The sequence below is a fragment of the Bos mutus genome, chromosome 7 (assembly GCF_027580195.1).
Source record: "Bos mutus isolate GX-2022 chromosome 7, NWIPB_WYAK_1.1, whole genome shotgun sequence".
NCBI lineage: Eukaryota > Metazoa > Chordata > Mammalia > Artiodactyla > Bovidae > Bos > Bos mutus.
In genome coordinates this window covers 52,916,895-53,061,073 of record NC_091623.1, presented here as the reverse complement: position 1 = coordinate 53,061,073, position 144,179 = coordinate 52,916,895, and the positions used below count along the sequence as shown (strand labels likewise).

General features: G+C 42.3%; 3 protein-coding genes across 7 annotated transcripts; all 3 read left to right on the top strand.

The window, feature by feature from the left end:
• Nucleotides 1-23,380: 23,380 nt before the first annotated feature.
• On the top strand, nt 23,381-27,680 carry LOC102288302 (zinc finger protein 709-like). Its single transcript, XM_070374809.1, has 2 exons — nt 23,381-23,491; nt 25,593-27,680. Exon 2 carries the CDS (start codon nt 25,638-25,640, stop codon nt 26,874-26,876), a length of 1,239 nt encoding a protein of 412 aa, XP_070230910.1. The 5' UTR covers nt 23,381-23,491; nt 25,593-25,637; the 3' UTR covers nt 26,877-27,680.
• A 36,630-nt stretch (nt 27,681-64,310) lies between these two features.
• Nucleotides 64,311-87,707, top strand: LOC102264779 (zinc finger protein 709). The gene is made up of 4 exons (XM_070373607.1): nt 64,311-64,446; nt 83,744-83,870; nt 84,073-84,133; nt 84,511-87,707. The coding sequence occupies exons 1-4, from the start codon at nt 64,444-64,446 to the stop codon at nt 85,919-85,921; spliced, it is 1,602 nt and encodes a 533-aa protein (XP_070229708.1). The 5' UTR covers nt 64,311-64,443; the 3' UTR covers nt 85,922-87,707.
• Nucleotides 64,323-140,276, top strand: LOC102265059 (zinc finger protein 791-like). Of its 5 annotated transcripts, XM_070373604.1 has the most exons (6): nt 64,323-64,446; nt 98,790-98,834; nt 104,753-104,897; nt 131,300-131,426; nt 131,601-131,661; nt 132,041-140,276. In XM_070373604.1, the coding sequence occupies exons 4-6, from the start codon at nt 131,393-131,395 to the stop codon at nt 133,689-133,691; spliced, it is 1,746 nt and encodes a 581-aa protein (XP_070229705.1). In that variant the 5' UTR covers nt 64,323-64,446; nt 98,790-98,834; nt 104,753-104,897; nt 131,300-131,392; the 3' UTR covers nt 133,692-140,276. The 5 variants fall into 5 exon arrangements, with proteins under 5 accessions (XP_070229705.1, XP_070229706.1, XP_070229704.1 ...); XM_070373605.1 differs by lacking the exon at nt 98,790-98,834 and having other exon boundaries at nt 64,334-64,446; XM_070373603.1 differs by lacking the exons at nt 98,790-98,834; nt 104,753-104,897 and having other exon boundaries at nt 64,363-64,446.
• The last annotated feature ends 3,903 nt before the right edge of the window (nt 140,277-144,179 follow it).

Genomic DNA, 144,179 nt, shown 5'->3' with positions numbered 1-144,179 from the left:
CTAACTCCCGGAGTTCACTCAGACTCACATCCATCGAGTCAGTGATGCCATCCAGCCATCTCATCCTCTGTCGTCCCCTTCTCCTCCTGCCCCCAATCCCTCCCAGCATCAGAGTCTTTTCCAATGAGTCAACTCTTCGCATGAGGAGGCCAAAGTACTGGAGTTTCAGCTTCAGCATCGTTCCCTCCAAAGAAATCCCAGGGCTGATCTCCTTCAGAATGGACTGGTTGGATCTCCTTGCAGTCCAAGGGACTCTCAAGAGTCTTCTCCAACACCACAGTTCAAAAGCATCAATTCTTCGGCGCTCAGCCTTCTTCACTGTCCAACTCTCACATTCATACATGACCACAGGAAAAACCATAGCCTTGACTAGACGAACCTTTGTTGGCAAAGTAATGTCTCTGCTTTTGAATATGCTATCTAGGTTGGTCATAACTTTCCTTCCAAGGAGTAAGCGTCTTTTAATGTCATGGCTGCAGTCACCATCTGCAGTGATTTTGGAGCCCCCAAAAATAAAGTCTGACACTGTTTCCACTGTTTCCCCATCTATCTGCCATGAAGTGATGGGATCAGATGCCATGATCTTCGTTTTCTGAATGTTGAGCTTTAAGCCAACTTTTTCACTTTCCACTTTCACTTTCATCAAGAGGCTTTTTAGTTCCTCTTCACTTTCTGCCATAAGGGTGGTGTCATCTGCATATCTGAGGTTATTGATATTTCTCCCACCAATCTTGGTTCCAGTTTGTGTTTCTTCCAGTCCAGCATTTCTCATGATGTACTCTGCATAGAAGTTAAATAAGCAGGGTGATAATATACAGCCTTGACATACTCCTTTTCCTATTTGGAACCAGTCTGTTGTTCCATGTCCAGTTCTAACTGTTGCTTCCTGACTTGCATACAGATTTCTCAAGAGGCAGGTCAGGTGGTCTGGTATTCCCATCTCTTGAAGAATTTTCCACAGTTTATTCTGATCCACACAGTCAAAGGCTTTGGCATAGTCAATAAAGCAGAAAGAAATGTTTTTCTGGAACTCTCTTGGTTTTTCCATGATCCAGTGGATGTTGGCAATTTGGTCTCTGGTTCCTCTGCCTTTTCTAAAACCAGCTTGAACATCAGGAAGTTCACAGTTCACGTATTGCTGAAGCCTGGCTTGGAGAATTTTGAACATTACTTTACTAGCATGTGAGATGAGTGCAATTGTGCGGTAGTTTGAGCATTCTTTGGCATTGAATTCTTTGGGATTGGAATGAAAACTGACCTTTTGCAGTCCTGTGGCCACTGCTGAGTTTTCCAAATTTGCTGGCATATTAAGTGCAGCACTTTCACAGCATCATCTTTCAGGATTTGAAATAGCTCAACTGGAATTCCATCACCTCCACTAGCTTTGTTCATAGTGATGCTTTCTAAGGCCCACTTGACTTCACATTCCAGGATGTCTGGCTCTAGGTGAGTGATCACACCATCATGATTATCTGGGTCGTGAAGATCTTTTTTGTACAGTTCTTCTGTGTATTCTTGCCACCTTTTCTTAATATATTCTGCTTCTGTTAGGTCCATACCATTTCTGTCCTTTATCGAGCCCATCTTTGCATGAAATGTTCCCTTGGTGTCTCTAATTTTCTTGAAGAGATCTCTAGTCTTTCCCATTCTGTTGTTTTCCTCTATTTCTTTGCATTGATCACTGAGGAAGGCTTTCTTATCTCTTCTTGCTATTCTTTGAAACTCTGCATTCAGATGCTTATATCTTTCCTTTTCTCCTTTGCTTTTCACTTCTCTTCTTTTTGCAGCTATTTATAAGGCCTCCTCAGAGGCCATTTTGCTTTTTTGCATTTCTTTTCCATGGGGATGGTCTTGATCCCTGTCTCCTGTACAATGTCACAAACCTCATTCCATAGTTCATCAGGCACTCTTATCTATCAGACCTAGGCCCTTAAATATATTTCTCATTTCCACTGTATAATCATAAGGGATTTGAATTAGGTCATACCTGAATGGTCTAGTGGTTTTCCCTGCTTTCTTCAATTTAAATCTGAATTTGGCAATAAGGAGTTCATGATCTGAGCCACAGTCAGCTCCTGGTCTTGTTTTTGTTGACTGTACAGAGCTTCTCCATCTTTGGCTGCAAAGAATATAATCAATCTGATTTCAATGTTGACCATCTGATGATGTCCATGTGTAGAGTCTTCTCTTGTGTTGTTGGAAGAGGGTGTTTGTTATGACCAATGCATTTTCTTGGCAAAACTCTATTAGTCTTTGCCCTGCTTCGTTCCATATTCCAAGACCAAATTTGCCTGTTACTCCAGGTGTTTCTTGACTTTCTACTTTTGCATTCCAGTCCCCTATAATGAAAAAGACATCTTTTTTGGGTGTTAGTTCTAAACGGTCTTGTAGGTCTTCATAGAACCATTCAACTTCAGCTTCTTCAGCATTACCGGTTGGGGCATAGGCTTGGATTACTGTGATATTGAATGGTTTGCCTTGGAAACGAACAGAGATCATTCTGTCGTTTTTGAGATTGCATCCAAGTACTGCATTTCAGAGTCTTTTGTTGACCATGATGGCTACTCCGTTTCTTCTGAGGGATTCCTGCCCACAGTAGTAGATATAATGGTCATCTGAGTTAAATTCACTCATTCCAGTCCATTTTAGTTCGCTGATTCCTAGAATGTCGACATTCACTCTTGCCATCTCTTGTTTGACCACTTCCAATTTGCCTTGATTTATGGACCTGACATTCCAGGTTCCTATACAATATTTCTATACAGTAGGTATGTTTTATTTTACCTGATGAGTTCATATTTAAGGGTCTGCTTTTCTTTTCTTTCTTTCTTACCCTGCTTGGTCTTCATTGCTGCATGCGGGCTTTCTCTAATTGTGTTGTCTGGGCTCCTCATTGCAGTGGCTTCTTTTGTTGCTCAGGGGGCTCAGTAGTTGTGACCCTCCGGCTCAGTGGCCCAGAGGCCTGTGGGATCTTCCCGAGCTTGGGATCAAACTTGTGTTACCTGCATTGGCAAGACGACTCTTAACCACTGGACCACGAGGGACTGCCTCTGCTTTTTTAAGAAGAAGCACAGTTCCATGAGTTGCCACACAGGCTTACATCAAGCCTTGACCCCTGGAGGACATAAGGCTTCCTTGCTCCAGTCTGCTCTGGTGTGGGCCACTCTCTCATCTGTACTTGCTCCACCTTGAAACAGAATCAAGAATCCCATTGCAGAAGGAACCCCAGAAGACAGCAGAGGCGATCCCAGGCCAGGAAATAGTTCTGTCACAGATCAAAAGTGCCAGAAGGTTGCAGGTCCCATCCCATCGTCCGTAGCTCATCACTTAGGCGTAAGGCGCGGGTATTGGGATCTGTCCAACCAGGAGGCCTCTGAGGCCGGTGGGCGGGGCGATGCACCTCAAGAGCTAAGACTTCCTTCATCCTTACCTGGGCTCCCCGGTAGTGTGTTCCCTACCCTTCTGTGTTCACGGTAGCCCTTCGGTGTCCGTTGCACTGACCAGCACTGGTCGTTGGAGATGAAGGAAGGACGCAGAAAGGTCCAGAACACGTCACAATGGTGAGAGAGCTCCCCGGGGTTGCGGAGACCCGCTGAAGGCTCTGTTCGGCCTGGATTGGCGGGACCGGCCTCCTGGTGGACAACTCGAAAGTCTGTGGAGTTGACTCTAATAAGAAAGCCTGGAGGTTCCAGCTTTTTGAACTACTGTTTGCTGGGGAGATTTTCCTGTGCCATGTGTGGTGGTGTCAAACGTCGGTTCTCTATTCGGAGGATCCGAGTTGGCTGTTTCTGAGTTGGGAGCAGGAGTATGAGAACGGAGCTGTCCTTCCAGCGGTCCTGGGTTGATGTCTGAGCTGGAACCTATCTGTGTTTAGGGTGAAGGTGTGACTGAGGTTGGTTTTACCCAGACATTAGAGCTGGAGGGAAGACCGGGGGCTAGGAGGATGAGTGTACCCTGTGAATGAGGTGAGCCCAAAAGGTAGTTACTACCTTGGAGCTTTCAATGGTGGTTCAGGGAGTAAAGAATATGCCTGCAATGCAGCAGACACAGGAGCAACGGGTTCAATCCCTGGGTCAGGACGATCCCCTGGAGAAGGTCATGGCAACCCACTCTATTAATCTTGCCTGGAGAATCCCATGGACAGAGGAGCCTGGTGGGCTGCAGTCCATGGGGTCTCAAAGAATCAGACATGACTGAAGCGACTGAAGAAGCAAGCACACACACACCCTGTTTTTGGTTAGAGGCCAAGTTGTGTCTGACTCTTTTGTGACCCAATGGACTGTGGCCTGCCAGGCTGCTTTGTCCATGGGATTTCCCAGGTAAGAATACTGCATAGAGAGCAGTTATTTCTGACAGAAAGGAGAAGAGACAGGAAAAGGTAGCCAGTAGGTGGTGAGATTCCAGAAGACTCACCAAAAGTTCTAAGTAATTCTGGGTTGTTGGCCCTGCATCTATTGCAACAAAGATCCTTGCCCCCTGGCTAATGGTGGACCAACAGCCACAGCAGAGCCATCACTTTGCCTACAAAACTCCATATAGTCAAAGCTATGGTTTTTCCAGTAGTTAGGTACAGATGTGCGAGTTGGACCATAAAGAAGGCTGAGTGCCAAAGAAGTGATGCTTTTAAATTGTGGTGCTGTAGAAGACTCTTGAGAGTCCCTTGGATTGCAAGGAGATCAAACTAGTCAATCCTAAAGGAAATCAACCCTGAATATTCATTGAAGGACTGATTCTGAAGCTGCAGCTTCAATACTTTGCCCAGATACGAAGAGCTGACGCACTGGAAAAGACCCTGATGCTTGGAAAGATTGAAAGCTAAAACAGAAGGAGGTGGCAGAGGATGAGTTGGTGGGATGGCATCATCAACTCAGTGGATGAGTTTGAGTACTATCTCTGGGAGATAGAGAAGAACAGAGAAACCTGGCATGCTGCAGTCCATGGGGTTGCAGAGCTGGACACAACTTAGCATTGAACAACAAAACTGTAATTATCTCTATGTGTTAATGCAAACAAACTTGGGTCCACTTGCCCAGTGGGCAGTAAAGCCAGTCTACTGACACTGATGTGGTGAAGGGAAGTGCAGCGTGTATTGCAGGGCACCAAGCCAGGCATCCATGTAGCTAGTGCTTAATGGGCCCAGATGCTCTGAAAGATTCTGAGAAAGGTTTTTAAAGACAAGGTGAGGGAAGGGGTTGTGGGATATGTGATCAGTTCGTAGACATTCTTCTGATTGGTTGGTGGTGATGTAATCTTGAATTAACATCATCAAACTTCTGTTTCCAACCAGTCTGGGGTCTACCTGTTTGTGGCCAGTATAGAGTTAACTTTTTGGGGGGTAAGGGGAAGGGGGGCTCTTCTCAGTCTTAGTTCCTGCATAGAATTTTCTCTACTTGTAGCAAGCAGGGGGCTGCTCTCTAGTTGTGGTTTGCGGGTTTCTCATTGCTGTGGCTTCTCTTGTGTAGGAGGGGCTCTAGGTCACGAAGGAGTCAGAAGTTGTAACACATGGGCTCAGTAGTTGCAATTCCTGAGCTCTAGAGCATAGGCTCAGTAGTTGTGGCCCACAGGCTTAGTTGCTCTCAGTCATGTAGGATATTCCAGGATCAGGAACTGAACCTGAATCTTCTGCATTTGCTGCTGCTGCTAAGTCGCGTCAGTCGTGTCCGACTCTGTGCGACCCCATAGACGGCAGCCCACCAGGCTTCCCCATCCCTGGGATTCTCCAGGCAAGAACACTGGAGTAGGTTGCCATTTCCTTCTCCAATGCATGAAAGTGAAAAGTGAAAGTGAAGTGGCTAAGTCGTGTCCAACTCTAGCGACCCCTTGGGCCGCAGCCTACCAGGCTCCTCCGTCCACGGGATTTTCTAGGCAAAAGTACTGGAGTGGGGTGCCATTGGCGAATTCTTTACCACTGAGCCACCAGAAAGCCCCTAGAGTTAACTCCTTCCATTACGATTTATTATTCCATATTACTTTGTCTTACTTAACTGTTTTCCTTTCTTTCTGCATTTGCTCACATCTCTGATTAAATTTACTCCAAGACACAAAGGGACCAGGAGGCTAAAGTGTTTCTATAGACAAGAGCAGGTAGATGTGGGTGTCTGTTCCCAAAAGGCCCAATAGGGTCTTGCTTGGTTACTCATATTCTGGGTTCTCTAAAAAATAGAGGCCTCCCATAAGCACTGATTGTATGGCCCTCCACTGAGGTGCCTATTATAGTCCTGGTCCTGGAAATAGCACCCCAGCAACTCTGCTCCCCTACTCACACTGATTTGTGGTATGATGAACCCAAAACTTGGCCCTCTGGCTTATACCTCCCTTGGAGAGAAGACATTTCTTTCTTCGATCCTTTAAAGAATGCTGTGGTGCTAGAGGAGCCACCCTCCTCCAACACCTTGGTTCCCTTGTAGTTGCTTGGGATGAACTGATTGCACAGCTCAGGGAAGTGCCTAGACTAAGGATGACTGCACCCTGGTGCGTGGTGGAGCTCAGTGGAGACTTGCCGGCCTTCATCCTTTAATGGGAACAGCCTTCATGCAGAACCAAACCCAAGGGGTCACCACATCTAACTAAACATCAGGCATCATCAGGATGAGTTGTACAGATCTGTCTTCATCTTTTTTTTTTTTTTTTTTGCAGCTGCACCACACAGCTTACAGGATCTTAATTCCCTGACCAAGGATTGAACCTGGGGCTCAATCATGGAATGTAGTTGATTAACCCTCAGTCTCTCTCCTATTAATTCCAGTAGCTATCTCTGTCGTTGTGATTTCTTTCAGATGTTTCACAAGGATAATCAATCGTGTTATACAAACAAATGTTACAGATTTGGCTACAAGTGTCATTAAGATGTTCATTCTCAAGAAATGAAAGTTCCCTCTGTTAGTAGTTTGTATTCATAAATGGATGTTGAATTTTATCAAATCCTTTTCATTTTCTCCTCTGTTCCTTTCTGATATTTATACTTTTTGTCTTCCTTCTTTCCTTAGTTATCTTGACTAGATCTTTATCAATATTATTAATCTTGTCAAAGAGCCCAAGTTAAATTTTTTTTCCTAATTTTTGCTTTTTATAGTCTGCTTACTTTGCATTTTATATGCTTTTTTTTTTATCATTTCTTAAGGTACATGCCTTTATATTATTGTTTATACATCTTAGCATTTTCACAGTATATTTGTTTCATGGCATAAATTTCCCTCTAGGCACTGTTTTTGCTGCATCTCACATTCTTTGAAACATTGTGGTCTAATTTATTTCAAAATAAATTTAATTTTTCTTGAGACTTCTTTGAATCTTATATATAATTTCAAAGCGTGTTGTTGAATCTCCATGTGTTGAGGGGTTTACCAATTCTCTTGCTGCTATTGATATCTATTACTTTTTTATCGTTATATTGTTTATATCTAGATAAATGTCTTTGTGGTCTTAAGAGCATAGCTTGTATGATTTTTGTGTTTTCAGATTTGTTAAGGTATGTTTTATGTCCCAGAATGTATTCTGTTTTGGTGAATGTTCCATGTAAACTTAGGAATGTGTATTCTGCCCTTGTTGCATAAAGCATTCCATAAATTACAATTAAATCAAATTGTTTTATAGTGTTTCTTCAGTTCAGCTCTGCCCTTCCTGATTTTCTGCCTGATGAAATTTATAGCTTTTGATAAAAGGGTGGTGATGTATGACTGTAATAATGGATTCGTGTATTTCTCCTTGCATTCTTGCAGACCTTGCTTCATTTACTTTGCCCCTTTGTTGTTCTGAGTGTACACATGAAGGATTCATTTGCCTTCTTGGAGAATGGAGCTTATTGTCATTTTGTAAAGCTGCTTTTTGTCTCTGAGGTTTCCTTGGTCTGAAATCTACATTGTCTGAAATTCTTAACTAGTGCCACCGTTCTTTTCATTAGTTTTGGCATGGTGCAGTTTTCTCTATCCCTTTAGCTTTCATCTACCTGTGTGTTCCTATTTAAAATTTTTCTTTTTATACAACATATAGTTACAATTTTTAACACCTGATATTACTATGTTTGTCTTTCATTTGTTTTGAGACCATTGATGATTGAAGTGCTGATTAATACAGTTGGGTTAATATCTACCACACCTTCTACTGTTTCTGTTTGTTGCCCTGGCTTTTTCTTTCATTTGCCTCCCCACCCCACCTCCCCACCCCGTCACCTTTTTCTACCTTCTCTGGCTTTATTGACCATTTTACCTGGTTCTTCGTTTTATCCTCTTTTAGGCTATCAATTACATATTTTTCTTTTTTTAATTACATTTTTTAAAAACTTTTTTAGTGGTTGACCTTGGGCTTTCCATTTAGAACTAACCCACAATCCTATGTCAAGTAACACTTGACTTCTTCAGTGGTTGTACAGGTACCTCATACCAAACTATTCTCAATTCCCCCATCATATTTCACATCCACAAGGTTTTCATTAACAATGTTAATGTTGCTAATACTATTTTACATATTTTCATCTATTATATATGATAATATAAAAATTGTCTCTTCTAATCCACTTTCATCATTTGTATTCTTTCTTATGAATTTTGAACATTGCTTACAAAGCAGGTTGACTAATGACAAATACCCTGAATTTTTGTCTCAGAAAGTTTTTACTTCTTTATTTTTTAAAAGTAATAGTGCTTGATATAGAATCTTATACAATTTTTTTTAATGTACTTATTTCTGGCTGCCCTGGGTCTTTGTTGCTGTGTGCTGGCTTTTTCTAGTTGAGTCGAGCGGGGACTACTCTCTAGTTGCAGTGCTCAGGCTTCTCACTGAGGTGGCTTCTCTTATTGCAAAGCACAGGCTCTAGGGCACAAGGGCTTAGTTGCCCTGAGGCATGTGGGATCTTCTGGACCAGGGATCAAACTGTGTCCCCTGCATTGGCAGGCAGATTCTTAACCATTGGACCACCAGGGACGTCCCCTCCCCTCTAGATTCTTAAAATATACTCTTTGCCTTTGATTTTTCACTAGTTTGTATATCATATACTTTGTCTCCATTTCAGGTGTTTTCATGTTTAGTGTTCACTGAGCTTCATGGGTCTACCATTGTTGTCTCTGGCTCATTTTAGGAAAATCTCAGTGATTGTTGGTTATGCCTCTGTTTCTTTCTTTTGCTTCAGTTACTTTCATTATATGTATTTTAAAATCTTGTGTTTAAAAAGAATATGCTAAGGTTTCTGGATATTTTTCTTCTGTTTTTGCATTCGCTGGTGTAACTTTTTTTCCCCCCCAGCACAGACCTTAACAGAATATTTGTGGCATATTTGAGAAGCATCTTTATTTTCTCTTTCCTAGTTTTGGAGATACTAGTTTGCCCTTTGAAGTCACCAGTCTCATGGTTCTAGGAAGACTTTACTTCAAATTTTTTCATTCTCTTCTCAGGAGATTGGGAATCACCACTTCTAATGTCATAAACTCCAGACTGGAAGTTGGCCAGGCAGCAGCTAGGGTGTCTACTCAAGAAATACTAGGTCCTGCAATTGCAGAATGGAGACTTTATGTTGTTTTGGAGGCATCCACTGATGAAACCTTTAAATGGACAAATTCACCATCAGTGCATATGGACTTAAGTGAACACGCTTGCTATCTGTAGCTCTTATTATCCTTTCCTCAAGGGGACAGGGTTTGACCAGAAAGAGCTATTCTGGCTATTATCTCAGTGTGGGCTCTATAGTTTGGCTGGAAGAAGCTCTGAGACACACAAATAGAGGGCTTTTGTGGTCTCAGTTGTTATTCCTTTTTCTTCAGGTCTGAGCTCTAAGTTTAGAATAACTTCCCAGCTGCATGAAATTATGGAGAGAGTGGAAAGGGAAGAACACAGTCTGTGATCTTTATTAGACAACTTAAAAGCAAGGCTTCCCCACAAGAAGATTTACATTTAGTCAGGAACATTAGATTACTTCTGAAGGCCTGGAGGACTTTGGGACTGTGTGGCCAGGTGGGCTTTGGTAAAAATTTGATTTCTACAGGCCTCCTGGGTGCCCATGTTTGGTTTACTTCTACAGACATTAAAGAGCCAAGCCAAGGCACCTGAACTAGCTTGCCATATTCTCCTTAGAAAGTACCTTTGAGTAATAAACTTCTTTCTATTGATGTACTTGACATCAGTGTTGACATCTGATCCCACTGGGTAATGATAAAACAGAAGATAATGCACAGATAATGTGACATTATCTTCTGTGACAAACATGTATTCAGCATAGGATATTTTAGAACATGAGGAAAGATATCCAAGTATGATGAGAGAAGAAAAACTCAAAACCACCAACATGATCACAAGCAGAGGAATGAATGTGAAAATGATAAACAGTCTTAAAAAGAAAAAAAAAAAGAACACAACAACAACTGAGTGGATAGTTTCTGCTCCAATTTGTAAAGAGCTCTGGGTGATCATTTGTTATCTTCACAACAATAAAAAAAAGTTGAAAAACCTGAAAAGCAAGACCTGTTCTTAGATTCATGAGAGATTTGAGTACATGGCCAACAATGCTTCCCAAACCAGAGACAGACATAGAATTGTCAGTTACCTGGAGGTGAAACAGCTAGGGCCAGTAAACCTCAGGGAACATTTAAATTGGTAACTTGAATTTGTTGGAGATACAGATTGGACCAGCTTGAGATTTAAAACCTTTTGAGAATTCAGTCTCAGGGAACCCCTCAAATTTATGAATTTTTCATTCAGGAGCCCAACCAGGGCTGAATGATGGAAAAACATGTCTCTTTGTTCACGTAGGAATCAAGGGAAACCATTTTGATATGCACTCAAAGCATTCTATTTCCTGGTTTTTGTTTTCTATGTGGACCATTTTTTTTAAGTCTTTATTAAATATTTGCAATATTGCTTCTGTTATTTTTTTATGTTCTGGTTTTGGCTGTGAGAGATATGGGATCTTAGTTCCCCAATCTGGAATAGAACCTGCACCCCAGCATTGGAAGTCAAAGTCTTAACCACTGGACCATCAGGGAAGTCTGTTCTGTTCCCTTTAATTCAGGCTTTCTCTTGGAACTAATTTTCCAAAACTTTATTTGAAATGGAACAGAGCAGTTAGACACTCCCTGTCCCCTGTGACAAACGGGAAGGAATGAATACAAAGAACCCGTTAGGAGGCTCATAGTCCAGGGATTCTGTCCTGCCAAAATATTACAGGTGTAATCATAAGAGAACATTTTTCTACACCAGTACCATCCTATCATATAAACAGAGCTCAGTATAAAAAGAGTGGATTAAAGCAGAGTTTTAAGACACAGACTGAAAAAAAAAAAAAAAAAAAGACACAGACTACTAAAGATTGAGTTTCTAGATATACCCAAACACAGCAGATACACAAGGACACTTGGAGACAACATAAAGACTAGTAAAACGGAAACTTATAAACACCTATATTAGGAAAGCGAGCAAATTAACAGCCTAAATTTACACCTCAAAGAACTAGAAAAAGAACAAGAAGTATAAAATGAGAGTGTCTTTAAAATTACAAAGCATGGTGAAAAGAAATTAAAACAAGTGTAAATAAACGGGAAAACATCCCAATTTCATGATTTAGGGAAGTTAATATAGTTGCACTGGCACTATTCCACAAAAGGATATGAAGATTCAATGTAATACCTATCATAATGCCAGCTAACATCTTTGTAAGAAATTGGCAAGTGGCAAGCTGATTCATAGTTTTATATGAGTGGGGAAATGCCACGGGGGGATTAAAGGCTCAAAGCCAGCAAACGCCAACTATTAAAATGGAGCCAGACTATTACAGGTGGTGGAGTCACCTTTAGTGTCTGTGTTTCTAAACAAGGGTCCCAATTTGGACTGATCTGACAGATTTAAGACCCTGACGCCTATAAGGACATAAAACCCTATTATTTCAGGGTCGCCCGATATAGGCCGTCCTCGTGTGCTGTCCTTACTTGATTCATTTGGGAATTCAATCTGTGTTTCCCTGTGCCTCGGAGTTCAGAAAGAACTAGACGAAGACGTGTACTCAGGCAGCTCCCAGCTAGGAAGTTCCGCTTTAATGCAAATATCCGTTGCCGGGTCAGGACGCCGCCCGCCAACGGAGGCTGGTTCAGCAGACACCAACCTCCTGCCCTGTTGTCACTCAAGCGTGGGGCGTGGCCTCTCAAACAGTCCAATCAAGAGCCCCGCTGGGTAAGGTGCCATAGCGGCGCAGAAGTGCCCCCCTCACTCCAGATCTTGAGTCGCTGATGACATCTGCTTTGTCGCACTGTTTCTCGCTCTGTGATTTGCAGCGGTCGTGGGAGTCATAGGAGGGACTCGAGGAAACCTAGCAATGGTGAGTGGGCTGCCCCGAGATGTGGAGTCGGGGTGGAGAGTCTGGTCGGAACCGGTCGTGGCGGAACTCGGGTCTGCGGATGCCATGCGTGGATGTCGCCGCTCGGACTTCTGTCCCCTTTATCAATCAGCGTGGATGCGGGGCTGGCAACTGGGCCCCCGGGCGTCGAGTCCTCTCACAGGACGCACGGGGACTTGGCCCTTGAGCCCGCAGTCCCTCTGAGCAGCTCAGCGCCCGCAGCCCGGCGTCTTCCTCAGATTGTGAGGTTTCCACAAGGAAGGGTCATCAGGGAACAGTCGTGACTGCGTCTGCAGGGATTGTACGCGGGAGGAACAGTGCTCTGTGGAGTTCATCGTCTCTGGCTTCCCCTCCGAGGGCGAGGGACTCGTTTTCTTCAGAGTTTTACAAGTGGTTTTGTTTTTAGAGCGGGGTCTCAAATCCACAGCTCTGCATCACCCCAACTTCCGTCCCCAGCCTAGCTCTGGCAATAAACCCTGAATTTCCAGGTCCTTCCTTTCATTCCCAGAGCCAGCTTCACCTTTCGGATTCACAGCATCATGATAACTCTGCGGTGCATTTCAAAGAGACCCAGTATTTTAACAACGTTTATCCTTTTCCCACAGAGCCATGGATGGCTCTTAAAGACTTTTTTTTTTCATCTGTGGATATTTTATATGAGTAGAAAGCCGAGGAACCACATGGAATCACGTACATTGTATGAAAACCTTTTGCCTCTCCCCGCAAAAGGACACATGCATCCTGTGGGAAGTCTTTAGGGTGGAGTTTATTCCTTGGAAACTTCCACGACATTCTCATCTGTCAACACTGTCTCTCCCGAGGTTTGTCACCTTGAACAGATTTATTGATTTAAGTCTGTTTTCCAAGAAAGGAAAAACATATTTAATCAATACAGCCGTAAAGACAGTATAAAATAGTTTAAACAGGCAAGAAAGAGGTGACTTTGAGACAAAATAGAATATTTTTGTATTAATTCCATTTGTTAAGAATTTTGCTTTCACTCTTTCTTTCCCTGAACGTGTATAGTAAGTTTCTGAGGCCTGTGCTTACTTTTGGATGTTTTCAAATGAAACTGCAGGGCTTAGACCAAAAGTGTTCAAGTATAATTATTTACAGATGAATTTCTTGCCACAGAAATAGTAATTAACTGACATGTTTTATTCTGGATGGAATAGATATTTGGGGGTTTCTGCTTGAACTACTTGTGTGCCTTACTATTTTCCTTCCTCCTTCACACATAAACACTGGGTTTAGTTCAGTTCAGTTCAGTTGCTCAGTCGTGTCTGACTCTTTGCAACCCCATGAACCACAGCACACCAGGCCTCCCTGTCCATCACCAACTCCCAGAGTCCACCCAAACCCAAGTCCATTTAGTTGGTTATGCCATCCAACCATCTCATCCTCTGTCATCCCCTTCTCCTCCTGCCCTCAATCTTTCCCAGCATCAGGGTCTTTTCCAATGAGTCAGCTCTTTGCATCAGGTGGCCAAAGTATTGGAGTTTCAGCTTCAACATCAGTCCTTCCAATGAACACCCAGGACTGATCTCCTTTAGGATGGACTGGTTGGATCTCCTTGCAGTCCAAGGGACTCTCAAGAGTCTTCTCCAACACCACAGTTCAAAAGCATCAATTCTTTGGTGCTCAGCTTTCTTTATAGTCCAACTCTCACATTCATATATGACCATTGGAAAAACCATAGCCTTGACTAGATGGACCTTTATTGGTAAAGTAATGTCTCTGCATTTTAATATACTGTCTATGTTGGTCATAACTTTCCTCCAAGTGGTAGGCATCTTTTAATTTCATGGCTGCAATCAGCATCTGCAGTGATTTTGGAGCCCAGAAAAATAAAGTCAGCCACTGTTTCCACTGTTTCCCCATCTATCTGCCATGAAGTGATGGGACTGGATGCCATGATCTTAGTTTTCTGAATGTTGAGCTTTAAGCTAACTTTTTCACTCTCTTTAACTTTCATCAAGAGGCTCTTTAGTTCTTCTTTACTTTCTGCCATACGGGTGGTATCATCTGCATATATGAGGTTATTGATATTTCTCCCGGCAATCTTGATTCCAGCTTGTGCTTCATCCAGCCCAGCGTTTCTCATGATGTACTCTGCATAGAAGTTAAATAAGCAGGGTGACAATATACAGCCTTGACATACTCCTTTTCCTATTTGGAACCAGTTTGTTGTTCCATGTCCAGTTCTAACTGTTGCTTCCTGACCTGCATACAGATTTCTCAAGAGACAAGTCAGGTGATCTGGTATTCCCATCTCTTTCAGAATTTCCCACAGTTTCTTGTGATCCACAGTCAAAGACTTTGGCACAGTCAATAAAGCAGAAATAGATGTTTTTCTGCAACTCTCTTTTTCGATGTTCCAGCGGATGTTGGCAATTTGATCTCTGGTTCCTCTGCCTTTTCTAAAACCAGCTTGAACATCTGGAAGTTCACGGTTCACATATTGCTGAAGCCTGGCTTGGAGAATTTTGAGCATTATTTTACTAGCATGTGAGATGAGTGCAATTGTGCGGTAGTTTGAGCATTCTTTGGCATTGAATTCTTTGGGATTGGAATGAAAACTGACCTTTTCCAGTCCTGTGGCCACTGCTGAGTTTTCCAAATTTGCTGGCATATTAAGTGCAGCACTTTCACAGCATCATCTTTCAGGATTTGAAATAGCTCAACTGGAATTCCATCACCTCCACTAGCTTTGTTCATAGTGATGCTTTCTAAGGCCCACTTGACTTCACATTCTAGGATGTCTGGCTCTAGGTGAGTGATCACACCATCATGATTATCTTGGTCTTGAAGATCTTTTTTGTATAGTTCTGTATATTCTTGCCACCTCTTCTTAATATCTTCTGCTTCTGTTAGGTCCCTACCATTTCAGTCCTTTATTGTGCCCATCTTTGCATGAAATGTTTCCTTGGTATCTCTAATTTTCTTGAAGAGATCTCTAGTCTTTCCCATTCTGTTGTTTTCCTCTATTTCTTTGCACTGATCGCTGAGGAAGGCTTTCTTATCTCTCCTTACTATTCTTTGGAACTCTGCATTCAGATGCTTATATCTTTCCTTTTCTTCTTTGCTTTTTGCCTCCCTTCTTTTCACAGCCATTTTGCTTTTTTGCATTTCTTTTTCTTCGGGATAGTCTTGATTTCCTTCTCCTATACAATGTCACTAACCTACATCCATAGTTCATCAGGCACTCTGTCTATCAGATCTAGGCCCTTAAATCTATTTCTCACTTCCATGTATAGTCATAAGGGATTTGATTTAGGTCATACCTGAATGGTCTAGTGGTTTTCTCCACTTTCTTCAATTTCAGTCTGAATTTGGCAATAAGGAGTTCATGATCCTAGCCACAGTCAGCTCCCGATCTTGTTTTTGCTGCTGTATAGAGCTTCTCCATCTTTGGCTGCAAAGAATATAATCAATCTGATTTTGGTGTCGACCATCTGGTGATATCCATGTGTAGAGTCTTCTCTTGTATGGTTGGAAGAGGGTGTTTGCTATGACCAGTGTGTTCTCTTGGCAGAACTCTATTAGCCTTTGCCCTGCTTCATTCTGTACTCCAAGGCCAAATTTGCCTGTTATTCCAGGTGTTTCTTGACCTCCTACTTTTGCATTCCAGTCCCCTATAATGAAAAGGACATCTTTTTTTGGGTGTTAGTTCTAGAAGGTCTTGTAGGTCTTCATAGACCTGTTCAACTTCAGCTTCTGCAGCATTACTGGTTGGGGCATAGACTTGGATTACCATGATATTGAATGGTTTGCCTTTGCTCAAAAGCTAGCTCGTGTCATTTAAAATCTCAGTGATCCAAAGGAAGTTCAGGGAGAGTAGAGGTCTGCAGTCAGTGAGCCTCTCTAAGGCCCCCATGAGGCTGCAAGGGGAAGTACTCCAAGGCCCAGTTACTTCTTCCTGGGAAGCCTCCTCTTACAGGTGTCCTACATACTCACACGCATCACAGAAGGAGGCTTTATAGTAAGAGATGTAGAGCTTTGGAAACCTGAGGGTGCACCTTTATGTAAGAGTGGGGATGATGACTTTTTTGAGGTTGTTTTGGTTCCATAAGCCTAGACTTTTTTTTTTTTTTTACTTATTTATTTGGCTGCTCCGGGTCTTAGTTGCTGTAGGCAGATCTTTGATCTCCGTTCCAGCAGGCAGGATCTTTACTTGTAGCATGTGGGATCTAGTTCCCTGACCAGGGATTGAACCCAGGCCCCCTGCAGTATGAGTGTGGAGTCTTAGCCACTGAACCACCAGGAAAGTCCCCAGCCTAGACATTTTTAGACATGGTGTTTGAGTTTTGCATCCACAGAGTAGGTGCAGTTAGTATAATTTGTCCACAACAAATTTGCATGCTTACAGAAGAGGGGAGGGCATGTGGCACTCCCAGAGTTCATCACTATGACTGCTCACATGTACCCTGTCCTTCTTAACCAGGGATGACCTACTATAGGTGTTCCATCTCAACTCAAGAGTGTTTAGACCACAAGTCTGGAATATGTTCAACTTTCTGAAAGTGGATTTTTCTTCTGAATTGTAGGGAAGCAGGCTGCTTCCTGGGTTTTTTTAATTTAATTTTTATATTATATTAGAATATAATTGATTTACAATGTTGTGTTAGTTTCAGGTGTACAGCCAAGTGATTCCATTATACATATACATATATCTACTGTTTTCCAGATTATTTTCCCATATTGGTGGTTACAGAATATTGAGTAGAGTTCCCTGTGCTATACAGTAGGTCATTGTTCGTTATCTTGTTTATCTATTTTGATTCCAGTATTTGAGTTTGTTTTCCTTTGGATTCTTTTGTCTTAAATATTGCAACCCTTTAACTAGTTTGCAGTAGCACTTGGGATTTTAAAATGTAAGTTGATTGAGAAAGATGATGTAAGGCAGAAAAATTGTGGAACCAAATAGAATTTTGATTCATTTAGACAAAAGAACCTCAAGATGTAAGATGGGTATATTTAAGTTCTCAGATGTTCTACTTTTAGATCAGTTTATATGCCTGTCTCTAGAGAACTTTGACATTTAAAAGGCTCTACTGTTTCTAAAATAATGCTCAAAATTCTCCAAGCCAGACTTCAGCAGTACGGGAACCGTGAACTTCCAGATGTTCAAGCTGGTTTTAGAAAAGGCAGAAGAACCAGAGATCAAATTGCCAGCATCCACTGGATCATCGAAAAAGAAAGAGAATTGCAGAAAAACATCTATTTCTGCTTTATTGACTATGCCAAAGCCTTTGACTGCGTGAATCACAATAAACTGTGGAAAATTCTGAAAGAGATGGGAATACCAGACCGCCTGACCTGCATCTTGAGAAATATGTATGCAGGTCAGGAAGCAACAGTTAGAACTGGACATGGAACAACAGACTGGTTCCAAATAGGAAAAGGAGTACGTCAAGGCTGTATATTATCACCCTGCTTATTTAACTTCTATGCAGAGTACATCATGAGAAATGCTGGGCTGGAGGAAGCATAAGCTGGAATCAAGATTGCCGGGAGAAATATCAATCACCTCAGATATGCAGATGACACCACCCTTATGGCAGAAAGTAAAGAAGAACTAAAGAGCCTCTCGATGAAAGTTAAAGAGGAGAGTGAAAAAGTTAGCTTAAAGCTCAACATTCAGAAAACTAAGATCATGGCATCTGGTCCCATCACTTCATGGCAAATAGATGCGGAAACAGTGGAAACAATGACAGACTTTGTTTTGGGGCACTCCAAAATCACTTCAGATGGTGATTGCACCCATGAAATTAAAAGATGCTTACTCCTTGGGAGGAAAGTTATGACCAACCTAGATAGCATATTAAAAAGCAGAGACATTACTTTGCCAACAAAGGTCCATCTAGTCAAGGCTATGGTTTTTCCAGTAGTCATGTATGGATGTGAGAGTTGGACTATAAAGAAAGCTGAGCACCAAAGAACTGATGCTTTTGAACTGTGGTGTTAGAGACTCTTGAGAGTCCCTTGAACTGCAAGGAGATCCAACCAGTCCATCCTAAAGGAGATCAGTCCTGGGTGTTCCTTGGAAGGACTGATGTTGAAGCTGAAACTCCAATACTTTGGCCACCTGATGCAAAGAGCTGACTCATTGGAAAAGACCCTGATGCTGGGAAAGATTGAGGGCAGGAGGAGAAGGGGACGACAGAGAATGAGATGGCTGGATGGCATCACCAACTCAATGGACATGGGTTTAGGTGGACTCTGGGAATTGGTGATGGACAGGGAGGCCTGGTGTGCTGGGGTTCGTGGGGTCACAAAGAGTCGGACATGACTGAGCGACTGAACTGAACTGAACTATTTCTAAGATAAATGGATTCCTAATTTTTTTAAGGAAAAATATCGTATTTATTTAATTTTCGGCTTCACTGAGTCTGTGTTGCTGTGTATGGGCTTTCTCTACTTGTGGAGTGTTGGGGCTACTCTCTAGTTTTAGTGCACAGGCTTCTCTTGTTGGGAAACACAGACTCTAGGGCATACACTCAGTAGTTGTCCTATATGGGCTTAGTTGCTCTGCAGCTTGTGGAATCTTCCTCAAGCAAGGATCAAACTCATGCCACCTGCATTGGCAGGCAGATTCTTAACCCCTGAACCACCAGAGGAGTCCCCAATATATTTTGAATAGTTTCTGGTTCTTGCTCTTTTAAATAATTACACATTCTTGATCTTCCAATTAGGCTTATCCTCAAAAGGATATTTTTCTTCCTTTTTTTTGTGTATCTTTTAATTACCTTAATTTTAATATATTTGAATTTGTCTCTGGCTTTGTAGCTCATTCTTTTGCTTATGTGACAATACTCTTTCTATTATCAATAAAATATTTACCTGTAACTTCTAACAGTGGCTTCATTTTGTCTTCACATTTAAATCTTACAGTGAGCAGCCTATTGTCTATGGAATGGAGGGAAATATGCTGCTTTTTTTCCAGTTGGATAACAGTTTGTCTCTTATGTAGGCAAACGTTCATGATATTTGCCACTGCTCTCCTGCTCTCTCCTTAATCAGCTCTCCACATATCTGGCCTATGGAAGACACTTTTCCTTTCCTTCGTTCTGTTTGTTTTTCTTTCTGTTAATACTTGTATCATTTGAATTACCATAGAGGTAGACCATCACATTTTTCCATAGGGGACTGTGCAGTTTTGGATATTGCTTCTTCCTGTTCAGTTTGGAGGAGTAGTCTTTATTAAGTCCCTAAAAACTGTCTCAGGGAGACTTCCCTGGTGGTTCAGTGGTTAAGAATCTGCCTGCTAAGGCAGGGGACACAGGTTCAGTCCCTGATCCAGAAAGATCCCACATGCCACAGGATAACTACTGAGCCTGGGCACCTGGAGCTTGTGCTCTGCAACAACAGAAGCCACCACAATGAGAAGCCCCTGCACCACAATGAAGAGTAGCCCCCGCACCACAATGACGAGTAGCCCCCCACTTGCCACAGCTAGAGAAAAGCACAAAGACCCTGTGCAGCCATAAATAAATAAAGTTGAAAAAATAACTGTCTTAGGTATTTAACATATTAATATATTTAGCTATTTAATAATTTAATATATCATCTGGGAGAGGTGACATCTGAGCAATGCTGAATTCTTTCTACGAACACGTGCTGTCACTGTACTTATTTCAGTCTACTTGACATCACCCAATAATTTTTTAAAAAATTTTAATGAAAATCACTACATATTTTGTAGTAGTCTTGTTTAGTATTGAATTAAATCTGGTGTGGAGAAAACCAGAAGTAAGCTCTCAAATGTTGTCTCTTGCTGTAATCACATAGAATGGGCTCAGTTCCAAATAAATTGTGAGTATACATGTGTATTATGGTCTATCCAGTTTCCAGAGTTGTTTGAGGAGATGTGGGGTTGATCAGGTAGGCATCTTCTGATCAGTTTACCATATACCCTGTTTTTCGCATAAACACATTAGACTTACAGAGGCATGTTTATCTATAAGGTTGTTGAGCTTACTCCCAAAACCACAGATCCTACTGAAAGACGAAATTTGTGAGCAAGCATTTCTAAGGATAAGCAGTCTTGGGCCTGCTAATGTTCACTGTGTCTTTTGCACACAATGCAGTTGGATTTGTTATGAGCAAGCACTGTTGTTCCAGTGAATAAAGAGTAATCAGGGCTACCTTTAGGCAGCTTCTCTTACTCCCTGGACACACAACAAGAGAGATGTTCCTTCATTCACGTTACTCTACTTCAAGCATTGTCATGATAAATGGGAGCCTTTTTTCTGTATCCTCCTCATGGACATCAATGGATAATTGTTCTCTCTTAGAGACCAGCATTTAGGAAACTTTTGCCACTGGGGATTCCTATACATAGGATGGGCCATCAAGCTGCTGTGTCCCATGGGGGAGCTCAGAAATAAGAGAAGGTGGAAGGACAGCCTTGAGAGTGGAATCACTTGCTGCTGAAATTAGGGAAAGGATATTTTATTTTTTGAGGAAAGCACTGTTGAACTTTTTATGTTTTTTATAATTTGTGCAACTTCACTCTGAAACTAGTGTAGATTTTAATGAAGCCCTTGCAAGCTTCAAGTCTAAACCTGATCCTCAAGGTCATCAAGGCCCAAATTACAGTTTTATGGTTCTGCCAGAAAGAGGTCTTCTGTGATCACACCATCTCAGTATGGGCAACTCTGCATCCTAAAATTATTTGGAAGCCATTCCGAAGCACATGAATATAGGGATTTTTGTGGAGGTGCAGATTGTCCTGTTTTCCTCCTCACGCCTGGACTCTCACACTGAATAATTTCCTAGCCCCATAAAGTGAGATAGAGAAAGGAAGGCAAAATCCAGCATGTGATAAATATTATACAAATTTTAATTTGTACTCCTCCACAAGAATATTTTCATTCAGCCACCTGGATTGGAGTACTTCCATTAGCATGGAATACTTCAGGACAGTATGTGTAGTTGGATCTTGTTACAAGTTGGATTTCCACAGGACTTTTGGCCTCACATTTGGTGATGGGAATAGAAGAAAAACCTTCCAGTTCTTTACTTGTTATTTGTTAAAACCTCATGCAGATGTGAACCTGTGATTGTACAGTGCTGCACAATATGGTGATTATTAAAGAGGGAGTGGGAAAGTTTTTATCAGAAGGAACTGGTGTACTTAAAATGGAGTTATTTCTTTCATTTGTAGAGCATTTCACTTATTTCTCCAAGGTGCTCTGCTGGGGTCCAGCCCCGGTGGATCCAGGGAATTCGAAGCGGGGATGGTGTCGGCGAACTGGATACAATAGCTTTAATTAAATATTAATTAGAGATATAAAGAATAATAGAATAAGGATAGCTCAGCAAGAAAATTCAGTGGAGAAAAGAGGCTGAATAACTTGGTTTACGTGGAAAGCTAATAAAATTCCAATACAAGGAATTTACGTCACCTACGTAGGCCACAGGCGTCCTCCCATTCTCCCCAAGAAGAGGAGACACTAAGGCCTCCCCAGTCAGATCTTAGAAGCCCAGGCATAATTAGTAGGCTTGACGAGCCTCCACTCTCCAGATGGAAATTCAGCCAGGTGAGAGAAAGAACGACATGGGGAGACCAAACTTCGGTGAACAAGGCCCACACTTTATTTTCCAAAGTAGTTTTTATACCTTAAGTTGTGCATAGAGGATAATGGGGGAAGGGGTAGGGTCAGCAGTAAGCCAGGCTTTCTTCCTGCAAACTTATCATATGCAAAAGTTTAGGTGATTTACATCATCTTCTGGCCCGGAAGCCTGTCAACATTTTAAGATCCTTTTTTCAGAAAACTTTTCTCTAAAGGTGATTATTCTAAAGTCAGGCGCCACCCTCCGAAAGCATTAGATAAAGTTGCATTCCTATAGGGCAAAGGTGTGGTGGGCTATAACAAGAAAAAGAATTAACTCAAGGGTCCAAGGTTACAAACATTAAAGCTACTACTTACATTCCTATACACCAATTATATTAATCAATACACTGCCAGGGACACAGTAGGTAAGGGATATGGAAACTTAGCAGCAAACATTGGCCCAAAGAGTGAAAAACCCTTCACCAATACAATTTCTAATCAATCTTTTAACTGCTCAAAGGAATCTGTATTTAGACAGTTTAGAATATCTCACGCCTCTCACAGTTGGGAGGCTCTGAACAATCACATGTGGCCGGAAGGACCTATTCAGGCAGCCTAGAGGACTTCCAAAGGAGTTTGTAGGTTGAAACACTCTTGTCACGCCCAGGAACTTTATTAACTGGAGCTGTAAGTTAACTCTTTTTCAGAGAGAGAGATGGTGGTGAGGGACAGCCCCCCGTAAAGTCAGAGGTGTAGGTGAGAGCACAAAGCAGTAAAGTAGGCAGACTCTGGTTTGGGGGGTTAGTTCCAGGGGGACTCCTGAGGCTCTATCCCGCCTTTTGCATATGCCGAGCCTCCTTCCTCATGACCTTTGCCACGGGCAGAGTTCCTCACGCTGGCTCCCAGCAGTGCTCTATTTATTTAACTATTTATTTTTGGTTGCACTGGGTCTTCATTCCTGTGTGCGGGCTTTCTCTAGTGGCAGCAAGCAGGGACTATTCTTCGTTGCAGTGCATGGGTTTCTCACTGTGGTGACTTCTCTTGTTGTGGAGCACAGGCTCTAGGCACGTGGGCTTCAGTAGTTACAGCCTGTGGGCCCTAGAGCACTGACTAGTTATGATGCGTAGGCTTAGTTACTCCACAGCATGTGGAATCTTCCCAGACCAGGAATCGAACCCATGTCCCCTGCATTGGCAAATGGGTTCTTATCGACTGTACCATCAGGGAAGTACAAGGTGTTCTGTCTTGACAAAGAGAGCAATAAAGACTTGGAATTGGTCAAAGACCAATGTAACAATAAATTCCTTGTGTTAATGATGCTCTTGAATTCATGAGGGAGTATCACCATAGAGTGAGAGTTCTAATGACAAACTTATAGAACAAACATCTGGAGACCACAGTGTCATATGTGAACTTCCTGTGAACTGAGTATAGATTGCTGGTGCTCTTCATCCTACCCATACTCTCACACACAAACTTGGGATGTTTTAGGATTCCGTGACCTTTGAGGATATGAGTGTGAAGTTCACCACAGAGGAGTGGGGTCTGTTGGATCTAACCCAGAAGAAACTCTACAGAGATGTGATGCGGGAAACCTTCAAAAACTTGACCTCAGTAGGTAAGGGATGATGACATTCTTAATTACTTAATCCTTTAGATAGCCTATGTTGTTTGCTTATCAACATGTTCAAGAGGTAAAATGTGGAAAGAGACTGCGTTGGTAAATAAAGCAGGCATGGTCATAGGTCTGTCATGTAAAACTTTTCTCTAATATTTTATAATTTATAATGATTTTTTTGTTGGTCTGCATTATTGGAGAAAGACAGGAAGACTTTAATATTGGAAATCAGTAAGAAAATCATGGGACAAATCTGAGGTGAGTTACACTGACAGGAGAAAGCAGTGTCCCATAACAGAATGTTAGTATGCAATGGCATCTTTTAAAATTTATTTTTTATTAAAGTATAGTTGATATACAATGTTGTGTTAGTTTTAGGTAGTCAGCAAAGTAATTCAGTTACATACACACACACACACACACACACACACACACACACATATATATATAATATCCGTTTTTTTCCTAGTTCTTTTCATTATAGGTTATTCTGAGATATTGAATATAATTCCCTGTGCTATACAGTGTGTCTTTGTTGTTTATCGGTTTTCCGTCCCCAGTCCTTTCCGCTGTGGTAACCATAAGTTTTTTTCCTGTGCCTGTGAGTCTGTTTCTGTTTTGTAGTTAAGTTCATTTGTATCATTTTGGATTCCACATGAAAGTGATACCACATCTTATTTATCCATTCATCTGTCAGTGGAGAGTTAGGTTACTTCTATGTCTTGGCTATTGTAAATAGTGCTTCTGTGAATATTGGGGGACATGTTTCTTTTCAAATTAGAGTTTTTGTCTTTTCTGGATACATGCCCAGGAATGGGATTGCTAGATTATATGGTAATTCTATTTATACTTTTTTGTGGAATCTCCATACTGTTCTCCATAGTGACTATACCAATTTACATTCCTACCAACAGTGTAGGAATGTTCCCTTTTCTCTGCACCCTCTCCAGCATTTATTACTTGTAGATTTTTTGATGATGGCTATTCTGACCAATGTGAAATGACACCTTATTGTAGTTTTGATTTGCATTTCTCTAACAATTAGTAACGTGGAACATCTTTTCACATACCTGTTGGCCATCTGTATGTCTTCTTTGGAGAAATTTCTATTTCAGTCTTCTGCCCATTTTCTGATTGTGTTCTTTGCTTTTTTGATATTGAGCTGTATGAGCTATTTGTATATTCTGGAAATGAATCCCTTGTCAGCCACATCATTTTCAGATATTCTCTCCCATTCAGTAGATTGTTTATTCATTTTGTTTGTGGTTTCCTTTGCTGTGCAAAAACTTTTAAGTTTAGTTAAGTTCCATTTGTTTATTTTTGCTTTTGTTTCCATTACTCTGGGAGACAGATCAAAAAAAATATTGCTGTGATTTATATCAAAGAGTGTTCTGCCTATGTCTTCCTCCAGGAGTTTTATAGTGTCCAGTCTTAGATTTACAGCTTTAATCCATTTTGAGTTTATTTTGTATATGGTCTTAAGAGAATGTTCTAATTTCACTCTTACATGTGGTTGTCCAGTTTTCCCAACACCATTTACTGAAGAGGCTGTCTTTTCTCCACTGTATATTTTTTCCTTTTTTGTCATAGATTAATTGGCCATAAATGCATGAGTTTTTTTCTGGGCTTTCTATCCTATCCCATTCATCTATGTGTCTGTTTTTGTGCCATGACCATGCTGTTTTGATTACTGTGCTCTTGAGGTATATAGTCTGTAGTCAGGGAGCTTGATTCTTCCAGCTTATTCTTCTTTCTCAAGATGGTCTATGCCATGACATTTTAAAACAAAGAAAATAAATCAGCTCAGCCTTAAAATTAATGAATCTTAGAATTGTTGCATCATTTTTTCCCTCAAATTTATCCTAAATGTTGAGTGTATGAAAAATAGTACACTTGGAATTATATTCAGAATCACCGCTTATGAGTGTTACTGTTTTAATAATTGCTGATTATCTTTCAGAGCTTTATTATATTCACTTTCAATTAGAATGTGCAGAAAACCTACACTTTCTTTGTAAATGGTAAAATTTTCATTGTCATAACTATTAATAAATATAATTAATAAGCCATTAATTAATAATATGCTTCTTATTTTTTACAGCTGTCATATGGTAGAGACGCTGTAAAAATAAAGAAGGTAATCAGTATGGGGAAACATTTAGCCAGATTTCAAATCATAATCAAAAAAAAGGAAACTACTGGAATAAAACTATATAAGTTCAGTATATATGGACAGGTCCTCATGCATCATTCATCCTTTAATAGGCACATGACATCTCATACTACACCAAAATCCTGTGAGTATCAGGAATATGAAGAGAAGCCATATAAATGCAAAGAATGTGGGAAGGCTTTTAAGCATCATCAATCTAGACATAAGCATGAGAAGATTCACAGTGGAGAGAAACCCTATGATTGTAAGAAATGTGGGAAGGCCCTCAAGCTTCGCCAATCCATTCAAAGACATGAAAGAATTCACACTGGAGAGAAACCCTATGAATGTAAAAGATGTGGAAAAGCCTTCAGATATTACCACAACTTTCAAAAACATGAACGAACTCATACTGGAGAGAAACCCTATAGATGTAAGCACTGTGGTAAAGTCCTCAGTTCTCTCAGATACTGTCGAATTCATGAAATAACACACACTGGAGAGAAACCTTATAAATATAAGCAATGTGGTAAAGCTTTCAGTTGTCCCAGTTACTTTATAAAACATGAGAGAATTCATAGTGGATTGAAACCATATGAATACAAGCAATGTGGTAAAGCCTTCAGTTGTGCCAGTTACATTCGAAGACATGAAAGGACACATACTGGAGAAAAGCCCTATGAATGTAAAAAATGTGGTAAGGCCTTCAGTTGTTCAAGTTCCTTTCGAAAACATGAGAGAACTCATACTGGAGAGAAACTCTATGAATGTAAGCAATGTGGTAAAGCCTTCAGTAATTCTAGATCCTTTCAAAGTCATGAAAGGAGACACAGTGGAGAAAAGCCCTATACATGTAAAAATTGTGATAAAGCTTTTGCTTGTCCAAATTCCTGTCAAAAACATGAGAGGACTCATTCTGGACAGAAACCCTATGTATGTAAGGAATATGAGAAAGTCTTCAGTTCTCTTACAAAATTTCAAAGACACATGATGAAGCACATGGGCTATGGACCTTATAAATGTAAAGACTGTGGGAAAGTCTTTGATTGTCCCAATTACTTTCATTGTCATGAAAGGACTCACAGTGGAGAAAAGCCATATAAATGTAAGGAATGTGATAAGGCCTTCACTTTTCCTTGTTGTCATCAAATATATGAAAGAAGTCATACTGGGGAGAGGCCCTATGAATGTAAGCAGTGTGGTAAAGCCTTCACTTACCTCAGTTCTATTTGAAAACATGAAAGAACTCATACTGGAGAGAAATCCTGGGAATGTAAGGAATGTGGAAAGGCCTTTATTTATTCTTCAGATGTTCAAAGACATATGATCGTGCATACTGGTGATGGACCTTGCAAATGTTAAGGACTGTGGGAAAGGCCTTGATTGTCCTAGTTCATTAAGAACACATAAAATCACTCACACTGGAGGGAAACCCTGTTGATGTAGAACTTGTAGTAAAGCCTTCCCAGTTCTTGTTGAAACCATGAAAAAAATCCATAATGGAAAATAGTGCCATAAATGTAAAAAAAGTATGAAAGGCTTTATTTGTCCCAGTTCATTCCAAATAGATAAAAGAGCTCACACTAGAGAGGAACCCAATTTTTGTAAACAATATGACAAAGCCTTCAGCTTCAATATGGCAAACCACTCCCAGTTATGTTCAGATACATGGAAGAACTCATACCAGGGAGAAAATGAATGAAAAGAATGTAGAAAAACCCTCATATATCACGCATCCCTCCCAGGACACATGAGAGTACACACTGGAGAGAAATGTTACGTATGTAAGGAATGTGGGAAAGCCTTTAGTCCCATTTCTTTGGGAAGCCACAGAAGGACTGGAGAGAATTGTATTGAATGTAAACTATGTAGGAAAACCTTCACTTGCCCCACGTCCCTACAAAAAACCATATAAAAATGTACATGGGATAGAAACCTTATAACTGAAAAACAAGGGAAACTTCCAATTTTAACAAATATTTTCAAAGTCATGTGAAAATTCTACTGGAAAGAAATCATCCATGTAAGTACTATTATGGGTAAGCTGTCAGAAAATTCACAACATGAAATAAATTTTGTGCATATATTTTCTTTATAATTTGACTCATTCTCAAAGTGATTTTCTATTGTATGGATTTGTAATTAGTTTTACAAGTATTCATTGAGGTGAGATAAGTTTGTAGGTACTTATTAAGCAATCAGTTCAGTCGCTCAGTTGTGTCTGACTCTTCACAACCCCGTGGACTGCAGCACACTAGGCTTTTCAGTCCATCACCAACTCCCGGAGCTTACTCAAACTCATATCCATTGCGTCAATGATGCCATCCAACCATCTCATCCTCTGTCATCCCCTTCTCCTCCTGCCTTCAATCTTTCCAAGCATCAGGTGGCCAAAGTATTGGAGTTTCATCTTCAGCATCAGTCCTTCCAGTGCACATTCAGGACTGATTTCCTTTAGAATGGACTGGTTGTATCTCCTTGCAGTCCAAGAAACTCTCAAGAGTCTTCTCCAACACCACAGTTCAAAAGCATCAATTCTTCACCACTCAGCTTTATTTATAGTCCAACTCTCACATCCATACATGACTACTGGAAAAACCATAGCTTTGACTAGACAGACCTTTGTTGGTAAAGTAATGTCTCTGCTTTTTAATATGCTGTCTAGGTTGGTCATAGAATGTTGGTTCCACATTCTTTTCTTCCAAGGAGCAAGTGTCTTTTAATTTTATGGCTGCAGTCACCATCTTCAGTGATTTTGGAGCCCCCCAAAATAAAGTCTGTCACTGTTTCCATTGTTTCCCGATCTATTTGCCATTAAAGTGATGGGACCAGATGCCATGATCTTAGTGTTGAGTTTTAAGCCAACTTTTTCACTCTCCTCTTTCACTTTCATCAAGAGGCTCTTTAGCAATACTTCCTAAAAAACTAATAGGTAATTTTTCCTTTAGTTGTCTGGCAATTTTTTGTGAGTCTATTTTGAAGTCTATTGAAACTGTGAATTGAAGTTTATTTCTAATATGCAAGTAGGTTTAATTTTTACCTAATTTTGTAAGTTATGTGTAAGGAAAAGGACATTGAAAAATGATGCTTTGTTTTTTTTTTCCTCACTGGCTTCCTGTGGCAAGTACCAGATATGCCTTATTCATTTTACATGTCATATCTTCTACCTTACTCAGCAGAAACTACCTTTTCATTGCCTGAAGAACCTTATTCTATTTTCCTTGGAATGTACAATAGCCATATATTTATTTATAAGTATACAAAATTTATCACAGTTCAGTCTCTTATGTATTATTATCTTAATCTTTTGTCCTGTACACTTTGTCATTTCTTCTGGTTGATATTTGGACTGTGGGGTTTCCATTAGGAAGAGAGACTTATGAGCAGACAATAAAATTTAGATTTGGCAATAACTCTTCTTGATCCTATTATATTAATGTGAGTAGTATGAACTGTATTTTCTAGAATGTGTTGCCTTATGGTCCTATGTTAGAAGTCACTAAAGCATAACTTATATGAAACTTGGAAAGCAGAAATATGATTTAGTCAGGTTTTGAAATCAACTGTATAGAAGCAGTCAGAAGCACAGGCCTTTACGGACACTTGGGTCCAGCCCATTTTCCACATTCTTTTCCCTGTCAATCAAGTATATCCTTAAATCCTCCACAGACTGCTTGACTTCTACTTGATCTGAACTGTAGGCTTCTACACTTGTCCTCAAATTCAACATTGAAGATCCAGCACAGTTTGGATTTTCCTGAAAACCCTCATGTGTCCACCTGGCAAGAAATTTTGACTGTCATGATTGAGAATATTTTCTGAAGCACTGAGTGCCTTGTCCTCTAGATATTATTAGTCTAAGGTCTAATTTGTGTAGTAAACACCTTGCTTTGTTTAAGATATAATTATCATGTGCAAAGAGTCGAAGTTTATAGTTTGCATCTTAAACAGTAAATAAAAATGTTTTTATAGTAGTTAATGCCTACAGTAATAAAAGAGAGATCTCAAATCAATAATCTAACCTTATACCTTCTTGATCTGAAACAAATAGACCACTGTGTATTTCTCCAGCAAGAAGGATTTATTCAGAATCAGCAGAAAATTGCAACTCATAGTCTGTAATATGGCAGGGCACATTTCAAGTTCTCACACAGCACAGGAATTTGAACACTTTTATAGAGTAGAAAAAGAAGTTGGGAGGGCTCTAATAAAGAAACCATGACTTTTCATTGGCTGAGTCCTTGCCAGGAAAGAAGTATCTTGCTTCTTCCTGATGGGCTCTGTTATCATTACAGGATGTGAGAGCTCCCCCTTCCGGTCTGCCCATCCTATTTGTGGTTTCTGTTTATTAAATTTTTTACATTTTCCTCTTCTGTATAAGATCTTTTTCTGAAAACATCACTTAGCAAGAGTCAGGTTTTCCAGTTTTAGCAGCTTTTTTCCCCTCAATGTTAGGAAGAACCTTTCCTGGGGTTTATTGTCTCATGACAAAGGGAAAGTACCCAGATAAGAAACCTACTAAGGTCACATTTGAGTAACAAGAAGGGCTAAGAGGAAGAACCTTCAGGCACTTTAGCCTGTATGTTATTAAGATCATAGCCATTGGGTATCATCTGAAGAGTTATGTTATCATCAAGGGTTTGGTAACAAACTTCCAGCAGACCTGGTCCAGATATAGAGAGGCTGAAGAGAATTCTTTTGGAGGTTTTTTTTTTTTTACATTAATTAATTTATATATTTGGTCGTACCAGGTCTTAGTTGCAACACAAAGGATCTTTGATCTTCATTGTGGCATGTGGAATCTTCAGTTGCAGCATGTGAACTTTTAGTTACTGCAGTAGGAGCTAGTTCCCCAACCAGAAATCAAACCCTGGCCCCTGCATTGAAAGTCTGGAGTCTTAGCTACTGGACCAGGGAAGTCCCTAGAAGTGCATTCTTGAATCAACAAAATCTCTAAGTTGCAAGATGTGATCCATAAGGTCTTTGTTTCCCAAGGGTACTGTGAAAAGACTGTTCTACCAAAACATGGTTACTTTTCATAGAAGTAGTTAGGCCTTTGCAATATTGAAGCATCTCCTCTTTTATCAGTTGTAGGTCAAAAGAAGCAGTAGTCCTGCATTGGGCATCTTGTGACTGTCACAAAGGGTGAGAGTTTATGAGTTCCAAAAGGTCTGGCTCTGAGATTTAGAACTAATGGCAATACATTTGGTCAGGGTATTTATAGGGCCTCAACAAATTCCGCCGAGTCATAATTATGCCATTAGTGTGTCTGACTAAACCAGAGGATTGAGGGTAGTAATCACAGTGATAATGTAAAACCAGTCATACGGAAGAGACTTGTCAAAGCACCTAACCAGTAAAATGAGTTTTTTGATCAATATGAAATTCAAGAGGAGTTCCTCTGGTATGTATACTATTTTCAAGAAGGATTTTAGCCACAGTAGAAATTAGGGTTAGAGTTCCTGCATCTGCAAGGGAAGGCTTCAGTCCAGTGTGAAAACACACAGACCGTGACTATTTATATCCATTAGAGGAAGCTGCATGAAATCCATTTGCCTAGCCTCATTAGGCAGTTTTCAATATTCAGGAACAGTACAAACAGGCTTCACTGGGGAATTCCCTGGCAGTCCAGTAGTTAAGACTCCCGAGTTTCCACTGCTGGGGGCACAGGTTCAATCCCTAGTTGAGGAACTGATATTTGGCAAGAAGTACAGTGGGGTCAAAAAAAAAAAGCCTCAGAACCTTAACAATAGCTAATGTGGCAGGGGGTAATATTGCATTAGTAATTCCTGAATGTGGAGGCCATTTTTAACTTCCTTTCCACTAGAAGTAAGGGAGGCATGTTGTCCACAACATTCCAAAATCATGAGTTACCGCAAAAGTATATCTCAGCAGTACAAACACCAGCAGTTTGGTCCTTGGCTAATGTACAGGTCCATGAAAGAGCATGTAATTTCACCTGTCAGGTCAAAGCAGCCATAGGTAAAGATGCTGCCTCAGCAACATCAGTATCAAAAGGATCCATGAGGATAACTCAGTGAAGGTATATCATGACCCTTCAGAGGTGATGGCCAAGTGCAGCCAAGAGGCCGTTGAAATAGGCACTGAACAGAGCAGACTTATCAAATCTATGACAGACTTATCAAATCTATCAAAATACTTATCAGTTACCAGCTTATTAGACAGAGTCAGTGATTTATATAATATTGGGGACTGGATATAGGGTTCTGTTTGGTGGGACCACAACCTCAAGGTTGCCTTAATTCACTGTGAGGTGTCATCCTTTCTTGGTTTAATAGGATAAGTTGGGCTGTTAGAAGGAGGACTGGGAATAACTAACCCTTTACTAACTAGTTTTTGTACATAGTTTTCAGTCCATCAAGGCCCTGTGTAATTTATGTTGGGCCATTAACACTCACCTAAAGCCAGACATCCTGGAATGTGAAGTCAAGTGGATCTTAGGAAGCATCACTATGAACAAAGCTAGTAGAGGTGATGGAATTCCAGTTGAGCTATTCTGAACCCTAAAAGATAATGCTGTGAAAGTGCTGCACTCAATATGCCAGCAAATTTTGAAAACTCAGCAGTGGCCACAAGACTGGAAAAGGTCATTCCAATCCCAAAGAAAGGCGATGCCAAAAAATATTCAAACTACTGCACAATTACACTCATCTCACACACTAGCAAAGTAATGCTCAAAATTCTCCAAGCCAGGCACCACCAGTACGTGAACCGTGAACTTCCAGATTTTCAAGCTGATTTTAGAAAAGGCAGAGGAACCAGAGATCAAATTGCCAACATCTGTTGGATCATCGAAAAAGCAAGAGAATTCCAGAAAAACATCTATTTCTGCTTTATTGACTACACTAAAAACTTTGTGTGGATTGCAATAAACTGTGGAAAATTCTGAAAGAGATGGGAATACCAGACTACCTGACCTGCCTCTTGAGAAATCTGTATGCAGGTCAGGAAGCAACAATTAGAACTGGATATGAAACAACAGACTGGTTCCAAATAGGAAAAGGAGTACGTCAAGGCTGTATATTGTCACCCTGCTTATTTAACTTCTATGCAGAGTACATCATGAAAAACGCTGGGCTGGATGAAGCACAAGCTGGAATCAAGATTGCCGGGAGAAATATCAATAACCTCAGATATGCAGATGACACCACCCTTATGGCAGAAAGTGAAGAAGAACTAAAGAGCCTCTTGATGAAAGTTAAAGAGGAGAGTGAAAAAGTTGGCTTAAGGACATGGAAGCAACCTAGATGTCCATTGGGAGATGAATGGATAAGAAAGCAGTGGTACGTATACACAATGGAATATTACTCAGCCATTAAAAAGAATGCATTTGAATCAGTTCTAATGAGGTGGCTGAAACTGGAGCCTATTATACAGAGTGAAGTAAGTCAGAAAGAAAAACACCAATACAGTATACTAATGCATATATATGGAATTTAGAAAGATGGTAACGATGATCCTATATGTGAGATAGCAAAAGAGACATAGATGTAAAGAAGTCTTTTGGACTCTGTGGAAGAAGGCGAAGGTGGGATGATTTGAGAGAGTAGCATTGAAACATGTATATTATCATATGTGAAACAGATTGCCAGTCCAGGTTCAATACACGAGACAGGGTGCTCAGGGCTGGTGCACTGGGATGACCCTGAGGGATGGGATGGGGAGGGAGGTGGGAAGGGAGTTCAGGATGGGGAACACATGTACACCCAAGGCTAATTCATGTCAATGTATAGCAAAAACCACTACAATATTGTAAAGTAATTAGCCTCCAATTAATTAATTTTTTAAAAAAGAAAAAGTTGGCTCAAAACTCAACATTCAGAAAACTAAGATCATGGCATCCAGTCCCATCACTTTAATGGCAAATAGATGGGGAAACAATAGAAACAGTGACAGACTTTATTTTGGGGGGCTCCAAAATCACTGCAGATGGTGACTGCAGTCATGAAATTAAAAGATGCTTGTTCCTTGGAGGAAAAGTTATGACCAACCTAGACAGCATATTAAAAAGCAGAGATATTACTTTGCCAACAAAGGTCCATCTTGTCAAGGCTATGGTTTTTCCAATAGTCATGTATGGATATGAGAGTTGAACTATAAAGAAAGCTGAGCACCGAAGAATTGATGCTTTTGAACTGTGGTGTTGGAGAAGACTCTTAAGAGTTCCTTTGACTGTAAGGAGATCCAACCAGTCCATTCTAAAGGAAATCAGTCCTGAATGTTCATTGGAAGGACTGATGCTGAAGCTGAAACTCCAATACTTTGGCCACCTGATGCAAAGAACTGACTCATTGGAAAAGACACTGATGCTGGGAAAGATTGAAGTGGGGAGGAGAAGGGGACTTCATAGGATGAGTTGGTTGGATGACATCACCAACACAATGGACATGAGTTTGAGTAAGCTCCGGGAGTTGGTGATGGACAGGGAAGCCTGGCGTGCTGCAGTCCATGGGATCGCGAAGTCAGACACAACTGAGCAACTGAACTGAACTGATATTAGCTAAGTTATTTGGGGAATAAGGTCTGTAAGGTCCAAACCAAATTTTAAGTAACAGAAACCATAATTTTGATCTATGAGTCATTGGTTCAGAGCTTCCCAGCTCAATATGGGATATTTTAGGACAGTGGGTTTTATGACCATGGAGAATCTAGGCACAACCATGGTTTTGATAGTAAAAGAGAAACACTGTCCTATTTGTCTTCTATGCTATGTTCATTAGTGCCTCTAAGATTATCAGAGGTATCTTGCTTAAATTTGTTGGGATCTCAGGTTAAATTAGGTGGCTCAGTAATGAATCTGCCTGCAGTGCAGGAGACATGGGTTCGAGCCATGGGTTGGGAAGATCCCCTGGAGAAGGAAATGGCAACCCACTTCCTCATTCTTGCCTGAGAAATCCCATGGACAGAAGAGCCTGGTGAGCTACAGTGCATGGTGTTGCAAAGTTGGACACAACTGAGCAACTAAACAGCAACATTGATTAACTGCTTAAAGGTGACTTAGTACCCTACATCAGACGGCAAAATTAATTCTGAGCCTGTTGTAATTCTGAGCCAGGCAGTGTACTTTCATTTTTTTGTGTGTAAAAAAATGTTTGTATTTTGGTATTTGAAAAAAAAAATCTATTTGTCTACACCAGGTCTTAGATGAAGCATGCAGATTCTTTTATTTGTGATATGTGGGATCTAGTTCCCTGACTAGGGGCCCCTGCATTGGGAGAGTAGAGTCTTAGCCGCTGGACCACCAGGGAAGTCCTTGTTGTATAAATTATTCTAGTATATTTTGGATTTCCACTTGGCTAAAAATGTGGACCTTTTTTTAGTATTTTATCTATCTACCTTGTTTTGTTTTCTTCTTCACTGGATATACTTTGGGGAAAGGGTACCTCTCTACCCTGGTTTTTATCATTTTTTTCCTCTTGAGAGCCTCAAAACAGTGCCAATCAAGGAGTCTTCCCCAGGACAACTGGTTGCATTACAGGGTTTAAGGAGCCCAAACTTAAGTCAGATGTGAATTAATCCCTCACCTGTGCCACAAGAATGCCATGGGTGTTGTCCCCTTGTAACTCTAACAAACATAGCTGAGGATATATCGAGAAACTGGAACCCTTGCACAGGGGTGGTGCAAATTTTAAAAAAAATGGTTCAGTCACTTAGGAAAACAGTCTAGTCAGTTCCTCAAAAATTAAACCCAGAAATATCATACGATCCATCAATTTCTCTCCTACCTATACACCCAAGTAAAATACAAGCATATGTTCAAACAAAAAGTTGTACATGAAAACATAATAGCCAAAAGTAAAAACATTCCAAATGTATATTAACAGATGAACAGACAGAAGGGTAAAATAGAATAGAAGAGGAACAGGTGGAAGCAGTGACAGATTTCTTCTTGGGCTCTAGAATCACGGCAGATGGTGACTGCAGCCATGAAATTAGAAGATGACTGCTTCTGGGAAGGAAAGCTATGACAAACCTAGACAGTGTATTAAAAGCAAAAACATCACTTTACCAACAGAGATCTGTGCAGTCAAGGCTATCGTCTTTCTAGTAGTCATGTACAGATATGAGAGTTGGACCAAAAAGAAGGCAGAGTGCTGAAGAATTGATGCTTTCAAACTGGTGCTGGAGAAGACTCTTGAGGGTCCCTTGGACAGCAAGGAGATCAAATCAGTCAACCCTAAAGGAGATCAACCCAGAATATTCACTGGAGGGATTGGTGCTGAAGCTGAAGCTCCAATACTTTGGCCACCTGTTCAGTTCAGTTCAGTTCAGTTGCTCAGTCGTGTCCAACTCTTCGAGACCCCATGAATCGCAGCACGCCAGGCCTCCCTGTCCATCACCAACTCTTGGAGTTCACTCAGACTCACGTCCATCGAGTCAGTGATGCCATCCAGCCATCTCATCCGCTGTCGTCCCCTTCTCCTCCTGCCCCCAATCCCTCCCAGCATCAGAGTCTTTTCCAATGAGTCAACTCTTTGCATGAGGTGGCCAAAGTACTGGAGTTTCAGCTTCAGCATCATTCCTTCCAAAGAAATCCCAGGGCTGATCTCCTTCAGAATGGACTGGTTAGATCTCCTTGCAGTCCAAGGGACTCTCAAGAGTCTTCTCCAACACCACAGTTCAAAAGCATCAATTCTTCAGCGCTCAGCCTACGAACAGCCAACTCATTGGAAAAGACCCTGATGCTGGGAAAGATTGAAGGCAGAAGGAGAAGAGGGTGACAGAGGATAAGATGTTTAGGTGGCATCACCAATTCAACAGACATGAAGTTGGGCAAACTCCAGGAGATAGTGAAGGACAGAGAAGCTTGGCATGCTGCAGTCCATGGGGTCACAAAGAGTCAGACACAACTTGGCAACTGAACAACAATAGATGAACAGATAAATGCAATGGGTTTTGTCCACCCAGCAGAATATTGTTATTCAGTCATTAAGTTGTGTCAAACTCTTTGGGACCCCATGGATGGCAGCATGCCAGGCCTCCCTGTCCTTCACTATCTCCCAGAGTTTGCTCAAGTTTATGTCCATTGAGTTAGTGATGCTATCCAATCATCTCATCCTCCATCGCCCCCTTCTCCTGCCCTCAATCTTTGTCCATAAAAATGAATGAAGTGTTGATACATTCAACGTTGAAGTACCTTGAAAAAAGTAGGCTAAGTGACTGGAGTCAGTTGCAAAGACCATATATTATACAATTCCATTCCTTTGAAAGCCTTGAATAGGTAAATCTATATAGGTAGAAAGATTAGTGGTAGTCTAGGCACAGGGACTAGAAGAAGAAATTGGGAAGATTGGGAGTGATGGCTAAAAAGCAGAGGAGTTTGTGTGTGCGTGTTTATTTTGCTGCACTGGGTCTTAGTTGCGGCACTTGGAATCCTTAGTTGCAGCATTTGGGATCTAGTTCCTCAACCAGGAATCTATCCCAGGCTCCCTGCATTGGGAGCGAGGAGTCTTAGCCACTAGACCACCAGGGAAGTCTTGAAAGGAGTTTCTTTTTGAGGACAGGAAAATATTCTGAAATTGACTCTAGTAGCAGTTACATCTGCCTGTGAATATACTGATGCTATGAGCAAGGGCTCGTGTGCCCACAGCACAGAAAGCTAAGCTCTGACACCAGGTATCTGCAGCAAAGTACGGGTTTGTTTGCAGGGAGCCAAGGAAGGGAGTGGGAGACAAATCTCAGATCCACTCCAACTTAGTCTGTGAGTTAAGGGGTTTTTTTAAAGGGGGAAAAACAAAGAGGCTGGGATTGATCATCATCTTGTGACACTCCTGTGACATTTCTTAGTCATAGTTTCGGGAGTCAGGATGTCCCTGGTTTATGAGTCTCAGCCCAGATGGGCCATGGCCTGGAGGTCTGTTAGCTTATCTTGACCTGGAGAGACAATCTGAGTATGTACATTAATGATGATATCTATAATAACAATTGAAGTACATTAAGAATGTTATCTGGGCTTCCCTGGGGACTCAGTGGTAAAGAATCCACCTGCCAATCCAGGAGACGCAGTTTTGTTCCCCGGGTCAGGAAGATCCCCCAGAAGAGGAAATGATAACCCACTCCAATATTCTTGCCTGGAGAATCCCATGGACAGAGGAGTCTGACGGGCTACAGTCCATGGGGTTGCAAAGAGTTGGACAGGACTTAACAACTAAACAAGAACAACAATGTTATCTACAACAGCAATTGTAGTCATCTGACTCCAGTTGATTAGTGTTCAGTCAGCATTGAGGTCAGAAGATTGAGATCAAAAGGGATGATAAAAGGAATAAAGTTTTTAATAGAGAGGTTAATCATAAGCTCAGTGAGGGAACTTCATTTCAGAGGAAACTCAGTTTCAGTGAAAACCAGTGAGTTATAGACATTAAAGGGTCCATTATATAGTATGTGTGCTGGATCTCAAAAGTGTCCAGGTAAGTGGATAAATGCATTAAGAGTTTTGCAATGCAGAGTTCAGCAATTCTTGCTCTTAGACATCTAAGAATTTCCAGGTTATTTAAAATATCCATTACCTCAAATTGTTCTTGTGTGTGTGTGTGTGTGTGTGTGTGTGGTGAGAATTCTTAAGATCCCCATCTCAGCAAATTTCACTTATACAATACAGTATCTCAAATCATATTGCCATACTCAACTATAGGCCACTTTGTTAGTAATTTATACCTCAGGAGAGCATTGTCTCTCCTGAGTTTCCAGGGGCATCTCACATTTACATTATGGTTTGTTTTGTTGTTGTTATAATTAGTGAAAATAGGAATTCAGTTGCCTTAGGGATCTTATAGCTGTTCAAATTTCAATGTTCTCTAGGGACACAAGCTAACATTGATCTAAAATAAATTACCTTCCTATGTAAACTGAATTTAATGAAACCTAATATTTTAATGACACGTCTCACACCCTCTGCTTAGAGAAGAGTACCCCCAGCTATGCTTGCCTGGCTCAAACTTCCCATCCGGGCCAAGGAAGGGCTCTAGGACTCAAAGTACCAAATGAATGGGAGTGGGGAAGAGATGGGAAGAAAGCTCAAACTTGTCAAATTTCAAAGATTAAAACGGAGCTCGTCTCTTTATTTCAGATGGTGATGTCACACTGAAGCGGCTACATTTCTAAACAAGGGTCACAGTTGCACACAAAGCCCCTTGGTTTCAGTTGCACACAGAGCTGACACAAAGCCCTCTGGTTCCAGTCCTGGTCTGGGCACCCTCTTGTCTATACTTGCTTCATCTTGAAACTGAATCAGGAATTCCCTATGCACACCTGTGACCTCGCATTCTGACCAAGCTGAGGGGAGATTACAGTCAGCCTTAGAAAAGGAAAATGTTCTATTTAAATTCAAACATTCGCGGGGACAAGTTACCGGCAAAGGCCGAAACCGGTTTGCACAAGCCAAGCGTCCTCCCGCCCCGCTGTCACTCAGGCACGAGGGGGCGCGGCCTTGGAAGTTGTCCAATCAGGGAGGTAACTGGGGACGGTAGATGGGGCGACGGACTACGGCGAGAAGTAGCCAATCGCTCTGGCTTTGCTCCGGAAACGAGGGTGCTTAATGGTAATTCTCGTCGGCCACGGGCTCTGTTGTTCTGTGAAGTGCAGTGGTCGTGGGAGTCATAGGAAGGGGTTAGGGAGACTGAAGAAACGTAGAAATGATGAGTGTGAGTCTCCGAGTGCGAAGACGGAGAGAAGGGACTGGCTGGAACTGGCCTGGCCATGGCGGAGACCGGGCTTCCCTGCAGTCAACTTCGGAATCTGCTGGCCCGAGTACCCCTGGGGCATCTCTCGGACCTGTCCGGTCCGGCTCGCAGCGTTGAGGGCAGGGAGCGGCAGTCGGGACCCCGGGCGTCCTGTCCTCTCACGGGACACCTCACGCGGCCACCTCGGCCCCGACCCCGCCGCCTCTCTGGGCAGCTCTTCACCCGCAGCTCGGCGTCTCCCCCAGAATGTGCGATGACCACGAGGAAATTTTTTAGGTTCGGTGTCTGGGCTTTATGCGAGGGAGGAGCTGTGGTGTGTGGGATCCCCAATCCCTCCCCAACGGGATACGATTTCTCTTGAGTTTTTCAAATTTGAGGGAGTAGGGTCTTAAATCCACAACCCGGTTTCACCGGCGTAGCACTTCCTGGGGCTGCCAATACATCCCTAAATTTCCAAATCCCTTCTGCATTTCCAAGGGTTTCCAATGTGGCTCAGCTGGTAAAGAATCGCCTGCAATGCGGGATACGTGGGTTCGATTCCTGGATTGTGAAGTTCGCCTGGAGAAGAGAAAGGCTACCCACTCCAGTTTTCTGGCCTAGAGAATTCCATGGGGTTGCAAAGAGTCGGACAGAACTGAGCGACTTTCACTTCACTTCGCATTTCCAAACACCATCTTCTGATCTCTCTGATTCACAGCATTTTCTACTGTTTGCCTGCTGTGGTGCATTTCATATTTTCTCAGTATTTTAATGTATTCTTTTGTCAGTAGAGCCACAGATGGCTATTTTTTAATAATAATACATTTTATTACTTATTTTTAAAATATGTACTCATTTAATTCTTTGGCTGCACCCAAGTCTTTGTGGTGTGTGGGATCTAGTTCCGTTAACGGGGATCGAACCCTGGGACTCCTGCTTCTGGAGCAGAGTCTTAGCCCTTGGACCGCCAGGGAAGTTCCCAGATGGGTATTTACTAAAACCTCGTTTTTTTTGTTTGTGTATATATATATTACATGGGAGGAAAACTGAGAATGACCACCTGGAACTATGTTGCATGAAATCTTTGAGCCTCTACTCTCAGGATCTTTCCTGGGCACCGTCATCCTATGGAAATCCTTTGGATGGAGATTCCTTTCTTGAAGCTTTCCTGGGTGATCTGTCCTTGCCTTGCCCCTCCCTGCTTTTGTTGACTTGAGAAGATTTATTGCTATAAGTGTCCATTTTTCAGTAAGGGTAAATACATTTTTTATTTATTCAATAGGCTTGAAAGACAGTATAAAACATTTACAAAGAGGCAAGAAGAAGGTTAATTTCAGGGGAAAAAAAGAATTTCATCATTACATTTCATTTAAGATCCTGGTTTCATCCCTTAACCTGGCTGTAGTTAAGTTTCAGAGGGCTGTTCATTACTTTTGGGTGATTTCCAAAGAAATTCCAGAGTTTAGACTTGCAGACCAGAAGTGTTCGAATAGAGTTAATTACAAAACAAGTCTTATCATGGAAATAATAATTAACTAACATCTTCTTTGCTGAAAGAAATATACATTGAGGATTTTCTGATTATACAAGTGCATTTCAGTTTTCCTTCTTCCTCTTCACATGAACACTGATTGAATTTGCTGGATTGTTCAGTGTGTTTGTATAATTAAAATGTAATAATAATGGTACCAAGTGACTCCAGTGGGGAGTATGGCCTGTGGTGGGTGAGCCAAACTAAGCCCCACTGTGAGCCTATAAAGAGAGTTAGAAGTGAAGGCCCATTGATTCCTCCTAGGAACCGATTCATTGGAAAAGACCCTGATGCTGGGAAAGATTGAAGGCAAAAGGAGAAGGGCAGGGACAGAGAATGAGATGGTTAGATATCATCACCGACTCAAAAGACATAAGTTTGAGCAAACTCTGGGAGATGGTGAAGGACAGGGAAGCCGGGGAAGCCATGCTGCAGTCCATGGGGTTGCAAATAGTTGGACATGACTTAGTGACTGAACAGGGGGATGGAGGAGATTTCATGATTCTCTTTCTGAAGTTGTAATCATGGTTTGCCTAAGTGTTGCATTTATAATGATGGTGCATTCCGTGTAATATGTGCACAGGGAAGTCTGTGGAGATTGGTGTTCTGTTTCCTTGACAAAGGGTTTGGGAATTTGGGAGTTCTTTGGGGTTGAAACCTGCTGAGAAATTCCTCGCTTGTGAGAATGGAAGAGGGGGTGGCCTTTTTGGGGTCCATACCCTTCTTCCCCAGAGACTGACTCACTTTTAGGGTTCTATGGCAGTTGGGAGTATCTGGACCACAATTTTTAAAATTACTTTATGTATTTATTTTGGCTGTGCCAGGTCTTCGTGGCTGCACTTGGGCTTTCTCTAGTTGCAGCTTCAGGAGTTGTGGCATATGGGCTCAGTTGCCTTGAAGCATGTGGAATCTTCCAGGACCAGGGATTGAACTCATGTCCCCTACATTGGCAGGCAGAATCTTAACCACTAGACCACCAGGGAAGTTTGTAGACCAGATTTTAAGAACGTATTTAACTTTCTGAATGTGGGTTTTCCTTTTCAACTGTAGGGGAGCAGTCTGCTTATCTCAGCTGATTCAAATATTTTCTTTTCTTCCCTTTGGATTCCTTTATCTGTTGAATATGGTGGTTCTATAATTTTTTTCCTCAGTAGTTCCTATATAACCCTTCTATTTGCACTATTTTTTTAAGTTTTGTATTGCTGCATTACATTATAACAATTACTAAGCCAGTATTAATGTATTAAAGTCCACAGTTTTCATTATTGGTATCTTTTGGGGTTATAAGATCTATAGGTTTTGGTAAATGTTTAATGACACGTATCCATCATTTCTTTACCCTCAAAATCCCTTATGCTTCACCTTTTCATTCATCTCTTCCTCCAAACCCCAAATCCTTCAGAACCAAAGATATTTTTATGGCTCATAATAATGTCTTTTCCAAAATATCATCTACTTGGAATCTTATGTTGCCTTGTCAGATTGGCGTCTTTCACTTACTGATGTACTTTTGAGGTTCCTTCATGTGTTTTTATGGCTTGATACCTCATTTCATTTTTTCACTGAACAATATTTCATCTTCTTATAGTAGTAATGACACTGATTGTTTATCCATTCGACTCTTGAAGGACATTCTTAACTCTAACTCTTATCAATTATGAGTAAAGCACATACAAACATTCGTGTTAGGCTTTTGTGTGTACTGAAGGTTTCAGCTAATTTATGTCTCTACCAAAGAGCAGAGATTGCTGGATCTTCCTATATGTATGAGTATGTTAAGGATTCATGGGAAGTTCTTATCTTCCAATGTAGGCATACCAAATTTCATTCCCACCACCGAGGAATGAGGATTACCAGCAGCTACTCATCTTCACTAATGTTTGGTGTTTTGAATTTAGTCATTTAATAAGTGTGTAGTGACATATTATTGTTGTTTTATTTATATTAATAATTCCCCAAAGACATGTTCAGCATGTTTTCATATTGCTTATTTCCCACCTGTGTATCTTGTTTGGTGTGACATCTATTCAGATCTTTTTCCCATTTTTAATTGAGTTGTTTATCTCTTTACTGTTGAGTTTTAAGAATCCTTTGTGTATTTGAAATTACTAGTCATTTATCAGATATGTACATTACAGAGACACTCTCCTAGTCTGTGATTTTCATTCTCTTAACACTTTCTCCACCACAGGAGTTTTCCTTTTAATGAAGGGACACTTACTGGTTTTTCCTTTCATGGATTGTTTAGTTTTGGTGTTGTATCTAAGCATGATGTTAGCTGCAGGTATCTTGTTGATTTTTTTCCAAAACAAAGAGTTCCCTCTATTATTAGTTTGTTATCATAAATGGATGTTGAATTGTATCAAATCTTTTTATGTTCATTTCTCCTTCCTTTCATTTCTGATATTATTTCTGTTTTGCCTTTTCTGTTACCTTGTCTAGATGTCAATCAATTTTATTATAATTAATATTTTCTAAGGACCAGCTTTTGGTTTTGAAAAGTAGGAGAGTGTTTTTTTCCTTTCAAAACTTTAAAAATTTCACTCTACTCTCTTCCTGCTTGGTTTCTGAAAAGAAGTCTGATCTAAGTCTAATCTTTTTTTTTTTTTTTCCCCCTATAAAAGTAAGGTGGGTTTTCCCATCTGGCTTTTTTCAATATATTCTCTTTCTCTTTGATATTTCCCAAGTTAGAATATGATAGACTTAGTGTGCATTTTTGATGGTTAGTGCTCTCTAAGCTTTTTGGATCTACAGCATGCCATCAATCATTAATTTTAGGAAAATCTCAATGATTATTACTCATTTTTTTTCTGTTCCTTTCTGTGTACCTTTTCTTTTAGATATTCCCATTTTGTGTATTTTAAACCTTCTGTCACTGCTCTACTGCCTTGCCTGCACGGGAGTCCCCACCCCATGACAAGGTCATGTGGGAGGGTTCTGGTGGGCAAGGCAAGCCAGAACTCGAGGGGTGCCCCCTGGGCCTGCCTGAGCATCTACCCCAAAACCAGAATCTGTTTTACTATTTTACGACTTTCACCAACTCTTCTGACATTAACGGGGGGCTATCCCTGACCACCTTTCTCTGTAAGAAAATCAACTTAAAACTCTACTTAATAAGTCTCCTGGGCATAACAGGAGTGTTTCAATTCAAACCCCTCTGATGACTTTCTAGCTTGCCGGACAGGTTTGTTCAGATTCACAGCCTCCCAACCACAAGAGGCAGGAGAAGCTTAAGATATTCTAACAATGCAGAGCTTCTCAGAGAAGAGAACTAGTAGAGGATTTCTTTGTTGAGCTAATGCTTGCTGCCAAGTTTCCATATCCTTTACCTACTGTGTCCCTGAGACTATATTGATTAATATAGTTGGTGTATAGAAATGTAAGTAGTAGCTTTAATGTTTGTAACCTTGGACCCTTGAGTTAATTCTTTTCTTGTTATAGCCCACCACACTTTTGCCCTATAGGAATGCAACTTAATCTAATGCTTTCGGAGGGTGGCGCCTGACTTTAGAATAATCACCTTTAGAGAAAAATAAGTTTTCTGAAGAAAGGGTCATAAAATGTTAACAGGCCTCCTGGCCAGAAGATGATGTAAATCACCTAAAACTTTTACATATGATAAGTTTGCAGAAAAAAAGCCTGGCTTCGATAAGGATCAAGGACTGCTGACCTTGCATGACTCTACCCCTTCCCCTATTATCCTCTATGCACAATTTTAGGTATAAATACTACTTTGGAAAATAAAGTGCGGGCCTTGGTCTCCCCATGTCGTTCTTTCTCTTTCCTTTTCCTTTTCAGGCTGATCTCCCTGGAGTGCAGGGGCTCTCTGCGTTCACTTTCCTGCCTGGGCTTCTAAGACCCACTCGAGAAGGTGCCTAGGTGGGGCACCTTCCGCTATTTGAGAGGGAGCCTGCGGCCTACATGAACAGAGCAAGTCCCGTGCTGGGGCTTTATTGGCTTTCTGCGTAAACCAAGGAATATCAGCCTCTTTTCTCTCCTCTGTTTTCTTAACTGCAAAATTCTTTCCTTATCTCTGTACCTCTTCATCTATTCTTTGTCCTACGCTGTCCTCCCGAGGGAATCCCTGGCTCCTGCAGGGGCTGGACCCGGTACTCTACAGTTTATAGATTTTGTGTCCTGTCTTGTTTGGGTTTTGGTTTTGGTGTTTGGGGCTTTCTGTTAGCCTCTGGTGAAATGGATTGTTTTCAGTATGGGCCTTCTTAAGAACAGAATATTTGGTGTTTATTTTTAAATGCCATCTTTATTTCTTCTTTTCCAGTTTTGGAGAGAGTATTTTGCCTGTGAACTCAATTCGCTCATCTAAGTTTTTTCCTTTGAGGCCAAGAATGATGGCTTCTGAGTGCCTTAAATGCTAGCTTCTAACCTGTTAAGTCTCTGTCTTCAATTTTTGATGATTGATTGCTGACTGCTTTAAAAATCCTTACCTGTCCTCTTTTTGCTTTTACCCACATCAATCCAAAGTGATTGGAAAGCCTTAGTCTTCCTTCCATTGTTAGTGGCAAGAGATTCTATCTTCTTAAGATCTTGTTCTTGTATGTGAACCCTCATCCTAACCCAGCCCCTAACTTCAGTTTTTAAAAAGTTCAGATACTTTCCCTTGCTTTGTGAAGCCATTTCATGAAAGTGCTGGAGACGTTTGCCTCACTCTGCTCAGATATATCAATTATTTAGATAATAAGACCTTTTATACACTATTGGCAGCATGTGCTGTCATCATGTAAGGGATTCTTAGACCCAAGGTTCAAACTATCCTTTTTCCGTATACCTTGTGGGAGCTTGTGGCAGGGCAGCCTTTAGAGTGGCTGGTCAGGAAATAACTTCCTCCTGCAATTTGAAAATGGTGATTTTATATTCTTCAGGAGGAAAGTATTTCTGAATCCTTTACGTGTTTTATAAATACTTAGGGCAGATTTACCATCAAACTCTTAGGATTTTTAATGAACACACTTGCAGTTTACAACTCTGTTCCTCAGGGTTGAATAGGCACTGGGCACTTGTGTTCTGAATCTGCCATAAAGAGCTTTGTCAGCATATTAGCTCACTCTGTGTGCCTGTGTGTGCCTTTCAGCAGCCCTGAGGTACATGAGCCACATGGCTTTTGTGGTTTGATTTTCAGACTGTCTTCCTAGTGTCTGAACTGTAAGTGCCAATTAACTTTCTATAGGTAGATTTTATTCATTTTGGCTGTGCTGGGTCTTCATTGCTGCACGGGCTTTTTTCTAGTTGCAGTGACTGGGGGCTATTCTCTATCTGCAGTACATGGGCTTCTCATTGCGGTGGCTTCTCTTGTGGAGCATGGACTCTAGGACATGCGGGCTTCAGTAGTTGTGACACATGGTCTCAGTAGTTGCAGCTCCCAGGCTCTTGAGCACAGGCTCAGGAGTTGTGGTGCACAGGCTCAGTTGCTCTGGGCAGCATGTGGGATCTTCCTGGACCAGGGATCAAACTCATGTCTCCTACATTGGCAGGCAGATTCTTTACCACTGAGCCACCTGGAAAGCCTTGACTTTCTAGTGCATCATATGAGAGAAAAAAGTGAGTCTGTAGTAAATATTGTAGAAGTGAAAGGCATATTTCCCCACAAGAATATTTTCTTTCCATCATCAACATCTGACTGCTTCTAAAGGCTTAGAATACTTTAAGGCCAAATTGGCCAGCTGGATCCTATTAAAAGTTTTACAGGTTTGTTGGACTCTCTTGTTTGGTGCTGGGAATAGAAGTAAAAGCTTCCAGTTCAGCACTATGTTATTATTCATAAAACCTTGTGCAGATTTGACCCTCTGCCTCATAAGTGCTATAAATGGTGAGTAAAGTGAAGAATATGGAAGTTTTTCCTGACAAGGTATTGATGGTCTTAAAATTGTAACATTTGCTTCATTTATATAGCATGTCTCTCACTTCTCCGCATATTCTGGACCCTGTTGTTAGTGAGAAATAAGATGTAATGTGATCAGAGTAAATATGTCCATGTTCATTATGCTGCTAAATTTGTGAGGACGTATAGACAGAGTAAATTCCTGATGATCAAGTCATAAAATAAATGTTTGGAGATGACAGAATCATACATAACCTATTCATATAAATGGTGTATAGATAGATGTCTAGTCCCATCAGTGTCACACATCCTGCTATACACATATTTGGGATGTTTTAGGACTTAGTTTTAGGCTATTGAAGATGTGACTATGAATTTCAGCCCAGAGGAGTGGGCTTTACTGAATCCTTTATAGAAAAAACTCTACAGAGATGTGATGTGAGAAACCTTCAGAAACCTGGCCTCAATAGGTGAGGATGACAGCTTTCCTTTACTTTGTCAATTAAAGAACAAATGTTTCTTACTCATTGATGTCTATGTGAAAGGGAGGATGTTGGCAAATAAAGTAGACCTGTTCACAGCCAACAATGAATGTAGAATCTAATGATTTCTGTATAATTTCTAATATTTTGGAATCATTTTTCTTCATCTGCAATTTAGGGGGGAAAGGGAAGAATCATGACATTGAAGATCAGTACAAAAACCAGGGGAGAAAACTAAGGTAAGTCACACCCAGAACAGAAAGTAGTGCCTCATATGTGGCTCCTCGTTTGTGATAAAATTTTACAAGAAGTGGCCTAAACACATGATGCCTGCTTCACATTTATTTATTCTCTGAAAAAATTTTCTCCAGATCCTTTATAATATGGGACATAGATGTCCAGCATTTGGAAAATAGTTCTCTTGAAAACAGTATTTAACAAGCCCTATATGTGAATGTCACTTTTGGTAATTCCAAGAGTGAAATCTTGCAGGGCATTCCTTTTTCAATTTAAAGCCATTCAGACAAGGGAGATAACCTATACTTTTGCTATAAATCCTAACAGTGTAGTTCAAGTATCCTGCTGCTGCTGCTGCTGCTAAGTCACTTCAGTCGTGTCCGACTCTGTGTGACCCCATAGACGACAGCCCACCAGGCTCTCCCATCCCTGGGATTCTCCAGGCAAGAACACTGGAGTGGGTTGCCATTTCCTTCTCCAATGCATGAAAGTGAAAAGTGAAAGTGAAGTCGCTCAGTCGTATCCAACTGGTAGCGACCCCATGGACTGCAGCCTACCAGGCTCCTCCATCCATGGGATTTTCCAGGCAGGAGTACTGGAGTGGGGTGCCATTGCCTTCTCCGAAGTATCCTGCTAATAAATATTAAATTGTTAGTAAAGAAATCATTACTAGTATGATCCCCATTTTTTATAGGAGTCATGTGATAGATTCTGTGCAAGTAAAGAGGGTAGTCAGCATGCAGGAAACCACAGCCTTATTTCCAAAATTCAGTGTGAACAAGAAAACTACTAGAGTGAAACCATCTGAATGCAGTGCATGTGGGAAAGTCTTTATGCATCATCTATTCCTTAATAGGCATATCAGCCGTCATAATGGACACAAACTAGATGAGTACCAGAAATATGAAGAGAAGCCATATAAATGTAAGGAATGTAGTAGACCCTTCAGTTATCTTCAGTGTTTTGAAAAACACAAATGAAATACAATGGACAGGAAAACTATAAATGTAAGAAATGTGGGAAAGCATTTCGTTTTCACACTTCCTTTCAAATCCATAAAAGGATTCATATAGGAGAAAAGCCCTATGTAAAGAATGTGGGAGATCCTTTATGTGGTTCACAACCTTTCAAAGACACATGATAACCCACACAGAAGATACTCCTTATAAATGTAAGGAATGTGGGAAACTCTTTAAGTAGCTTACAACCTTATGAAGCCACATGATAACGCATGCTGGAGATGTGCCTTATAAATGTAAGGAAATGGGAAAATCTTTAGTTTTTTAAGATTTTCACTACAAATACATGAAAAAACCCACATGGGAGAGAAACCCTATTGCCGGGGTCCAGCCCCGGTGGATCCAGGGAATTCGAAGCGGGGACGGCGTCGGCGAGGATCAGGAAACAATTGCTTAATTAAACCTTAATTAAGGATATAAAGAGTAATAGAATGAGGATAGCTCAGTGAGGAAATTCAGTGGAGAAAAGAGGCTGAATAATTCAGCCAGAAGGTAAGAGAAAGAACGACATGGTGAGACCAAGTTTCGGTGAACAAGGTGAACAAGGCCCGCACTTTATTTTCCAAAGTAGTTTTTATACCTTAAGTTATGCATAGAGGATAATGGGGGAAGGGGTAGAGTCATGCAGTAAGCCAGGCTTTCTTCCTGCAAACTTATCATATGCAAAAGTTTAGGTGATTTGCATCATCTTCTGGCCCAGAGGCCTTTTTCTCTAAAGGTGATTATTCTAAAGTCAGGCGCCAGCCTCCAAAAAGCATTAGATAAAGTTGCATTCCTACAGAGCAAAGGTGTGGTGGGCTATAACAAGAAAAAGAATTAACTCAAGGGTCCCAGATTACAAACATTAAAGCTACTACTTACACCAATTATATTAATCAATACACTGCCAGGGACACAGCAGGTAAGGGATATGGAGACTTAGCAGCAAATATTGGCCCAACAAGTGAAAATCCCTTCACCAATACAATTTCTAATCAATCTTTTGACTGCTCAAAGGAATCTGTATTTAGACAGTTTAGAACATCTCATGCCTCTCACAGTTTGGAGGCTCTGAGCAATCACATGTGGCCGGAAAAACCTATTCAGGCAGGCTAGAGGACTTCCAAGGGAGTTTGTAGGTTGAAACACTGTCACACCCAGGAATTATTAACTGGAGCTGTAAGCTAACTCTTTTCAGAGAGGTAGTGGGGGACAGCCCCCCGTAAAGTCAGAGGTGTAGGTGAAAGCACAAAGCAGAAAGTAGGCAGACTCTGGTTTGGGGGGGTAGATTGCTCGAGAATTTCCAGGGAGACTCCTGAGGCTTGATCCCGCCTTTGCGTATGCCAAGCCTCCTTCATGACCTTTGCCAGGGGCGGAGCTCGCTCCCCGCACCCTATCCATGTAAACAATGTGGAAAAACCTTTAGATATCTTCAAACTTTTCAAATACATGAAAGGACTCACACAGGAGAGAAACCCTATGAATGTAAGTAATGTGTTAAAGCTTTTGTTTCTCCTGTAGGATTGCAAAACCATGAAAGAAATCACAATGGAGAGAAATTCTACACATGTAAAACATGTAGTAAAGCATTCAGTTATTCCAGTTCTCTTCAAAAACATGAAAGAAATCGTACTGGAGAGAAACCTTACAAATATAAGGAGTGTGGAAAAGGCTTTATTTTTCTCTCAAGCCTTAGAGCAGACATGATAAGACACTCTGGAGATGGACCTTATAAATATAAAGAATGTGAGAAAGCATTCGTTACTCCCAGTTCATTTCAAATACATGTAAGGACTCACACAGGAGAGAAGCCTTATAAATGTAAACAATGTGGGAAAACTTTCAATTGGCCTACTTCCATTCACAGACATGAAAAAAGTCATAGTGGAGAGAAACCCTGTATGTGTAAGCAATGTAGTAAAGCCTTCAGTTTTTCCAGATCCTTTCAAAGCCATGAAAGGAGACCAGTGGAGAAGAGCCCTATGGATGTAAAAAATGTGGTAAAGCCTTCAGTAGTCCAAATTCCTGTCAAAAACATGAAAGAAGTCATAGTGGAGAGAAACCTTATGAATATAAGGAATGTGGAAAAGCCTTCAGTTCTCTCACCAAATTTCAAAGACATGTAATGAAGCACACTAGAGACAGACCTTATAAATGTAAGGAGTGTGGGAAAATCTTTGATTGTTCCAGTTACTTTTAAAGTCATGAAAGGATTCACAGTGTAGAAAAACCCGTTGAGTGTAAGGAACGTTATAAAGCCTCCAGTACTCCTAGGTCCCTTCAAAAACATGAAAGAACTCATACTGGAGAGAAACCTCATATATGTAAGGAGTGTGGTAAAGCCTTTAGTTATCCCAGTTTCCTGTAAAAACACAAAAGGAGTTATACTGGGAAGAAATCCTATCAGTGTAAACAATGTAGTAAAGCCATCATTTATTTCAGTTCCCTTTGAAGTTATGAAAGAACTCATACTGGAGAGAAACCCTATGAATGTAAGGAATGTGGGAAAGCCTTCACTTTTCCCTCAAAATTTCATTTACACATGATAAAGCACACTGGAGTCAGACCTTATTTGTGTAAGAAATATGGGAAAGCCTTCGGTTGTCCCAGTTGATTACAAAACCATGAAAGAACACACACTGGAGAGAAGCCGTTTGAATGTAAGAACTGTAGTAAAGCCTTCAGTCGAGTTCATTCTTTACAAAACCATGAAAGAACTCATATTGGAGAGTAACCCTATGAATGTAAGAAAGTGGGAAAGCCTTTAGTTCTATCACCAAATTTTCAAGATATGTGGTGAAGCACACTGGATAATCTAAGAAATGTAGGAAAACCCTCAATTTTTTCAGTTCATTATGAAGTCAGAACTCACAGTGGTAAGAAACCACATGAATGTAAAAATTATAGGAAAGCCTTCAGTGGTCCCAGTTCTCTTCAAAACCATGAGACCATTCATAATGGAAAGTAGGCCTATGAATTTAAGAAATATAGGAGAACTTTCAGTTGTCTCAGTTCATTCTAAATACAGAAAGGAATTCACACTGTAGAGAACTACTTTGAATGCAAAAAAAATATGGTAAAGCCTTCAGCAATTCCTGTTATGTTCAAATGCATGAAAGAACTCTTAACAAACTGAACGTAAGGAATATTAGAATGCCTTTGTCACATGACATTTTAAGAATGCAAGATGATGCACATCATGTAAATGTGAGAAATTGGGGGATTTTCTCTCATATTCTTGGGAAAGAACTCCCTCTAGAGAGAATTCTGTTAAATGCAAACAATATATGGAAACCTTAATTTGCCTTACATTCTTAAAACCATGTAAGAATGTACACTGGATAGATACCATATAACTGAAATGAAAAGTAAAACTATTAATTTGAAACAAATATCTTTATAGTAATATGAAAACTGCACTGGAAAAAACTCATGTTAATGTAAGTAATATGGGTAAGCCTCTGCAAATTCATGTAGAATGCTCTCAAAGTTACAATATGGAGGAAATGTTATAAACTTTAAACATACATTTTCCCTACCAGTGGCATACTCTTAAAGTTATTCTCTGAAGTATGGAATTCTACTTATTTTTGCAAGTAAATATTGAGGTAAAATAATTCTGTAGATACTCTTTAGGCTGTCATTCCTAAGTTTAATAAGTAATTTAACCTTTTATCAGTTAAATTTTTTTATTTTTACTGTTAAGACTCTGATCCATGGGTGATTTGAAGTGTATTTCTAATATACAAGTAGGTTTCATTTTTAAATAATTTTGTAATTTTTGTGTAAATAAGGGAACACAAAAAAATGACATTTTGGTACTTGTTTCTTGTGGCAAGTACTCAACATCCCTTTTACATTATATTCAAATTTTTCATTGGCTTAAGAGCTTTGTTCCATTTCCTTCCTAACAGAAATGTAATAAAGAGTTGGGCATGTATTTGTAAGTATGCAGAGTTCCTCATGTAGTCTCATGTGAATTATTCTTTTCATCTTTTGTCCTTTGTTATTCGTCATTCCTTCTGGCTAGGATTTGGGCTCTGGAATATTGAGAGACCTGTGTGATGACAATAAAATCTAGAGTTGGAGATGACTCTTTTTAACTGTTTTGTCAATGTGAGTAATGTGAACTACAGTCTCTAGACTCTGTTGCTTTTATGGTCCCATGTTAGAATTCACCAAACCTGAATAGACAGGTAACTTGAAATGCAAAGTGAAATAGTATTAGGTAGATTTGGAGCCACCTGTATGGAAAGAGACAAGAAGCATAGGGCTTTTACAGGCATTTGCTTCAAGCCTACTTTCCTCATTTTTTGCTCTGCCAGTCAAGAATATCCTGAAAACTGAAGAGTCCAAGATGATAGAGTAGGAAGACCCTGAGCTCACCTTCTCCCATCAGATCAGATCAGTCACTCAGTCGTGTCCGACTCTTTGCGACCCCATTGAATTGCAGCACGCCAGGCCTCCCTGTCCATCACCAACTCCTGGAGTTCACTCAGACTCACATCCATCGAGTCAGTGATGCCATCCAGCCATCTTGTCCTCTGTCGTCCCCTTCTCCTCCTGCCCCCAATCCCTCCCAGCATCAGAGTCTTTTCCAATGAGTCAACTCTTCGCATGAGGTGGCCAAAGTACTGGAGTTTCAGCTTTAGCATCATTCCTTCCAAAGAAATCCCAGGGCTGATCTCCTTCAGAATGGACTGGTTGAATGTCCTTGCAGTCCAAGGGACTCTCAAGAGTCTTCTCCAACACCGCAGTTCAAAGGCATCAATTCTTCTGCACTCAGCCTTCTTCACAGTCCAACTCTCACATCCATACATGACCACAGGAAAAACCATAGCCTTGACTAGATGAACCTTTGTTGGCAAAGTAATGTCTCTGCTTTTGAATATGCTATCTAGGTTGGTCATAACTTTCCTTCCAAGGAGTAAGCGTCTTTTAATTTCATGGCTGCAATCACCATCTGTAGTGATTTTGGAGCCCCCAAAAATAAAGTCTGACACTGTTTCCACTGTTTCCCCATCTATTTCCCAGGAAGTGGTGGGACTGGATGCCATGATCTTCGTTTTCTGAATGTTGAGCTTTAAGCCAAGTTTTTCACTCTCCACTTTCACTTTCATCAAGAGGCTTTTGAGTTCCTCTTCACTTTCTGCCATAAGGGTGGTGTCATCTGCATATCTGAGGTTATTGATATTTCTCCCGGCAATCTTGATTCCAGTTTGTGTTTCTTCCAGTCCCGCGTTTCTCATGATGTACTCTGCATATAAGTTAAATAAGCAGGGTGACAATATACAGCCTTGACATACTCCTTTTCCTATTTGGAACCAGTCTGTTGTTCCATGTCCAGTTCTAACTGTTGCTTCCTGACCTGCATACAAATTTCTCAAGAGGCAGATCAGGTGGTCTGGTATTCCCATCTCTTTCAGAATTTTCCACAGTTTATTGTGATCCACACAGTCAAAGGCTGTGGCATAGTCAATAAAGCAGAAAGAGATGTTTTTCTGGAACATTCTTGCTTTTTCCATGATCCAGCGGATGTTGGCAATTTGATCTCTGGTTCCTCTGCCTTTTCTAAAACCAGCTTGAACATCTGGAAGTTCACGGTTCACGTATTGCTGAAGCCTGGCTTGGAGAATTTTGAGCATTACTTTACTAGCGTATGAGATGAGTGCAATTGTGTGGTAGTTTGAGCATTCTTTGGCATTGCCTTTCTTTGGGATTGGAATGAAAACTGACCTTTTCCAGTCCTGTGGCCACTGCTGAGTTTTCCAAATTTGCTGGCATATTGAGTGCAGCACTTTCACATATCATCTTTCAGGATTTGGAATAGCTCCACTGGAATTCCATCACCTCCACTAGCTTTGTTTGTAGTGATGCTTTCTAAGGCCCACTTGACTTCACATTCCAGGATGTCTGGCTCTAGGTCAGTGATGACACCATCGTGATTATCTGGGTCATGAAGATCTTTTTTGTACAGTTCTTCTGTGTATTCTTGCCACCTCTTCTTAATATCTTCTGCTTCTGTTAGGTCCATACCATCTCTGTCCTTTATCGAGCTCTCTTTGCATGAAATGGTCCTTTGGTATCTCTGATTTTCTTGAAGAGATCTCTAGTCTTTCCCATTCTGTTGTTTTCCTCTATTTCTTTGCATTGATCGCTGAAAAATTACAACTATTTGCCAAACAACTATTGATGAGAAAGACCTGAACACTAGCAGAAAAGATCTACAGGTGAAGAGAGGAAGAAGGACCCACAGTGAGACCAGTAGGAAGGGTAAATAAAAGTTATAGTCAAGACCCATGACCCACAACAGGAGGATAGTCATAATTGCAGAAGTTGTCCCAAGGAGCAAGGGGGTCCAACCCCTGCCCCCATCTTAGTCCCAAGCCTAGTGTCCTGCACTGAGTAGATGAGCCCCCAAAACATTTGGCTTTGAAGACTGCAGGGCTTACTTACAGGAGAGTAAGGGGGCTGTAGGGAAGAATTAAGAGACTCATTCTTAAGGGGTGCACATAAAATCTCACATGCTCAGGGGAAAAGCGGTAATTTGAAAGGGGCATAAGTCTGACCCACCTGCTAATTTTGGAGACTGTTGGAGAAACAGGAGGCAACTGATGCTTATCCTTGGGACACAGACACTGATGACAGCCATTTTGGAAAGCTCGTTCTACCACAAGGACAATGGTGCTGGTCCTAGTTTATTAGTGTGAGAGACCTGTGCTACTCATCAGCCTGTTGGCACCAGTATTGGGATGCCTCAGGCCAGACAGCTAACCAGGCAAGGTCACAGCCTCACGCACCATATGACCAGCTGCCTGAAGACATTTTGAGCCCCCAATTGTCCTGGGGCCCCTGTAGCACCACAGCCAGTTGTCGGGGCCCAACCCCGATTACCAGTGGGGCAATATCAGCTTTGGGATACCTTCGACCTTTTTGGGCTTCCCCAGTGGCTCAAACAGTAAGAAATTAGCCTGCAATGTGGAAGACCCAGGTTTGATCTTCTGTGTTGGGAAAATACCCTGGAGAAGGGAATGGCAACCCATTTCAGTGTTTTTGCCTGGAGAATTCCATGGACAGAGGAGCATGGCTACAGTGGGCTACAGTCCATGGGGTCACAAAGTCAGACACAACTGACTAACACCCACAGGCCTTGTAGCCATCTGTGACAGAAATAAGCCCTGTTCACCAGTGGGCTGACACCAGCTCTGAGACCCCCAGCTTACAGCAGTGAAAGACCCCAGGATCTGGCTCTACCCACCAGTGATCTAGCATTAACTCCAGGACCCCTTAGACTTCAGCCCCACCCACCAGCTCCAAGACACCTTGGACCCTCCAGCCAACCACCCTGGGGTTTGGCTGTAGTTACCAGCAGGCAGACACTAGACTGAACTGGCATTACCAGACCTGGTGGCCTATTGATCCCCCAAAACCAGCCTCAAACAGGAAGGGCTGGTAAGAAACCTGAAACAGATCCTGTGGTGAACTGGTTCCTTCTCAATCTTGCCCTCCTCCAAAGTTGAGTCTGGCCTGATACCCCTAAGGAGCAAGTTTTGCAATCATCTCTTGCTCCTAACACACTGACACTGGAGACCAGAAAGCACATAATGACTTCAGACTGGCTCTGATGCACACAGATGAACCCTGCTTAGACTTATTTGCCTCTACAGAAAAGGGAGGAGGGGGTGATTGGGGGGTGCAGCATTTCTAGCGAGGAACTGCAGGGTTCTGGTGAGAATGAGGCCTGTGGAGCCAGGCTTCATGCAGAAGCAGCAGAAACCTTCCCACCAGGCCATCCTGGGCTCTGGTCATGAGTCCCTCAGGACACGTGGACAAGCCTGAGAGGAAGGAAGGTGGTGCTGGTTCTTCCTGCACCTGGAGACAAGGAGACCCAAAGGAGAGCAGAAAGGGTCCTCAAAACAGTGTCAGCCTAGAACCTTTTACTGCTTGTTTAGTCAGAAAATTTAGCAGAACCCCACCCCCACCCCCACTATGGCAGATTTGGCCCAAGGCCTGACCCTTAGGGTTGGGGTTTGGGAGAGAGACCTAGACCAGGGCCTTAGAATCAGAAGCTCCCACTTTCCTTCAGGAAATGTTCCTGGCCAGCCCTGGAGCCCTCTTCCCCTACCTGCAAGAAGAAGGATCCTGCAGATACCAGAAAATGATGTTGGGGAAGTAATCACATGGGCTTTGGGACCCTATTCCAATCATGTGACATCAAAGCAAAGGACAAAGTCTCATAACCTTGGGACAAGGACAAGGGTGGCTTCCCGTTGCCAGAGCAAGACACTGGGTGGTCAGGGCACCAAGCTGCTCCTCCACTGCCCGGTCCCAGGGAGCTCCTCAGACTGGTCCAGTGTGTGGAAACTAGAAGGATAATGGAGAGGGAGGGAGTCCTGAATGAGCCGTGTTCTCACACTTGAAGCAACTTACAGATTCTTGATGACACTTACCTACAGGGAAAATAGGTGGGGGACAGGGACTCCTGCCCACCTGAGGGAGGGAGGGGAGGCCATGGTTAAGGCAGAGCTGTTGAGCTGTGTCTTCCTCTGGGGGACCCCTTGTACTCCCAGTTACAGCAGCTCTTTCTTTCCCTGTTGTTTTCCACCCTGGGGAAACTCCGTTTTTGTGGCTATATTTTTTTAAATTATTTTGGCTGTGCCGGGTCGTTGCTGCTGCATGCAGGCTTTCTCTAGTTGCAGCGACCTGGGGGCTACTGTAATTGTGTTGCACCAGCTTCTCATTGCAGTGGCTTCTCTTGTTTCAGAGCATGGGCTTTACGATGCACGGGCTTCAGTAGTTGTGGTTTTCAGGCTCTGGAACACAGGCTCAATAATTGTGGCGCATGGGCTTAGTTGCTCTGCAGCATATAGGGTCTTCCTGGACCAGGGATCGAACCCATCGCCTGAATTGGAGGCAGACAGATTCTTTACCACCAAGCCAGCAGAGAAGTACTATCCAAAGCATTCTTATGCCAGAAACTATTCTCAGCTGTTACTGAACACAGTTACTGATGCCACTGCTGGCAACTGACAGTTTATTTGTAATGGAGGACCTTCCACTTCCCAGTGTCTGAGCTGATGATCCCTTAAAGTCAGCTTTCCATTTGGCATTGGGTCATAAATGCAGGATCTCTCAAGCTTTCTAACTAGAGGCCTTCTCTTTGAATATATATTGGTATTTATAGAATAGAGCTAAACACGGTGCTTCTGGTATATCCCACCTAGAGGAGGAAGTGTGTTGACCTCTCCTATGATGGATGCTATCTGTTCTGGAGTAGGTCATTTCTTTTCTAGACACATTGGCGATTTTGGGAGTCACTTGGGATCACACGGCTGACCAGAGTGTTCACATACAGCGTGCTGCCACTGCACCTGATGGGGTCCACTGCAAAGACGCTGCATTTTGTCTCTAGAGCAAACAGGCCTTCTGGGATGACAGACGACCCAGGAATCAGATGGATTAGTCAAACTAATCAATCATGCTAGCAGAGAATTTCCTTGCCAAGAATCAAACTCAGGACTTCCCTGGTGGTCCAGTGGTAAGACTCTGTGCTCTCAATGCAGGGGACCCAGGTTTAATCCCTAGTCTAAGAGATAGATCCCACGTGCCACAACTAATATTCAGCACAGCTAAACAAACACATCAGTCAGTCAGTTCAGTTGCTCAGTCGTGTCCAACTCTTTGTAACCCCATGGACTGCAGAATGCTAGGCTTCCCTGTCCTTTACCATCTCCCAGAGTTTGCTCAAACTCATGTCCATTGAGTCGGTGATGCCATCCAGCCATCTCATCCTCTATCATCCCCTTCACCTGCCTTCAATCTTTCCCAGCATCAGGGTCTTTTCTAACGAGTTGGCTCTTCGCATCAGGTGGCCAAAGTACTGGAGCTTCAGCAACAGTCCTTCCAATGAATATTCAGGACTGATTTCTTTTAGAATTGACTGGTTTGATCTCTTTGCAATCCAAGGGACTCTAAAAAGTCTTCTCCAGCACCACAGTTCAAAAGCATCAATTCCACTGTTAGAGATCCTTTGGCTATTGCCCACAATATACCTGTCTGATTCTACCAATAACAACAACTCTTTATTCAAGGTTTCCTCCTCAGGCATAAAGAACTCTATAAAGTTAACTTGCCTTACAGTATATTAGTTGCTCAGTCATGTTCGACTCTTTGTGACCCCATGGATTGTAGCCCACCAGGCTCCTCTGTCTATAAGGTTTTTCAGGCAGGAATACTGGAATGGGTTACCATCTTCCTCCTCCAGGGCATCTTCCCAACCTAGGGATAAAATCTGTGTCTCCTGCATTGCAGGCAGATTCTTTACCCACTGAGCCATCGAGGAAGCCTGCAATATGCAAGTACAAATCAATGCCACTCTTACTCTTCACATATTAACATCAATCTGCAGAGGCTCATTTCACTGCTAGGGGCAATATACCTACTGGACTTTCTGACCACATACTTATGCCTGAGATCTAACGGTATTAAATTTGGCTGTGAGTGCATGTAATCCATAAGCACCTAGTGGCTCTAATGTTTTTTATTTATTTATTTTGCCACGCTGTTCACGTACAGAGTCTTAGTTCCCCAAATAGGGATAAAACCTGTGGCCTCAGCAGTGGAAGTGTGGAGCCTAACCATTGGACCCTAACCACTGGACCACCAGGGAATTCCCTCCATAAGATATTTGAGGTTATATGGTAAACCAATTCCCTCCAAACAAAAGAGTTAGCTGACTATAGCAAATCACTGAAAGCAGAAGCTATGGGAGCGAGCAACTTCTAGGAACACACAAAGTATGATAGAAGACTTGCTGGATACACAGTACAGATTAACTTGACATTTCAAAGCTCTTCGAGGAGCCAGTCCTCTGGAGCCTCCCCAAATTTATTAATTTTTCCTCCAGGAGCCCAAGCAGGTTCTCACTGTGAAGAGTGAGAACAATGGCCTCCCGCTCCATGCCGGAAATGGTGTGTGGGGGATACATTCTGATATACACACAAAGCATTCCCTTCTCTACAACTTAGGCCTTTCCTCAAGGAAAACTAATTTTCCTGAACCTTATCTGATTGGGGAATGAGCAGTGAGACAACACACTGACCCTTCAGGTTTTTGATCAGACCAAAGGTGAGGAATAAAAGCCAAGAACCTCATCTGACTTACATAGTCCAGTGATTCTGTCCCCACCCCACAAATAAAACAGATTTTTTTAAAAGATTTACTTATTTTTGGCTACACTGAATCTTCATTGCTGTGCACATGCTTGTGCTTTCTCTTGCTGCAGTGAGCAGGGGCCACTCTCTAGTTGCAGTGCGTGGGTTTCTCACTGCAGTAGTTTCTCTTAGGCTTAGTTGTCCCATAGCATGTGGGTCTTCCCGGACTTTTAGGGGAAGCACACTGACTGAAACCACCCAACCTGGCCAGGTACTGTAGTAACCTGAGTTATGTTATAACGTGAGTTATGTTATGACAGAAGGGCCTGGGAAGGAATATAGATCTAGTAAGAAATTTGTATGTGGGTCAGGAAGCAACAGTTAGAACTGGACATGGAACAACAGACTGATTCCAAATAGGAAAAGGAGTACGTCAAGGCTGTATATTGTCACCCTGCTTATTTAACTTATATGCAGAGTACATCATGAGAAACACTGGGCTGGAAGAAGCACAACCTGGAATCAAGATTGCCGGGAGAAATATCAATAACCTCAGATATGCAGATGATGCCACCCTTATGGCAGAAAGTGAAGAGGAACTAAAAAGCCTCTTGATGAAGGTGAAAGAGGAGAGTAAAAAAGTTGGCTTAAAACTCAACATTCAGAAAACGAAGATCATGGCATCTGGTCCCATTACTTCATGGCAAATAGATGGGGAAACAGTGGAAACAGTGTCAGACTTTATTTTTGTGGGCTCCAAAATCACTACAGATGGTGACTGCAGCCATGAAATTAAAAGACGCTTACTCCTTGGAAGAAAAGTTATGACCAACCTAGATAGCATATTCAAAAGCCAGAGACATTACTTTGCCAACAAAGGTCTGTCTAGTCAAGGCTATGGTTTTTCCAGTGGTCATGTATGAATGTAAGAGTTGGACTGTGAAGAAAGCTGAGCACAGAAGAATTGATGCTTTTGAACTGTGGTGTTGGAGAAGACTCTTGAGAGCCCCTTGGACTGCAAGGAGATCCAACCAGTTCATTCTGAAGGAGATCAGCCCTGGGATTTCTTTGGAAGGAATGATGCTAAAGCTGAAACTCCAGTACTTTGGCCACCTCATGTGAAGAGTTGACTCATTGGAAAAGATTCTGATGCTGGGAGGAATTGTGGGCAGGAGGAGAAGGGGACGACAGAGGATGAGATGGCTGGATGACATCACTGACTTGATGGATGTGAGTCTGCGTGAACTCCAGGAGTTGGTGATGGACCGGGAGGCTTGGTGTGCTGCGATTCATGGGGTCGCAAAGAGTCGGACACGACTGAGCGACTGAACTGAACTGAACTGAACTGAAGCCACCACCAATCAGAAGAGTTTGGGAAAGGTCAAAAGGAAACACCAAATGTCCTTCCACCTCCCAGAATTATTCTTGCTGGCAACCATCTTGGCTAAGCAATGAGTGCGCTGCCAGTAAGGATCCTGAGTCAGAGTGATTGGCCAAACACAACCTGGAAGCTAATTCCATCACCATAAAACCTGAGACTGTGGGTCAGTGGCAGAGCAGTTCTCCTGGGTTCCCTTATCCTGCTGCTCTCCACTTGGGTGCCCCTTCCCAATAAAGTCTCTTGCTTTGTCAGCATGAATGTCTCCATGGACAATTCATTTCCAAGTGTTAGACAAGACCCCACTCTCGGGCCCTGGAAGGGGTTCCCCTGCCTGCAACAGTACCACAGATTAAACCCATGTCCCCTACATTGGCAGGTGGATTTTTTTTTACCACTGAGCCACCAGGGAAGCCCCCATGAAGAGGAAAAGTTAAAATTTTACATAACCTGCTCGTTCTGCCTCTGTAACTCAGCTTGCCCCTTGCAAAGTCTGGGTCACATAGGTCACGTAGTCTCAGAAAGTGGGGACTTAGGATACTAGAAACTGGAGCTGATCTCACCGTTGTCCTACTCTTTGCAATTGCCCAGCCCCTGCGAACCTGCTTAATCATGCATCCCCCTCCCCATCTTGACTGCTGTTCCCACTCACTCGAAACCCCTTAGTTTAAACCAGCCTATTAGCAGCTAGTGTTGCCCACTATAGTCTGTCTATAAGAACTCTGTAAAAAAAAAAAAAAAAGAACTCTGTAACCTCTTTGTTCAGGGCTCAAAGCTTAGAGTGTTAACTCCTCTGGGCCCTTTGGCATAATAAACCTGAGTTCTCCAACTGTCCGAGTGTGGTGCTTGGTTTCTCAAGTACTGGTTTCTGCAACACCCAGACACTTCTGATCTAAGCTAAATGAGGATGAAAATCCCTTCTCCCCTCGAGACTGTGGAGCTGGGATGAAAATCAAGGAAGATGACCCCCAAACTCCTCCTTCCCCAGTAAATAGTCTGATGCTGCTGCTGCTGCTTAATAGTCTGTAGGTAGTTAGAATAGGAAACAGGAGTCCAAAATGGCCGTGGCTAAAAGACAAGAAAGGGAAAAGCCCACGAAAATAGAACAAAGGAAGGTCAAAGGAAGGTCCAAGGACTGGAGTAAGGACCTCAGGTAGAACAAACAGCACTCCTGGCTAACCCAATTTACATAGGGCAGGCCCAGGGGGAGGAAAAAACATATAAAAGGAGGAGCCAAAGCTCTTTTCTCTCTCTCCCCACCGCATGTGTGTGCTCTTTACCTTGCTCTCTCTCTTTCACCACCCCCCACCTCCCACCCCCACCCCCCACCTCACTCGTTGGCACACTCCTCCACTCTCTTTGAGTCTTTGGGTTGGCATGCTCTCACGCTTCGAGGGTAGATTCTCCCGCTATCTTCTAAATAAAATAGAGCTGTAACACTGATTTGTCTAAGAGCTATAACATGGTTTGTCCAAGACCTGGGAGCTATGACGCACCAAGGGCTTTAATGTCCGTCATTCCAAATCTTTGTTGTGACGAGACAGAACTGAGGAGCATACACTCGCCTGACATAGTCCATCCCTTCATTTATATGCCTCTCATAACCAGCTTCAAAAGAAACCCAGAACAGCAGCTCCCCACATGCCTACCTGCTCTCCCTCTTGCTTAAATAAAACTTCACTGTACTTAAAGCTCTCTGCTTTGGTGATCAAGAAAATACCTTAAATTCACCCTTAACACCTTGACCCCTAGAGGACATAATGTTACAGAGTCCAAGCTCGCTCTGTTCGCCACATGACAGGCCAATGAATCTGAGAGACAAGGTGTTCAAGCAAGGAATATGACTTTATTGGGAAAGCTGGCTGACCAAGAAGATAGCAGACTAATGTCTGAAAGTATCTTGTCCAGGGTCTGGATGCCAGGTTCTTTTATAGAGTCAGACAGAGAGAAGCAATGAGGAATTGAAGTCAAAAGGCAGAACAAGAGGGACATGCAATGAGAAAGTAAAGTAAAAAGGGTATTCAGTCTTCAGTAAAACATCTCCAGGAAGGGCCAGCGTTTGGAAGGGTGTGTTAAACTCTTCTTTTTGTTGTAATTATTCACAGGTGTGGAGGGTCAGATTATGTCTCTAAGACATAAGAACTAAGATCCTTTAGTTTAACAGGTAGAGGTGCAGGGTCCTCTGAGGCAGGCTATTCTGTATGGTTGTAATAATAAAAGCAACAAAAAGCACGTCAAAGAAACAGTTCCAACATGGAGTCAGAACTGGCTTCTCTCTGCAACAGTAAGACCCTTTTGTTACAGTGTGGCCCTGTGTTGGGGTGTTGGACTGCACCCTGCAGGTTCAAAAGCTCAGTAATTGCCAAGACCGAAGAAAGAGTCTGGATTCAGCGACAGAGGCATCAATGCTTATCTTACACATCTGAAGCAAAAGGGTCAGATGTCAGGCAGGAAAAGTTATACAGAAAATTGGGTGGGAATAACCAGCTATAGCAGAGAAGGCAATGGCACTCCACTCCAGTACCCTTGCCTGGAAAAATTCCATGGATGGAGGAGCCTGGTAGGCTGCAGTCCATGGGGTCGCTAAGAGTCGGACACGACTGAGCGACTTCACTTTCACTTTTCACTTTCACGCATTGGAGAAGGAAATGGCAACCCACTCCAGTGTTCCTGCCTGGAGTATCCCAGGGACGGTGGAGCCTGATGGGCTGCCATCTATGAGGTCGCACAGAGTCGCACACGACTGAAGAGACTTAGCAGCAGCAGCAACCAGCTATAGAGAAAAATTGACCTCAAATTGGCTCATCAGTTGTCAAGGAAACCAGCAGAGGCATACACCCCTCAACACCCCTTTGATGAAGTATGCAAGTGGAGATACTCTGATCGAAAGAGTAGAACAATCAATAGCCTGGGGCAACTCAGTGTCTGGGCTCTAAGATGTAGAGGGAGGAGCCATCATGTGAGTAGGTGTACTGGTAGGTGTACCAGGTGTCCTGGTAGGGGATGCACAGAGCAAAAGAAGAGCCATGTCAACCTCATGCTCTGTTTTTTGGAAACTCAATGAGAAATTCCCCGCCTTCACGTGTGCACAAAGAGCTGGGCGAATACGAGATAGGCCGCTCCAGGCTTGCAAAAACTTGTTTCCGAGTAACCGCGTCGGGCTGGGTCAGTTCTCTGCTCCACCCACTGCCCTCAGCGCGGGTCTGGGCGCCTCTTGGGGGTTGTCGGAGGAAGCTAGTTCCCTAGAGACACAAGTCCTTCTGTCCAGCTGTCACTCAAGTACTAGGAGGTGCGGCTTTGAGAACTGTCCAATCAGGGGTGCCGCTTGGGCAGGTAGGTGGGGCGACGCACCGCCTCGGCTCCGTTTTCACTCCCTCAGGATCGCCTAGTGATCCGGTTTCCCACCTCTCAGAGACGCTGGCGGCACTGCCTCAGAGTCTGTCTTGTTGTGACCTGTTGTGGTAGTCGTAGGAAGGACTCAGGGAGACCCAGGAAACCTAGAAATGGTGAGTGTGCGTTATCCGGGTGCAGAGTTGGAGCGAGAGGGGAGGAGGCGTTGGTTGGAGTGGATCCGAACCAGCTGTGGTGGTGTCGGGCCTCCCCGCTGTCAACCCCAGAGCCTGCGGACCCGAGGGGCGTTGCTCGGACCTCAGTCTCCTCCCTCCGGTCGCGTGGGGGGGCGGGGCCGGCAGCCAGGACCCCGGGCGTCCTGTCCAGTCACTGCGCGCCCCGACTTCGGCTTCGACCCCGCAGCCCCGCGTCCTCCTCAGACTGTGTTGTGACCCCTGGGGAGGATTGTCAAGGGACCCTCGTGACTCGGTCTACGTGGTTCGTGCGTGGTGTGTGGGATCCCCAGTCCCTGACTTTTTCCCGGGGGGCACCCATTTTCTCTTGTTTTCCAGTTATTTGAGTACCAACAGTCTCAAGTCTACGCCCCTCTCCGCTCAAGCTTAGCTCTTCCTAGGGCTGACAGTGAGTTCCCTAAATTTTCGGAGTTCACCCAACATCCCCAAGGCCAAATTCCCTCTCAGATTCACAGCATCATTATCAACTATTTGTCCTCCGTGGTGCATTTCAAACAGACGCAGTGTTTTAACTGTTTATCATTTTCCTCCCAGAGCCTTAAATGGCTCTTTTTTCCTTTTTTTTTTTTTTTGTCTGTGGATGTTTTCCACTAGAAGAAAGTAAAAAATAACCACTTGAAATTACTTTGTTCAGCAGTTTGGTGCCTCTCCTCCCAGACTCTTTCCTGGGCACAGACATCTAATGTGTGGAAGTTCCTTTTAAAACTTTCTGGGTCATGTGTCCTGTCAGGGTTGCCCCTACTTGTAAGATTTAAAGATTGTCACCTTTAAAAGATTTATTCACATATTTAAATGCCATTTTTTCAATCAAAGTAAAATGCATTTAATCAATACAGCCTAAAAGATAGTATAACATATTTCCCAAGAGGCAAAAAAGGTGAATTTTAGGGGAAAAAAAATTCCAGGATTACATTTCATTTGAAAAGTTTTGTTCTGCTGTTTTTTTCTCCCCTGGAGCATGTGTAGTATGTTCCTCAGGACTATTCTTTACTTATAGGTGATTTCAAATGAAATTCTCTGGTTGTGTGGTATCTGCTTAGACGTCCAGACCAAGTGTTCAGGTGTGATTAATTATTTACAAACCTATTTCTCACTGTAGAAATAATCACTGTCTGACATCTTTTTTTTTTTTTTTTTCCTGAAAGGAGTAAATATTATTTCAGGTTTTCTGGTTGAACTAGTGAAAATGCCCTACAATTTTCTTTCCTCCTTTCCACATAAATGATAGGTTTAAATTGTGTTGCTGGATTGTTCAAACACTAAGTCTGTGTCCATTAAAACATCAAGTGTGTTCCAAAGATACCCCAGTGCAGAGCAGAGGCCTATAGTCAGTGATCCATGCCGAGGCTCCTGTAAAGAGAACGACCTGCAGACTCAGTTATTCTTGTTGGGAAGCAACTCCCACTCCCTGCCCCGGCAGGTGTCTTACATGTTCGCACCCACAATGGAAGGAGACTTTATACTGAGAGGTGCTACAGAGCCCTGGAAAGCTGAGGATGCAACTGCACACAGTAGTAGGGACTGATTTCATTTCTGAGGTTGGAGGCCTAAAACTTCCTGTGTGAGTTCAATCCCTGAATTGGGAAGAGCCCCTGGAGAAGGAAATGGCAACCCACTCCAGTATTCTTGTCTGGAGAATCCCATAGACAGAGGAGCCTGGCAGTCTACAGTCCACGGGGTCACAAAAGAGTTGGACACTGTGGACGCAGAACTCGGAACTTCAGTTTTGCGTTCACAGTGTAGGTACACTCAGTGTAATTTATGCACACTGAAAGAGGCTGTTATGATCATGTCTTCTGTATTGCAGACAAAGGGTTTATGCATTTGGATCAGAATCTTAAACTGAATCAGACATAGAGTTTCCTCACTTGTGAGACTAGAACCTAGTAGAGTCCGTGCTTCCATGTTTTGGGGACACGGGAGAGCATGTAGAGCCAGAATTCATTCTTGTGGCTCAACTGTCCCTACTCTTCTTCTCCAGTGACTAACCTGCTCTAGGAACTGTATCTTAGACCCCAAGTATGGGACTTTGGTCATCTTTCTGAAAGTGTATTTTTCTTCTGAACTGTAGCAAGAAGGCTACTTATCTGTTTTGATTCCAATCTTTTCTTTTTTTTTTTAATTACTTTTGTGACAATTTTTAATCCAAAAGTGTTGTGTATACCAAATTAAAACACTGTTTTTTTGACTCCATATGAGAGACAGCAAAAGAGACACAGATATAAAGAACAGTCTTTTGAACTCTGTGGGAGAAGGCAAGGGTGGGATGATTTGAGAGGGTAGCATTGAAACATGTATATTATCATATGTGAAGTGGATCGCTGGTCCAGGTTCAATGCATGAGACAGGGTGCTCAGGGCTGGTGCACTGGGATGACCGTGGGAGATGGGATGGGAAGGGAGGTGGGAGGGGGTTTCTGGATGGAGAACACATGTGCACCCGTGGCTGATTCATGGCAAAAACCACTACAATATTGTAAAGTAATTAGCCTCCAATTAAAATAAATAAATAAATTTTTTAATTAAAAGTTTTTAAAGGTGATTTCTAGCAGAATAAATTATTTTATAAAATTAATATGTCATTTTTTAAATTAATTTTTTTGGCCACACCACATGGCACGGGGGATCTTAGTTCCTGGACTAGAGATCAAACACATACCCCCTGCACTGGAAGTGTCTCCTGATGGATACATGTGTATGTATGGCTGAGTCCCTTCACTGTTCACCTGAAACTATCACAAATTGTTAATCAGCTTATACCCCAATAGAAAATAAAAAGTTTAAAAACAACTTTACCATTTCTCCTTTTAAAATGAGTTTCCTCCTGCAAGTTCTCCAGGTTTGTTGCATCAGGGAGGTTGTATGTGTGTGTGTGAGAGGTGGTCCTCCTCTGTTCTGCGATTGATCCAAAGCCGGGAACAGTTCCAGTGCTTGACAAACTCTACAGTTCTACTGTAAGGAAGCTTAATAAGCCAATTCAATTTCCAAGCACTTTTCAAAAATTGTTAAATTTTCACATAAATACTGAAATCTTAAAATCAGTCATTTCAAATATATGTTTATTTCTTAGCTAAACGTTGCAGTCCTTTAATTCTAGTTTCCATTAGCTTTGGGGCTTTTAATGTGTAAGTTAATTGAGAGATATGATGTGAGTAAAGCAAGAAAATTCTGGAACCAACTAGAATTTTGTTCCATTAAGGCAAAGAGAGCCTCAGTATGAGATGGGTGTGTTTAAGTGCTCAAATGTTTTTTCCATTAAAAAAAATTTATTACACAATTTTTAAAGGTTATACTCCATTCACAGTTACTACAAAATAGTGCCTATATTCCCTAGATGTACGATATATCCCTGTACCCTGTCTTACAACCAAATTGTTTGTGACTCCCAGTTCCCTACACTTGCATTGCCCCCATCAACCCCATAACCACTAGTTTATTTTCTGTACCTGTGAGTCTGCTTCTTGTTTGTAATATTCATTAGTTTGTTGTGTTTCTTAGATTCCACATGTAAGTGATGTCATCAAGTATTTATCTTTCTCTGTCTGACTTATTTCACTTAGCATAATGCCCTCCTGTCCCTAAACATTTAGAAGGCCATGCTGTTCCTAAAGCAAATGAATTCTTGTTTTAATGAATGTGAGGGAAAAGCCATTGAATTAATATTTTTGTTGATATAAAGAAAACACTTTAAAGCTTATATACATCTTTTAAGTCTATTTCTGGGTTTAATTCCAAACCCCTAATATTTTATATTATGCCACTCATTCCTGAAAATATCCCTAGTATGAAATATAGTGGAGGGACAAACTATAATGTTCTTGTCCTTTTCATTAGAAGGGGATTTGTAAATCTTTTATGGTGTGCAGTTTTATATGTTAGCATTTAAAGGATTAAATCTTAGAGTGGTTTCCTATGTAGAAAAGTTAGGATTAATTTGAAAAAGCAAAATTTAATTTAAAATAATGTTAAGCATAGGAAGATAAGATGTATATCAGTTTCTCTCCTGATTTTAAATAATGCATGTGAAGGTTAAAAATATTTCTAAAATGGGAAACTAGCTTAGGACTCCTAGCCCACATGTCCTCCTCCACTCCTGTGCTCTTACTCCACCCATGCACAAATACCGAGTTATAATTACTTCTTGATCATCCTGTTGATGTTTCTTTATATGGAAACAATCCAGTGCAGATGCATGTTTTTCTTACCTGGGTTTGATTCTTGTAATGAGTAGTCAGGTTCCACATACTTGATGTTTGACTAGTACTGAAAGATAAGCCTCACCGCTCCCATTTCCCCTAGTACGTCTTACCTGGACAGGCTGATAAGAAAGCCTGGGGGCTCCTGCTCTGTGAGCTGCCGGTTGCTTGTGCCCTGTGCTGCCCTGTGTGGCATTATTGACCCCCACCAAACCTGGGTTCTATATACAGAGGACACCAAGATGACAGTGTGTGTTAATGCCGTGTCCTGTGGGAGTAGAATGAGGATGGGACCCTCCTAGTGATCCTTAGTCCATGGCTTGGATGGAACCTGTCTGTGTTTTAGTGCAGGTATGACTGAGGCTGGGTTCACCCAGACCTTGGAGAGGAGGGATCTTCGGGGGTTACTTGGCTGATTATACCCTGTGAATGAGGTAAACCCCTCAGATGATCACTCTGAAAAGATTATTTGAGAGAGAAAGAGAAGAGAGAGTAAAGGCAGCCCGTAGGTGGCAGGCTGAGTCCATTCCTAATACCAGAGGGCTCACCAGGACCCTTCAGTACCTCTGCTGTTGCTGCACCTGCTAGAAGCACCTGCAACAAAGATGCTGACCCTCTGCGTTAGGTGGGCAACACCTGTAGCCTCACTGTGGCACAGAAAAGGGGTTAATTTAAACCAATTTAAGCCTGGGGTACTTAATTTCTATAACCTAACCAGTTGTCATGAAGGAAGCCTCTGACCCTGATGACACTGGTGTGAGGCTCTCTAGAGGAAAAAAATTATCAATGCTAGGGTGGAAAGGACACTCTCTCCCCCAGAGTATATTCAGTGACCTAAAATACACAACAAAGAAAGACTGGAGGGAGAGAACCAGACAAAAAACGTACTGAAAGAAAGGACTACAGTTTCATTCAATTGTAAGTCCAAAATATGCTAGAAGAGTTTCCATAGTAAAAAGACAGAAGGAGCCTGCCTGACTTTTGGTCCTCTGTAATACGAATTTAAATTAATATTAACATCTCCTGTATACCGCACTCTAATTCATGAAACTTCATGTAATTAAACTAGGTTTCAAATTGCAGGTATTCGTGGGGATCCCACTATATTTAAGCAGTTTACCTCATCATCTCAGGGGAATGACTGAATAGAGTATAAAGGACAAATAGGTATACTTTGCCTTCAGCAGCAGAACTCTCTTCTTGCCTAAATTTCTCATGGTTGTATCACTCATTGTCCCAAAATATCCCATAGTGAGCAGGGAAGCTCTGAACCCACGATTCATTAAGTAAAATTAAATTGTCTTCTACTTCCAAATTGGCAAGACAAAATAAGATTCCACAAACATTACCCGACAGTTAAATTTATTAATATGGCCTGATTTAAAGTTTTAAACAGGGCCTTGAATGTGATAACCCAAGGACAAAAGAGCAAATAAAACCAAGGAGGGTCTTGGAATGCAGGAACAGAAAAGCCAGTTGCTTGTTGTCCTTCCCTCCTCCGTGTTGTAACTATTAACAGATTTCAGGTCCTCCTGAGCAATATAACCTGTTTTCCCTCCTACCTCACAGGGAGAAGGTATTTGCCTTACTCTTACCCCACCCAGAATACATGCCTCATCCAGTCAGCAAATGACCCGCAAGACCCCTATCCCACTCCTTGTACCCCGGGTATAAGAGTATACTAAGGACCCCTGTTCAACGTTGGTTCTCCCTTGAGCTGGCCTGCTGTTCTAACAGCACCTCCCACTCTAATAAACTTTATTTCCCTCCCATTCTGCCTCATGTCTGAAAATTCTTTTCCAATCCGCACACGGACCACGACATTGAATTGTATTGAAAAACATTATAAAGAAACATATTAAGGGAGAAGTGATAGCCCCCAATTTTCTCCTTTAATAGCCTATTTGATCTGTTCTTAAACCTGGAAAGAATGAATGATACCTCATAGTGGATTACAACAACCTTGAGCTGTGGTTACATCAAATTAGCCCCTATTCCTAGTCCCTGTCATTGTGGAAATTACTTCATCCACTCAGTAAATATCTTGCTCTCACAGACTTGATAAGTCTGTTATGTCGAGTATCTATTTCAACATTCTCTCAGCTGCAGAGGCCTTCCCCTCTGAAGGGACATCTTTATCTGGTTACCCTCAGAGAACCTCAGTGGTCTTGCCATCCCACAGTCTCTGCAGGAAGATTTGAACTGCATGCACTTTGCTTCAGGAACACAGGTATGACATCACACTAAGGACATCTTCCTCTGAGCACATTCATTTCATTTTCATTCAGAATACACAAATATGGAAAAAAGGATCTCGCAAAAAGTGTATGGGCCATTAACCCATGCAATGTGAGGCCCTTAGTTAAGTTTCTGTATGTTTTTCAGTAATCAACTGCTCCCTCCTTTACAATGTGAAGAAATACTTGTAGTCATTCTCAGCACCCACAAGGCCTACTAGGTTCTTTTGGTGTTGAGGAGACAACATATTCCTTATTTAGGAATTTTACTTAAGCCCATTTTTACTATTAGTTGGAAATTGGCCCCCACCTTGAGAGAACCCCTACTACAGAAGGCTCTGGACTGTGTTTAAATGACCATACAACAGGCACTCCTGTTAGTTCCCTTGGAGTCTCCCTCAGTATAGAGGATACAGTGACCTCCTCTTATGCACCTTACAGTGACCCATGATGGCCTTAAGCTGTCTATAGGCTTCTGGTGCAAAGAACTGCCTTAGAAGTGCAACTATCACCATGTACTAGGCTCTCTTGAAAACTAAGACTCTCACAAGTGTAATAGAATGCAGTGAGCACAGCCCTTAGCACACAGCCATTGCTGTGCTTGTCATTACTGCTCACCCTGTTACCAGGCAACAGTTCTGCTCGGCATTTGGTTGGTGCCTCAGTGGGCCTCGCCTACAAGCAACCAATTGTGGATTAGCAGCCATTAGTAGTCCTGCTCAGTTATTGGTCAGCACTGCAGAGGGCCCTGCCCACAAGTAACAAATTGTCAATAAGGGACCACTAGGGAAGGAATTTTTTTGGGCTCCAAAATCACTGCAGATGGTGACTGCAGCCATGAAATTAAAAGACGCTTACTCCTTGGAAGGAAAGTTATGTCCAACCTAGATAGCATATTCAAAAGCAGAGACATTACTTTGCCAACAAAGGTCCATCTAGTCAAGGCTATGGTTTTTCCAGTGGTCATGTACGGATGTGAGAGTTGGGTTGTGAAGAAGGCTGAGCGCCAGAGAATTGATGCTTTTGAACTGTGGTGTTGGAGAAGACTTGAGAGTCCCTTGGACTGCAAGGAGATCCAACCAGTCCATTCTGAAGGAGATCAGCCCTGGGATTTCTTTGGAAAGAATGATGCTAAAGCTGAAACTCCAGTACTTTGGCCACCTCATGCCAAGAGTTGACTCATTGGAAAAGACTCTGATGCTGGGAGGGATTGTGGGCAGGAAGAAAAGGGGATGAAAGAGGATGAGATGGCTGGATGGCATCACTGACTCGATGGACGTGAGTTTGAGTGAACTCCAGGAGTTGGTGATGGACAGGGAGGCCTGGCGTGCTGCAATTCATGGGGTCACAAAGAGTCAGACATGACTGAGCGACTGAACTGAACTGAACTGAGGGAAAGAATTCCCTTATTGACAGTTTGTTACTTGTGGGCAGGGCTCTCTGCAGTGCTGACCAATAACTGAGCAGGAAAATCCCATGAATGGAGGAGCCTGGTAGGCTGCAGTCCATGAGGTCGCTAGGAGTCAGACACAACTGAGCGACTTCACTTTGACTTTTCACTTTCATGCATTGGAGAAGGAAATGGCAACCCACTCCAGTGTTCTTGCCTGGAGAATCCCAGGGATGGGGGAGCCTGGTGGGCTGCCATCTATGGGGTCACACAGAGTCAAACGACTAAAGTGACTTAGCAGCAGCAGGGAAGGAATTCAGGCTTCCCTGGTGACTCAGATGGTAATGAATCTACCTGCAATGCAGGAGACCTAGGTTGGATCCCTGGTGAGGAAGATCCCCTGGAGAAAGGAATGGCTACTCACCCAGTACTCTTGCCTGAAGAATTCCATGGACAGAGGAGCCTGGTGGGCTACAGTCCATGGAGTCACAAAGAGTCGAATGTGACTCGGCAACTAACTTAAAGGGAAGGAATTCAGCCATCGGTCTGTGGTTTGGTGGTCATCAGATAGAGAGTGAGGTAAGAGGTGGATCCTAGCCTTCTCCTGGAAGCCCTTCAGCTCACTGGGCCTTGGGCCAGCAGTTGAGCTGGGGCCCAGGGAACAGGCTGAAGGCTGTGTCCTGTGGGGCTCCAATTGTTGTTCAGTCACTCAGTTGTGTCCAACTGCTTGCAACCCCATGGACTGCAGTATGCCAGGCTTACCAGTCCACCAACAACTCCTGGAGCTTCCTCAAACTCATGTCCATTGAGTCAGTGATGCCATCCAACCATCTCATCCTCTGTCATCCACTTCTCCTGCCTTCAATCTTTCCCAGCATCAGGGTCTTTTCTAATGAGTTGGTTCTTCGCATCAGGTGGCCAAAGTATTGGAGTTTCAGCTTCAGCATCAGTCCTTCCAGTGAATATTCAGGACTGATCTCCTTCAGAATGGACTAGTTGGATCTGCTTGCAGTCCAAGGGACTCTCAAGAGTCTTCTCCAACACCACAGTTCAAAAGCATCAATTCTTTGGTGCTCAGCCTTCTTTGTGATTCAACTCTCACATCCATACATGACTACTGGAAAAACCATAGCTTTGACTAGACGGACCTCTGTTGGCAAAGTAATGATTCTGCTTTTTAATACACTGTCTAGATTTGTCATAGCTTTTCTTTCAAGGAGCAAGAGTCTTTTAATTTCATGGCTGAAGTCACCATCTGCATTGATTTTTGAGCCCCCAAAAATAAAGTCTGTCACTGTTTTGATTGTTTACCCATCTATTTGCCATGAAGTGATGGGACTGGATTCCGTGATCGTAGTTTTTTTTAATGTTGAGTTTTAAGCTGGCTTTTTCACTCTTCTCTTTCACCTTCATCAAGAGCCTCTTTAGTTCCTCTTCGCTTCCTACCATAAAGGTGGTGTCATCTGCATATCTGAAGTTATTGATATTTCTCCTGGCAATCTTGATTCCAGCTTGTGCTTCATCTCTCCTGGCATGGTGTACTCTGCATGTAAGTTAAATAAGCAGGGTGACAATATACAGCCTTGATGTATTCCTTTCCCAGTTTTGAACCAGTCCATTTTTCCATGTCTGGTTCTAACTGTTGCTTCTTGACCTGCATACAGGTTTCTCAGGAGGCAGGTAACGTGGTCTGGTATTCCCATCTCCTTAAGAATTTTCCACAGATTGTTGTGATCCACACAGATGAAGGCTTTAGCATAGTCAATGAACCAGATGTTTTTCTGGAATTCTTTTTCTATAATACAATGGATGTTGGCAATTTGATTGCTGATTCCTCTGCCTTTTCTAAATCCAGCTTGAACATCTGAAAGTTCTTACTTCACATACTGTTAAAGCCTAACTAGGAGAATTTTGAGCATTATTTTGCTAGCATGTGAAATGAGTACAATTGTGTGGTAATTTGAACATTCTTTCACATTGCCTTTCTTTGGGGTTAGAATGAAAACTGACCTTTTCCAGTCCTGTGGCCACTGCTGTGTTCACCAAATTTGCTGGCATATTGAGCGCCACACTTTCACAGCATCACATTTTAGCATTTGAAATAGCTCACCTGGAATTCCATCAATTCCACTAGCTTTGTTCATAGTGATGCTTCCTAAAGTCCACTTGACTTCACACTCCAAGATGTCTGGCTCTAGGTGAGTGATCACACCATCGTGGTTATCCAAGTCCTTAAGATCTTTTTTGTGTAGTTCTGTGTATTCTTGCCACCTCTTCCTAATATCTTCTGCTTCTGTTAGGTCCATACCGTTTCTGTCCTTTATTGTGCCCATCTTTGCATGAAATGTTCCCTTGTTCTCTAATTTTCTTGAAGAGATCTCTAATCTTTCCCATTATTGTTTTCCTCTGTTTCTTTGCATTGTTAACTTAGAAAGGCTTTCTTATCTCTCTTGTAGATTTGGAAATCTACATTCAGATGGATATACCTTTCTTTTTCTCCTTTGCCTTTTACTTCTCTCTTTTTCTCAGATATTTGTAAGGCCTCCTCCAACAACCATTTTGCCTTCTTGCATTTCTTTTTTTGGCAATGGTTTTGATCACCATCTCTTATACAGTGTTATGAACCTCCATCCGTAGTTCTTCAGGCACTCTGTCTATCAGGTCTAATCCCATGAATCTATTTGGTGGGGCTCTAGAGCCCTCAGTAAAGCCACTCACTAAAGCTAGTCTTGGCCCAGGCCTTGAGGCAGCAGTGAACCTCTCCCGCCTCCTAGCCTCTGTGACCTAATAGTAGCAGTGGCAGTCTGCCTGGGTCACAGTCTGTGGGACCTTGTCTCCCACTCTTTGGGCACCCTGAGGGCCATTGGGTTCAGTGCCTGGCTCCCTCAGTGATGACATTTGGGCAGTCTGGGAACCTGGCCCCAAGTTGCCAACTGAGATCTACCTCCTCTTAGCCAGGACCAGGACCCCAGAGGGTGAAAGCTTTGCCTTGGGACCTTGCTCTTTCTTGTCAGAAGAAAGAATAACATTCATTTGGTAGAGATTTACAAGAAGATTGTTGCCTGATCGTGACCTAACTTCAGGAACAAAGGATCTGACACCAAGAAGTTTGCAACAACTAATCAGGCCTCTCCCTCACCTTTCTTATAAAAGGGCTTTGCTGAAAGCTTTTAGTAACTTTGGGGTTCTTCAGCCACCCATCTCTTTGCATAGCTCTGTAATAAATTTTTCTCTGTTCCAAATTCCAGTGTTTTAGTATTGTTTGGCCTCACTGTGCATCAGGCACACAGACTTGTGTTTTTCGAGAACATAAGCACTGAGCAGGAGAAGGAAATGGCACCCCACTCCAGTACTCTTGCCTGGAGAATCCCATGGACAAAGAAGCCTGGTAAGCTACAGTCCATGGGGTCACTAAGAGTCGGACATGACTGAGTGACTTCACTTTCACTTTTCACTTTCATGCATTCGAGAAGGAAGTGGCAACCCACTCCAGTGTTCTTGCCTGGAGAATCCCAGGGACAGAGGAGCCTGGTGGGCTGCCATCTATGGAGTCGCACAGAATTGGACACGACTGAAGTAACTTAGCAGCAGCAGCAGCAAGCACTGAGCATGTGATCCTCTGCTGAACTGCTCATTATGCCTGTGACCTTGGAAACAGCACCCCATTGGGTCAGCATGCTTACCAACACCTCCATGTGACATGATGGTGTCACATCTGTCCTCGCCTGAGTCTCCTGCAGAAGGAGACCTCTTCTACTCATTCCCTTAAAAGTTGCTGCGGTGTTGGGAAAGGTCTCCATTCTCCCAGATGGAGTCTTACCTGGGGTTAATTGAAGGCACAGTTCTGGGATGGATGCATGACTGTAAGGAAGACAATATACATTCCTGCAGGACAAGTTCAGAAGACAATTGCTTCTCTTCACCCCTTATTTGCAATATCCCTGATAAAAAAATCCAAACCCCAGGGTCACACAGCTACCCAAACATCAGGCAGTTGTCTTGATACTGGCCCAAAACTGGCCTTATCTACTTGTATTCACAGATTCTTGGACAGTTGTCTCAGAGTTGCCCCCTTTGTAGTAAAAGAACTTTAAGAACCTCTGAACTCAATAGATAACCCAAAATACAAATCAAGGTAATACTTAATATATATATTTTTTTTTTTTTTGGGGCTATATCGGGTCTTAGTTGCAGCACATGAGCTCTTCATTGCATCAGGCGGGATCTTTCTTTGCGATGTGTGGGCTCAGTAGGTGTGTGGGATCTTAGTTCTGTGACCAGAAAGTGAACTCATGCCCCACACATTGTTCGGCGGATGCGTAACCACTGGACCTCCAGGGAAGTCACAGGGTACCACTCTTCTGTACAGGTACTAGGTCCACTGTTCACGGTCTTGCCAGGACACTTCTCATCCACATTAGAGTTCTAGAGATGTTGATAGTAACTATGGTGCTTCTCAGAATATGCTGTGCAGTTCTGTCCAACAGAGTATCCAGTGGAAGTTTCACCTCTCTTACTGGTCTTAGGCTCATGGAGCACCATGCTGCCTCACTGAATAAATGCAAATCAGTTGGGTGAAAGGTATCCTGTTTCAGCCATTGGTCAGTCATCAGGGATAATGAGTTTGTCTTCATCTTTTTTTTTTTTTTTCTAGTACACTTAAGTTTTTTTAGGGCAGTTTTAAGTGTATAGGAAAATTGATTAGGAAGCATAGAGAAATGTATCAGAAAGTATACATAACTCCTCTGCATCCACAGTTTGCACTATATTGTTTTTTATTTCTTATTTGACTGTGGTACATTTGTTAAACTTGCTCAGCAAATAGCATTGTTTGTTATCATAAATGGATGTTGGTTGGTGTCAAATCCTTTTTCATGCTTATTTCTCCTTTCTTTTATTTCTGATGTTAGTAATTTCTGTTTTCTTTCTTCATTGTCTTGACTGGCTGTTTATAATTTTATTAAATTAATATTTTCAAAGGACTACCTTTGGGGTTTGAAAACTAGAAGAGTTTTTTTTCTTTCAAAACTTGAAATACAAGGAGACCTCAAATTGGGGGTTCTGTTCAGGACCACTGCAATAAAGTAAGTCACACTTATTATTTGGTTTCCCAGTGTATATAAAAGTTATGTTTCTACTATATCATAGCTTATTAAGTATGCAGTAGCATTATATCTAAAAAGCAATTTGTATAGCTCAATTTAAAAACTTGATTGCTAAAAAATGTTAACCATCATCAGCAATGTAGGGTTTCCACAAACTACAGTGAAACACAATAAAATGAAGTATGCCTGTATAGCATTTCAGTCCACTCTCTTCTTCCTTGCATGGTTTCTGAAAACACGTCTGATTTAATTAAAGTCTTTTTTTCTCTGTGCAAATCAAAACTGCAATTAAGTACCACCTAATTAGGTGCAGTCAGAATGACCATCATTAAAGAGACTACAAATAAAAAGTTCTAGAGAGAATGTGGAGAACTGAGAACCCTCCTGAGCTGTTGCTAGGAATGTAAACTGGTGCAGCCTCTATGGAAAACAGTATGGAGGTTCCTCAAAAACACTAGCAATAGAGTTGCTATATGAGCAACCAATCCAAATCCTGAGCATATAACCAAACAAAACTATAAACAGAAAAGAAACTGGAACCTATTATACAGAGTGAAGTAAGCCAGAAAGAAAAACACCAATACAGTATACTAACGCATATATATGGAATTTAGAAAGATGGTAACAATAACCCTGTGTACGAGACAGCAAAAGAGACACCGATGTATAGATCAGTCTTATGGACTCAGTAGGAGAGGGAGAGGGTGGGGAGATTTGGGAGAATAGCATTGAAACATGTATAATATCATGTATGAAATGAGTTGCCAGTCCAGGTTCGATCCACGGTACTGGATGTTTGGGGCTGGTGCACTGGGACGACCCAGAGGGAGGGTAGGGGAGGGAGGAGGGAGGAGGGTTCAGGATGGGGAACACAGGTATACCTGTGGCGGATTCATTTCGATGTTTGGCAAAACTAATACAACATTGTAAAGTTTAAAAATAAAATCAAATTTAAAAAAAAAAAAAAAAAAAAGATACATGCACCCCTATGTTCATAGCAATACTATTCACAATAGCCAAGACATGGAAACAACTTAAATGTCCATACACAGATGAATGGACATTGTGTATATATACACATTTGTGTATACACAATTGTATACACACACACAATGCAATACTAATCAGTCATAAAGAAAAAATAAATAATGCCATTTGCAGCAACATGGATGGACCTAGAGATTATCATACTGAATAAAGTAAGTCATCAATGTAAGTTTAGATGGATCATCGAAAAAGGAAGAGAGTTGCAGAAAAACATCTCTTTCTGCCTTATTGACTGTGCCAAAGCCTTTGATTGTGTGGATCACAATAAACTGTGGAAAATTCTGAAAGAGATGGGAATACCAGACCACCTGACCTGCCTCTTGAGAAACCTGTATGCAGGTCAGGAAGCAACAGTTAGAACTGGACATGGAACAACATACTGGTTCCAAATAGGAAAAGGAGTACGTCAAGGCTGTATAGTGTCACCCTGCTTATTTAACTTATATGCAGAGTACATCATGAGAAACGCTGGGCTGGAAGAAGCACAAGCTGGAATCAAGATTGCCAGGAGAAATATCAATAACCTCAGATATGCAGATGACGCCACCCTTATGGCAGAAAGTGAAGAAGAACTAAAGAGTCTCTTGATGAAAGAGGAGAGTGAAAAAGTTGGCTTAAAGCTCAACAGTCAGAAAACTAAGATCATGGCATCCAGTCCCATCACTTCATGGCAGATAGATGGGGAAACAGTGGCTGACTTTATTTTTCTGGGCTCCAAAATCACTGCAGAAGGCGATTGCAGCAATGAAATTAAAAGACGCTTACTCCTTGGAAGAAAAGTTATGACCAAGCTAGACAGCATGTTAAAAAACAGAGACATTACTTTGCCAACAAAGGTCTGTCTAGTCAAGGCTATGGTTTTTCCAGTGGTCATGTATGGATGTGAGAGTTGGACTATAAAGAAAGCTGAGCACCAAAGAATTGGTGCTTTTGAACTGTGGTGTTGGAGAAGACTCTTGAGAGTCCCTTGGACTGCAAGGAAATCCAGCCAGTCCATCCTAAAGGAGATCAGTCCTGGGTGTTCATTGGAAGGACTGATGTTGAAGCTGAAACTCCAATACTTTGGCCACGTGATGCGAAGAGCTGACTCATTGGAAAAGACCCTGATGCTGGGAAAGATTGAGGGCAGGAGGAGAAGGGGATGACAGAGGATGAGATGGTTGGATGGCATCATCGACTTGATGGACATGGGTTTAGGTGGGCTCTGGGAGTTGGTGATGGACAGGGAGGCCTGGCATGTTGCGATTCATGGGATCGCAAAGAGTCAGACATGACTGAGCGACTGAACTGAACTGAACTGAAAGTAAGTCAGAAAGAAAAAAGACAAATATCGTATGATATCACTTATATGTGGAATCTAAAATACGACACAAATGAACTTATCTATGAAACAGAAACAGACTTATGGATACAGAGAACAGACTTGTGATGGCCACAGGGGAGAGAAAGTGGAGACAGATGAATTGGGAGTTAGGGATTAGCAGATGCAAACTATTATATATAGAATGGGCAAACAGCAAGATCCTACTCTATAACACAACGAACTGTATTCAGTATCCTGTAATCAACCATTGTGGCTCATCTGGTAAAGAATCTGCCTGCAATGTGGGAGACCTGGGTTTGGTCCCTGGGTTGGGAAGATCCCCTGGAGAGGGGAAAGGCTACCCACTCTAGTATTCTGGCCTAGAGGATTCCATGGACTCTATAGTCCATGAGGTTGCAAAGAGTTGGACATGACTGAGCAACTTTCACTTTCCAATCAACCAGAATGGAAAGGAATATACAAAGGAATGTATGTGTATAACTGATTCACTTTGCTATACAGCAGAAATTAACACAACATTGTAAATCAACTATACTTAGAGTAAATTTTTAAAAATCTGTGTAAACTAAGGTGTTTCTTCTACATCTTTTCAATATATTCTTTCTTCAGTTTCAATACGAAATACTTGGGTGTGCCTTTTCTTTTTTTATAATTTTATTTTTATTTATTTATTTTTGGCTGTGCTGGGTCTTTGTTGCTGTGCAGGCTTTCTCTAGTTGTGGCAAGCAGGGATTTCTCTTGTCACAGAGCACAGACTCCAGAGTGCCCAGACTTGAGTAGTTGTGGCTTGTAGGCTCAGTAGTTGCAGTTCTTGGGCTCTGGTACACAGGTTCAATAGTTGTGGTGCATGGGCTTAGTTGCTACAAGGCATGTGGGATCTTCCCAGATCAGGGATCAAACTGGTGTCTCCTGTACTGGCAGCCAGACTCTTCATAGAGTGTTTTCTGAACTTCCTGCATTTGTGGTTTGCCATCAATGACTTTTTTAAAATATTTGTTTGGTTTTGGCTCCATTGGGTCTTAGTTGGGATCCATTGCTTCAGCACACAAGTTCTCCAGGTGTGGCACACAGGCTAATTGTGGCCCTCAAGCTACATAGTGGGCAGGCTTCAGTAGCTGTGGCAAGTGGGCCCTCCAGCTGCTGTGCATGGCTTAGCTGCCCTGAAGCATGTAGGATCCCAATCAGGGATCCAGCTCTTGAACCCCTGCATTGCAAAGTGGATTCCCAACCACTGGACCACCAAGGAAGTCCCCAGGCCTTGTATCTTTATTTTCTCTTTCTCAATTTTGGAAACAGTGGTTTTCCTGTGACATCAATGCTCTGATGGATCTAAGAAGAGTTATTGATTTCAAATGTTTTCAAGTTTTTTCTATGAGGTTGGGAATGGCATCCAAGTGCTTTAAAATATTTATTTATTTATTTAGGTTACCTCAGATCTTAGTCATGGCACACAGAATCTTTGTTGTGTCATGCAGGATCTTTTGTTGCAGTGCTTGGACTCTCTCTGGTTATGGCGCCTGGGCTCAGTAGTTGTGGCACACAGGCTTAGTTGCTCCAAGACATGTGGGATCTTAGACACTGACCAGTGATCCAATCTGCGTCCCCTGCACTGCAAAGCGAATTCCTAACCACTGGACCACCAGAGTTCCTTAAATACCAGACCCAAAACCAGAGTTCTCTGACTCCCATTTTTGATGGTTGACTGCTTTTAACTTTAAAGCCTCATTCCCTCCACCCATTTCTCTCTTTTTTTCCTTAGGTTTAATGGGTTTAATAAGTTTACCCCTTCAGTTCCTATTTGCAGCACCCAGTATTCCTTTGAAACACCAGACAGACCCAGCAGTGGCCAACAGTCAAGTTTAGACCTCCAGAGTTTAAAAGTTCAGGTTCTCTGAGCATTCCGTGTTGCAGTGGCACTTGTCCAAAACTGGTACCTCCCTATTGTTGGGGGAGCTTTAAATGTACCAGTGGAAAAGCTTTTTCCTCTTCATGGGGAAGAAAGAAAATCATTCCTCAAACCCAGCAGATCTAGCTGTGAGGTCTTTCCTCCTGTCCCCTCTCTTGTGTTTTTTTTGTTTTGTTTTGTTTTTTGTCTTTTGTTTTTGTTTTTTTGCAGTGGAGCAAGAGACCAAAATCTAACTTGAGTTACAAGAAACAAGACAGTGATCGCTGGCTATAAAGGGAGTGACCAGGAGCAGTGGAGTCTCATATACCTCCCACATCTAATATTTGTGCTTCACAGAAAAACAAAAATAACAGGTCCACAAAATACAACAGCTAGAATTACAAAACTCCGTTCATACAAGGGCAGTGGAAGGCAGGAAGTGGAAGTGGGAGGGGAAATGGCACAGGGAGAAAGAGTATTCAAATCATTTCAGGCACGGGGCTGGCAAATGCTAGAAAAAAAGCTGCAGAAAAACCTGTGGTCCTTTCAGACTCACCAGTGTTTAAAATCCATACTGGTGTCAGGAAGATTCTGCCTTACATGCACCAGAGAAAAACTCCAGATTCCTCAGAGAGAAGGGAATGTATGCAGGGCCCTTCCCCTCATTTCTCTTTGACCCACACCTCTACATAGTGATAAGAGTGCCTTGGTGCTCCTTTCTATTGGCAGTAACAAGACGTTAAGCCCTCATAAAATCCTGTTCTTGTGTGTGAACCCAAATCCACCCCCTAATTTTTTATAAAAGCCCAGGCTCCTTTCTCTCTTAAGGCATTTCCTGACTGCTGGAGAAGCAGGTCTTACTTTCCCCAGAGACCTCAATTATGGGAAGTAAACCCTTTCATATGCTATTGGCACTGTGTGCTGTCATCAACGAAGGGGTTCTTATGTTCAGTGGTCAAGCCATCATACTTCTGTAGACCAGATAGGAGTGTTTGGGAATTAGAGAACTTGGGAGGACAGCCTCTAGAATGGCTGGTTTTGAAACCACTTCTTCCTGAAGTTTGAAAACAGAGATTTTAGGGTTGTTTGGAGGAAAGCACTGCTGAATCCTTCATTAAATTACCATGAATCCATTGTGATTTTCAATGAACACACTTGCAGTCTTCAGCTCTTAACCTGTTACTCAAGGTCAGCAAAGCACAGGGCACAGTGTTCTGGTTCTGCCCTAAAGAGTGCTTCTGGCATATTATCCCACTTTGTGTGACTTTGTGTGCCTTTGAGCAGCCCCAAGGTGCATGAGTATAGGGAATTTGTGGTCTAAGTTGTGACATGTTCTTCCTGGTATCTGAGCTCTAAATACCAAATAACTTTCAAGTCCATAAAATCAGAGAGAGAAAGGGAGAGCTGAGCCTGTGGTAAATATTACACAAGTTAAAAGGGATACATCCTGGTAGTCAGGATATTTTCATTCCACCAGCTACATCACTGTACTATTTCTAAAAACCTGGAACTTAAGGACTAAATAGCCAGTTGGATCTTATTAAAAGCTGGATTTCTACTTGTCCTGGACACTCATGTTTGGTGATAGGGATAGAAGTAAAAGCTTCTAGTTCTTCACTATGTTTTTACTTAGTAAAATATTATGCAAATTTCACCCTCTGCCTCATGGAGTGCTGTAAACAGTGGGTGGTAAGGGAGAGGGAAGAGTTTTCCTCACAAGGAATCCATGACCTTAAAATGATAATATTTGTTTCATGTGTGTAGCATTTCTGTCATTTCCCAACATGCATGGACCCTGCGATGAGACAGAAATAATATCTGATGAGATCACAATAAACTGTATAAATAATTTGCATGTTTTCATGATGCTGTTAAATTTATAAGGAATTAAGTGTGGACAGAGAGTAAGCTTCTCATAATCAAGTCAGAGAGGTGACAGACTCATACATAAAATGAGTCTTCATATAAATGGTGTATAGATGTCCAGGGCTGTTAGTCTCACACATCCTCCTATACACACATTTGGGATGCTTTAGGACTCAGTGACCTTTGAGGATGTGGCTGTGGACTTCACCCTGGAAGAATGGGCTTTCCTGGATCCTTCACAGAAGAAGCTCTATAGAGATGTGATGCGGGAAACCTTGAGGAACCTGGTCTCAATAGGTGAGGATGACAACTTGCCTTTATTTTGTTAATTAGTAACAACAGGTGTTTCTTGCTTATTGTTCCAAGATATTAAATGTGGAAATGCAGGATGTTGCTAAATAAAACTAGGCCAGGTCACAGCCAACAATGGATATAGAATCTAGTCATTTTTCTATAACTAATAATATTTTGGAATCCTTTTCCTTGATCTGCAATTTAGGAGAAAAATGGGAAGATCATGACATTGAAGATCAGTACAAAAATCAGGGGAGAAAATTAAGGTAAGTCATACCCACAATATAATATAGTAGCTCATGTGAGTATTCTGTTATGTTATACAATTTTAAAAGGAGGAAATAACTAGTGCTCCAAATTTAGTTATTCTTGGAAATTTTTCACCAAAATTACTTATGTGACATAGATGTTCAGTGTTTGCAAAATAGTTCAACACTTTAAATAAATTCTCTTTGTGAATTGTCACTGTTTTGATGATTGCAAGAGCATTTTTTATGTTAAACTTGAAACCATTCAGACACATAAAACCTACACTATTGCTGTAAGTGATAAAAATGTACTTCAAATGTCCTACTAAATATAAAATTGTTAATAAAGAACTCATTAATAATGTACTCCTTATTTGTTTGTTTGTTTTCCACAGAAGTCATATAGTAGAAAGACTCTGTGAAAATAAAGAGGGTAGTCAGTGTGGAGAAAACTTCAGCATTATTCCAAACCTCAATATGAACAAGAAAACTAATAGAATGAAACCACGTGAATGCAGTGTATGTGGAAAAGTGTTTACACGTCATTCATCCCTTAAGAGACATATGAGTTATCACACTGAACGTAAACCACCTGAGTATCAGAAATATGGAGAGAAGCCATATAGATGTAAGGAATGTGGTAAAGCCTTTGGCTATCTCCGGTTTTTGGAGACCCATGAGAAAAATCACAATCGAGAGAAAAAATATAAATGTGAGGAATGTGGGAAAGCGTTCCATTCCCGTGCATCCTTTCAAGCACATGAAAGAATCCACACAGGAGAAAAACCCTATGAATGTAAGGAATGTGGGGAGGCCTTCATGTGGAGCACAGGGTTTCGAAGACACATGGTAACACACACTGGAAATGCCTCATATACATGTAAGAAATGTGGGAAAGCTTTTAATTGTTCTTCTTCATTGCGAACACATGAAACAACCCACAGTGAAAAGAAACCCTATCAGTGTAAGCAATGTGGAAAATTCCTTAGATATTATCATACTTTTAGAACACATCAAAGGACCCACACAGGTGAGAAACCCTATGAATGTAAGCAGTGTGGTAAAGCCTTCAGTTGTCCTAGTTCTTTTCGGAAACATGAAAGAATTCATACTGGGGAAAAGCCTTATGAATGTAAGGAGTGTGGAAGAACCTTCAGAGGTCTCTCAAGCCTTCGAGCACACATGATCACTCACACTGGCGATGGACCTTATAAATGTCAGGAGTGTGAGAGAGCCTTCATTTCTCCTAGTTCCTTTCGAATACATCAAAGGATTCACACTGGAGAGAAACCCTATAAATGTGAACAATGTGGTAAAGCTTTCAATTACTACAATTCCTTACAGTCACACAGAAGAACTCATACTGGAGAGAAGCCCTATGAATGCAAGGAATGTGGGAAAACCCTCTCCCATCAGCAAACCTTAAAAATACACATGCGGCTGCACACTGGAGAGAAACCCTATGAGTGTAAACAATGTGGTAAAGCCTTCAGATATTACCCTTCCTTTCACAAACACAAACGAAGTCATACTGGAGGGAAACCCTTCGAATGCAAACAGTGTGGTAAAGCCTTCAGTCATTACAATTCCTTACAGTCACATGGAAGAACTCACACTGGAGAGAAACCCTACAAATGCAAGGAATGTGGGAAAGCCCTCTCCCATCACCAAACCTTGAGAGTACACATGAGACTGCACACTGGAGAGAAACCCTATGAATGTTCACAGTGCAGTAGAGCTTTCAGATATTACACTTCCTTCCAAAAGCACAAACGAATTCACACTGAGAAGAAATTTTATGAATAAGGAATACAGAGAAGCCTTTAGTCAACCAACTTCACTTTGAAAATGTTAAAGAAGCCACACTGGAGAGAAAGCCTATCAGTGTAAACAAGGTGGGAAAACCTTAAGATATTTTCAAAGTTTGCAAACACATGAAAGGATTCCCATAGAAGAGAAACCTTGTAAACAATGTGGGAAGTCCTGCAAAAATTATACCTCCTTAGAAATGCATGAAAGAATTCATACTGAAGAGAAACCTGTGACTGTAAGGGATATGGGAAAGCCTTCAGATGTTACCAGAGGTTTTTATTTATCTTTGATGACTTGAAAAAGATCAGAGTGGAGGGAGTATGGTAAAGCCTTCATTTGTCACAAACCATTTGAAGAGAGTGCACACTGGAGAGATACTATATAATGTAAAAAAAAAAAAAAGGTCAGAAAACTGTCAGTCATTCCAAGTCCAAAATAATGAAAGGACTCACTGGACAAAAACTCCTGAGTTAAACAGTTTCAGAAAGATTTCAATGAAATCTTTACATGTGAAAATCTTTACAATGTCTTTACATGTGAAAACTCACATTGAAAAGAAATAAATATAAGTAATATGAGAAAGCTTGATGAAAATTAATCTATGTGTAATCTTTCAGAAAACAGGAAACAGTTGTTATTAAAGTTGGAAATACATTGTGTTTATCAATTCTCTTTCTTAAAGTGCACTATTGGACAGTGGATTTCTAGTAATTACTCTCAGAAATGAATATGAGGGGAGATGACTCTGTAAGTCATGTTTCCACAGTGGTACATAAAATTAATAGAGCTTTTTCTTTAAATCAGTTTTATTTTATCTTTTCTTTTTGAAGCCAGTTGGATCATAGGTGAATCAAAGTAAATTTCTCATAATGCAATTAGGTTAAAATTGTTTTATAATGTTTGATTTGCTCTGTGTTAAGTAAGGGCCACTGAGAAATGACAGTTTGGTATTTGGATTTTCATAACAGCTGTGGCAGTTCTCGAATATCTCTAGTCCAGTATATCTATTTATCTTTCTTACCAAGCTCTTTTGTTGGAGTGAAGAGTACAAGAGCCTTTTAACATTTTCTATACTAATAAACTGTTCAGTAAATATTTGTGTATACCTCACTTATAAATGAATATAGTTTCTATGTGAACAATTATTTTCATATTTATATCTTGCTTTGTATCTTTCCTTCTGACTATAATTTGGTGAATAGACTTGGAATTAAGAAGAGTGGCCTAGGAACTTCCCTGGTGGTCCAGTGGTTAAGAATCTTCCTTGCAATGCACGGGACCTGGATTTGATCCCTTCTCAGGGAACTAAGAACCCACATGCCACGGAGCAACTGAGCCTGTGTGCCTCAATGAAAGATCCCACATAATGCAATGAAGATCCCCTATGCTCCAACTAAGACCCAATGCAGCCAAGTAAATAAATAAAAAAGAAGAGAGGCTTATGGTGGGGCAACAAAATCTAAAGCTAGAGCTATCCTCTCTGTAGGTAATGTTAGGGATTAGATTTTCCAGAACTCATCCTCTTTATGGTTCCCTGTTAGAGTCCACCAATAGTGTGACTTGCCAGAGATTTGGAAGGCAGAAACAAGGAAGGTATTAGTCAGATTTCACAGTCACCATATTTAAAGAGAGCCAAATGCATAGGAGCTTCAGGTATACTATCTTCCAGCCCATTTTCTACATTTTTTCCTTCCAGTCAAGTATCCTCAAAACCACTACTAACTGTTTGACATCCATTTTCTGAGATATGTACATGCTGCAACTAAGACCTGATGCACTGTTTGACATCCATTTTCTGAGATATGTACATGCTGCAACTAAGACCTGATGCAGCCAAATAAATATTTAAATAAAACTTTTTTAAAAAAAAAGAAAAAAATACTAGAGCTATTTGTGTCCCCTTTCAAAGTGTCGTGTAAATAAGCAAGCAAGTGGATCTGATAAATATGCAGTGCCTGTGGTCTCTGTGGTCAATGGGATATGCCCATGACATGGGTTCTGCTGAATGTTTCTGTCACTCTCTGCCCCTGATGTTACCTCAGGTCAGTTTTTCAGAGTGGAATATGCATTGGTTTCTAAAGATGTTCATAGGCCTGATTTGGGAAACAATGACTTGGAAATGGTTTGTGGATGCCCATGGAGGGAACTGATGGTGATGAACTTGAATGAGGATGTCCCCAGCAAATTCCATTTGAGGTACACCTTTAGGTTTCAGAACCACAGTATGTCCAAAGATCTGTTCGAGGAAGCTGACTTAGACTCAAAGACAGACCTGGGAGCCCTCTCACTTCACTCCTAGTTAGGTGATGAAACGAGGAGAGGTGCAGCCCTAGTGGGTGTTCAGACAGGGTTGCAAAAAAGGCCTGTTGTGGCCTATGTCCTTCTTCCCCAGTCCTTCAGTTCTTCCTAGAAAGAATCTCAGAGTGGTGGGGGACAAAGTTGAACACTTGAAGTTCAGGAGAGTTTAATATTCTCCTAGCATACAAAGGCATTTGTGTTATTTTCTTTCTTCTTATCTATCTATAAATAAATATAAAAGCTTTATATGTATTTACAAAACTTCATAAAAACTCACAGCTATTACTTTTGTCTCCTACTCTTACACAACATATGCTGGAAGTCTAAGCATATGGAAATGAAACCTCGAATAGTAAAACAGGCCAATGAATCACTGATGCACAAGACTTCTAACCACTCCTGCAATAAAAAGACACAAAATTTCTCATTTCTCCTTTTATACTAAATTAGGATATTACCCAAAGTAATACCCTCTCCCTACAGCTCACCTCAATTATGCCTTGTATGATTGCCTCTAAACATCCACTATTTTTTTATCATGTTTCCACTGGAAAATCACAACAGACTTAAGTAGTCATCACTCTACTCATAGAATAAACTCAGGATGGGTTTGAACAGTGCAGATGAATGTATGTCCCTAAATAGGAGGAACTCCTAATTGGTGTGTTAAGCAGCAAAATGAAAGCACCAAATACTGTAACAATTTTTAAAAGTTAAAGGTAAATTAAAATCCCCTCAAATGAGGTGGTTAAAAATAAAACCACCACAAACAACACGGCCCAAATCACTAGGAAGTTCCAAGAGCCAATATCCAACAATGCCCAAACTCATGAGCACACATTCTATATACAAAATGTTTAACAATTGCAAAAATGAAGAGGAACCATGTCTGTGTCTTTCTCTTTACAGGGAATCTTTACTTTTAATTACAAGAATGCAGAATTTCTATATTGATGCAACCTATTTACTGACACAGCTTCCCAGGTGGCTCAGTGGTAAAGAATCTGCCTGCCAATTAGGAGATGCAGATTCGATCCCTGGGTCAAGAAGTTCCCCTGGGGAAGGAGATGCAATCCACTCCAGTATTCTTGCCTGAAAAATCCCTTGGACAGAGGAGCCTGGTGGCCTACAGTCCATGGAGTTTTTGGTGACTAAACATTTATCTACACAGCCAAGGAGTTCCTGAAAAAGTTTTAAAGATGTATTACGTCATAGAAATTCAGTGATCAATAATGACATCACCATTTCACTGAGGCGCCTACCCTCAGTGAAAAGATATATATACACCCGAGTTTCCCTATTATCTCACATTATTATTTTACATTCCATCAAAGCCTTCATTTCCATCTATAAGCCAAAGCTTTATCATTTCCTAACCATGTGTCTTTTCCCACAAAAATATTATCATCAGGGCTGCAAGAACTTGTTTGTCTTATGCTGCTGTATCCAAGTCCTACAGTTCCTGGATTATTTGTGCTAATGGGGTACCTTGGCTCTAAAGTGCACAACAATGTGTGTGTGTGTGCTTAGTCGCTCAGTCGTGTCCAACTCTTTGCAACCCCATGGACTGTAGCCTACCAGGCTCCTCTGTCCATAGGGATTCTCCAGGCAAGAATACTGGAGTGTGTTGCATGCCCTCCTCCAGGAAATCTTCCCAACCCAGGGATCGAACCCAGGTCTCCCACATTGCAGGCAGATTCTTTACCATCTGAGCCACCAGGGAAGCCAAGGGATGTTGAAACATTAGCATCAAGAGTATGGTCTCTTGACTGGAACAGTGTCTTGTCTTTCTGTCTTGATAGGTCTGTGTTCTCTCATAACTTATTGAAACTTTGCCAAAATAAATGAAGCAAAAGAGAAATGAAGGGAAAAACAAGTAACAGTAATTGGAGATTCCAGTATCTCACTTCAATATTATATACACAAGTAGGCAAAATGTCGACATGAAAATAAAAGACATGTGAAACACTATAATTACACCTCAGGTGACTACAGAACACTGCCCCATGTGTCAAGGAAATCCATAGAGAAGTGCTGCTGCTGCTGCTAAGTCGCTTCAGTCATGTCTGACTCTGTGCAACCCCATAGACGGCAGCCCACGAGGCTCCCCCATTCCTGGGATTCTCCAGGCAAGAACACTGGAGTGGGTTACCATTTCCTTCTGCAATGCATGAAAGTGAAAAGTGAAAGTGAAGTCACTCAGTTGTGTCCGACTCTTAGGGACCCCATGGACTACAGCCCACCAGGCCCTCCGACCATGGGATTTTAAAAGATCTCAAATCAATAATCCTACCTTGTACCTTATCACACTTGAAAGGATGGGCAACCAACACCACCACTCCCAAGGAGATGAAGGAAATAAAAAAGATAGAGCAGAAAAGAGAGGATAGAAACAGCATACAGAAAATCAATAAAATCAGAAGTGGATTGATTGGAAAAAAATCAATAAAATTGACAAACCTTTAGCTAGACTGACAGACAGTGAGAAGACTCAAATTCCTAAAATCAGACACAGACTATTTCACCAATCTTATAGCAATAAAAAGGATTATAAAGAAATTTAGGGGAATTCCAGTGGTTAGGACTCTGTACTTCCACTACAGGGGTCAGGGGCTTGATCCCTGGTCAGGGAACAAGGATCTCAGATGCCTTGCATTGCAGCCAAAAAAACAAAAACATTATAAAGGAATTCAATGAACAACAGTATCACAACAAATTAGATAACTTAGATGAAATGGACAAATCTCTAAAAAATAATACATTCTACAGAAAATAAGAAAAAAAAAGGATTTTCTAATTGTAACAAGTGACATGGTTGAATTACTAACAAAAAAACTACTCAAAAGGAAAACCCAGACCTAAGTGGCTTCACCATCAGATCAGATCAGATCAGTCGCTCAGTCATGTCCAACTCTTTGCGACCCCATGAATCGCAGCACGCCACGCCTCCCTGTCCATCACCAACTCGCGGAGTTCACCCAGACTCATGTCTATCGAGTCAGTGATGCCATCCAGCCATCTCATCCTGTGTCGTCCCCTTCTCCTCTTGCCCCCAATCCCTCCCAGCATCAGAGTCTTTTCCAATGAGTCAACTCTTCACATGAGGTGGCCAAAGTACTGGAGTTTCAGCTTTAGCATCATTCCTTCCAAAGAAATCCCAGAGCTGATCTCCTTCAGAATGGACTGGTTGAATGTCCTTGCAGTCCAAGGGACTCTCAAGAGTCTTCTCCAACACCACAGTTCAAAAGCATCAATTCTTCGGTGCTCAGCCTTCTTCACAGTCCAACTCTCACATCCGTACATGACCACAGGAAAAACCATAGCCTTGACTAGACGAACCTTTGTTGGCAAAGTAATGTCTCTGCTTTTGAATATGCTATCTAGGTTGGTCATAACTTTCCTTCCAAGGAGTAAGCATCTTTTAATTTCATGGCTGCAGTCACCATCTGCAGTGATTTTGGAGCCCCCCAAAATAAAGTCTGACACTGTTTCCACTGTTTCCCCATCTATTTCCCATGAAGTGATGGGACCAGATGCCATGATCTTAGTTTTCTGAATGTTGAGCTTTAAGCCAACTTTTTCACTTTCCACTTTCACCTTCATCAAGAGGCTTTTTAGTTCCTCTTCACTTTCTGCCATAAGGGTGGTGTCATCTACATATTTAAGGTTATTGATATTTCTCCCGTAAATCTTGATTCCAGCTTGTGTTTCTTCCAGTCCAGCGTTTCTTCCCCAAAACATTCAAAGTTTTAATGATTTTTCAGAAACCCTCCCCCCAGGTAGAATCAACACAGCACTTCAGACTCATTCTATAGGACCAGTATTACTCTGATTCTAAAACCAGACAAAGATATTGCTAAAAAAAATCAAGAAAGCAATTTTCCATGTGAAAATGGATACCACCCAAAAATCAACAATACTGAAAAATACAGTCCGGCATCTTTAACCACAACACGATTAAGTTGGATTTACTTCAGGGGTGCTGCTGCCCACCAGGCTCCTCTGTCCACGAAATTCTTCAGGCAAGAATACTGGAGTGGGTTGCCATGTCCTCCTCCAGGGTGCTTTCCCAACCCAGGGATCAAACCTGTGTCTCCTGTATTGGCAGGCAGATTCTCTACCACTGAGCCACCTAAGAAGCCCTTCAGGGATGCTGCCTCGATGCTGCTGCTGCTGCTGCTGCTGCTAAGTCGCTTCAGTCGTGTCTGACTCTGTGCGACCCCATGGACTGCAGCCTACCAGGCTTCTCTGTCCATGGGATTCTCCAGGCAAGAACACTTGAGTGGGTTGCCATTTCCTTCTCCAATGCATGAAAGTGGAAAGTGAAAGTGAAGTCACTCAGTCGTGTCCAACTCTTAGCAACCCCATGGACTGCAGCCTACCAGCCTCCTCCATCCATGGGGTTTTTCCGGGCAACAGTACTGGAGTGGGGTGCCATTGCCTTCTCCGAATAAAATGTATTAATACAGTAGAAAGCAAAAATGGCATGATCATCTCAGTAGACTTATAGAAAGTATAATTCACCCTCAAACAACATGGGTTTGAACTGCACATGTCCAAAGAATATACTGGAAAAAACTTTGGAGATTTACAACAATTTGAAAAAAAAACTTGCAGATAAACCTTGTAGCCCATTAATACTGAAAAAATTTAGGAAAAGCTAGCTATGTTGTGAATGTATTAAAAGTAGATACTAGTCTATTTTGTCATTTGCTTCCATGAAATATACATATATCTGTTATAAAAAGTTAAAATTTATCAAATCTCATATACATGTGGACCATATATGGCACCATTCATAGTTGAGAGAAGTGTAAGCATGTAGTATCAAATCATAACTACAGAAAATTAACTATAGTATATACTCTAGTGTTGTAATAAATTTTTTTTTGGCTGTGCTGGATCTTCGTTGGTGCCTGCCAACTTTCTCTAGTTGTGGTGAGCAGAGGCTACTCTCTAGTTGCAGTGCACAGGTTTCTCTTTGTGGTAGCTTCTCTTGTTGCAGAACACAGGCTCTAGAGCACAGGCTTCAGTAGTTGTGGGACCAAGGATCAAATACATGACGCCTGCATTGGCAGGCAGACACTTAACCACTGGACCACCAGGGAAGTCTTACTGTAATAACTTTGTAGCCACTTCCTGTTGTTCTTGTGGTGAGCTCAAGAGGTGCGAGTATCCATAAAATATCATGTGATGCTAATCAGCACTTGAGCAGTTTATGTCTCTCCAGTAAATTTCGTATGGCAGTATAGTGTTCTCTGGTGGTCCTTGAGTCTTTTTCATTGTGCTCAGTGCAATACTGTAAACCTTGCTTAATACCACAGGATCCATAGGAAGTGCCACTAGTGATGCTGGAAGTGCTCCCAAGAAGCAGAGAAAAGTCATTGTTGTCAAATGCAAGCTTATACTGCTTGCTGCATGACAGGCCAAGAAATCAAGAGACAAGTTGTTGGAGCAAGGAATAGCAACTTTATTCAGAAAGCCAGATGACTGAGAAGATGGCAGATTAGTGTCCCAAAGAACTATCTTCTCTTACTTAGAATTCAACCTGCTTTTGAATTTTTGAAAGGGTTGGAGTCAAACATTTCCTGGTTCTGATCAGACTCTGAAGGGGATGTGTTAATTTCTTCCTTCCTGCAGCCATTCACAGGTGACCCTGATCAGAATGTTTTCTGTAAACTAAATAGATATTTTAGCTTAACGCTCATTACACAACCCAGGGTTCCCAGAGATGAGCCATTACGTATAATTTAAGCTTTATAGGCAACATCCCTTTAGTGATTAACTTGTTCTGATCAGGATGTTTTCTGTAGCTAAACAAAGGTATTTTAGTTTAATGCTCCTTACAGGTGAAGGCAATGGCAAACCACTCCAGTACTCTTGCCTGGAAAATCCCATGGACGGAGGGGCCTGGGGTGCTGCAGTCCATGGGATCGCTAGGAGTCGGACACAACTGAGCGACTTCACTTTCACTTTCACTTCACAGGTGAAGGCAGAGTTCCCAAAGATGGGCCCTTATGTATATATTATATTTGTAGGCAACATCCTTTTAGTGGTTATTGTTATTTAGTCCCTCAGTGGTGTCTGATTCTTTGTGACCCCATGGATTCCAGGATGCATGGCTTCCCTGTCCTTCACTATGTCCCAGAGTTTGCTCAAACTCACATCCTTTGAGTCGGTGATGCCATCCATCTCATCCTCTGTCACCCTCTTATCCTTTTGTTCTCAATCTTTCCCAGCATCGGAGTCTTGCAGGAAATGTGTGTGTATTTTACCTCATAAAACTATTCAGATAAATTCATTAGAAGTTTTGAACCAGTATGTTAAGAATATCAAAAGTTTTCAAGTGTATGGTTCATTTCCAAAACTTTTTATTGTTTCTTGTTATATTGGTGACAATAGTAACAGAATTGCCTTTGGGATATCATAGCCGTTTACATTTCAAAATCTCTAGGCACATACTACGAAACTAAAATTTCCTTCTCACGTAACATGTATACTTGAGAGTATTATTGAACACATCGCACAACTTCTGGTTGATGGGACAAGAGTCCATATTCCCAGGCTAGGGCTGCAGGGTTCAAACTTCCCACCAGACAAGTGCTTGGGAGGCCATGGGATTCTTTAGCTAAAATACCACATGTATGGAGAGGGGGAAAGGGATGTGTGTACGCCTTGACGCTGTCAACAAAGATAAAAATGGAGCCAGAAGGTTTATTACACATGGTGAGGATATTTTTCAGTGTGTTTGAAATCGAGTGTCATAGTTATCATAAGTAGCTCCGCAGTCTGCGCGAACTATTTTCCCGATGGAGGACCCTCAGACCCTGTTTTTCCAGTTGGCCTGCTCTTGCTTTGGACAAGAACGTCGGCTCTTCTGGGATCTGACTCTGGAATTCCTTGTGCACACCTGTGTCCCCACGTTCTGAAGTATCTGAGGAAGTTGCCACTGTCCCTCTAGGACAAGTAACAAGAGTGGTTTAAAAACAAAAGTCCCTGGAGAGGGGTAGGTTTCTACCCACCTGCAGAAGCTGATTCTGCTCAGTCACGTGGCCTCTGGATCCATTATTACTCAGGATAAAGGAGGCGTTGCTTGCGAACTGTCCAATCAGGACCGCAGAAGGGGAAGGTGGGTGGGGCCACGTCCCGCAAACCGTGTGGTCGGCCTCTCCTGGCACGCTCTGCGTGGAGTCTCGCCGTGTTGAAGCAGCTCAGGTTAGTTCGCTGCAGCTTCATTACCGCTATGAGCTGCAGAGGCCGCGTGAGCCTAAGGAATGACGCCGGAGAACCCCGGAAGGCGTGAAGTGGTGAGTGTGCTGGGCCAGGTGTCTCGGTACAGGGAGGCGGGACAGGGATGATGAGAGACAGTCGGCCTCGGCGGGACCGCCTCCCTGTGCGGTCCACCCCAGGGTTTGTTGCCTCGAGTCCACCTGGGGGCGCCTCTCAACCTCCTTCCACTCCGGCTCCCAAAGTGGGGATGGGGCCGGCAGCCGGGACCTCGGGCTTCCCGTCCGGTCCCTGCAGGCGGTAACTTTAAGCCCGGAGCCTTTCTGGGCAGCTTTGCCTGCAAAGCCCCACGTCTCCTCCAGAATGTGTGGTGACCCCGGGGAGGGTCATCAGGGGACCATCGTGATCTGTTCTCCGTGGCTTGTGCGTGGGAGGAGTTTTGGTGTATGGGATTCTCCAGTTCCTTCTTTCTACCCAAGGGGGACCCGTTTTCTCCTGAGTTTTCCAAGTTTGGAGAGCAGGGTTTCAAATCCTGAACTCTATCTCCCCAGATTAACTCTTCCTACGACTGGCAGTAAATCCCTAAATTTCCAAGATCCCTCTCACATTCCTAAAGCCAACTCTCTCTCTTCAGTTCACAGCATCTTTATCAATTATTTGTCCTTCGTGGTGTGTTTCAAACAGACATCATATTTTAATTGTCTATTCTTTCTCTGCAGAGTTGCGGGTGGCTCTCTTTTAAACATTTATATTTGCTGTGTATATTTTCCATGAGAGGAAAGCTGAGGATAACCACCTGGAACCACGTTGTATGAAATCCTTGTGCTTCACTTCCCAGGATCTCTCCTGGGTGCAAACATCCTATGGGAAATCTTTTCGGTGTATTTTCCCCTTTGGAAATGTTCCTGGGTATTCTTACCTGTCAGCACTACCCCTCCCCTGGTCTGTCACCCTGGAAAGATTTATTCATTTATGTGAGCCTCAGTTATTAAAAAAAATTAAAATTTATGTAACCAGTGGAGATTGAAAGATAGTATAAAATATTTCCAGAGAGGCAAGGAATAGGTGAACTTCAGGGAAAAAAAAAAAATGTTCTTCTGCTACATTGGTTGTATTAAAAATTCTTGTTTCTCTTTTTCTTCCTCCCGGAACAGGTGTAGTAATTTTCTGAAGTCTGTTTTTGTTTTTTTTTTTTTTATCAGTTTTGGGGTTTTTTGAGGGGGTTCCAGTGCAATTCCAGGGCTTAGGCTTGAGGTGTTCAAGTACAATTTTTTATTGAAATGAGTCGAGGGATGAATTGGGAGATTGGGGTTGACATCTTTACACTACTATGTATAAAATAACTGATAAGAGTCTACTGTATGGCATAGGGAACTCTCCTCAGTACTCTGTGGTACCCTAAATGGGAAGGAAATCTAAAAAAGGATATGTGTATTTGTATAACTGATTCACCTTGCTGTACAGTAGAAACTAACCCAATATTGCAAAGCAGTTATACTCCAATAAAAATTAATAAAAAAAGGTAAAATAAAATGTTCTAGAGAAATTAAACAAATAAGATTATTGAAATATAGTTGATTTACAATGTATTTCAGGTATACAGCAAAGTGATTCTGATATATATATACATGCGTATATGTATATATGCATGTATATATATTATTTTTTAGATCTTTTTCCATTATGGGTAATCAAAATTGAGTATAGTTCCCTATGTTCTACAGTAGGCCCTTGTTGATTATCTGTTTTATATATAGAAGTGTGTATATTTTAATCCCAAACTCCTAATTTATCCTTTCCCCAATTACATGTTTATAAAACAATTTCTTGCCGTGGAAATAATAATTCACATTTTCCGAGAGTAGTAGATACTTATGGGTTTCTTGTTGACTTAGAAGAATATAATTTTCTTCCCTCCTTTCTACATAAACACCAGGTTTGTGTGATTTTGCTGGAATCACAGCTCACACCCACAATGGAAGGAGCCCTTAAGCTGAGAGAAACAACAGAGCCCTGGAAAGCTGGGGATACAAGTGCACATGGTGCAAGGGGTTTGTGGGGAGAGAGGATGTGGTGACTCCCTTTTGAAGTTGTTAACATGGTCCCCCCAGAGCTGTTTCGAGTCATAGGTTGGAGTTTTGCATTCACAGCGTAGCTGTGCTCAGAGTGTAATTTGTCTACGTTGAGAAAGTTTGTGACAGTCAGGAGTTCTGAGTCCTGGGTTGGGTTCCTGCATGCGTGCTCAGTAACTCAGTCATGTCTGACTCTTTGCAACCCCATGGACTGTAGCCCGCCAGGCTCCTCTGTCCATGGGATTCTCCTGGCAAGAATACTGGAGTGGGTTGCCATTTTGTCCTCCAGGCGATCTTCCCAACCCAGGGATCGAACCCGAGTCTCCCACATCTTCCTGCATTAGCAGGCACCCTGAGCCACCTGGGAAGCCCCATGTCCTGGGTTAGGGGTCACAAATTTGGGAGTTCATTTGAGTCAGCACCTTAAATTGAATTCTGCTGAGTTTTCTCACTGGGGGGAACAGATGCCTGAGAAAGGGAGTGGTCCCTTTATTCCCTAAGGAGAGTAGGGCATGTGGCGCTCCCAGGGTTCATTCCTGTGGCTGCTCCAGTGCCCCTACCCTCCTTCACCAGGAACTGACCCGGTCAAGCAGTTCTGTCTTAATCAGGAGAACCTGCGTGCATGCTTGCTCAGTCGTTTCAATTGTGTCTGACTCTTCGCAATTCTGTGGACTAGCCCGCCACGCTCCTCTGTCCATGCTCTAGGCAAGAATACTGGAGTGGATTGCCATGCCCTCCTTCAGGGGATCTTCTGGACCCAGGGATTGAACCTGAGTCTCTAATGTCGCCTGCATTGGCAGGCAGGTTCTTTACCACCAGTGCCACGTGGGAAGCCCCCCAGGAGAGCCTGCTGCTGCTGCTGCTAAGTCGCTTCAGTCATGTCCGACTCTTAGCGACCCCATGGACTGCAGCCTACCAGGCTCCTCCGTCCATGGAATTTGCCAGGCAAGAGTACTGGAATGGGTTGCCATTGCCTTCTCCGCCAGGAGAGCCTGGCATGTATTAAATTTTCTGAGTGTGGCTCTGTCTGTCCTGTAGGACTCAGGCTGCTTATCTGTGCTGATTCCAAAGTTTGTGGTTTTTTTCCTTTGGATTCTTCTATCCATTAAACAGTGCAGTCCTTTGGCTCTAACTTCCTTTAACACTTTGTAATTAATTCCCTGTGTGGGAAATAACATTTTTAGTTTCTGGGGCTTTAAAAAATCAGAGATGATGTCATAAGGCAAGACAATTGTGGAACTAAATAGAATCTTTGTTCCTTTTAGGGAAGAGAAGCTCAAGATGTGAGATGAATGTGCTTACATTTTCAGGTATGCGTTTTCTTTTATGTCAGTGTGCACATCTTTAGAGTATATTGCAGGATTTCCTGATGGCTCAGTCAATAAAGAGTCTGCCTGCAATGCAGGAGACCTGGGTTCAATCCCTGGGTTGGGAAGATCCCCTAGAGAAGGAAATGGCAACCCACTCCAGTATTCTTGGCTGGAGAACTCCATGGACAGAGGAGCCTGGCGGGCTACAGTCTATGGGGTCACAAAGAGTTGGACTCGACTGAGTGACTAATACTTAGAATATATTAAAATTTAAAAGGCTATAGCAGGGGATTCCCTGGTAGTCCAGTGGTTAGGAGATTTCACTGCCCAGGCGGGAGTTCAGTCCCTGCTCGGGGAACTAAGATCCTACAAGCCATGCAGTGTAGCCAAAGGAAAAAAAAAGCTAAAGCAATGGAATTTCTATCTTCACTGATGTGAGGACAGCTAATCAAAGCTTATGTCAGGGAGAGACGTTAAAGAAGGAGAGGACATTTATATACCTAGGGTTGATTCATGTTGCTGTATGGCAGAAACCAATACAATATAGTAAAGCAATTGTCTTTCACTTAAAAATAAATTTTAAATAAAAGCTTACACCAATCTTTGAAAATTCTACTGTGTTTAAAGAACTAAACCCAAACCCTTGTTGCATTATAATGTTGTATTTATTCCTGAAAATACTTCTCCCCCTCCTTGATGTGAGATACAGAGAAGGTGCAAACTGGGATGTACCTTAACCTTCTAGTTAGCAAGGATGTGGCAATTTTCATTCTGTATGGTTTATCCTTTTGTAGCCATTAGTGTTTAAAGGAGCGGCTGTGGTTTCCCACGTATTGTTGTTGTTTAGTCCCTAAGTTGTGTCTGACTTTTTCTGACCCCATGTACTGTAGCACACCAGGCTTCCCTCTCCTTCACCATCTCCCGGAGTTTGCTCATGTCTATTGAGTCAGTGAGGCTCTCTCACCATCTCATCCTCTGCTGCCCTCTTCTCCTTTTGCCCTCAGTCTTTCCCAGCATCAGGGTCTTTTCCAGTGAGTCAGCTCTTTGCATCAGGTGGCCAAAGTATCGGAAGTTCAGCTTCAGCAACACTCCTTCCAATGAATATTCAGGGTTGATTTCCTTTAGGATTGACTGGTTTGATACAAAAATTAAAGACAGGTTATGAAATAGTAAAACATGGTATATATCTTTTTCTCTGCTTATTTTCAATAAACCTGCAAGATACAAAGCCTAACTTAAGCAAAGTAACTGCCCACCTATCCTGGCCCCGTGCATCTCTGTTACTCCAGCCACTGCAGATACACAGTTCTGATCATTTCTTGAGCTTCCTGTTAGTGTTTCCTCACATAAAAACAAGGCATTGTGAATGCATATTTTTCATACCCATTTTGTCCTTGTAAGGAGTGGTCAGACTCCATATTTTTAAAAATTTTTTGAAATACAGTTGATTTACAATGTTGTTAATTTCTGCTGTATAGCGAAGTGACTCAGTTATATGTGTGTGTGTATATATATATATATTCATTTTCACTATGGTTTATCCCAGGATATTGGATATATTTCCCTGTGTTAATATAGTAGAACTTTATTGTTTAGCCATTCTATATATCAGGGGTCCCCAGCCTCCGGGCCTAATGATCTGAGGTGAAGCTGATGTAGTAATAATAGAAAAGTGTCCAATAAATGTAATGGGCTTGAGTCATCCCAAAACCATCCCCTCACCACCACCCCAGTGCATGGAAAAATTGTCTCCCACAAAATCAATCTCGTGCCAAAAAGGTTGGGAACCAGTGCTATGTATAATAGTTTGCATCTGCTAATCCCAGACTCCCAATCCCTCTCTCCGCCACAGCCCCTCCCTCTTGGCAAACACAGGTCTGTTCTCTGTGTCTCTTCAGACTCCACATTTCTTTGAGGTTTGCTGACAGCTTATGCCTTACCCCTCTCTCTTCCTGCTGTGTCCACCCCTGAACAAGCTGATGACAAAGTCTGTAGTCCTCTGGCATTAGCTTCATGCTTCAGCCACACAAGCCCCTGTCTGTATGCAGAACCCTTGTCCTGGCCCCACCCCAAGATTCTTTGCTTGACCAAAGAATATTCTGACCCTGAACCTTACCCTGGGCCTATCTGTGTAGTTCCTTGCGAAATCTAGTTTTAGCTAATAAGTAGTTCCTTAGCAAGTCCAGAAACCCCACTAATAAGTCAGTTAACCCAGAGCTCCCCAATTCCTCATATCTGATCATTTTCTGTGTCCAATTGGGTTCCTGTGCCCCACCGCCACCCCTCAGGTGATGTGTGCTCACCCTGACCTAACTTCAGTAAGAATCCTGTGAGGTCAGTGTATCCAGACCCACTAAGCCCTGTTTTTCCTTCAAGTAAGTTTCTATCCACTGACCCCGAACCTTGCTCTCTGGCCATGATTTCCCGCTTCAATATGCTGTGTTCAGAGCTGAGCACAGTCTCATTTCCCATCTGCTGTGAAATCTCAGCCCATCGGTCTCCATACCTGTCCCAACGGTTCTGGATGAAATCCACTTTATCCTGTTTCTGTCATTGAATGGTTTTTTCTCTAACACCCCCTAGCCATGATCAAAACCCAGGCCAGGCCCCCTTTCCTTGCTTGCTGAAGCCATTTCAGCGCTACTTGAAAGGCCAGCCCTACCTACCCCCTAAGACCTCAATTATGTGGGTTATAGGCTTTTTAAAAATTTATTTATTTTCAGCTACACTGGGTCTTCATTGCTGCATGCAGGCTTTCTCTAGTTGTAGCAAGTGGGGGCTACTCTCTAGTTGCTGTGCACAGGTTTCTCATTGCGGTGGCTTCTCTTGTTGCAGAGCCCAGGCTCTAGGGGTCATGGGCTCAGTAGCTGTGGTCCTGTGGCATATGGAGTCTTTCCAAATCAGGGATGGAACCCGTGTCCCCTGCATTGGCAGGAGGATTCTTAACCACTGGACCATCAGGAAAATCCGGCTTTCTTTATATGTGGTGTTTTTTTTTTTTTGGCCTCACCGTGTGGCATGCAGGATCTTAGTTCCCTGACCATGGATCGAACCTGTGCCCCCTGCATTGGGAGCACAGGGTCTTAACCACTGGACCAGCAGGGAAGTCCCAGTCATAGACTTTTTCCTCCTTGAGTGTGTGTGTTTGCATGACACACCAGCATCAGTCTCAACGTGGGAACCAGACCACTGTAGGTGACGATGACAGTTGGCACCATGAGCAGCATGGCCAGGCATGATGCACCCCTGGAGGTCTGTCTTCTCTTGCTCTGACTTGCTCACCTGCTCTGCGTTTTGTTGACAGCTGGTGCTGGGGGCTGCTCGGTGCTGGTGAGCTTGTGCTGGCTGCTGTGCTGCCTTGTGTTCTGTTGTTGACCCCACCAGGCCTCAGTCTTAGGTTCAGCAGATGAGAGTGGCAGTTTCAATTCCTTGGCTTTGGGGAGCAGTAGTATCGCATTGGGCTTCCCTGGTGGCTGCCAGAACCCACCTGCCCATGCAGGAGACTTGGGTTTGATCCTGGATTGGGAAGCTCCCCTGAAGAAGGAAATGGCAACCAAGTCCAGTATCCTTGCCTGGGAAATCCCATGGAAATGGCAGTTGCAAAAGAGTCGGACATGACTTAGCGACTAAACAACAAAGTATGGAATTGGGCTCTCATCGAATTAGTCCTGGGTCGATATCTTTGCCGGGATCTATCTGTGTGTTAGAGTGAAGCTGTGACAGAGGCAGGGTTGGCTGGCCCTGATATACCCCAGTGCGGGGTGGGAGAGAGGGACTCTATGCTGTGCAGGAGGTGGTTTCAAGGAGTGTTGCTCCTGAAAGAACAGTCATTTGAAAAGAGAGAGGGACTTCCCAAGTGGTCCAGTGGTTAAGACTCCCAGCTTCCACTGCATCGGGTGCAGGATCAACCCCTGGTTGGGGAACTAAGATCCCACATGCTGTACCATGCTACATTGCTTCAGTCATGTCCGACTCTTTGGGACACTGTGGACTGTGGCCCACCAGGCTCCCCTGTCCATGGGATTCTCCAGGCAAGAATTCTGGAGTGGGTTGCCATGCCCTCCTCCAGGGGATCTTCCCAATCCAGGGATTGAACCCCATCTCCTGCATTGGCAGGGGGGTTCTTTACCACTAGCACCAGTGTGGCCAAAAATTTGAGAGAGAGAGAGAGAAGAGAGGGGAAAGGCAACAGACAGTAGTTGGCAGGCTAAAACCGTACTCCCCTAACACAGAGGGCTCACTTGCACCCTAAAGTTCCTCTTAAGTTTCTCTGCCCCCGCCTCTACTGCAGCAAAGCTCCTGACCCTCAGAGGTACAGGGGCAACATGTAGCACAGCCAAGGGGTTAGTTCAGACTGACTTTAAACCTCAAGTTAGTTTAAACTTACTTTAAACCACACAGCAACAGTTGTCATGAATGAGACCCCTATTCCTGCTGGCACATACGTGAGGCCCTCAGTAGGGAAAATCTTATAAATACCACAGTGGAGAGGTCACTATCTCCCCTGGAATATGTTCAGTGACTAAAAAAACAACACAGGGATGGACAGGAGAGAGGAAACAAAGGAAGAATATAGAAACAAGGGTCCACAATTGGACCCAACTGGAAGTCTAAAATACACTAAAAGACTTTAAACAACCCAGATGATAAAGGGGTACTTTTTGGTTTCTGGGCCCCTACAGCAGAGCTTCTGAATTAATTTGGTCATCTGCTGTGTTGCATTGATTCACAAACCTTCATGCAAATAATCAGTGCTGGGTTTCCAATTATATTAGAATCCCAGTAAACTTAAGCAGGGCTTTCCTTGGTGGCTCAGTGGTAAAGAATCCGCCTGCCAGTGCAGGAGATTGCGGGTTTGGTCCCTGTTGGGAAGATCCCTGGAGAAGGAAATGGCAAGCCACTCCAGTATTCTTGCCTGGAAAATTCCATGGACAGAGGAGCAGGCAGGCTACAGTCCATGGGGTCAAAAAAGAGACACAACTGAGCAACTAAACAACAACAAACTTAAGCAAGGAACTCCCCATAATCTTAGAGGAATTACTGAATAGGCATATCTTTAATGATTGTCAGCCAACTCTTCTCTTGCCCAAATTCTCCCATGGTCAGAGGATCGATTTTCCTAAAGTACTCTATAGTAAACAGGAAAGCTCTGTACCAGTGAGTCAAAATTAAAATTAAATACTTTTTGCTAATTGCAAATTGGCTTGACAAAGTAGGACCCCACAGTCTACCCCCCTAGGTAAATTGCATTATTGTGCTCATGCTCAGTTGTATCCGACTCTTTGTGACCCCATGGACTGTAGCCTGCGAGGCTCCTCTGTCCACGGGATTTTTCAGGCAAGAATACTGGAGTGGGTTGCCATTTCTTTTTGCAAGGGATCTTCCCAGCCCAGGGATCAAACCTGAGTCTCCTTTATTCCTACATTGCAGGGAGATTCTTTCCCCGCTGAGCCATCGAGGAAGCCTAAATTACATCATATGGGCCAATGAAAATTAAACAGGGCCTTGAAGGATGGAAGACCATTACAAAAAAAAATTTTTTTTGGCCACACCACATAGCACACAGGATGTTAGTTCCTCGCCCAGGGATCGAACCTGTGCCCCCTGAAGTGGAAATGCAGATTCTTAACCACTGGGCCGCCAGGGAAGTCCCCACAAAAATTATTTAGCAAAGAGGTGATTGCTCCCTGTACTTCTCCTTTTCACAGCTGAGTTTGGCCTGTTCTTAAATCTAAAAAGACTGAATGACCCCTGATAGTGGATTACCGAACACGTGAGGTTGTGGTCACACCAAATGAACCTCTGTACTTAGTCCCCAGCATTGTGGAAATTACCAACTCCATCCCGTCAACAGCTGGCAGGTACCCTGCTCTCACAGATTCGGATAAATTTGTTGTGTTTGGTGCCTATTTCAACAGCTGCTTTGCTGCCCTTGGCCCTCACCTCTGAAGGGACGTGACACACCTTGACCGGGTTAGCTTTGGGAACCTCAGCACCGTTGCCACTGCACACGGGCTCTGCAGGCAGGATGTGAGCTGCATCCTCTTGGCTCCAAGAGCACAGGTATGACATGACATTGATGACATTCTCCTCTGAGGACGTTCATTTGACATTCAGGACATTGCAGATACTGAAAAAAGTTGCTCATGGAAAGTGCATGGGTCATTAGCCCATCCATAAGTAAGGCCCTGACCCCTTGGTTAAATTCCTGAAAATGATGTGGTAAATAAACAAGGGGCTCCTTCCTCCCTGACTATGAAAAAAATAACAATGGTCCCTCTCTGCACCCACAGCAACTCCTAGGTTGTTTTGATGTTTGGAAGGCAACATATTCTTTTTTTTTTCTTAATGAAGTTTGTTTTTTGGGGCTGTGCTGGGTCTTTGTTGCCGGGCAGGCTTTTCTCTAGTTGCAGCGAGCAGGGGCTACTCTCTCTTATGATGCATGGGCTTCTCATTGTGGTGGCTTCTCTTGTTGCAGAGCACAGGCTCTAGAGCGCAGGCTCAGTATTGAGGAGCATGGACTTAGCTGCTCCGTGGCACATGGGATCTTCTAGGACCTGGGATCAAACCCATGTCCCCTGCATTAGCAGGCAGATTCTTCACCACTAAGCCTCCAGGGAAGCCCCTGATAATAAGACCCTCTTGAAATACAATGAAGCCAAACCTGAGCCTCTGGCTCAGCCTTCCTGTAGGAAAGGGCTCCCTCCCCTCCTCCAGTCCCTTTCTAGGTACCATAGTTTTGGAAGAGGTCACTTTTCACCATTCAGTTCAATGTTACTTGTAGGCTTGTCATGTGTGACTTTTATCATGTTGAAGTGTATTCATTCTGTGCCTAATTTGTTGAGTTTTTATCATGAAAGGATGTTAAATTTTGTCAAATTCTATTTCTGCATCTATTGAGGTGATCATATAATGCTTTTCATCTTTTAAAAAAAGATTTGTAATACTTTTTCTTTTGGCTGTGCTAGGTCCCAGTTGTGGTTGGTGGGATCTTTAATTAGCATGTAAGCTCTTTAGCTTCAGCATGCAGGATCTAGTTACCTGACCAGCAATCGAACCAGGGCCCTTGTGTGGGGAGGTCAGAGTTCTTAAGTACTGGACCACCAAGGAAGTCCCAATTGTTATTTCTTTAAATAAGCTTTCTACTATTCTCCCTCTCTTCTCCTTATGGGATTTTCATGATGCACATATTATGTCTTTTCTTGTGACCTCATGGACTGTAGCCTGCCAGGCTCCTCTGTCCATGGGATTCTCCAGGCAAGAATATTTGAGTGGGTTGCCATTTCCTTCTCCAACGGATCTTCCCAACCCAGGAATCGAACTGGGGTCTCCTGAATTGCAGGCAGATTCTTTACCGACTGAGCTACGAGGGAAGCCAGTGTCTTTTGTTGATGTTCCCTGCAGCTGTGAAAGTGCTGCACTCAGTATGCCAGCAAATTTGGAAAACTCAGCAGTGGCCACAGGACTGGAAAAGGTCAATTTTCATTCCAATCCCAAAGAAAAGTAATGCCAAAGAATGCTCAAATCACCGCACAATTGCACTCATCTCACACGCTAGTAAAGTAATGCTCAAAATTCTCCAAGCCAGGCTTCAGCAATATGTGAACTGTGAACTTCCAGATGTTCAAGCTGGTTTTAGAAAAGGCAGAGGAACCAGAGATCAAATTGCCAACATCTGCTGGATCATCGAAAAAGCAAGAGAGTTCCAGAAAAACATCTATTTCTGCTTTATTGACTATGCCACAGCCTTTGACTGTGTGGATCACAATAAACTGTGGAAAATTGTTCAAGAAATGGAAATACCAGACCACCTGACCTGCCTCCTGAGAAACCTGTATGCAGGTCAAAAAACAACAGATAGAACCAGACATGGAACAATGGACTGGTTCCAAACTGGGAAAGGAGTATGTCAAAACTGTATTCAACTTATATACAGAGTACATCACGGGAAATACTGGACTGGATGAAGCACAAGCTGGAATCAAGATTGCCGGGAGAAATATCAATAACCTCAGATATGCAGATAACACCACCCTTATGGCAGAAAGCAAAGAAGAACTAAAGAGCTTCTGGATGAACGTGAAAGAGGAGGGTGAAAAAATTGGCCTAAAACTCAACATTCAAAAAACTGAGATCATGCATTCAGTCCCAGCACTTCATGGAAAATAGATGGGGACACAATGGAAACAGTGACAGACTTTATGTGGGGGGGGGGGGGAGGCTCCAAAATCACTGCAGATGGTAACTGCAGCCATGAAATTAAAAGACACTTGTTTCTTGGAAGAAAAGCTATGACCAACCTAGACAGCATATTAAAAAACAGAGACATTACTTTACCGACAAAGGTCTGTATAGTCAAAGCTATGGTTTTTCCAGTAGTCATGTATGGATGTGAGTTGGACCATAAAGAAAGCCAAGTGCTGCAGAATTGATGCTTTTGAACTGTGGTGTTGGAGAAGACTCTTCAGAGTCCCTTGGACTGCAAGGAGATCCAACCTGTCCATCCTAAAGGAGATCAGTCCTGAGTGTTCATCAGAAGGACTGATGCTGAAGCAGAATCTCCAATACTTTGGCCACCTGATGTGAAGAGCTAACTCATTGGAAAAGACCCTGATGCTGGGAAGGGTTGAGAACAGAAGGAGAAGGGCATGACAGAGGATGAGATGGTTGGATGGCATCACTGTCTCAATAGACATGAGTGTGAGCAAGCTCTGAGAGATGGTGAAAGACAGAGAACCCTGGCATGCTGCAGTCCATGGGGTTGCAAAGAGTCGGACACGACTGAGCGACTGAACAAGTCTTGCAAAACATCTCCAGGAAGGTCCAGCCTTTGGAAGGGGTGTGTTAATTTTTTCTTTTTGTTGCAGCCATTCACAGGTGGGCAGAGTGAGATTATATACCTGTTAGCTACACACAAGCACTATAGTTTAACAGTCGGACTTCCGGGTAGCTCAGTTGGTAGAGAATCCTCCTACAATGTGGGAGACCTGGGTTCAGTCTCTGCGTCTGGAAGATCCCCTGGAGGAGGAAATAGCAGTCAACTCCAATATTCTTGCCTGGAGAATCTCATGGACAGAGGATTCTGGTGGGCTACAGTCCACTGGGTCACAAAGCATCAGCCATGACTGAGTGACTAATCCATGCATACAAAGTGTCAGGGTCCTTTGAAGCAGGCCATTATGTATGATTATAGTAACAACAGCAAGGAAAAGCAAGTCAAAGAAACCATTTCCATCATAGAGTCAGAGTTGGCTTTTCCTTGCAACAGCTGAGGATCAGAGTTGTCCCTTTTCACCACTACATGCTGTCTCATTGACTTGTGTTCTTCCTCTAGACGTAAATCACACAATTTGGCCACACAGTTTGTTTGTGAGGTTCCTGAAAGGGAATCTATGGATGATATATGGTCATCTGTTAACTTCTTATTCTATTTATTCATTTCTACTTTTTAAAAATTTTATTTTTAATTGGAGGATAATTGCTTTACAATGTTGTGTTGGTTTCTGCTAAGCAACATGAATCAGCTATAAGTATACATACATCTCCTCCCTCTTGACCTGCTTCTTTGATTTACAGAAAGAACTGACAAACTAGTCAAGGTTTTGTGTGATTAAATATTGGAAAGATGTGCTTGGGCGGGAGATGAGTAGGGCATGTAGGTGCCTCGTTTAAAAGTTAGTTCCATTATAGCTTTGCTGAAATGACAAGGAAAGGGACATCCTGCTGAGGGCATTTTCCTATAAAGAGACGTCTAAACTATCTCCTGAAGATGTGTTTTTTTAATCTTTTCTTGTGCCTTTGAATTTTTTTGGCCAATACTGGACAGGTTGTACTGTGAAAAGGAACTGAGGTAAATAGGCCTTTAATGTCAGGTTTGATGTTTATTTGTCTAAACTTAAGTTCTGTTGACTATTTGTTGTCACTGTCAGAGGTAAAATATCCTCAGTTGTCCTTGTTTTTGTCTCCCCTATCTACCTTGGGGATACTGTGTTAGTCACTCAGTTGTGTCTGACTCTTTGCAACCCCATGGACTGTAGCCCACCAGGCTCCTCTGTCCATGGGATTCTCCAGGCAAGAATACTGGAGTGGGTTGCCATGCCCTCCTCCAGGGGATCTTCCCAACCAAGGGATTTAACCCAGGTCTCCTGCATTGCAGCCCTTTGCTATGCTATGCTAAGTCACTTCAGTCATGTCCGACTCTGTGTGACCCCATAGATGGCAGCCCACCAGGCTCCCCCGTCCCTGGGATTCTCCAGCCAAGAATACTGGAGTCGGTTGCCATTTCCTTCTCCAATGCATGAAAGTGAAAAGTGAACATGAAATCACTCAGTCGTGTCCGACTCTTAGCGACCCCATGGATTGCAGCCTAACAGGCTCCTCCGTCCATGGGATTTTCCAAGCAAGAGTACTGGAGTGGGGTGCCACAGCCCTTTAGAGACTTCTAAATAAGTTCTGGAACATACCATTGTTTCTGAGTTCCCTACCATGATTAAACATATGTCTTCTGATGTAGTGGTTTGTTGTAGCTAAGAGGAAAGTTTTATCATCCCATGATCTGGTCTGAGTATTTTAATGAGCCTGTGTCCATGGGCTCTGCCCTTCTCTGGTGTGTTAAGAAAAATGTTTGGTCTTTGTCCACAGTCCTTAGCAAAGATTTCCCAAGGCCCTTGGACTCTGAGTGATACTGGTGATGTTGTTTTTAGTCGCTAAGTCGTTTCTGACTCTTTGTGACCCCATGGACTGTAACACACCAGGCTCCAGTCCTCCGCTACCTATGGGAGTTTGCTCAAATCCATATACATTGAGTCAGTAAGGCTATCTAACCATACCTCCTCTATTGATAATAAGAGCATCTTATGTTGTAATAAGGCAACTGTTTCTAGGCCCCTTGATGGCTTCAGGGTAGGGGTTTGGTCACCAGTGACCAGGAAGAACTTTCAGCCCAGTTCCCAGCCTCAAGAGAGGAAGGAGGTGCTGAAGATTGAGTCCTCCTCCAGCGGTCGACATAAGAAAACTCTATGGAAACCCCTAAAGCTCGGGATTCGGAGAGATCTGACTTGGTGAACCCATCAGTGAGCCAGGAAGCTGTCATGTGTGGAGATAACATGGAAGCTCCTGCCACCCCCACCCCCACCACTTTGCCCTGGGCACCCTTTCCACGTGGCTGTTCCTGATAAAAGAGTCAGAAATGATGGAGCGCACACACACACTCAAACATAAATACCCCAATAGAGGGGCTTCCCAGGTGGCTCCACTGAGAGCCCGCCTGCCAATGCAGGAGACACAGGTCTGATCCCTAGGTCAGGAAGATCCCCTGGAGAAGGAAATGGCAGCCCACTCCAGTATTCTAGCCTGGCAGGCTGCAGTCCATGGGGTCACAAAAGGGTCAGACACGATTTAGTGACTGAACAATAACCCCAATACAAAATAAAAAGTTTTAAAAAATCAAGTAAACTGGTAATAATAAGCAGTGCTTGTCTTCATTCTGATAGCTGCTCTAGACAATTAACAAAGATGAGGTGTTGTCCAGGGAACCTCTAAATTTGTGGTGGGTCAGGCAGAAATGTGTTTAGCCCAGCCCCTGCCCACTTTGCAGCTGGCATCTGACAGTGGGTACTGTCATAGGATTCAACCCATAAACTGTGGAATCTGATGTTAATTCTGGTTAGTTTGTGTCAGACTTGAATTGCACTGCAGGACACCCAGTTGGTGTTGGAGAATTGGAGTTGTTTTGGAAAACATACCATGTGTTTGGTGTTGGAGAATTGGAGTTGTTTTGGAAAACATACCAGGTGTTTGCTGAGAGGTCCGCAGAAAGACTAGTGGGGAGTCCAGTTGACTCTTTGCCTCCCACCATAGCACTGCCCTCTGGCACTGGTAGGATCCCAGTTGGTTAGCCTCTAATGAAATAGATTTTTTTTTGGGGGGGGGATATAACTGATTAACAATGTTGTGATAGTTTTAGGTGAACAGCAAAGGGACTCACCCATACATGTACATGTATCTATTATCACTCAAACTCCCCTCCGATCCAGGCTGCCACATAACACTGAGCAGAGTTCCTTGTGCTATACAGCAGGTCCTTGTTGGTTATCCATTTTAAATATAGAAGTGTGTATATATCCATTCTAAACTCCCTTCTCCCTGTTTTTCCCAAGAACTATAAATTCATTCTCTAAGTTGAAATACATTCTTTTGAGGACAAGACTTATTAAAAAGTGCAGAATATTGTAGGCATATTTCAAAATGGCTATTTTTCAGTCTCTTTCCAATTTTGGAGACAGTACTTCACCCTGTGACCTCAGTCCTTTGATAGATTTAAGAAGAGTCATTGATTTTTAAGTTTCTTTGCTTTTTATAAAAAGTCTGTTTGTTGAGGATGGTACTGTAACCTTTTAAGCTCCTTATCTGCTGATCAGAGGTCTCTAACTCCATTTTTTAATGTTTGACTGCTGATATCTTCTTCCTGAGTGGAGAAAACCCAGTTCTTCCTACCTAGGCATCTCCTTTACTTTTACCCAGAACTCTTCAGTCCTGATACTTCCAGTCACCAAATATGTGAAGGTTTTACCCCCACAATAAGTAATTCTCTGTGACACCAGTGGGGTGTCCTACAACTTAACTCAATCCTAACACTATCTGCCCTGGGACAGCATCAGATTCTACAGGTTAAGAGCTAAGTCTCGCAAAACTGTCAGCACTGCCCCCCACACACAATTTCAGATGCCAATCACAAGGAGTAGGTCCCCAGATTACTCACAACTTCTGTCTGACATGGCTACAAATCAGAAGTTCTCACAGGCCCCTCCTTGGGTTCTGTTTGCAAGAGCAGCTCACAGAACTCAGAGACACACTGAAGTTATTAATACATTTACCAGTTTATTAAAGGATATGATAAGTGATACAGGTGAAGTGATACATAGGGTGAAGTCTGAGAGAGTCCCTTGGAGCTGGGGTGCATCACCCTCCCTGTACATGGACCACCAACCTGGAAGCCCTCTGAATCCCCCCTTACCACTGGGATTTTATGGAGGCTTCCTCATGTAGGCATGATTAATTGTTAACTTCATTTTCAGCCCCCTCCCCTTTCTGGAGGATGAGGGAGGGTGTTGGGCTGAAAATTCCAAGTTCATGATCATGACTTGGTCTTTCCAGTGACTGGCCCCTCACCCAGCAGCCACCCAGGAGCCCAACCAGAGTCACTTCAATAGAATGAGAGATGGTCCTAGTGCTCTTATCCCTTAGGAATTTAAAAAAATTATTTATTTGGCTGTACTGGGTCTTAGTTGCAGTATTCAGGATCTAGTTCTCTGACCAGGGATCAAATCAGGCCCCCGGCACTGGGGGTGGGGAGTCTTAGCCACTGGACCACCAGGGAAATCCCTCCCTTAGGAATTTACAAGGGTTTTAGGAGCCCTGTGCCAGGAACGAGGGTCAGAGACTAGGATATATTTTTCCTATTATGTGACTGATGACAACTTTAAAGTCTTACCCCTTCTTCCCTTTGTGCCCCAAATCTGTACAAGGTGATAAGAAAGGCTGCATGTGATCTGCCACCATAGCCTATGCCCCTAAGCGCAGCCTTAAAAAAAAAAACAGGCCAGACTCCTCTCCACTATTCAACCAACCCTTAGGTGGAGGTCCATGTTCCGCCTTTCTCTGCAGGTTATAGAAAGAGTAACTTGGTATTTATATATACTGCAATATTGTTGTTTAGTCCCTAAGTTGTATCTGACTCTTGCAACCCCATGGGCTATAGCCCACCAGGCTCCTCTGTCATGGAATTCTCCAGGCAAGAATACTGGAGTGGGGTGCCATTTTCTTCTCCAATATATACTTTAATAAACCGTACTTATTTGCTCTATTGATAAATCCTCCAGATCTTTCCATAGCAATACCCTTTGTTTATAAAAACTACATATGATGATGAACTCAGGGAACCCATCCTTTCTTAGTTGACACTTGGCTTCTTACTGATTGTTGTTGCCAAAACCATGAGTGAAAACTCAGATTGCCACTTTATAGGACAAAGTAATATACAAATTTTGTTGCCAACCTTAATTACTGCTTAAAATTTCTATCAGCATGTAAAGCAATTATCCTTCAATTAAAAAAAAAATCAGCATATATATTTAGAAAAGAATATACAAAATGTTTCCTGGCTAGATTTAGTGATAATTGAAACATCCTTGGAATCTTCATGAAAATTCATAAATGACCTGTGGGCGGTGGTGAGAGAGTCCCCAACCTTCCCATGCCTCATTCATCACCAACCTGCCCCTTACATGATGGCGGTTGTGATTCTCTGTTTATTCTTCCATACCTTCACCATCTTTTATTTTTCACTCTGCAATTTCCTTTCAGTTTTGCCTCCTTTGACCTTTCAACGAATGAAAGAAATTACATTGAAAAGGTCTTCCATGGTTTCTCGGTCTGTGTTTCACACATGCCCTGAAGCTTCATGGCTGGTCTAGGATTGTGGGGTTCACCCTCCCACTTGAGCCAAGTGCCCCCGAGGATGGGGTAGGATAAGGGGGCTTTTCAGTCTTCCAAACGCGGGAGAGTAGGTAGGGAAGAATGGGTCTCTCTCACAGCAAATGGTCAAAGATCAAAAGTGGGGCGAGACTCATTATTACACATGGTGAGGCCACATCTCAGTGTCCGTTCTGGGGAAGAAGTGTCACAGTTCCGTGAGGGCCTCGCGGCCATCGGATTCAATGCAGGGACCATGGAGGGGCCTCCCTGCCAGGTCAAGGTCCAAGCAAAGACGTGACCTCCGGCCTGCTGTCACTCAGGCACGGCAGGGCGGGGCCTTGCGAGCTGTCCAATCAGGGGAGTCGCTGGTTACGTACGTGTGAGCGCCTGTAGGCCACGCTCCAGTGTCGGGCGTGGGTGGCGTGGACTGCGTGCTGGTTCCCATTCGCTCCCGCAGCGCAGCAGATCCCCTTCTCTGTGTCCTTAAAAGGCTCCGGTGGCTCCGCGGCATCCTGTCAGTGTGACCTGCGCTTGCCGCGGCAGTCGGGGAGTGGATGACTGGGAAGCCAAGAAACCAAAAAATGGTGAGCTGGGAGAGCCGGGTGTTGGAAGAAGGGGGCTGAGGGACCTGCTGGAACTGGCCATGGTGGGACCTGGGCCTCCCCGTGGTCAACTTCGGACCCGCGGACCCGAGTCCACCCACCCTGAGCGCGGCACGCAGTGCACGGACTCAGCGGGCAGTTGGGACCCGGGGCGGCCTCTCTGCTCACCGCTGCGGCTGTGTCTGCTCCAGGTTGTGTGGTGTCCACGGAGAGGGTTGTAACGGGACAATCGTGACTCAGTATTCGGGGTCCCTGCATTAGAGGAGCAGCGGTCTGTGGGGTCCCTCCTTTCTCCCCGGGGCGGAGGAACTCTCATTTCCCCTCACTTTTCAAATGTATGAAGAACAGTGTCACAAATCCACGACCCTGTCTCCCTACTCCAGCTCTTCCCAGGGCAGGAAACAAATGGCTAAATTTCCAGATCTTTCCTGATATTCCCAAACGCCATCTTCCCCTTTTCAGTTCATAGCTTCATTATTAACTACTTGCCCTCTGTGGTGCATTTCAAGCTACGCAGTATTTTAAATTGTTTATTATTAATCCACAAGGGCCATGAATGACTCTTTAAAGTTTAGTTTTTTGTCTGTGTATGTTTTCCATGAGAAGAAACCAGAAATTAACCACCGGGAACTACACTGTATTTAAGTCTTGTGCCGTCCCCTCCTTACTCCACCCCACAAGCTTTCCCAGCCACAGACATCCTATTTTGTTTAAGCCCTTTGGGTGGAGGTTCCTCTTGGGAGACTCCTGGGTGATCGGTCTTTTCATCATAGTTCCAGGTCAGCCTTGTCCCTCCCTGAGTTTGTGACCTTATTCACTTTTAAGCCTTTTTTTAGCTGTATGGGTCCTAGTTGTGGCATGTAGGGTCTAGTTCCACGACCAAGGATTGAACCCTGGTTCCCTGCAGTGAGAGCGCAGTCCTAGCCACTGGACCACCAAGGAAGTCCTAAGTTTCCATCTTTAGTAACTGTAAATGTATTTAATCAATAGATCTTGAAAGAGAATATAAAATATTTCCAAAGGGGAATAAAGAGGTGAATTTCAGAAAAAATATTCCATTATACCATTCCATTAGTTACATTTTTTCTTTTTTTTGTCACATAACTGACTGTAAATAACATTCAAGATCTTTTTTTTTCTTTTCTTCAATTATTATTTACAGTTTCTTGCCATGGAAATGATAATTGACTGACATTTACTTTCTGAAAGGAATAGATATTTGTGTTTTGTTCTTGAAATAGAAAAAAATGCCTTACAGTTTTCCTCCCTTCTTTGTACATAAATACTGGATTGAATGGTTCTGTTGGATTATTCAAACACTGGGTATGTGTCATTTAAAATATCAATGGAGTTCATGATAATGACAGTGGGGAGCCCAGACCTGTGGGCTCTTAGCTCTTAGCTAAGGCTCCCTTGAGCCTACAAAGGGAAGTACTCAGAGGACCAACTGTTCTATCTGGGGAGCCTTCCCCTGCAAGTGTCCTACCTGCTCTCACCAACCATGGAAGGAGCCTTTATAGTGCGAGAAGATACAGCCCTGGAAAGGTGGGGATGCACTTTCGACGGTGGGGGATACAGAGTGACGCCCTGAGACCCTAACTGTTGATTACCAGGTTGAACTTTGTACTGTAACTGTACATACGAATTACTCATGATTTGAGTGTGTTGAGAAAGTCTGTGAAGGTCAGGAATTGTGTCTTCTTGGACAAGAGTTTATGAATTGGCGAGTTCATTTATGTTAGAACTTTACATTGAATCTGGTGAAGAGTTTTCTCACTTGTAAGAATTGAAGTCTGGAAAGGGAGCATTTGTTGGAGCCTCCAGAGTTCATTTCTGTGGCTATTCATGTGGCTGACCCTCACCACTGACACGCTCTCCATTCAGTCGCTCAGTTGTGTCTGACTCTTTGTGACCCCATGAACTGCAGCATGCCAGGTTTCCCTCCTTCACCATCTCCGGGAGTTTGCTCAAACTCATGTCCATCAGATCCGTGATGCCATCTAACCATCTCATCCTCTGTCATCCCTTTCTCCTCCTGCCTTCAATCTTTCCCAGCATCACAGTCTTTCCTAATGAGTCAGCTCTGACACACTCCAGGGGTTGTATTCCCACAGTGGGAGATCTGAACCTCAAGCCTGGAAATCTCAGTTTCTTCTGAATTATAGGGAAATAGGCTGCTAATCTCACTGATTCAAATATTTACATTTCTTTCCTTGTATACATTTATATATTGAATGTTGCAGGTTTTTTTAAAGATTTTTTGATGTGGACCATTCTTAAAGACTTCATTGAATTTGACATTGCTTGTTTCATGTTTTGGGTTTTTGGCCCCAAGGCATGTGGAATCTCAGCTCCCAGACCAGGGATTGAACCTCTACCACCTGCATTGGAAGGTGAACCCTGAACCATTGGATCACCAGGGAAGGCCCTGTTGCAATTCTTTAGTTTCCCTTCATAGTCTGTGACATTGTTTTAAGTGTTTATGATTCTCAAGCTTTCGGTGTATGTTGACAGAGAGACATTGGGAATAAGACAAAAAACTCTGGAACTAAACAGAATATTCTTTCCTTTTAGGCAAGAGATCCTCAAGATATGAGAGGAGTGTATTTGAGTTCTTAGGTGGCTTTTACATTTGTAGGTCAGTTTTTTGTATGTGCTTGTCCTTAGAGAACTTTGAAATTCTAAGTGTTACAGTACTGCTGAAGCAAATGAATTCATGAGGAAAACTATTTAAAATATACATAAAATCACTGAAAATCCTAGTATATTTAATGGATTACATGCAAATTCCTCATGCATTACGTGTTACTTATTTCTGAAAAAGCTCCCAGAGTGAGCTACAAGAAGCTATGATGTCCCCCTGTTACTTTTGTTAAAAGGAGATTTGAAACTCTTATTTTTTATGGTTTAAACTTTTATAAGGGTTAGCATTTAAAGGAGTAAATCTTAGAAGGGTTTCCTCTGTAGATAAGTAAAAACTAAACTTAAAAAGTTCAAAGCAAAAGTAAGTTAATTAAAATAAAGGCTATTAAATATATAGTATATGCATATTACTCAGTTAATTTTAAATCATCATGGAAGGTTAGCAAAAACCTGTAAGATAAGACTGTCAAAAGTAGACTCATGCCAGGGCGTCCTGGCCTCTCAAGTGGTCTTGCTTCAGCCGCTCCCAGATAACCAGTGTAGATCATTTTAAGGCTTTAGTGAAATTTTTTTTCTTTACAAATTTTAATTTCTGGCCACACTGTGTGGCATGTGGGATCTTAGTTCCCCCACTGATTGAACCCACACCCCTTGCCCTGGAAGGCAGAGTTTTAACCACTGGACCACCAGGGAAGTCCATTTCTTGAGCATCTTGATTTGGTGCTTCTTTATCAAAAAAGAAGCAATTGTAAATGCATATTTTTCTTTCCCACCTTTGTCTTTGTCATGAGTAGTCAGACATTTTTTTTGCTTTTTGTTTCAGTTTAAGCCCCACTGATCTGTTAAATAACAAAAATACAATTGAATAAATTTTAAAGGTTTAATTGGTTTTATTAAGTGATTGAATCAGACAGCATCGCATCTAGGGAGTGGAGAGGTGTCCAAAAGGAAGGCTTAGATGGGTAGAAGGCCAAAGGGGTATGGAAAGAGTGAATTATCTTGCTTTGAGGGATAATAAAAACCTATATGGCTGATTACCTCAGTGGTGCTGGCCAGCAAATTAAAAGCAAAAATAAGCTCAGACTGGTATAAGATGACATTCCTGGGGGAGATTCTTCAGCGATCAGCCTTCTTTGTGGCCCAATTCTCACATCCATACTACGGGAAAAGCCATAGCTTTTGACTGTATAGACCTTTTTTGGCAAAGTGATGTCTCTGCTTTTTAATACACTGTCTGGGTTTGTCATAGCTTTCCTTTAGGGGTCTACTGTTTCTTTTTAACACCTTCTTTTTTCCTTTGTGCCCTAACCTGATGAGAAGTCTGGGTCCTCCACTCTGGAGATGACAGGAGGTTCCAGCCACACAAGCTCCTGGCTTTGGGCAAGAATTTTTGCCCCAGTCCCAGCCTCCAACTACAATGAACATCCAGACCAGGCTCCTTTCTGCTTGAGAGGAAGGAAGATCTGACCCAGTGAATCATAAATTAAATTTTAATTTAGTTTCTGCCACTGGAAAATTATATTGCTAAATGGAACTCCACTGACCTTTATTGCTAATTACTTAATATGGCCCAATGTAAATAGGGTTTTGAAGGATGGAAAACCATTATACAAACCTGTTTAGTGAGGAAGTGATTAACCCCTCCTTTTAATTGGAGAAGGAAATGGCAACCCACTCCAGTACTCTTGCTTCGAAAATTCCATGGACAGAGGAGCCTGGTAGGCTACAGTCCATGGGATCACAAAGAGTCGGACAGGACTGAGCAACTTCACTTCACTTCACTAATTGGCGTATTTGGTCTGTTCACAAACCTGGAAAGAATGAATGACATCTCACATTGGATTATGGCAACCTTGAGGCTGTTGTTTCACCAAATAAGCCCCAATTCCCAGCCCCCATCATTTTGGAAATGACTGACTTCATCCACTCAGCAGCTGCTAAATATCCTGCCCTCACAGATTGGGCTAAGTCTTTTCTGTTCAGTGTCTCTTTCAGCAGCCTCTCAGCACACTTGGCCTTCACCTTTACCTGGTGGCCTCAGAGAACCTCAGCACCATCGCCACTGCACACGGTCTCTGCAAGCAGGTCTGACCCGCACCACCTTGTGCCTTGAGCATGAGTGATGTGACATTAATGACATCTCTTCTGAGGACATCAGAACATAAAAAATGTTGAAATATATTTGAGCCCATTTAAGCTATTACTTGTAAAATGGCCCACCTGGAATAGTTCGCACAAAAAAACAAAAAGGCTGTGGACTCTGGTGAAAATGCCAGATGACAGGCATTCCCCTCTGCGCCGTCAAACCCTGAGTCACAGCAGAGGCTTCAGGGACCTCCACTCCTGCCTCTGGAGTTTCCCATCAGGCCTGAAGCTGTCCACAGGCTTCTAACCAAGGTCCTGCCCTGGCCTTGCACTGTAGGCCACTCGAGCTGCAGTTACATCTCCTGACGGAGCTGTGCTGAAAACAGATAACCCTGAAAATGGGACCTCCCATCCAGATTCCCATTAGGATTTGAAACCCTGTAAACAGCACCCCAAGAGCTCAGCACAGCTGTGGGGACCCCCCTGAGACAAGATAAAGCTGACCCTGGGACCCCCACCATAACCTACCTGCAGGAGGCGTGGAGGCCTTCCCCCTCCTGGGTCCCTTGCCAGATGCTAAAGGTCATCACCCCTTCTCAGACCCCTAGGCTCCCTGTGGGCTCCTTAGGATTCCCTGAGTGACGAGCAAGGGGAGTTCACAGACTTCAGAACGACATCTCCACATTCATACATGATCCAGGTTTTCACCCCTTAGTTGGACATCCTGCTAAAGGAGGGGACTCAATGGTCCACAACACACTCAACATCAGCCTGTCGTCTTAGCCCTGACCAGCAGTTGCCTTGGGGAGCATGTGTTTACTGACCCCTGGGCAATCGTCTAAGAGTGTGTGATAAAAGAATTCTGGCAATCTCTTGCCTAACAGGTATCCCCAATATACATCAAGGTAACACTTGTCTGTATATATACTGAGGCCTCCCTAGGACACTCTTAACCACATCAGAGCACATCCGTTGGAACACGGCATTCAGTGGGGTTTTAATTCTCTGTTTGCAGGATACAGGCCTTTATAAGAGTGCCATAGTGACTGAAGTAACTTCAAATCAACTGAACAAAGATGGCCTTTTTCAGTCATCTGAGATGAATATTAATGCCTTTTTTACTTCATCTTCTTTTTTTTCCCTGATAGATGTTACCTTTCTCTACAGCAGTTTTAGGTTTATAGAAAGCTTGGTTACAAAGTACAGAAAGGTCATACTTAACCCCTCTGCCATCATAGTTTTGCCCTGTTTTTTATATCCTGTATTATTGTGGTACATTTGTTAAATTCGTTGAACCAATGCTGATACATTACAGTCCACATTTTAGGACAACGTTGACTCTTGTTTAGACAGTCTGTGGGCTTCGGCAACGTAAAATGAGCTTGTTTCTGTCATGTCCATGTCGTGTATTCTACTTTCATGCCCTGAAAGTCCCCTGTGCTCCCCCTATTCATTTATTCATTCCTCCCTCCCACCCCCAAATCCCTGCAGACGCAGATTTTCCATTGTCCTGTGGTTTTTTCCCTTTGCAGAACTGTGGTTGGAATAATACAGTATGTAGCCTTATCATGTTGGCTGCTTTCACTTAACAATGATTTTAAGGTTCTCTCTGTCTTTTTGGTTTGATACCTTGTTTCCTTTTAACAGTGAATAACATTTCATTATATTGATGTTCCAGTGATTATTTTTCCATTCACCTGTTGGAGAATTTCTTGTTTACCTGTAAGTCTTGGCAATCATGAGTAAACCTTTTATAAACAATTCACACACAGGTATTTTTATGAATGAAGATGTTCTGGGTGGGTTTTGTTTTTGGCTGTACTGGGGCTTCCTTGCTGCACCAGCTTTTCTCTCGTTGTGGAGAGCAGAGGCTACCTCTAGTTGCTGTGTGCAGGCTTCTTGTGGTGGTAGCAGCTCCTGTGGCGTAGCCTGGGCTCTAGGACACAGAGGCTGCGTGAGGTTCCAGGTCCTAGAGCACAGGCTCAGTAGTTGTGGTGCATGGGACAGCTGCTCTGCGACATGTGGGATCCTCCCACACTGGGGATCAAACCTGTGTCTCCTGCATTGGCAGGCAGATTACCCCGGAGCCACCAGGGAAGCCCCTGTGACAGCAAGTTTTCAACTGATTTGGTAAACTACAAAGGAGCCTGGTTGCTGGATTATACGGTTAAGTATTGTAAGAAACTGCCCGTTTTCCCATGAAGGCGTACTGTTTTCCATTCCCACCAGCAGTGAGTGAGGGTTCCTGTCACTCCGCATCTTCTCCATCCTTTAATGCTTATTCTCAGTTGTTGTTTTTTTAATTTTAGGATTTTGTAACAAGTATCTAGAAATGATATTATTATTCTTTTATTTGCAATCCTAATGACATAAGACATGAGCATCTTTTCTTATGCTTGCTTACCATCCATGTGGCTTGGTGAGGGGTGTGTTCTGATATTTTGTCCATTTTTCATTGTGTGGTCTGTCTTATTGTTGAGTTTTAAGAGTTGTTTAGATATTTTGGATGCTGGTCTTTTATCAGATAAGTGGTTTGTAGAGATTTTCTCCCAGTCTGTAGCTTGTTTTCAGTCTCTTAACCCTGTCTTTCATAGAGAAAGCTGTCATTTTAATGACATCAGTTTACTGATTTTTTTTTTCCTTTCATCAATCCTGCTTTTGTTGTGTTGAATCAAAAAACTCATCACCAAACTCAAGGTCACCAAAAAACCCTCAAGGTCACCTAGATTTTCTCCTGTTTTTTTTTTTCCCCCAGTATTTTTTTTTTTTAATTGAAGTATGGAGTAACGGGCAAATTTGGCCTTGGAATACAGAATGAAGCAGGGCAAAGCCTAATAGAGTTTTGCCAAGAGAATGCACTGGTCATAGCAAACATCCTCTTCCAACAACACAAGAGAAGACTCTACACATGGACATCACCAGATGCTCAACACTGAAATCAGATTGATTATATTCTTTGCAGCCAAAGATGGAGAAGCTCTATACGCAAAAACAAGACTGGGAGCTGACTGTGGCTCAGATCATGAACTCCTTATTGCCAAATTCAGACTTAAATTGAAGAAAGTAGGGAAAACCACTAGACCGTTCAGGTATGACCTAAATCAAATCCCTTATGATTATACAGTGGAAGTGAGAAATAGATTTAAGGGACTAGATCTGATAGATAGAGTGCCTGATGAACTATGGGTGGAGGTTCATGACATTGTACAGGAGACAGGGATCAAGACCATCCCCATGGAAAAGAAATGCAAAAAACCAAATGGATATCTGGGGAGGCCTTACAAGTAGCTGTGAAAAGAAGAGAAGCGAAAAGCAAAGGAGAAAAGGAAAGATACAAGCATCTGAATGCAGAGTTCCAAAGAATAGTAAGAAGAGATAAGAAAGTCTTGCTCAGCGATCAATGCAAAGAAATAGAGGAAAACAACAGAATGAAAAAGACTAGAGATATGTTCAAGAAAATTAGAGATACCAAGGGAACATTTCATCCAAAGATGGGCTCAACAAAGGACAGAAATGGTATGGACCTAACAGAAGCAGAAGATATTAGGAAGAGGTGGCAAGAATACACAGAAGAACTGTCCAAAAAAGATCTTCACAACCCAGATAATCATGATAGTGTGATCACTCACCTAGAGCCAGACATCCTGGAATGTGAAGTCAAGTGGGCCTTAGAGAGCATCATTATGAACAAAGCTAGTGGAGGTGATGGAATTCCAGTTGAGCTATTTCAAATCCTAAAAGATGATGCTGTGAAAGTGCTGCACTCAATATGCCAGCAAATTTGGAAAACTCAGCAGTGGCCACAGGACTGGAAAAGGGTCAGTTTTCATTCCAATCCCAAAGAAAGGCAGTGCCAAAGAATGCTCAAACTACCGCACAATTGCACTCATCTCACATGCTAGTAAAGTAATGCTCAAAATTCTCCAAGCCAGGCTTCAGCAATACATGAACCGCGAACTTCCAGATGTGCAAGCTGGATTTAGAAAAGGCAGAGGAACCAGAGATCAAATTGCCAACATCCACTGGATCATGGAAAAAGCAAGAGAGTTGCAGAAAAACATCTTATTTCTGCTTTATTGACTATGCCAAAGCCTTTGACTGTGTGGATCACAATAAACTGCGGAAAATTCTGGAAGAGATGGGAATACCAGACCACCTGACCTGCCTCTTGAGAAACCTACATGGAGGTCAGGAAGCAACAATTAGAACTGGACATGGAACAACAGAATGGTTCCAAATAGGAAAAGGAGTACGTCAAGGCTGTATATTGTCACCCTGCTTATTTAACTTCTGTGCAGAGTACATCATGAGAAACGCTAGGGTGGAAGAAGCACGAGCTGGAATCAAGATTGCCGGGAGAAATATCAATGACCTCAGATATGCAGATGACACCACCCTTATGGCAGAAAGTGAAGAGGAACTCAAAAGCCTCTTGATGAAAGTGAAAGAGGAGAGTGAAAAAGTTGGCTTAAAGCTCAACATTCAGAAAATGAACATCATGGCATCTGGTCCCACCACTTCATGGCAAATAGATGGGGAAACAATGGAAACAATGTCAGACTTTATTTTGGAGGGCTCCAAAATCACTGCAGATGGTGATTGCAGCCATGAAATTAAAAGATACTCCTTGGAAGGAAAGTTATGACCAACCTAGATAGAATATTCAAAAGCAGAGACATTACTTTGCCAACAAAGGTCCATCTAGTCAAGGCTATGGTTTTTCCTGTGGTCATGTATGGATGTGAGAGGTGGACTGTGAAGAAGGCTGAGCGCCAAAGAATTGATGCTTTTGAACTGTGCTGTTGGAGAAAACTCTTGAGAGTCCCTTGGACTGCAAGGAGATCCAACCAGTCCATTCTGAAGGAGATCAGTCCTGGGTGTTCTTTGGAAGGAATGATGCTAAAGCTGAAACTCCAGTACTTTGGCCACCTCATGCGAAGAACTGACTCATTGGAAAAGACTCTGATGCTGGGAGGGATTGTGGGCAGGAGAAGGGGATGACAGAGGATGAGATGGCTGGATAGCATCACCAACTCGATGGACAGGAGTTTGAGTGAACTCTGGAAGTTGGTGATGGACAGGGAGGCCTGGCATGCTGCGATTCATGGGGTCGCAAAGAGTCGGACACGACTGAGCTACTGAAATGAACTGAACTGAATTGATAGCTGATTTATAATGTTGTAGTTACTACTGCATAACAAAATTATTCACTTACATATTTTTTAATCTCTTCCATTATGGTTTATCATAGGGATATTGAATATAGTTGCCTGTGCTTTATAGTAGGAGCTTGTTGTTTATCCATTCTGTATATAAAAGCTTACATTCGCTAACCTTAACCTTGTAGCTTATTTATTTTATACATCTGTACCTCTTAACTTCCTACCCTTATCTCCCCTCCCCACTTCCCATCCCCACTGGAAACTGCTGGTTTGTTCTATCTGTGAGGCTGTTTCTGTTTTGTTATTTTCATTTGTTTCCTTTAGATTTCACCTGTAAGTGAAATCATACAGTATCTGTTTTTCTTAGTCTGACTGACTTAGTACCCTCCATCTATCCATATTGTTGTAAATAGCAGAATTTCATTCTTTTTTATTGCCAAGAAGTATTCCAGTGTATATATGTACCACATCTTTATCCATCAATGTGTTGATGGATGACATTTGGGTTGCCGCCATATCTTGGCTATTTTAAATAATGCTGCTATGAACACTGGGGAGTGTGTATCTTTTTTAAAGTGCTTTCGTTTTCTTCAGACATATACCCAGGCATGGAATTGCTGGATCATATGGTAGTTCTTGGGCTTCCCTGGTGGCTCAGTGGTGAAGAATCCACCTGCCAATGCAGGAGATGCAGGTTCAATCCCTGGGTTGGGAAGATCCCCTGGAGAAGAAAATGGCAACCCATTCCAGTATTCTTGCCTGGGAAATGCCATGGCAGTGGAGCCTGGCAGGCTACAGTCCATGGGGTCGCAAAGAGTCGGACATGACTTAGTGACTAAACAACAACAGTTTTATTTTAAGTTTATTGAGAACCCTCAACACTGTTTTCCCTATTAGTTGGCACTAATTTACATTGCTGCCAAGAGTGTACAAGGGTTCCCTTTTCTCCACATCCTCACCAACGCTTGTTATTTTTGGCTTCTTAATGGTATCCATTCGGACAGGTGTGATGGGATCACTAATTGTCTTGATTTGCATTTCTCCAGTAATTAGTGATGTTGAGCATCTTTTCATATGCCAGTTTACCATCTGTGTGCCTTCTTTGGAAAAATATCTACTCGGGTATTTTGCTCATTTTTAAAAAGGTGGTTTTTCTTGGCTGCACCACACAGCAGATAGGATTTTAGTTCCCCAACTAGGGATTGAACCTGTGCCCTTGTGTTGGAAGTGCACAGTCTTAACCACTGGACCACATGGGAAGTCCCCCTTTTGCTAGTTTTTAATCAGGTTATTTTTTTTCTGGGAGTTGTATGAGTTGTTTCTGTATTTTGGATATTAACCCCTTATCAGTCATTAACATTTGCAGATATCTTTCTAATTCAATACATTGTCTTTTCATTTTCTCAATGGTTTCTTTGTCAATGGTAAGTTTGATTAGGCCCCATTAGTTAACACTTGCTTTTGTTTCCTTGACCCCACCCCCTCACCCTCTGTTCCACATTTTTCCCTATGCATCTCTTCCAAATTTGGCTGTTCCTGAGTTGTATCCTTTATCATAAACCAACCATAGTAAGTCAAGTGTCCTCCTGAGTTCTCAGAATTATTCCAGTAAATTAGCAAACCTGAGGGAGTGTCAAGGGGATCTATGAATGTACAGGCAGCTGAGTAGAAATGTCAGTAGCCCAGGCACCTTGTTTGTGGCCAGCAGCTTAAATGGGGGCAGTCTTGTGGCAGTGAGTGTTCAATCTGTGAAGTCTAACGCTAACTCCAGGGAGCGTTAGAATTGACCTGAATGGGTGGCCACATATTTTGATGACATAGAGTTGGAGCAGTAATGTTAAGAGATGCCACACATATTTGATGTACGGAGCGGGGGAGACCTATCACTGTCACGGGCTCTTTTGTCCTCTACTCCGACATTTGGAGAGCAAGAATATCTTGGGCATATTTTTAAATGGCTGTTTTTTTGTCTCGCTGATTTTGGAGACAGCAGTGTCCCCATTACCTAAATTCTCTGATGGTTCTGGGTCTAAGAAGAGTTGTTGGTTGTTAGTTGTTAGTTGGTGACTATCTTGTGAGGATGCTAATGCTAGCTTCTAAACTCCATACATGACCGAACAGGAACTGGAAGTCTCTGACCTCAATTTTTTTTTAACTTTTTATTTTATATTGGAGTATAGCTGATTAACAAACACTCTTGTGATAGTTTCAGGTGAACAGCAAAGAGACGCAGCCATACACATATATGTATCTGTTCTCACCCAGACTCCCCTTCCCATCCAGGCTGCCACACACAGAACATCGAGCAGAGTTCCCTGTGCTATACAGTAGGTCCTTGTTGGTTTTCCATTTTAAATATAGCAGAGTGTACATGTCCATCCTCGTCTGCTGACAGCTTTGTACTTTTATTCCTCTTTATTCCACTTTGTGCCCCACATCTGTACAAAATGCTAAGAAAACCTAGGGTTCCTGCCTTTGGTGCCGGCAAGCAAGTAAGGCCATAGTAGTTTCTTCCCAGGAGTATGCAAACTCTCACCCTAGCCTACCCTCTAATCTCAATTAAAAAAAAAAAAATCCAGGCCAGGCACCTTATCTTACTCTCTGAAGGCGTTTCCCATGCTTGAGAAGCCCACCCTCCCCTCCCCAGACACTTGGATTATGAAAATGAAAAGCGTCATACACTCTTGACATTGAGTGCATGTTGTCATCAGTCTAGACATCTGAGCCAAATCTTAGATGTAGTCCACATGCTTGTGCAGGAGACTGTAAGACTTACAGAAGAGGGAATGTGGCTTTTCTACTGTAACACTACTTAATCATTCTATTGAAAACTCCTTCACATCTTCCTATACCAGTTCATGTCACCTTTTATATATGTTTATTAAATACACAGATAATCTATTTTTGGCTGCGCTGGCTCTTCCTTGCTGCCTGCAGGCTTTCTCTAGTTATGAGAGGGGAACCACTCTTCACTGGCAGCGCACACACCTCTCACTGTAGTGGCTTCTCTCGTGGAGTGTGGGCTCTGGGGCCCGTCGGCTTCAGGAGCTGCAGTGTGTGGGCTCTAGAGCGTAGGCCCAGTAGTCGTGGCCCACGGGCTTAGTCGCTGTGCAGATGTGGGATCTCCCAGATCAGGGTCTGTGTCTCCTGCACTAGAGGGCAGACTCTTCACTGAGCCACAGGGAAGCCCCAGCCTTTATTTTTAAAAAATAAGTGCAGGGGTGAGGTTATGTAACCAATTCTTTCAAAATAGACCTCTGTCTTATTAGCAGTTTTTGCTGCCAGAATCTGAGTTAAAACTCAAGATTGCCCCATCACAGGGCAAACACAGTAAAATTATGTTCTTCTCCAAACTTAATTCCTTTTTTTTAAATCATCACATATTTTCCAAAAAAGAATGTACAAAATGCTTTATTGGAGTGTGTAGCAATAATAAGAGTATAAACATCTTTGTAACCGTGAAGATTCATAAGTGGGCCTTTGGGCAGTTTTTAGAGTCTTTTGATGTTCTGCTCCCCAGCTCATCTCCATGCTGCCCATAGAGGATCTCTGTTGATTCTTTAGTCATACCTTTACCATCTGCTCTTTTCACTATTCAGTGTTGTTTTAGTTTTGTCTGCTTTAACCTTTCAATAAGTATTAAATTACATTCAAAATGTTTTTTGGTTACTTTTAGCAGCAGACGTTTGATACACACCTAGTGTCTGAGACTGGGGGCCAGTCAAGGTTCATCCATTGCAGTGGTTATGGGGTTTGGGCTTTTTCCAGTTTACTTATTTATGTATTCTTTTTGGCCATGCTGAGTGGCTTGTGGGATCTTAGTTCCCAGGGCTCTTGGCAGTGAAAGTGTGGAGTCCTAACCACTAGACTACCAGGGAATTCCCCCTAGTTGAATTTTTAATCTCATTGAAAATATATTTTCTATATTCTTGTATCGGTCTCCAAGTACAAATACATGTAAATTCTCTGGACTCTGGAGGACAACTGATGGCGATCCAGTTCAGATTTACAGGAAATGGCAGTGGGGTGCATCTCTACTCATGCCTAATTTACATATTTGTTGTCTATGGTCATCAACACTTGGGATTATTTAGTTAACTAATTTTTGTCCTTAGAGTGAAATATAATCTGCTTGACATGTTGCCTCATTATTCCCTATTACTAAGCAAATGGACATTTTTTCATGTGTCGTCTCTCATCTTCTGTAAAACAGGTTTGGTTATTTTCCCATTATTTTAAAACTATGGTGTCCATCTTCACATACTAACCTTTTAACATCTGTATTGTCTTCTAATCTTTTGTCTTATAACTCCCTTAGTTTTAATATGTTTGCATTGGTCAGGTTCTTGCTTCAAGGCTGTTTTTTCTTTTTCTTAAATGAGAGAGTTCTCCCTATTTTTGGATCAATGAAGCATTACCTGGGACTTGTAAAAGTGTCCCAGTTTAACTGTTCACATTTACATCTATAATGAATTGGCTATTGTCCATGCAGTACAAGGGGATGATACAGTGCATTTCCCAGTTAGATAACAGATTGTTTTAGATATATTTCTGTAGTGGGAACATCAAGAACATCTTTCATATTTTCATCTATCTCCTTTAATGTTATCCAACAAAAATAAAATTTTTCCATGAGGATTATTAAATACCTCATTCATTCTTTTTTAATACCTAATTAAATGTGTTCTTAAAGAAGCCAGATGCAAGCTTCTAGATATTCTTTCCTAGTGTAATCACATAGGAGGGGCTCAGTCCTACAAGCAGCAGGTTGTGACAATACATGTAAAATACTAGCTCATTAGAAACAATACCCAAGAGTGATTGGAGGGGGTGGTGCTCAGATCATGTAAGTACTCTCTGCTGAGCATAACAAAATTCAGTCACTGAGAATGAAGAGAGTTTGTGATGTACTATAAACAATTGAGATACACCAAACCATTCTTACCAGTTAGGTTGGTGGAAAATGAAGTGAAAGTATTAGTCGCTCAGTTGTGTCTGACTCTTTGAGACCCCCATGGACTGTAGCCCGTCAGGCTCCTCTGTCCATGGAATTCTCCAGGCAAGAATACTGGAGTGGGTCATCTTTCCCTTCTCCAAGGGATCTTCCCGACTCTGGGATCAAACCCAGGTCTACTGCATTGCAGGCAGATTCTTTACTGCCTGAGCCACCAAGGAAGCCCTAGATTGGCCGGGTCACTTATAAATCCTGGTTCCCAGATAACCAACCAAGGACAAACACTGTGAGCAGGCATTCCTAAGGATCAGCCCTCCCAGGCCTGCTAGTGTGACTCTCTTCTGCACACTTTGTAATAGGACACCATTAGGAGCAAGCACTCGGAGAAGGCAGTGGCACCCCACTCCAGTACTCTTGCCTGGAAAATCCCATGGATGGAGGAGCCTGCAAGGCTGCATGCAGTCCATGGGGTTGCTGAGGGTTGGACACGACTGAGCGACTTCACTTTCACTTTTCACTTTCATGCATTGGAGAAAGAAATGGCAACCCACTCCAGTGTTCTTGCCTGGAGAATCCCAGGGACGGAGGATGGGCTGCCATCTATGGGGTCACACAGAGTGCGACATGACTGAAGCAACTTAGCAGCAGCAGGAACAAGCACTGTGGACCCACTATGGAAAGAGTAATTAGAGTTGGCCAAAGCAGGAAGTGGTTACTTCCTCACAGGTTTAACTACAACATGAACATGTGAAAATTATTTCTGCATTTCTTCTGATCGCTAAAAGTCTTACTGCTCTATAACGGCAGGGTCCAGGGCACCTTGAGAGAAATGCTACACAAATGAAAGAAGTGTTTCCATTTAAGACCATCAGTTCCTGTGAGAGAAACAAGAGATGGGGATTTCTGGCTCTGTGCCATAACTGAATGAAGAAATCCTACCATGGTAATGACTGTGAGGGAACCTTCGCTCTGTCCTGTCCACGTGGATATCAGTAGGTTAGTTAGTGATGACCCTTTACAGAGTCCAGTGTTTAGGGAAATTATGTGGCTGAGGGATTCCTCTGCCCAGAGGCTCAGCTGTTACTTTCCTGTGCCCCACAGAAGGTCATGGAAATGAGAGCAGTGGAGAGGCTGCCTCTTGAGGGAGTGGCTGGTTGAGAATCACTGCCTCCTATAACTGGAGAGGGGAAGCTTTATGTTCTTTTAGAGGAAAGAACTACTGAACCCTTGGTATTTTATAATGAAGGGCACATTCACCATCAGGCCATTGTGGTCTTCAGCAGACTCCCTTGCAAATTGCAGTTCTTACTCAGTTCCTCAAGGTCCAGGGTACACTGTTACGATTTTGCCAGAAAAGGCTCTTCTGGCATCTTATCTTTGCAGTGTATTCACATAGATGTGGTAAAGATGGTGTGAAGCTGCTCTGAGGCACATGAATATAGAGATTTTGTCTAAGTTGCCATGTCTTCGCTTATGCCTGAGCACTAACTTCAGAATAGCTTCCTAGTCCCATGAAATAGGACTGTGAAATAAAAAGGAATAACTGAATCTCTGTCAAGTAAGTAAAAGTTAATACTTTCCCACAAGATTATTTTCATTCATTATCTGATCACTACTTTTTTTTTTTTTTTTTAATTTACCTGTGCTGGGTCTTTGTTGTAGCACATGGGATCTTTAGTTGTGGCATGTGGGATCTGGTTCCTTGACCAGTGACTGAACGCATCCCCTGCATCAGGAGTGTGAAGTCTTAGCCACTGGAGCAACAGGGAAGTCCCCTGCGTCTGACTGCTTCTGGTAGCCTGGATTACTTCAGGACAGTGTGGTCAGCTGGGCCTAACAATAAGCTGGATTTACATAGGACTCTTGGCCTCTCATGTTTGATGATGGGAGTAGAAGAAAAAACTTTCAGTTCTTCACTGTTTTTTTCCATTAAAACCCCATGCATATGTGACCCTGTGCTTAATGGAGTACTGTGTGATGTGGTGGGTATTAAAGGAGATGAGTTTTTCTCAGGCAGAACTGACAGTCTTAAAATGGAAATATTTCTTTCATTTGGAGTTCATATTGCTCCAGCATGCTCTGGACCCTGCCATTAAAGAATAGCAAGACTTAAGTGATCATAGTAAAAATTAGAAATAATTTTCATGATGCTGTTCAGTTTGTGAGGAAGTGGTAGAGAGTAAGAATTTTGATTATCCCCGGGCGGTGGCGGCGGCGCGGGGGAAGGGGCGGGCGGGGGCCGGCCCTCTCCTCCCACCGCGCTCCCGCCGCACACGCTTCCAGCACCGAGCTGGCGGCGGGGCCAGCCCCGCTCCCTTCTCGCCACCGGCGCCGTTCTCGGCCGGGCGAGCGCGCGCCGCGATGGCCCGGGCAGAGCGGGGCTGAGCCCGCCGCAAAAGATTTAAAAAAAAAAGAATTTTGATTATCAGGTCACAGAATAAGTAAGTTTCATAACAGCAGCACATGTAAACTTACGGATGGACTACAGTTCCCAGTACTGTCCATCTCACCCATCTTCCTGTACACATATTTGTGATGTTTTAGGACCCAGTGGCCTTTGAGGATGTGGCTGTGAACTTCACCCTGGAGGAGTGGGCTCTGCTGGGGCCTTCGCAGAAGAAACTCTACAGAGATGTGATGCGGGAAACTTTGAGTAACCTGGCCTTAATAAGTAAGGATGATGACATTCCTTCACTTAGAGAACAAGTGCTTCCTGCCCATCAATGTTGTTCTCAGATTTGGAATGGGGAAAGGGAATTCTTTGGTAAATAAATCATACTTTGAGGTCATCATAGACGTGTGAAGTAATAATTAATTTACTGATCTTTTGGGGTCTGCATTTTAGGGGATAAATGGGAGGACCATAACACTGAAGATCAGTACAAGAACCAGGAAAGAAATCTGAGGTGAGTTGTACTTAAAATGTGAAGCTGTGTCCCACATGAGAATCTCATGTCATGAAAATTTAAAAACAAGTGGAAACAAAAGGGCACAGTTTCAAATTTATTTGTCAGAAAATTTTAACCAAAAATGTTTTCTTATGTCATGGATGTTGTTTCCCAAATAGTTTACTTTGAAACATATTCAGAGACTGCATATATAAATATCACTATGATAATAGCAATGGTTGAGCTTTCTTACAGAGCATTCAATATATTCACTTTTAAAAACTATATAGTGCATAAAACCCTACACTTTCCTTGTAAATAGTAAAAATGTAATACTATTTATTATAAAATCATTAAAAAATCATTAACAGTGTGTTTCTAATTTCTTTTTTAACAGAAGTCATATATTACAGAGACTCTGTGAAAGTAAAGAAGGTAGTCAAGGTGGAGAAAACAGTGGCCTTATTCCAAATCTTAATCTGAACACGAAAAATTCTACTAAACCATGGGAATGCAGTGTGTGTGGAAAAGTCTTCATGAGTCGTTCATCCCTTAATAGGCACCTGAGATCTCACACTGCACCCAAACCATCCAAGTATCATCAGGAATATGGAAGGAAGCCTTATAAATGTAGAGTGTGTGGGAAAGCCTTCAGTTATCTCCAGCCTTTCCAAAAACATGAAAGTAATCATGGTATAGAAAAATCCTATAAATGTAAGGAATGTGGGAAATCCTTTAGATATCGTCAATCTGTTCGAAAACATGAACGAACTCACACTGGAGAGAAACCCTATCAGTGTAAACAGTGTGGAAAAGCCTTTCGATACCATCAAACCTTTCAAACACATGAAAGAACTCACACAGGAGAGAAACCTTATGAATGTAAGCAATGTGGTAAAGCCCTCAGTTGTCCCAGTTCCTTTCGAAGCCATGAAAGGACTCATACTGGAGAAAAACCCTATGAATGTAAAAAGTGTAGTAAAGCCTTCAGTTGTCCCAGTTCTCTTCGAAAACACGAGAGAACTCATACTGGAGAGAAACCTTATGATTGTAAGGAATGTGGAAAAGCTTTTATTTCTCTTGGAAGTTTTCAAAGACACATGATAACACATACTGGAGTTGGACCTTATAAATGTAAGGACTGTGGGAAAGCATTCAACTGTCCCAGTTCATACAGAATACACGAAAGATCTCACACTGGAGAAAAACCCTATGAATGTAAACAATGTGGTAGAGCCTTCAGTTGTTCCAGTTCATTTCGAACACATGAAAGAACTCACACTGGAGAGAAACCTTATCAATGTAAGGAATGTGGAAAAGCCTTCCATTGGCTCACCACTTTTCAAGTCCACGTGAGAACTCACACTGGTGAGAAACCATATATATGTAAGCAGTGTGGTAAAGCCCTCAGTTGTCCCACTTCCTTTCGAAGACATGAGCGGACTCACACTGCAGAGAAACCCTATGAATGTAAGCAGTGTGGAAAAACTTTCAGTTCTCCTCTAGGTTTGCAAATACATGAAAGAACTCACACTGGGGAGAAACCCTATAAATGTGAGAAATGTGGGAAAGCATTCGTTTCTCTCACAAGCTTTCGAAGACACATGATGACGCACACTGGAGATGGACCTTATAAATGTACAGAATGTGGGAAAGCATTTAATTGTCCTAGTTCATTTCGAATACATGAAAGAACTCACACAGGAGAGAAACCCTATGATTGTAAAATATGTGGTAAAGCCTTCAGTTGTTCCAGTTATGTTCAAGTACATGAAAGAACTCACACTGGAGAGAAACCCTATGAATGTAAGGAATGTGGGAAGGCATTCATTTACCGGACAACCTTTCGAGGTCACTTGAGAGTGCACACTGGTGAGAAACCATATAAATGTAAAGACTGTGGGAAAGCCTTTAGTCGACCCAGTTCATACAGAAGTCATGAGAGAATTCACACTGGAGAGAAACTTCTTGAATGTAAGCACTGTGGGAAAGCCTTCAATTGGCCCACATCCTTACATAAACATGTCATGAGAATGCACACTAGATGAATTATAACTGATAAATACAGCAGTTTTCTAGCTTAACAAACACATTCAAAGTCATGTTAAAACTACTGGAGAGAAATGCTATAAAGTGTAAATAACATGGGAAAGCCTGATGCGGATTAATTAACATATAATAGTACTCCAGAAAAGTCACATGAAATAAATGTTTTAAAAGTTAAAAATATATCCTCTTTATTAGTGGCTTATTCTGAAACTCAGCCGTTAGTTATGGATTCTACTTGTTAACTTTGCAAATGAAGACTGAGTTGAAACAATTCTGTAAGAACTCTTCAAGCAATAGTACTTAGCAAGTTTAGTGGGTAGTATTTTTCCTTAAACTAGCTCATAGAATTTTTGTCTTTCCATTTTGAAATTGGCACTATGGGTGAACTGGAATATAATGTAATGTGCCAACATTATATAGTGTGCCAAAATAAATAATTTTTAAATTGTTCTGTAAGTAAAGGGGTCATGGAATAATGACACTGGTAGTTGTTGGGATTTTTCCTATTGGCTTCCTGTGGCAGGTACTGGATATTTCTTACCCACTGTAAATATTCATCTTTTATTAGAAAAACTTTTGTCAAAAGAGCATTTTTCCATTTTCCTTGCTAATAAGTAGTTGCCATAAAGTTGTAAGTATGCAAAGTTTATCACAGAGTATAATCTTATTTGACTTAGTTACACCTTTTCTCTCAACTCTGTCATTCCATCTGACTGTGATTTGGGTAATAGGCTTTACATTAAGAAAAGAGACCCATGTTGACATCACCTTCATACTTAAATGAAGCACCTTTACATTGTTTGTGAGTTTGGTTATTTTAGATTTAAATTTATAACTACACCTTTGCACTGTAGTGACATTTTTTCCCCCAAGAGCACATTAAAAATCCTCCTACAGTATTCTGATATCACCATTTAGGGTCTCTTTCAGCCATAATACAGTTAGAATAACTATAAGATATCTCTGAAGTCAACTAGTAGCATTACCATTCCTCCATTCATATTCAGCACCTACTATGTGCCTGTGCTGTGAACAAACAGTGAACATAACTGATGTGGTTCCTCCTGTCACAGGGCTTCAAGTCTGTGAGATTAAAAAGTAGCTAGAAATGTCATGCTATTAACATTTAAACTTTTATTTATTTTTGTAATAACACTAACAGACCAGTAAGTCTTTATATTTATGAAAAGAAGAGAGACCTGTGACAGGACCATAAAATGTAGATTGGAGATGGTCTCTTGGAGTGTGTTCTGTCAACATGAGTAATACGCAGTGACCTACATTTTCTAGAACCTGTTCTTTTTAGGGTTCTATGTTAGAATTCACTAGCCTCCCTTGCATGACATCTGGAAGGCAAAGTAAAAAGGCCTTAGTTTTTGAGCCACATAGTAGTTTCACATATACCTGGTTCCAGCCCGTTTTCCTGATTCTGGCTCAGCCAGTCCAAAGTATCCTGGTTACCCCCACCAAATGACTTCCACTTCCTCAGACCTGTTCCACAACAAAGACCCAGCACAGTTTGGATTCTCCTTTAAGTGCTCATGTGTCCACTGGACAACAAATTTAAGACTGTTGAGGCTGAAAAAGTTTGGTGACGCACTGACTCCCCTCCTCTATATTGTATTTGTATAAGGTCTAATTTGTGTAGTAAACACTTGGTTCTGTTGATCGTGCTAGTGACCAAGTGCTCCTGATTCCACAGCGATAGCTATGATGGTGCCATCAAAGGAACCACATGATCTGCTGTGTGTTCCTCTGCTGCGCTGTTCAGTGTATCTGTGACCCAGTCCTTCCATGTGAGAATCGGCACCTTCCTCTTACCAGATAAATTGTGGCTATTTCCAATTACTCAGTTAGTTGAACATAATTCCTCAGTACATTTTCAGTTATGTTTAATTGTATGTGACTGAAAACGATGTTCGTTTTTTTAGGTCTAATGCTTCTGTAGATTTTTAAGAAGTGTTTCATTAATTCTTTCAAAAAACTTCTATAGTAACAAATTAGGATATATTGAAACATCCTATTGTAATTGTGGATTTTTATATCAACTTGGTGTTTTTTTCAGGTTAATCATTAAACATTTTGACTCAGTATTACCATGTATATTTTTCTTTAGGCAGATTTTATTTTTCCATAGTATAATTTTTGTCAAAATGGATTTCTCATTTATTCTTAATTAAAATTTTCAGTCTTTTTTTGTTAGTGCCTTCTTGCCAAAAACTGCCAGGTTGGAGGGGATATATGTATACCTATAGCTGATTCATTTCACTGTACTGCAGCAGCTAACACAACACTGTAAAGCAACTATACTCCAATAAGAAAATAAAATTTAATTAAAAAAAAAAAACTACCAGGTTCACACCTGTATTCAAACAGAAGGGCGGAACAAATCACAATAAGGATGGCCACAAACCATAAATGATAATAGGTTGTATCGGTAAAAGATTGTCCAAAAAGTCATCTTACAGGATTTGGACTTGTGTTAGATATTATCTCCTTTTCAAAATTTCAAATCAACTGAGGCTTTATGAGTTTCGATAAGTTGTCAAAAACACAAACCCAACAGGGGATAACGACAGTTACTAGTCCAAGCAAGGCTTTCCTGCTCAGAAACCATGCTCTTGGTGCTCATTTTTCACCATCACTCTTCTACTAGGCACTATAGGCTCAAAACATACACAATTTAGCAGAGATAGGGTGCTGTGCACTCCAGACATATGGGCATGAAACATCCTGGTACTCATTTCTGGGGGGAAAGAGATGGTTAATAAACAGCACAGTCTGGGTTTATAAATGAAAATTAGGGCTGTGAAGAAAGTAAACAACTCAGACTTACATGGTGGTATAATGGATAAGAACCTGCCTGCCAATGAAGAGGATGTGGGTTCAGTCCCTGGTCTGGGAAGATCCCACACGTCTCAGAGTAACTAACCTGAAACCAGCATGTCTAGAGCCTGTGGCACCACGATGAATAGTAGTCACCACTCGGTGCAACTAGAGAAAGCCTGTGTGCAGCAACCCCAGCACAACCAAAAAAAATTTTTTTTAAGTAAACAATGCTATAGGATAATAAGGACACTGGGAATGTGTGTCTGTGGAGGGCTGGGGCCTCAAAAGTGAGGATGTCATCACAGATCATTTTTTTTCCCCACCATCTTGTGTCTTAAACACTCTGAAGAACTGCTTGGTTGCAGATGTAAAAAGTGGGGGCAATATTGACAGTCCTGCATTCCTGGGATTAACAGCAATGGTTTCCCATAAAGATAGAGACGTGGTTCATCTCCATTTTTGCCATAGTTAAAATGTTTTTATTGCATACAGTAGTAACCATGAGTCTTTACTGCATGTGACAGTAATCATACTTAACAGAATGAAGAATTGAAGACCTGGAGAGAAAGGACTTAGCCCCCAACAGGCCTTTCTTGCAACCCCACCTTAATTAGGAAGTACCCTCTAAGGCTGCACCTGCCCTCTGCCTACACACGATTGGAGAGAAGAGAGAGGGCTCTCAGGATCTGTCTTTTAAGTCAAGCATATCTGCACCCTTTATTGCATATCATTAGGCCACTGCCAATGGTCTAGCTGTCTGGTCCCACCACCAAGAACAACTTATCCAAGGTCACCCCTTTAGGAATAAAGAAGTCATAACATCTTGCCTCACAATTACCCACACATAAGTTCAGGTCACAAACATCCATGCACATAATAAAACCTCAAAGCTTCAGAGGCTTATTTCAGTACACAATAAACTGACTTGAGTTTCTGAGACCTATACCTACATCTCAGACCTGATGCTATATATGACCTTGGCCCAAATATGCCAGCAAATCTGGAAAACTCAGCAGTGGCCACAGGACTGGAAAAGATCAGTTTTCATTCCAATCCCAAAGAAAGGCAATGCCAAAGAATGCTCAAATCACCACACAATTGCACTCATCTCACATGCTAGTAAAGTAATGCTCAAAATCCTTCAAGCCAGGCTTCAACAGTACATGAACCATGAACTTCCAGATGTTCAAGCTGGTTTTAGAAAAGGCAGAGGAACTAGAGATCAAATTGCCAACATCCGTTGCACTATCAAAAACACAAAAAGAGTTCCAGAAAAACATCTATTTCTGCTTTATTGACTATGCCAAAGCCTTTGTGTGGATCACCACAAACTGTGGAAAATTCTGAAAGAGATGGGAATACCAGACCACCTGACCTGCCTCCTGAGAAATCTGTATGCAAGTCAGGAAGCAACAGTTAGAACAACGTGGAACAACAGACTGGTTCCAAATTGGGAAAGGAGTATGCCAAGGCTGTATATTGTCACCCTGCTTATTTAACTTATAGGCATACATCATGAGAAACACTGGGCTGGATGAAGCACAAGCTGGAATCAAGATTGCCTGGAGAAATATCAATAATCTCAGATATGCAGATGACACCACCCTTACGGCAAACAGCAAAGAAGAACTAAAGAGTCTATTGATGAAAGTGAAAGAGGAGAGTGAAAAAGTTGCCTTAAAGCTCAACATTCAGAAAACTAAGATCATGGCATCCGGTCCCACCACTTCATGGCAAACAGATGTGGAAACAACAGAAACAGTGACAGACTTTATTTTTTGGGCTCCAAAATCACTGCAGATGGTGACTGCAGCCATGAAATTAAAAGATACTTGCTCCTTGGAAGAAAAGTTATGTCCAACCTAGACAGCATATTAAAAAGCAGAGACATTACTTTGCCAACAAGGTCCATGTAGTCAAAGCTATAGTTTTTCCAGTGGTCATGTGTGGATGTGAGAGTTGGACTGCGAAGAAAGCTGAGTGCCGAAGAATTGATGCTTTTGAACTGTGGTGTTGGAGAAGACTCTTGAGAGTCCCTTGGACTGCAAGGAGATCCAACCAGGCCATCCTAAAGGAAATCAGTCTTGAATATTCATTGGAAGGACTGATGCTGAAGCTGAAACTCCAATACTTTGGCCACCTGATGCAAAGAACTGATTCATCTGAAAAGACCCTGGTGCTGGGAAAGATTGAAAGTGGGAGGAGAAGGGGATGAGATGGTTGGATGGCATCACTGACTCAATGGACTTGGGTTTGAGTAAACTCCGGGAGTTGGTAATGGACAGGGAAGGAGGCCTGGCGTGCTGCAGTCCATGGGGTCGCAAAGAGACACGACTAAGTGACTGAACTGAACTGAACAGGACATTCATAAAACAGAAAAAACATTGAGAGGCCTCTGCCCTAAGGGCCTAGATAGAATGCTGGGACATCCCCCCCCTCCCCCTCTGTGTTGGAATGCACCTTATTCCACATTTGAAAACTCCACTGGCAATAAAATTGATGGGCTTACTTCCCAAACTAGGGGTGGGGGGTTCCTAGAGCTGATGGCAAATAGACTTTATAGGACCCCCTCAAACCTCTTGCAGGAGCTATTCATTATGCTCTGGTCATGGCAGACACTTGTATAGGCATATTACTCATCTGTGCCACCAGATTTCTGAAGCCAAAAGGCAAGAACTCACCAACATACTCCTACTGCCTTCAGTGTTCCAACATTTTTGTTGTGTTCAATAAATTTCTTAAAATATACAACACTGGGCCCTTCTAAAAAGGCATGGGTGGGGTGGTCTGGAAAAGATTACTACTATCTGCACCATTCTGAAAATTAATGGAAACTGCTGCTTCCCCAGGAGGTACCTGCCTCTTAACCAGTTAACCCCTGGAGCCCCTGGTAAGAGAACCACTCACTCCACAGGGCTTTCTCCTACTGCTCTCCAGCTTTCAACCATGACCCTGATAATCACCCCTTACCTTTAATTATATGCCAGTATCACTCACTCTAATATAAGTTACATGTACTCATCATTTCACACCCCCTGACGGAAGAAAGTTTCACATAATGAGGTATAGTGAAGTCATTAGGGCATACATGATTTAAGTTGAACTTTATGCTAACTAAAATACTCTGTCTTGGACTTCCCTGGTGGTCCAGTGGTTAAGAATCTTTATGCCAATGCAGGGGACACAGGTTCAATCCCTGATCCAGGAAGATCCCACATGCCACAGGACAACTCAGTGCATACACCTCAACTACTGAGCTGACTAGAGCCCGTGCTCTGCAGCAAGCAAAGCCACTGCCACAGAGCAGCCCCTGCTTGCCACAGCTAGAGAGAGCGCACGTGCAGCAACGAAGACCCAGCACAGCCAAAACTAATTTTAAAAACACTCTGTCTTAGAGCCTGTCAAACATACATTGTACATCTGCTTTAGCTATTATAGAAGCATGTCCCTCATCTTCCAGTCATACAGAGGATTAAGTCACAACCCGCTGCAGTCACCCATTGAAGGGTACTGGGGATGGGGAAAACAGGGTGAACCATTCTATGCTTTGGATAAGGGGCTCCTAGATAGTTAAGATGCATATTTAAGAAAGAATTTCAAGGATCCCAGATTCCTGCATCTCCCCATAGATGAAAAATCACTAAAAGCATTAACTTGAGATGTCTGTACTTTGTGATTAGCAATAATCTTTTACCAAAACATATGCTTATCTACATGTATTTCCCAGCCAAAAAAAAAAAATGTACTGGTCCTCCACTACCTCTTAGTAGCTCTGAAGGGACTGCTCCAGAGAGTTGTTTCGCAGGCTACAGTCCTCAGTTTGCCTTGAATAAAACTCTTTTCTATCCTTATTATAGACTGTTTATTGATTACTTGCATCAACACCTCCAACAGCATAACCTGACCTGCCCATATGCCTAACACTTCACAACTCCACCAAGATAATGTTAGAGACCTCCACATTTCAGATAAATTTTAGCTAATGCTGTACAATGGGGGAGGGAGGCTTCCCAGGCAGTTCAGCGGTAAGGAATCCACCTGCCAATGCAAGGAGACACACGAGATACAGGTTCAATCCCTGGGTCAGAAAGATCCCCTGGAGAAGGAAATGGCAACCCACTCCAGTATGCTTGCCTTGGAGAATCCCATGGACAGAGGAGACTGGCAAGCTGTGGTTCATAGGGTTGCAAAGGGTCGGACACGACTAGGCACACATGCACCATCACCCACCATACGATGGGGACCTCAGTTAAGGGCCGGCCTACAGTGACTCCTCGTACTTCTATTAGGGGAAACACACTGACTGATGCCACCCACCCTGGCCAGGTGCCACAGTAACCATTTTCATGAGTTATTTTATGACAGGAGGTCCTGGCAAGGAACATGGAACTAACAAGCCACCACCAGCCGCAAGAGTTCAGGAGAGGTCAAAATGAGATGCCACGTGTCACCACCTCCCAGAATCCTCCTTGCTGGCATCCATCTTGGCTGAGCAATACATACACCACCTGGAAAGACTCTGAGTCAGAATGATTGGCTGGAGACAACCCGGAAACTAATCCCATCACCATAAAACCCGAGACTGTGAGCCATGTGGCAGAGCAGTTCTCCTAGGTTCCCCTTACCCTACTGCTCTCTGCCCAGGCGTCCCTTCCCAGTGAAGTCTCTTACTTTGTCAGCACATGTGTCTCCTTGGATGATTCATTTCCAAGTGTTAGATAAGAGGCGACTCTTAGGCCCTGGAAGGGGCCCCCCATCCTGCAACACTTCTGTTTGTATCTCTCCTTTACACATTGTAAAATACTCTATGCTGTTTAGGGCAACTTATGTCATACTCTCTAATCTCCACCTTTCTATCAACACCTCAAACTTTCTTTAATATGTCAAAACATCAAAGGGCTAATTGTAAGTATTTTTAAATTTTCTGTGTATTATGATATTTTGGTATCTTATAAAACCTTTCTGGCTGGGAAGAAACCATCCCTTCCAGGGCTGGACATTTTTTTTTTTTTATTTTTAAACTTTACATAATTGTATTAGTTTTGCCAAATATCAAAATGAATCCACCACAGGTATACATGTGCTCCCCATCCTGAACCCTCCTCCCTCCTCCCTCCCCATACCATCCCTCTGGGTCGTCCCAGTGCACTAGCCCCAAGCATCCAGTATTGTGCATTGAACCTGGACTGGCATCTCGTTTCATACATGATATTTTACATGTTTCAATGCCATTCTGGACATTTTAAGAGATAGCAAAGAGCCCAGCTAGAAGCATGCCTTTGATGTGCAAACTAACAAATTCAAAGCCAGACCTCCTCCATCTGGCCTGTACTCACCCTCTCCCTCCCTCCCCAGCAATATTTCCCATCTTAATCATCCCAGGGCCAGGGCCACACAGCTAGGGACCACCCCGTAGTCCAAAGCCCACCAAAATTATTCAAGCTAGCCAATCCTAAACGGCTCGCTCTGCCGTGACTCGCGTCCCAGTAAAGGCTGCCCCCACCCCAGCCCCGAGTCTGTTGCCTCCTGACTGCCCCTGTATCATTCCCACGTGGCCCTGCATGGGATGTTGTGGCGTGCGTGCCTCCTGTCTCTAAGACATGTACAGCGTGAGTGCCCCACTACAAGGTACATTGTTTACTGTAACATAAGCATGTGACTTTAAGCTTTTGACAGCTGAGGCACCCATTTCAAAGACATCAATTTTCATTTGAGCTATTTTTACTTTAGACTTGGGGCCTTAAGGGGCCCTGCTGTATTTTCCTAAGCAAGGACCAAGGTGGTGGTGTGGTCAGGGCAGGAGACATAGGTGGCTAGTTCTCATTAGTTTGGCTTCACTTGAAAAACGGTTTCAAGAAACTGCCAGTGAAATGAAAAACTGAATTACCCAACCGTGAAGAAAAGAAACTTGCTCTTTCTGGCCACAAGGTGTCCTCAGGCATCTGAAAACCTAGTGCAAGTGTCTGGAGGACTGACCCAGAGACATGCTACACAGGCTGATCGCCTAGTGCTCTAAGCACTGTGGTGGTTTTAGACTGTTGGAGGGAGAAATCGAGACATGTAAGAGTTGAGCTGAGTCAAGGGTAACTCCTTGGGGAATGGGACTAAGAAGCTGAATGCATTTGATTCATCATACTGTCCTCAGAGTTGTTCAGGCGCTGCCCTGGTGATCCAGTGGCTAACCCTCTGCTCTCCCAATGCAGGGAGTCTGGGTTCCATGCCTGGTCTGGGAACTAGGTCCCACACACTACAACTAAGAGTCTGCATGCAACTCAAGAAGGAAATGGCCACCCACTCCAGTATTCTTGCCTGGGAAATCCCATGAACAGAGGAGCCTGGTGGGCTACAGTCCATGGGGTTGCAAGAGTCAGACACGACTTAGCAGCTAAACTACCACCAAAGTTCCCATGTGCCTCAACTAAGACTTGGCGTGCTCAAAATAGATAGATAGAAATAAATATTTTTTTTCAGTTGGTTAGATCATATCTAAATTAGGCAGCCAAATCAAGAATGGGAAGTCATGCCTCAAAGGCCCAACAGCTCCTTGACAGATAATCACCTATTGGAACCTTAGCTGTGTTTATATGTAACACTTAAGGATCTGACACTTCCAAGTATTTAAATAAATGGCATGTCTGACTAACGATAACTTCTCCCTGAGATGGCCCAGGTGAAGCACTTTTGACTTACCTAAACTGGTTTATTTGGGCCCTCAATTAGAAAAAGCTAGCTAGGGACTTCCCTGGTGGTCCAGTGGTTAAGAATCTGCCTTGCAGTGCAGGGGACGTGAGTTTGATCCCTGGCTGAGGAACTAAGATCTCACATGCCTCGGAGCAACTAAACTCACTGCAACTACTGAGCCCTCACGCCACAACTAGAGAGTCTGTGCACCACAAGGGAAAATCCCACATTTTGCAACTACAACCTGATGCAGTCAAGTAAATATTTAAGTATTTTTTTAAAAAGGAAAGAAAACAGGTAGGCAAAATCTGTCAATGCAAACAAAGGTCAAGAGACTATTTTTGATGATTTCAAAAGATTTGAAAAGACACTGCAAACAACACTCTAGCATGGCTCCAGAGGGTTTTCTGGACCATCAGAAAGACCCAGTGCTGCACTTTTTTTTTTTTTTTTTCTTTAACACTGTTTCTTTTACAGAAGGATTAGATGAAAAATAGGCATGATTGTTTAAAAGATATGAGCTTGATTAGCCTACTCTGCTTTCTAATGTGTTTGTCACTACTGGCGGCCAACTCTCCAAAACCTTACAGAAAGGAGAAAAAGAAAGCTGCCACATTATAAACAACAGTTCAGTGGCCCATGAAAACCACCCAGCCCAAATTTCAGTCGTTTTGAAAAGAATCACATCTCAAAAACATTGAAATCATTCCAAGCATCTTTTCTGACCACAATGCAGTAAGATTAGATCTTAATTACAGGAGAAAAACTATTAAAATTTCCAACATATGGAGGCTGAACAACACGCTGCTGAATAACCAATAAATCACAGAAGAAACGAAAAAAGAAATCAAAATATGCATAGAAATGAATGAAAATGAAAACACAACAACCCAAAACCTATGGGACACTGTAAAAGCAGTGCTAAGGGGAAGGTACATAGCAATACACGCACACCTCAAGAAACAAGAAAAAAGTCA

What these genes read in the sequence shown, in the direction of transcription:
- LOC102288302 (XM_070374809.1), top strand. Translation starts at nt 25,638, where the DNA reads ATGGGGAAACATTTAGCCAGATTTCAAATCATAATCAAAAAAAAGGAA.
- LOC102264779 (XM_070373607.1), top strand. An exon ending in GAGGAACCTGGTCTCAATAG is followed by an intron (nt 83,871 to 84,072) that starts GTGAGGATGACA and finishes TCTGCAATTTAG; the next exon opens with GAGAAAAATGGGAAGATCAT. An exon ending in AATCAGGGGAGAAAATTAAG is followed by an intron (nt 84,134 to 84,510) that starts GTAAGTCATACC and finishes TGTTTTCCACAG; the next exon opens with AAGTCATATAGTAGAAAGAC.
- LOC102265059 (XM_070373602.1), top strand. Translation starts at nt 113,864, where the DNA reads ATGACTGGGAAGCCAAGAAACCAAAAAATG. An exon ending in AGCCAAGAAACCAAAAAATG is followed by an intron (nt 113,894 to 131,299) that starts GTGAGCTGGGAG and finishes GTGATGTTTTAG; the next exon opens with GACCCAGTGGCCTTTGAGGA. An exon ending in GAGTAACCTGGCCTTAATAA is followed by an intron (nt 131,427 to 131,600) that starts GTAAGGATGATG and finishes TCTGCATTTTAG; the next exon opens with GGGATAAATGGGAGGACCAT.